Consider the following 144179-nt stretch of genomic DNA (forward strand, 5'->3'; position numbering starts at 1 on the left):
ATCCTCCTATAATTACCTCTGATATATAGTGCTGTTTAAATGAAACATTCATGGTCTTATGCATCTACTCATGACAATTATTTAGGGTCTATTAAATATTAAACAGTAATTAAAACTTCCTCAGGTATTCTCCACAGCTAATCCACATGCTATGTGAGTTGGCTCTTATATTACCTTACACTAATTCAGGGCATAAAAAAGGCCCATTGCAGTTGCAGAGCTGTATATTCTAGACTAGCTTCCTCTTTACTTGACTGTACCTCCAACTTTCAAAAATCATGTCAATTTGCTCCCTTTTGAAACTCTTATTCGAAAAGTCTTCTAGAGGTGAAGCAGTTTGTCCAGGCATGAAAGCAATGCTTTTTCCAGGCTGGAAAAAAAAAAAAGTTTAATTTATCTGATAAATTGCAAGGCTATTTAAGAATGTGAGAGAAATCTCTTCATTATCCACTCTAACTGAATCTGTAAGTGACATTGACATAAAACAGAGTATCACTTCTACATGAAGTTGGAGTTCATGCATGGTTTTTGTTTTTGTTTTTAGTGGATTAATGTTCACTGAATATTGCAAATGTGTGTGTCCTCCTTTCAGCACCCCCAGCTGGTCAGTAAGAAGAAATAGCGTGGGAACGTCCTAATTAGCAGAAGGAATCCGGCCCAAAATTTAAAAACTACCACAGATAACCCAGAAAATGAATAATCTTCATGTGAGAAATCAAAATTGACCTCACAGAATTGCTTAGAAGTCAGATCTACCATACACAGCTATGGATTTGATCACCAATAAACCGGTAGTCCTGTGATGGTGGAGATGGACATGAGAAAAGAACCAGGGGAGGAGGAGAAGAAAGTGGGAATAAAATAAGTCACAAAGGGAAAAAGGTGTAATTAAGAAAGCAAAAACGCGAAAGAGAAAGAGCAAGTAAAAGAACAGAAAGCAGTGATTCAAAGAGCAAAGAGGGGAGGTAGAAAATAAAAGAGGAAAAGGCTAGAACTAAAAGGAATAAAGGTAGAAAGAAGATAGCTGGGTACCTGAGGGAAAATTGAAAGTGTCATAAAATCAGTGGTGGTTGGGAATAGAGTAAAAAGTGCTCATTTGCAGCCATAGGCACTAAATACTTACAAAAATTCATTTTGTTGGAAAGGAGAAGTCCCTGCTATGTAAATAGACCTTTTCAAGTAGCAGAGACCAGCTATGAGGCAAAACATAATTCATTAGTTGAGTTTAACTGGATGGTGATAAGGTGTCTTCATGATTGATAATCTGGTGTGTAGTTGGGTTAACTTTGGCCCCACAAGGTCTTTGTGTCATGTAAGGGAGCCTGTTTTAAGATGTTAGTTATCAGGTGAGGGGATTTATTACCACTGAGACCTTAATTCCATGATGTTCCTTCATGACCTGGAAACATTCCTGGGGGATCATTTAGCTCTAGCTGCAAAGGTAGGAGGAGTCCAGGACTGCTGAGAACTGCTTCATACTTTCCAAGGTCTGCATTCTTCATTGCTATGTTAAGTAATTCTGAAGAGTACCAGAATTTTCATGCTGGAAAGAATCTTGAGAGTTATTTATTCCATACATCCTTGTTTAGGGGAAGAATTGTACTCACCCCTTTCAAACAGATAAGAAATTTTAGTTTAGAAAGCCAGGGGGATTTTAATGGTTCAAAAATTTCCATGGAAATATAAATATTTTTTGAGAAGGAGTCTTGCTCTGTCACCCGGGCTGTAGTGCAATGGCACAATTTCGGCTCCCTGCAAGCTCCACCTCCTGGGTTCATGCCATTCTCAACTTTGTTATTCTTAAGAGTTAGCTATGAATAAGAATACATGTAAACTTGTCTTTTTTTTTTTTTTTTTTTTTTTTTTTTTAAGGCCTGATGTTTTAAAGATTCTTCCCATGAAAATCTAATTTTCTGAAAATCACTAATTTCTGCCTTATGTCCTGAAGGTATGAAATACGAATTCAAGCATGCACCACCCTGGGATGTGCATCAAGTGACTGGACATTCATACAGATGCCTGAGATTCCACCTCTGATGCAACCCCCACCACATCTGGAGGTACAAATGGCTCCAGGAGGATTCCAGCCCACTGTTTCCCTTTTGTGGACAGGACCACTTCAGCCAAATGGAAAAGTTTTGTGTTATGAATTATACAGAAGACAAATAACAACTCAGCCTGGAAAATCCAGTCCAGTCCTAATCTATAATGGAAGCTCAACCTCTTTTATAGATTCCGAACTACTGCCTTTCACAGAGTATGAGTATCAGGTAAGAAATGTGTATTATCAACAATTCGAGTTGATTGTGTGCACTCATCAGCACCTGCCTGTAAAAATGGTGGGCAGTTTGAAAAGGCACTTAAAGAAATGTGGGACTTAAGGAGAATAATAATATTCCTTAAAAATTTTTAATTGGTAAATGAGGAAAAACCATGTTCATTGCCTTTTTCATTTTCTTGGTTTTTGAGCCATGTTATATATGTTGTTTTTCTTAGGTAGATTCCAGGTGAATTTCTTTTTCTTATTAATAAAGTGGTTTCTGCCATTAAGATTCCCTCTGTCAGTGTTGCCTTGGTAGGAGATACTCCTTGTTAAAAGATCACTTTGAAAATAACTCATCACTTATACCAAAATAAAATCAAATAGCAAACATCTCTAGCCTTGGTGCTCAAGAAAGATACAGAATGTTGAAAAAAGTCTAGAAGAGTGCAGCTAACCTGCCCATGACGATTAGTTAAGTTTTCTCTAAGGACGGCCTAAAAAAATAAGACTGCGCATTCTTAAAAAGCCAAGAATTAAGAATACTATTCAGAAAATATCGTGAATTCTATGGAGGACTTCTGTTAGGTTTGTTTAGTTTTGCCATCAGAGTCCATTTGCATTCTTCTTGTAATAACAACCTCATTTCCTGTGGGAGAATGCTTCCCCCACCCTTTGCTCAGGCTTGGTGGGAGTGTCAATCAATGTGTCAGGCTGTCTCCTAGCCAAGTGGTGGGCACAAGAGCCGCTCAGCCCCTCAGATTTGCCTGGGGCTTGATCTTCAGCAGAGTGACTCAGAATTTTAAAAGGTGGAGGTGAGAAGTCCTGTTAAAATATCCTAACCTCAATCTAAAAGGTTTTCTTTTCCCTGCTATTTCCAAGCACGGTTCTGCAACCGTTCTTTTAATTCCACATATTCAAGTAAATTCTCATCTGCTTAAGTCAGAATCAGTGCTTCTTGCTTGCAGTCAAGGAAAACTCACTGATTGATGTAAGCACTTAAGTGCCAGGCACAATGCCAACAGAAATTTTCTAAAAGAGAAAACTGAGCCTTAAAAACTTATTATAACATGAAATAATAAAACTAATAAGTCACCAAAAAAATAGTGACCAAATCAATGAGTACAGTGAATACGGGGAACATTTTAAGCATTAAAAGAATATTTTAGGACAATAATATATGGGACAAATTACCGAATTAATAAGATTTGAAAATACAAATAAATTCTTGAATGGTTTGCAAAAATACACAGATACAAATCCATAATCCCTTCTTTGCAATTCCAAATCTAAAAATCTCTTAAAAGTATTTTCTTGCTTTGCCACAACTCATTTGGCAACAAAACCCAATCTAAACAGACTTGAGACTATTTACAGTATTTTATTTATCCCATTTAATATGAATACTTATATGTTTCGCTACAAAAATACTGCTTTATTATAAGATGGCTAACAAGATCATGTGGTGGATATTGCAAAATATACAGTATATACATTTTATCCTATTTCAAAATGTAAAAACAAAATTAGTTTAAAACACATCAGACCCCCAAGGGTTTAGCATAAGAACTGGTTTACATCATAAAGGAACAAAATACTGATGCCACCATCGGAAACGTAACACTGTTAGAAACAGCCAGAACCTATGTGCCTGCCCTTTTGTTCTTTTCTCATTACCTTTATTCAAAAGTGTCACATTATCAAAGTTATCAATTATCTAGTCTCCCTTACAAATAAAAACGGTACCCTTCATGAGAGAGCTGGATGAAATCAACATGAAATCTTCAGCCGCTAATTAGACGCAACTTGACCCACGTATAAGAGACACAAACTTTCTCTGGTATTGTGTTGTGTCGTTGGGTTAAATTCTGGTCACATGATCTGTAGAAGTCTCATTCCAGTTTTTGTTTGTTTGTTTGTTTGTTTGTTATAGACGGAGTCTTGCTCTGTCACCCAGGCTGGAGTACAGTGGCGAGATCTCAACTCACTGCAACCTCTGCCTGCCAGGTTCAAACGATTCTCCTGCCTCAGCCTCCGGTGTAGCTGAGATTACAGGCACGCAGCACCACACCAGGCTAATTTGTTTTGTATTTTTAGTAGAGACAGGGTTTTGCCATGTTGGCCAGGCTGGTCTTGAACCCCTGACCTCAAGAGATCAGCCTGCCTTGACCTTCCAAAGTGCTGGGATTACAGGCATGAGCCACCGCACCAGGCCCCATCCCAGTTTTCTATGAAATGGAAAGCTCCAAGAATGTGTCTTGTCTCTAGTCAGATTTTTCATCAGGTACTAAGGATGGCCAAGAACCAAGGGACCCACATTTCAGAGGAGAGGCAAGTTAGGACCCTTAGGCTGTGTGGTTTCTTTTGTAACTGTTACTGTCAGCTCTGTGTTACACTCCTCCTCCATACTCATCTCACTCAAATGAAAGTATTTAATTTGGTTTTTGATCTCCAACTTGTATTTATTAGCTAATCTCATGTAGTTACAACATAAGGATAGAAAACAAAGAAAATCAAAATCTAGCTTAGCCCAAAGGCCCAGTTCTTATGGAAATAATATTTTGAAAAGCATAGATTAAATGCTGAAATAAATGATCAGAAAATATTGGTTTCATTTAGCCTGTGTAAACACTGAGTCTATGTGGACCCTGAGTAATCCTACAGAAGTCATTTAGGAAGTTATATACTAAAACAATTTAGTTTTCTTTAACAAAAGAGCATTTTGTATTTGTGATGAATTCTCATTTCTCTCAAATCCACTTGAGGGTTACTTCATCTGCAAGTTGCCTTTGAAAATACCTTCGTTGTCCTACACACATCTGCTTACCCAACAACTGACGGTGATTTGAACCTTCTGCAGAGGAGTGTGTTTTTGAGGTAATTGTAGATTGCAGGGAATAGAAACAAAGAACTGAGAAACTTTCCAGCAGTGTGGAAGGATTAATCAGAAGATCTTGAGGATGTATAGTTGGGGAGGTTGCCATCCACATGGTGTGCCCTGCAAAGGTCAGATGGTGTTCCCCACCACCTTCCTATACTATGTTACATCATTGTACTCATTTCTGTTTTTGAGTTAAATCATTGAAGGCAGTTGTTAAAATTTAGTTATGTGAAAAGAACAAGACAGTTTTCACTAGTCTAAATCAACTCATTCTATCAGTTGGCCAGTGATAAAAGTGGGTATCACATGGATAAGTTTTTTTTTTTTTTTTTTTTTTTTTTCCGTCGTCTTCTTCATTTTGAGACACAGTCTCACTCTGTCGCCCAGGCTGGAGTGCAGTGGTGCAATCTTGGCTCACTACAACCTCCATCTCCCGGGTTCAAGCAATTCTCTGCCTCACCCTCCTGAGTAGCTGGGATTACAGGCGCCTGCCACCACACCTGGCTAATTTTTTTTTTGTAGTTTTAGTAGAGACGGGGTTTCACCATCTTGGCCAGGCTAGTCTTGAACTCCTAACTTTGTGATCCACCCACCTTGGCCCCCTAGAGTGATGGATGAGTTTTAATGGGCAGGAGGGTCAGGAAATATCTGGAGAAATGGATACTTATAGAGAGTGGGAGAGTTACTCACTGTAGAAAACCAAAGAGGGAAATTAAATGAGCAGCAAATGTCACTCACCTCACCACAGTTCTTGTAACCAGCTTGGTAACTAGCTCCTTTGAAGTTGAGCAAAATCCATGTGATATCACAAGCACCTTCTAAGTGTTCACTAATACTTCAATATGGAATGCCCTAAAGGTAGCATCCCCACTGTTTACAGTACAAGTGGAGGACCTAAGAGCTTGTTCAAAGGGCAGATTCCTGAGTGGAATGGGAAGGGACCCCAGCAACCTGTCCCTTTTTTGTTTTTTTTTGGAGACAGCATCCCGCTCTGTGGCCACACTGGAGTGCAGTGGTGTGATCTCGGCTCACTGCAACCTCCGACTCCCTCGTTCATGCAATTCTCCTGTCTCACCCTCCCAAGTAGCTGGGATTACAGGCACGTGCCACCATGCTCAGCTAGTTTTTTGTATTTTTAGTAGAGATGGGGTTTCACCATGTTAGCCAAGATGGTCTCGATCTCCTGACCTCATGATCTGCCCACCTCAGCCTCCCAAGAGCTGGGATTACAGGCGTGAGCCACCACTCCCGGCCTAGCAACCTGTATTTTTAATAAGCAGACTGGATGGTCCACAACCCACTTTTTTTGGAAATACTGCCTCAGAGGGTGCGACATTGCTGCTATGCTACTTAAGCCTGATTTTCCAGTGGTGATTTTCTGAATCAGCGGTTCTCAGCTTTGATAGCATGTTAGAATCACCTGGGGAAATTTCACAACATTGTGCTTGCTGATACCCAGGCCCCACTCCCCTGTAGTTCTGATTTTGGGATGGATTCGGGCATCCGTGCGATTCAAAAGGTTCCCAGGTGATTCTCATGTGCAGCTAGGGTTGAGAATCACTAGCCTAAACTGTTATAAACAGAGAGCCCAAATAAGTGAAGCCATCTCCCCACAAATGCCTAATTTACATGATGATCATTGATGACAGCCTATTGGTGTTGGTCTGTCCTGGCTTTCCTAAAGAAGGGTCCTATTGTTTTGATGTGAAACTAGAGAGGAGAACAGAATGTATTATCTATGAAGTCCATGTCTCAGCTACTCAAATAATTTAATTTTCTTCATGGATTTTATTTGGCTTTTGTTATTGTTGTTTTGTTTTCTTTTGTTTCTTACTTGGGAGGTCTGGTCTTTGGTGGTAAGAGTAAAGTTCACCATCATTTAAAACAGGGGATTTTTCTAGTTTGAGTCATTTCAGCATAGCTTTCAGAATTCTGGGATTCTAAAGGATAACACTCTGGGGGATTAGCTTTAATAAAGCCAGTGAGATCTAAAATATGAATCAAAAAATTAGCAAGATTATTTTTTTCTTGTTTTCCACAAGAATGGGTTGGTGGCTTTACAGAGTGCAGGGCAGGGTTCCACTAGAAAGCAAACGTTCTCTGGGAATTTTGAATGCAACTTAGTTTACCAAAATCTAATTCTCAAACAACTCTGTAAATGTATGTTCCAGGCATAAACGAGATGCGTCTGTACTAAATGAAATTCTTCCATTGCACAGATCTCTTCCTTAAACAGAGATCACAGACTTGCTCGTGCTACAGAACATTTACAAATCCAAGAAGATTTTTTTAAAGACAATAGTCATTTCTATCTTCAACCCTTTCAACATTGGGCTATTCTAATACATGCAATGTGAACCTCCACATTCTATGTACAGCAGTTCTTAATGGTTTAGCAGCAAATTAAGACAATATTTTTCCCACAGGCTTCAAGAGGGACCTGGGTGTGAGTCTACTCCGTTAAGACATTTTGGGTTTTACCTTTGGGGAGTGAGCCGAGGCTAATGAATAGCTCTCAGTAATTGTGCATTCATATTCATACTCTTGCTTAAGGCAATGACTCACCATGGATTTGATAGGGCCCGCCACCACCCCCCATTTCACTGAATCATGCTGTCAGTGGCTTAATTAGTTTTCCTGAAACTTCCTCACTTTGACAGATTTTTGCGGTAAGCGCCCACGTACACTCAGGGTCTCTGAAGGCTTCTGGTGCCTCGTGACTGGGTGACTGAGAAGCAGCAGGTCAGCCTTAGAGGAAACTCTGTGACTCATGGCATGGGGTCTGAACTTAGGGCTAGTGCTAAAGGAGCCCACGCAGAATGGCAGTCTGCTGCTTTCTAACCGACCAACACTGTCTCCAAACAAGCAGATGGAAAGAAGGGCTATGGAGGAAACACAGAAGGGGATCCTCACTGTTACTGCCAGTGGCAGCTGCCTGAAGACTGCCAGGGGTACTGTAGAGGCCTTCCCCGCACCAGCCCCCACCATAGGCTACCAAATTGTTGGCAATTAGTCAGAAGTGGGAGACAGGCCAACATCTTCTACTCCTTCTCTCAGTAATTCTGGATCCTTGAGCACATTAACCTCTTTGGGTGTTTCCTCATAATACAAGTTAGGCCTGCTATGATGGAATATCATAGACTGGGTGGCTTAAATAACAAACATTTATTTCCCACAGTTCTAGAGACTGGGAAGTCCAAGGTCAAGGCACCTGCAGATTCAGTATCTGGTGAGGCCCACCTTCTGGCTTGCAGATAACGGTCTTCTCCTTATATGCACATATGACAGATGGAAGGAGATGGAGAGGAAAAGGAGGGAAGAGAAAAGAGTAGGGGGACTCCTCTCATCTCTTTCTCTTCCTGTAAGAACACTGGTCCCAGTCATGAGGGCTCCATGCTATGCAACCTAATAACCTCCCAAAGGCCTCCATATCATCATATTAAAGATTAGCCTTAAACATATGTATTTGGAGGGGACAAAAACAGTCAGTTCATAGCACTCATCTATAAAGGGAAGCACCCTCCAGCTCTATATTCTATGGGCAGACTAGTGGTAAGCTACAGGCATATAATTTTTAGAAATTCTAATCAAACGTTATCTTCTCTTGATTAGTTTTTGTAATCTACAGTTTGTAAAATACGACAAAATAAATTCTGACCCAAAGCAACAGAATTTTCTAATGGTAGTTAGCTTTAAGTTGTGTTGATACAAGGGAATGTATGAGATCAGCTTCAGACAATAAATGGATATATGGTTATTCATCAACAAGATGGACATATGGAAATATCATTAGTTGTGTCTCTCATTGAAACCTAACATACTTATTTACTATTATATATTTTAAAATTATAACTATATAAAAATATAAATGTAAATAAATAATAAACTAATTTTCTTTAGTTAGCTACCAATGAGTTTCATTTATGTTCCTGAGAAAACCCACACTATCAAAAAGTTATCATGACTATTTCACTACAAGTAACAGAAAGCCAATGTAAACTAAGTTAAACAGAAGGGAATTGTTTCTGCTCTCACATCTGGAAAGGGCATTGAAGGAATCTGTTGAAACCAAAGAAAAGATATGAACATCAGGCCCTGGAAACCTGGGATGCAGGACTCAAATGCTGTAAGATTCATTCATTCTCTCCCTCCTTGCCCCATCTCAGCTCGTCTCTATTTGGCTTCATTCTGCACACTCTCACCAGGCATCTAAAGAAATCACTACTAATACTTCCAGATTCAAGCCCTTTCTGTGCATCAGTTTTCTTATCTTCCAAATGTGAATAGATATAGCACTGGATTCATAGGCTTGCTTTGAGGTTAAATGAGTTAATATGTGAATGTTCTTGGAACAGTGCCTCATATATGGAAACCACTTCACTCATATAACAATAATGATGATTATTATTGCCCATCCACCTTAGAGTGGAAAGAGGACTAGAAGTCAACCAAATGCAGGACTCTGACTGATCCTATTGCACTACCCGCCTTCCTGTGAACCAAAAGAACAGAGGACTATGATTGAGCAGGTGTGGTCACAGGGTTCACCTCCTACAGGCAGGGCTGCGTGAGGTATGTGGGAAATGCTTCCAGCCAGAAGCAAGAACTGCCCTAGTACACTACACACACCAACTAGGGGAACAAGTACACCACAGCTGTGAGATATTGACAATCTTTGTGCCCTTTCACACTGGATGCTCACACCCTTCCTGTTTTCCAAATGAAGAAGCTGAGTGCAGATCATATAGCTTGTGCAAGAAAGATACTTAATTTCTGATAACTTCACTTTTCTCATTTAAAAAATGGGTGTGTTATGAGAACTAAGAAATCTGTTTGTCCAGTAGGATGCCTGCTACTTAGTGGGTCCATGCCCCCATCCGATCCCCCCAGGATCGCACTAGTTAAAAGAAAGAGAAACTTCCATTCAAGACCTTAAAAAAGCCAGGTTAAGACATATCTTTTGTCTATATCAACAAGTCATTAATAAAATGTTAGAGTGTAAAAATCTCTAATTAGGAGTACAGTTGCCTCTAAAGGTGTGATACTCCTTCCACTAGGCAGTTCAACCCTCCCTGTCCTTGCCATTTCTCTTCTTAGGAAAATAGTAATTTACCCACATACCCATGACTAAAATTCCAAATTCTGACAGTCTGACTCTACTTTTCTGCAATTAGCTACTTGCTTTGTATTGCCTGTTTTCTATTGCTATCATCCTTATCCCATGCCTTTTCTATACCACATTTAGAGAAAACATATTGAGTAGGTTTTCTGTTTGGTTTTGAACTTGCATTTAATTAGATATTAATCTCACTAACGTATTTCTGACCAGCATGGAGGTTTTTGTCTGATTAATTTCTCCCACAAGAACTAAGCTCCCCACACCCACCCCAACTCCCACGGCTCAAGGTTTTAAATGATTTATTGATATTGTCTGACTCAGGCAGTGTATTTATTCTAAAACCTTAGGGCCTGATTGCACAGCTTAGACTGAAGGCCACTGGGACATTTCCATGTGTAGAAAACTGAAGTCTGCCACTAGGCCTGGGGCCTGATCATTTTTCGCATCAAGCCTTTCGTTCCCACAGGAGATCATTTCTACCTGTCGGTGTGAGCACATTCAGGAGCATGCTCTGGTTCTTTTTGTTCTTGTTCTATCTCCCATGGCGACCCTTAGGACTTTATTCTAAAGCTTCTATTGTTGGCAGTATTTATGGCGCCTTTGGGACAAGTTATCCATATGAAGATGGGTTGGTTCGCACCCTCATGTAGATGCAACTCAGATTTATATTTCACTTAAGCTGATATTGATCTTCCTGTCTCTGTGTTGGAAGCTTGGTTGGTGGAAATAAAATGTGAAACACAACAGAATGCTGTTCAACTGAATGTAGATAATGTGTAATTCCAGCCTGCCCTCATGGCTCTTCAGATGGCTGTGAAAACAAAGGCTCCCAAAGTCATCTGAAACTTAGGTCCTGTAAAAACATCCAGGAAAAGATGAGATGTGTTTTGCTTATTTTCCTTTATCCTGTAAATTGAGTATTTAATAACCTGTCCTTATTAGGCACCTACAATGTTCAAAGTGTATACCTAGTTACTAGGATTGAGGTAGGAAGCTAAAATCCATGCACTCTCCCCTTCAGGGACTTAAAGTATAGTTGATAAGACAAATAAAGATGCCCATGAATAATGTATCCATAAAAATATCACTAGGAATGTTGATGTTTGCAAGATCTGAGCGACGGCAAAACAGATCCAGAGAGGAAGAAGCAGCTTCTTTATCTTCAGGGACAGCATGATTTCCACACCAAACTCTAAAGGCCACTCTTATTCTACTCTCTGGCCAGATGGTTTTGTGCAGCACAGGTGGCGCCTTGATACTAAAGAGCTACTGGACTAAAATCATTCCACAGACACACGAAGAGGCACCATTTCTCTTTTCCTTCAGTCTTAGAAAAAGAAATGCCTTTCTAAATCTCCATCCTTATGTTTAGAAGCCACTCTTAGCCCACCTACTATTATTGGTACCTGTCTAATGGCTCAAAATGTTCTCCACTGCATCAATTGGGATCTCAACAGGAAGTATATGGCACATTCAAAGGGTATTTGAAGAAAATTTAATGAAGAGGCTATTTATGGAGGTGTGGGCAGAATTAAGAGAATCAATAAGGGATGTTAAAGTACCCAGGAAGTAGGAAGAGCCAGAAACTGTTACCTCTAGGCCTGCAGGGACAACAGAAGAATCTGGGACATTGAAAGGAAATTCAGCCTTGTCAACCTGCAGTGCCAAAGAGAGGAGCAGGAGAAACAAAGAATCTGAACTCTCTCTTCCCCTTGATCAAACCCTAATGGAAAAGAGCCAGCGAAGAAAAGATTCCAGGTGAGGCGATCTGATAAAGTCAGCCTTCCAGGGTACAGAGCAAGCCAGAGAAGGGCAGAGAATGGATCTGGGGAAAAAACAGCTCATCCCCCACACTCAGATTGATGCTGCTCCTCAACCAATATATAACAATGCCTTCACCAGTAGAATCCTTTCTGGACTAGAGGATCACTTGGCCAGCTTTGGCTTGTCACTCTACGATTATTGATAAACCACTAAGTAAATCTGAAGACTTAAGGAGGATTGTACTTAAGTACTTGAACCAATAGCATATTACCATTAAATTGTAAATAAACATCTCAGGATATATGAAGCAATCCAATCTGCAGGTGGAAACAAAAATGTTAACACATGCAAATAAGTCAGATGCTTTAAATGGTAGTTTTTAAAAGCACAGTTGAAACCTCTTCTTGTTAATTGATTTATCTATCTGTTTATGGATCTGATCATTACTAAGATGCCTATAAGCATCTAGAAGACTGTACAGTTCTCTCTTTGATTCCTATAGGCATATTTCTAATGGAAACCAGTAATAAAATTCTTTTCTCTAAAAAATCCATTGAATTGCTCTGATTTTTCCTTTTGTTCATGCTTGGGGGCTTTTTGAGAAATTTTAACTAATAATAAGACAAAGTAAATAAGCCATCCAATTAACAAGTTTCAATGTAGAGCAATATTTTTGAAAAGCCAGGCTTTTATTTACTCTAACCCTCAAAGCTCTAGAGTACAGAAGTACCTGGAAGAAAGATACAGAGGGAGGTGTGGGCTAAATTCCAAATGCTGTGGAGCGTTTTCCAATCTTATTAATGCACAACAACCAACTAGAATCCAGAAGTGAGTTGCAGCATTGCTATCTAGTCCCACTAGATCCCCAAAACTGTTAAGTCACTCTCTCCTGTCTTTTCACACAAATAATGTGATAGTAATCACTCTTATTTATTTAGGGTTTGTTGTGTGCTAAGGGCTATGTTAAGAACTGCATGCATATTAACTAATTTAATCTCATACAACCATTTGAGATAGGTGTTATTACTGACACTATTTTACAGGTGAGAAACATGAGGCATTGAAAAATTAGGTATCATGCCCAAGGATATAGAGTTGATAAATTGAAGGACTCAAATTCGAACCTTGAGATTCAGGTTTAAAGACTGGTTTCTTAAATTCTACCCCAACAGTTACCTCCAAATTGCATTTGCATGCAGCTTTGGGCTTTCAAACATTGATGAAATATTTATAAATATATTCATCCCCCACCCCATTCCTCAGAAATTTCTAGAAACGTTATTGCATGTAAATCTTAAAATAGTCCTGTGGGGTAGGTGTTGTTATTTCTTAGAATAGTCAGGAACCTGAATAACCTAGCAAGTTACCTAGTCAAAAAGCAACAGAGTCAGAACTCAAGTCCTGACTTTCTGCCCCAAGTACAATGGTGGCTCTGCTGAACTGCAGCTTCTTCAAGTCACCTTCACCAGGAGCACAAATTCCTGACCCTGTGAAGACAGACTGATTAGGGTTTCAGTCTGGGCTGCATGAATTACCAACTCTGGATCCTCAACTAGTAATTCAAACTCACTAAACCTCAGTTTTCTTATCTGTAAAATTGAGATTAAACAAACAAACAAACAAACTTACCCCAGGAAGGTTGCTGTGAACTTTAAATAAGTTGACTTTAAAGCTAGGGTATTGTCACTTACATAAAAAAAGTAAGATTTAATATATAAATATATAGAAGGTGTTCAGTATCCAGCATTCCTGTAAAATGAAAATCAAATAAAGTCACTCCCCCACTGCAAACCCTCCTTCCCTCATTCCATAAAATGCAAACTCCTCTCTAGTTCCATGAGGCCTTTCATGGTCTCACTTTTGTCCGTTTCTGTCCTCATCCCATTGCTCTCTGGCCCTTACTCACTAAGGTCAGCCACACTGGCCTTCTCGAGGATCTAGCCCTAAGGCCTTTGCACATGCTCTTCTTTTCCACAGAATGCTCTTCCCTCAGATCCTCATCTGGTGAGCTTCTGCCAATTGTATCCCAGCTTGATGGTCACCTGTTGAGAGAACCTCCTGGACAAGCCAACCATTTTCTGCTATATCACCTTATGTATATCACCATACAAAATCATCATTTCTTTTCTACGATATATCCTTACCTGTTTATTTTATTTGTGTTGTTATTGATTGCCTCCCCTCACCAGGATGTTAATGCCAGCCTTGTTCACTGTTGTATCCCCAGCTCATAGAACAGCCTCTGGCATATAGAAATGGCTCAATCAATATGTGTTGAATTCCTAGATGATAAATAGTCTTACCTAATTTACTATCCTTCATGGAGATGTTAATCATAATTGGTGATTGTGATCTTAGCTTCCTCTAGCAACTTATTGTGGATAAAATATATTTTTTAATGCTATATCCATTAGGGTATAGTTATTATTGTAGAGAACATAATGGAATTTCAATGCATTTACACATGTTTGAACAGGATGAAATATATGAGTAGTACTTGCTTCTGTGTAATATGCAATATTGCTCAAAGCATGATAAGTGGCAGCAGAGATGGATGTCACATTGTTTGTGATAACTTCCACTGTCCCACTTTTAGGCTACCCTCCACAGAAAAAGCCAGTTCATGCAGGGCTCTATGAAAAGCCCAGGGCAGCAGCCCACCATGTGGAAGGTGTATGCAGGCCTTCTTTTAATGGCCTTATGTAGGAAGGGGTAAAGAGCTTGGGCTTTTATATCACCTATCTGTATTGGAAGGCCAGCCTTATCACTTACCAAGTTGCATAAATTTCTGTGTTCCTCAGTTTTCTCATGTGTAAAGTGGGGATAATAATACCAACCATATAGGATTGTCGGGAGGAAAAATGCAAAATTAGTACATAGAATACACTCACAAAAGTGTAAGTGCTCAATAAACCCAGTAGCTACTTTTATGTATCCTCTATGAGAGCGGGATGGGGCTGGGTTCCTGTTTCCTCTTAGGGAGAGCATATATAAGCAATAAAAAATAGCATGTGATAACTCCAAACTTTCATTATTTAGTTTTATTGTTAAAAGTGAATCAGGGCTAATTTCAGTGTTTCCCACTGTTAGGTCAGTTTTCCCTTCTTCAGATATTAGAGAAGAACCGTATTCACACGTAGTAAATGACTCCAAAGAGCAAGGTGGTATGAGAAGCGGTAGTGACAAGACACCCATTTCTAGCATGGGAAATGTCTTGTAAATTTTCCAGTAGCTTCGTCTCTGAACTTCAAAAGTGCTCATAGAAAGCAAGACAATGTCCTGCTGTACCCTCTTCCCCTGGGTCCCAGAATTCAATTAAAATCAGGTTCTGCTTTGCCTAATCCAAGGTGTTTTAGATGAAGGGAACCTGGAATACAGGGATTATATCTGTAAAAGTGTGATTGTATTGTATCCAGCAAGGTTCTATGCAAATAGAGGTGCTAGAAAACGTCCATTTGATGGTGAAAGAAAATCAGATAGGTAGACAGTTAAATAAATAGCTACATAGAGCTTTTCAGCACATTATACCTTCATAGCTGGAGCCTGCAGGGCTACTCATGAAATAAAACAATCTTGTAATCATGTAATTTCAAATTCATTGCATTGTCTCTTTCGTCAAAATTCTTTAACCACTATTCCGGCAAAGAAGATTTTGGCATATTGCTATTCAAACATATTCAAAACCTATGACAAGTGCTACCCTTTAAGAAGGCATTAGCTTGAGTGCCATGGGAAAATATACTCCAAGGTTGTAGATGAATTGATATGATTTCCTTGATTGTATCTTTTTATTTATGAGGCATAATTTATGAGCACTGGAAAGCAAACTGCAATGAGTGATGACTAACAACAGCCAAAGTCATAAATCAGGAGCAGTGAAAGAAGTAGTGATTTTGATCGAATCTATTGAATTAGCTGTTGGCCTTAGCCAATACAGGTATTGGAAAGACCTTTTTAATATCTATTTGTCCCCTCATGGGAATGTGATAACAATCTCATTACATGCCCCTAGGAAACAAATAATTTAATTGTTTGCCCGTTAACATACAACCTGTTTACTCTACTTATTAATTACTGGCATAGCTGTTCATGCTAGATTTTTTGTTTATTTCTGATGTGAATTGTTACAAAATTATGTTCACATTCCTTAGTTTTTATAAACAATTATGTCTCCTTAGAGCTTCTTGATATAAATTTGTCCTCAGAATTGTTGAAATGCTTTTTTTAATCAAATATTGTCATTATCCCACAAGGAAGTATGTTACTGTTTCACAGAAGTTGCAGAGAGCTTAGATATTCTTCCTTCTCTTAATCCTCTGAGAGTTAACAGTTTTACTAGTACAGCTCTTATAATAAGCAGCCTGGATAAAGAGCAAACTCTCAAATTGCTCCAAGCACAAAGACAGTCATCATCATTTACATTAGGAGTTAACAGATTAGAGATCTTTCGGAAAAGACTAGTCGACTGAATTTGGTTACTCCTGCATTATATTTTTATAAGGAAAATAATAGCAAATGTAAGACCAAATAAACATCAGCTTGGTGCTGACCCGTATACAAAGCATCCAGGAACCAAATATTATGAAGTATGTTCCCGGATTTGAACAAGACTTGTAGCATTTCCTTGGCCAAAAGAATCATAAAATATGTTCACAATTTAGGGGTTTTTCTTATGATACCATAAAGGAAAAATGCATGAGGAACCCCCTTGAAATTTATGTTAGCAATTTAGCTTTGCTCTAAGACAATACTTGGAAAACATCAGTCCCAAGGAAGGTTATTTCAGAAAGATATGAGACATTGAGCAAGACAAAGCATTAAGGTGAAAACTACTTTGTTTAGCCAATACAGGTATTGGAAAGACCTTTTTAATATCTATTTGTCCCCCTCATGGGAATGTGATAACAATCTTAACAACAAGTTAAGTGTGGAAATTGTGCTAAAGAATAACTAGCACAGGCTGGGCACGGTGGTTCACGCCTATAATTCCAGCACTTTGGGAGGCTGAGGCGGGCAGATCACGAGGTCAGGAGTTCAAGACCAGCCTGGCCAACAGGGTGAAACCCCATCTCTACTAAACTACAAAAAATTAGCCAGGCATGGTGGCAGGTGCCTGTAGTCCCAGCTACTCAGGAGGCTGAGGTAGGGGAATCACTTGAACCCAGGAGGTGGAGGTGGCGGTGAGTCGAGATCGCTCCACTACACTCCAGCCTTGCGACAGCAAGACTCTGTCTCAAAAAAAAAAAAAAAAAAAAAAAAAAAAAAAAAAAAAAAAGGGAAAAAGAATAACTAGCACTGTAACAGAAGCATCTAAAGGGGCCACCACTCTGGGAGATTTCTGATACATTTCCCCTTCTCCCATCCTCTGTAGACTGGTGATCCCTTCTCTTTCCCATTCACAAAAATTGTTACAATGCTTCTGTTCACAAATGTTTGCTTTCCTCCTAGAATAAAATTAGAAGGAAAAATGTCGAGTTGAGAGAAATTGGGAGCATTTAGAATAATATTCCTCTGCACTAAAACAAAAATAGACTCAGCAATTTCTAGAAATATCAAGGTTTCAAGAAATTACACCTTAAGTGAAAATTAGGAGGCAAGAAGTGGTTCTACAAAGTCGGTAAACTCTAGCTCTGTTTGGAACTGTGAAAAAACATAGTAATTAATTCTGTGGTGATTATTGAATTGTAACGTATTCCAAGATACATTTATTGTGTTTATTTGAATGACCGAAGGTAACGACAAAGATAATGCAAAGTATAACTCTAAAGAGACATAACATAAATAGAAATTGAAAATGTACAGTGCCTATATTCTGTACCTGGTTCTATAAAGAATAGACCTTTGTGTTTTTCAAATAATATTGGGTATAAAAATTAGTTGGAAATATGTTGAAAGGGCAAATTCCAAGGTCCTCTCACCAGAAATTCTGATACAGGTACCCAAAATCATTTTGATGACCATGGCTAAGGAATATATTTCGACAAAAGCTTCTCTCAAAGAGGCAATTTTCAAGAGAGAACAAATGATTAAATTCATTGTTTTCACAGCAACATGATTACGGCAGCTTAGTGGCAGATGTTGACACTCCGTGTAATTAAAAATTTTTAAGGCAAAATACAGTAATTAGTCCTTTGGGGTAGGAAAGAGTAAATAAAAGAACAATTTCATTTTTTTAATGAACAATAAGCATAAATATGGTAATAGTCTCTAGTTGGATTTAAAATATATTACATTGAAAACAGAAATTCCATTGAAAACTGACCTATTAATCTACCATTTTGCTAGTTAATTAAAGAATTTGTGGCTAAACAATTATAGTTTTTATGCTTATTAAAAGTAATCTATGTTTTCTATGATATTTTACATTGTAACTGTTTTCATGGTTACAACAGAAGCCTTAGAGAAATAAAACAACCAAATCAGTCAGTCCTAACTTTTCATTATTAACAGCTGGGGAAGTTTCTGACTTTACAGTGATAACTATGTGTGCACCCACTCATTCACATGTGAAAGTGTTCACCAAACCCAAATAATAATGCATTTCAGCAGAAACTTTAATCATCTTTAATCTTTTATTATAAAAGAATAAATATGTTCAGTCTATGAGAACACATGGACACAGGGAGGGGAACATCACACACTGGGGCCATTGTGGGTGGAGGGCCGGGGGAGGGATAGCATTAGGAGAAATACCTAATGTAAATGACGAGTCGATGGGTGCAGCAAACCAACATGCACGTTGTCCACATGTACACTAGAACTTAAAGTGTAATAATAAAAAAGAATAAATATGTTCAGTCTAAACACTGCAGGAATAAAGATAATCCTGAATAAATCAAAGATGAAGAACTTCTTGGCTTTTTTTTCTCTTGGCCATGGAATTTATAAGCCTTACTTGCTTTTCTTCCCCAATAATAACTCTTTCATTTTTCTAGGAGCTCACACACTAAAGAAAGAGAATATACAGCTGTTTGATCACAAGATATTTTATTTATTGATTTTTACGGGTTCATTGCAACTAAAAGATCGGGACATATTGCTAAAAAATTTTCTATGCAGGATCTCTGCTGCTTCTTTCTCCGCCCTATAAAGACAGACTCAAATCTTGGGGCACTGTTTCTCAGTGGGAATCATAAACATTATCTGTTAGTATTTTTACCCTGGACCCTGAACTACACTTCAATACTTTTATCTCTTGCTTAGCCGGACATAGACAAAAATCCACAGTGGTATTTTAGACAAAGAACGTTTTTGCCTCAGCAGAGATAGAGACAAAGAGAGACAGAAGGAGACAGAGAAAATAATATTATTCACAGGTTCTTTTTTCCTTTTCTCCTAGTGGTTTGATATAACAGAGACACTGCCTCGTGGTACAAGTTTTGTGAAATTCACAATGCTTCATTATCTCAGTCAGCTTTCTCTTCATTCTAACTGTTTTCATTTTCACAGTTGCTCATGTAAATAGGTTGATCCTGCTTTGCATAAGCATGTTGATTTATATGAATGCTATTTTGATCTCAAATTGATTGAATAGTAAAAAGAAAGTCTAGGAAAAAGAGTCATGTATTATGAAGGACTCCTGCCAAAGACAAAATAGCCTATGTACCTTTCCTATTAGTGATGGGGAATTTTGAGTTGCCTGGTTTTAAAAGGGAATATTTCCAAGAAATACAGCAAAACACTATAGTACTGAGGCCCAAGTGTTTTTAAAATCCAGGGATTAAATCCCGTTTTGGAAAGAGAACTCCACCTAGTAGTTCACATAACACAGGAAGGCTGAGATTTAGTACGATCTACAACACTACCATTAAAAAGCCTTAATAGCATTTATGATTCTATATCTACATTGAAAATGAAAGAAAAGTTAATGTTCATAAGCCAGAGCCAGAACTGTGCTGAGCACTTTCTATGAATTATGCTTATTTCATCTCATTTTCTTTCAACACCCTATGCCTGTACTACTTCCATCTCCTATTGGTGCACAGTAATTAATTGGCAAGTTGTTGAATTTTTCTTTTATTATACCTAGTTGCACTTTCTTCCTCATTTTCTTCCCCATCCATTGTAACCTGACTTTAAATTCTGCCTGTCCTTAAATCACCAATCAAATTTCTGCTCTTGGCAAAAAAACGTCATATCAATATTTGCACCTTACTTTGTATTCCTTTTTCAAGAATATTTTTTCAAATCTTGTCATTCATTGTGCAATAATAGGTGTCCCCCACACCACTTCCCCAGAAAGGTATTTGCAGTAAAAGTGGTTGTTCTGGGGCAGAGTGAGGAGACAGGGACCCTCCTCACCAGCCCTGAAATCTGACTTCTTCGTGAATAACCTCCACCTCCCCTCCCCAGTGTAAGTCTGACCTCACCCATTTCTGAGGGGACTCTGAGAGCAGCTGCAGTTGTATTCTGATGGACTCTAACTTCCATGAAATCTGGCTCTCCCATTGCTAGCTCCTTACTTCCCTATACTTACCAAAATAAACCCCCCTCACCTAAGACAACTTGTACATGTCTAGCCATCCTTGCAAGCTAAGACACCTTACCTAATCTAGAATTGCAGGTATTCGTCTATGGACAAGACGTTAAGTTTTCATGATTCTGAGTATTTTATTTATGCATATGGATGGCATACAGAATCAAAAACCCCGCTCATTGAAACAGGCACTGGAGAGCAAAATTTCAGCGCTTGTAACTTTTGTCACCTTGAACAAGATGGTGAAATTTTCTGAGCCTCAATTTCTTCACCTTTAAAAGGGGACTAGTAATACATTCTCCACTCACCTTACAAGGTTGCCATTGTAAGGACTAAATAAGCTGACATAAGTTAAAGTGCTTTGTTAAATGTAGAGTTTATACAAATGTGAGTGATTATTATGCAAATGATGAGAGGATGTATCCAAGCTCTAAAAAGAGCAGGTGTGTCTATGTAAGTAGGTTAGTTGTCTCTTTTTAAAAATAAGGCTCCTGGCAATCCTATCAGCAAGGGGCTGGAGATTTGCATTTGACAGCAACCTGAAAACAATTCAACATCAGAAAATTTACTTTCACAAAGGAATCTGGAAAAAAAGAAAAGTATGAAAACTACTGATAGGATTTGACCTAACTACTAAAAATCTCTCTAATGTTTCTTCTCTTGAAGATATTATTGATGCAAAAGCAAAGTAAACAAAAATGAAACTAAACTCTCACTGCAAAGTATTCTGAGTTTTTTTTTTCCCCACAAATATCTCCTATTTTGAACATTCTGCATGGTTTTTTTTTTGGTTTTTTTGTTTTTCTTTTTTTAATACTGAATGCCTGGAATGTGTGTACTGTAGAATCAAACAAGTTTTTCAGACTTGTCTTTAAAAGCTCAGGGGCAAATTTTTAGAAAATACATAGTGTAGAAGAAATGCAATGAGAAAAATTGTCCTGAAGTTAGACTTTCACCTGAAAGCTTACTAAGGAATACTACTCCTTCTAAACACGCAGACAGTCTTCTTGTATTGCCATTTAGATCTATCATTCTGATGGATCACTGTGTAGTTGGCTATTATTGGGCCTAATTTAACCCTATACACTCACACATCCATCTACTCTGTCTATTGTACCTGACATTCTACAAATTACTTACTCATGCAAATGACGACCTAAGGCAACCTTTTAGGATATTCGTGTTTAATTATACAAATGGTTCTTGATAAATAAGATTATACATCGTTCCATATGTTTATTCCCTCCTTGATGAAAGGAAATTTAATTTTCATGCAGATTTGGTGGGGATGATGTTTAAGAATTGCTGAGTTTTATGTAGTCTGCAGATCCATCCAGTTTGCAGAAGCTGACAAAATCACTCCACTTCCCACACAGAGATGAGCAGCTTTTTCATTAGGCTTAAATCAACCGGCTGCATTCTGAAATCCTAAATGGCCCCCTTTGTGTTCACATGGTCAAAGGTAAAAGGCAAAAAATAAAAATAATAAAGGAAGAGCCTGCTCTCCTGTGTGATTACAAAGTTGCAAGATCAAAGTTTATCTTTTCCTGTTGTGTTTAGTTGCTTTTAGTTGCCAATGTCTTTTTTTTTCTTTTCTTTTCTTTTTTTTCCCCCCCACCCAGCCTGAGGGTATCTTGCTTTTGACAGTCTTGTTGATTTCTCTTTGGAGGTCTGGGCAGTGAATTCTGCAGGAAAAGCCCCCAGTAGCTGGACATGGTGCAGAACCGGGCCAGCCCCACCAGAAGGTGTCAGAGCCCCTACGTTCCATGCGGTCTCTTCTACCCAAGCAGTGGTCGACATCAGTGCCCCCAGGAAGCCCAACGGGATCGTCAGTCTCTACAGGCTGTTCTCCAGCAGTGCCCATGGGGCTGAGACAGTGGTGAGCAACAGAGCTAAAAACCCAGGACTGGTTGACTTTTAAAAATCATTACCATGGAGCCCTTGTGTTTACGTTTTTGTTTTTCTTTCCATCTTTCTTATCCTTCTATTCTGAATTGCCCTATGGTGAACTTAGTAGCACAAAGATCCCTCAGAGAAGAAAAAGTGAACCCTGAGGAAACATACAGGAAGTATGTAAACTCTTAGGGAGAGAGATGCTAAAGGTGGTATTAAAGACTCCACAAACCTAAGAAACCAAGACTTTGGAAACAATCAAACTAATTTAATTGAATTAGAAAATAGATCAACCACTTAACATAGTGGTGGCACATAGTAAGAAGTCGGCAAATTGTAATTATTGGTGGTGTAAATGTTAGTATGAAAAAGACAAAATAGAGCAAAGATTATCCTTGGAATCTCTATTTTGACATGCACAAATCTCTAATAACACATGGAAAACTCTCATTCCTCTGGTGAATTCAAGAAAGTTCTAACCCTTTAGAAGAGAGAGCAGAGCAGCTCCATCAGCACAGCCCTAACTCCACTGTTTGTTCATTAACACGTTTGAGGCACATTGGGAGACAGGAGAGATTGCTCAGGGAACTAGTCTTTCACATTGTGCGTTAGCCAAGCCACTTCCTGGAGGCGGTGTTAAGAATCAACTAGACCAGTTCCTGCATTATTTAAATGAAGAGACCAGCAGCCAGCAGGATGAAGACCCTTGTCTCTGTGGTATAGCTTGTGTCACTCTCAAGTTTGTCATGAATAAGTGGAGATTATAATACTTTGTTCACACAAACATTGTATAGAGATTGTGCAGGTCCCGGTATTACACTATAAATTATTTAGATCAATTTAGGGAACAATTTGGGCAAGTGTGGAGAATTCCTCTGAGACCAGAGTGTCAGGTATTGAAACACAATTTCAACAGATAACTTACATACAGGGAGGCTTGGATTGAATGTTAAAGGGATATTAGCATATTTTCTGTAGGGCTTTGTATTCAATAAATATAGATGATGTAAATACAATCAACCCTTGATTATCCATGCTTATAAAATGATAATAAACTAAAATAATTTATATTTGGAGTGCATTGTATGCATTTTTTTAACAGCTCTTCTTAATCATACATTCTTTTTGTCAACATGAAAATTAATTTCCAGTTTCTGAACTCTTGTTCCAAAGAGTACTTATTAAAACCACAATGAGGTTAAAAATTTGCTGAAAATAAACCAAAGAGCTTATAATCCTACAAAGATGATTGAAAGAAGACTATGATATTTTGTAAAAACCAACACCCTCAGAGGAAGAGATTTTCAAGTTCTCCAATACTTATACCTGATTTTAATGCAGATATGAAAGGATTTTTTGACTGAGAAATTGCATGCAAGTAACCATTTGCAGAATATGGACCTTGGTGAATGCTACTAGACATATAATTGAAAGACAGATCTTGTTTTTTTTCAGAGGGTCATAGACTTTGATCAACACTTTGTGTGTTCCGTGCCATTTTCTAATACCATCCTAAGGTGATAGATAATCGATAATATTATGCCTTGTGATTTCCATCCTGCTACCTCAAACTTCTATTTAACGGTTACATTATCAAATTTTTCACCTATTTGTCATACCTCTCTAACGGGGTTGGTATTTTTTTGAGGACAAATGCCATGCTAAATGCCATATTTCGTCTCCCAGAGTGCCTGGCGTGGTACTCCATTCATAAGAGGTGGGATCCGATAACATTCATCAAACACCTCTAATGTTTGACACTGCCTCATCTAGCCTCTTTCCTCCCGTAGCTATCCGAAGGCATGGCCACCCAGCAGACTCTCCATGGCCTTCAAGCCTTCACTAACTACTCTATTGGAGTAGAGGCCTGCACCTGCTTCAACTGTTGCAGCAAAGGACCGACAGCTGAACTGAGAACCCATCCTGCTCCGCCCTCAGGACTGTCCTCTCCACATATCGAGATGCTGGCCTCAAGGATGGCCTCTTTCCAGTGGAGTCCCCCCATGTTCCCCAATGGTGTGATTCACAGGTAGTGGGTCAGGTGGAAGGATGAATAAACTAACAAGGCGTGTGTACAGACTGATGAACTCATGGTATAGCCTACTCCGCACCTAGGCTACAAACCCGTATAGCTACCCAGCACTCCCCAGGGAGGACTTGCTTATTGAATAGATATCTATAGCAAAGTAGACAAATAAATTGATTTGAGTGGTTATGTTACCTGCGATATATTTAAATCATAAAAGCAGCTAATGATAGAAAGGAGAACAACAAAATAAGTTTTACATTAAAAAGACAATGCAATATGTTTGTATTCAATATCCTCCTCCTAATAGTTTTCTGGAAGCATTCCTTCTACAAGTCTTCCCTGGAACATAAGACACCTCCACAGTTAAATCAGAATTGCCCTGATCTAATTTAAAATATTGTCATAAACCACTGTTTGAAAGAAAAAAGAAGACACTTGACTCAAATCATTTAGAAAAAAAAAAGTCTTTATTCTAAAAAGAGAAGAACCATTTATGTCTCTCCTCTTAAAAGAGGAAAATGTCTTATCTCTACCAACAAGGATCGCTAGTTGCTGGGTAAACAGCAATGTGTGTGTAGATGGTGACTTCTTTTATCATTTCTCTAGTTACATCTGCTGCTCGTTTCCAATAACATTACATAAAGTGTTTCTGAGAGCAGTTTTCTCCAAATGGAAGTTTTAAAGAGCCTGTAGTCTATGAAAACAAAATGTCTCCTCAAAAAATCGAACCAGTTTTAAAAGTGAGAGTTAAACTAATTCCATTACCCATCTTCACTCTATGTATCCCTTCTCATTTTAGCTATGAACTCCAATTCCACGTGGCTTGCCCTCCTGACTCAGCCCTCCCCTGTACTCCCAGCCAAATAGAGACAAAGTACATGGGGCTGGGACAGAAAGCCAGCCTTGGGGGTCTCCAGCCCTATACCACGTACAAAGTGAGAGTGGTGGCACACAACGAGGTGGGCAGCACAGCTTCCGAGTGGATCAACTTCACCACCCAAAAAGAATGTGAGTACAAGTGGCTGCTACCACAAGCCAGAGAGATTGGAAGGCATTCAGGAGAAGCTTGTCCTGAAAATCGGGGATGCCACTTTTTAAAACAGATTGAGTGGGCTCAATAACACTGAATGTTACTGAAGCATTGATGAGGTTGACTACTGAGGAAAAATGTCTACTGGATTTAATAATGTGGAAGTCAAGGGCAGATTTAGGAAGGATTTTCATGTGGGGATAGGGTAAAAACAAATTTAGGGGAGTTGAAGGATCAGTGGGAAGAAAGAAAGTGAACAAACACTGATAGACCATTTTTAGAAACAGTGTTGCTACTCCTTTTCTTTGTAAATTACGTGGCATAGTCTCTAGTATGTCCAGAAAGCATTGAGACATAGCACTATTAGGAAAAGCAAAAGGGCAACTGAGTGAAGAAAAGCACAATCAACTAATCAATTGGGGGCTTCCTTACATTTTTATATAATACAGTTATGCATCGCTTAACGATGGGAATATGTTCTGAGAAATGCATCGTTAGGTGAGTGCCATGAAAATATCGGAGTGTACATGCACAGACCTACCTGTTATAGCCTACTCCGCCCCTAGGCTACAAACCTGTATAGGCATGTGACTGTGCTGAATACTGCAGGCAACTGTAACGCAATGGTTATTTGTGTAGCTAAACATAGAAAAGGTACAGAAAAAAATCTGATATAAAAGATAAGAGGGACAGGCGCAGTGGCTCACGTCTGTAATCCCAGCACTTTAGGAGGCCAATGTGGATGAATCACCTGAGGTCAGGAGTTCAAGACCAGCCTGACCAACATAGTGAAATGCCATCTCTACTAAAAATACAAAAATTAGCCAGGCATGGTGACATACACCTGTAATCCCAGCTACTCAGGAGGCTGAGGCAGGAGAATCACTTTAACCCTGGAGGCAGAGGTTGCAGTGAGCCGAGATCACACCACTGCACTCCAGCCTGGGCAACAGAGCAAGACTCTATTTCAAAAAAAAAAAAAAAAAAAGCAAGAGGTGGTACAGGGCAGCTCCATTATAATCTTACGGGACCACCATCATTTCTGCAGTCTTGATCAAAACGTCATTTTGAGATATATGACTATAACTTAGATTTTATAAGGTATATGCTTTTATTGTTTAATAATGGCAAACACAAAAAGGATTAAGAATAAAATAAGTACTTATCAGAACCACTACATAATTTATGGAGTCCAGTGGAAAATGAAAATATGGAATCCTTTCCTGAAAAATCATGAAGAATTCCAAGACAGCAGCAGGAGAGCGTCAGGCTAAGCCCAGGACTCTTCTGCGTCACAGGCCTGTGCAGTTGCACAGCTCACATGCCAAGAAAGCTGGTCCTGCGTATTATCCCCCGACCCAGAGGCAACCACTACTAATATTTTGGCATAATCAGTTCCTTTAATCTCCTTTCTATGCATAATTTTTACTATGTGGCTGAGATACTATAACTAAAATTTCATAATCGGCTTTTTGTTTAACATTATTGTATTAGCATTTCCCATGGCATTAAAAAAACTCTTTAGCCACCCATTTTAATGGCTATACACTATTCCATATATAAATTAATTGGGGCATTTGGGTTCTTTTTTAATTTCCTTTTAATAAATATGATGAAAAAAATCTTTGTGAACAGATCTTTGAATGACTGGTTATCTTCTTAAATTAAATTTTGACAAATAGAATGTACTATTAATACATCAAGTATTTTAATATTTTAAGGCTTCGAATACTAATGTCATGTTTTCTTTCCAGAAAGATTATGTCAGATTATAATCTTACCTAACATACTCTATCTGGCATTGAATATTATGCCAATTTTAAAAGCAAGAATTACGCATTCATAAAAGACCAATGTCTCACACAAGGACCTTCATGTGTCTGAGCAACAACATGGCAGGATGTTAGTAACAGATCACGTTTACAGAGGACTTGTTTGTTCCTGGTAGAATTTTAGCATTTTACAAATACTACAACAGGCCTGTGAAATAAGTACTATTATTATCCAAATTTACAGATGAGAAAACTGAGGCAGGACTATGAACTGTGCACTGCAACTCCAAGGTACCATTCATATAGACTGTGATCTGAACTGAGGCTCTTGGAGTTAGACAATGAAGTGGCCCTCAACTAAGGTCAGAGCTTAAGTAACTTGGCCAGTTTCCACATCTAGTTAGTGCAGTAATTACTCTGAACTCATGATCACTGAGCTTGGCTGCTGTCTCAGTACTACTCTTTCCCTGATCAATTAATTTCCTACGCTCTGTAATCAAGACTCCAAACCATCTCCACCCTTGCCAAACCTCCCTCTGCAGCTCACCCTTTCTCCCTGCATGCCCACACCTGGCTCACCCATTTCTCCCTTTATTCTATGCAGAACTCCTTGCCTTGTAATTCTCCAGGAAAAGAGATGTCATCAGTCAGTAATTTACTCCTATTCCCCCTGAGACAAACCTATCTGCATTTACCCCATTGCTGTCAGTGACAAGGAAAGAGTGGTCCTTCTTCCGTCTGAGATAAACCTGCCTCCCGTGCAGTGAATTTCATCCCCTTCATTACTCACCATCCCTTCGAGAGGGTCTCCTATCTTTCTATGTATCTCACTTTTATTCAAAGTTCCTTCTGTCTTTCTAATGTTAAAGCAAACAAGCTCCACTTCCCCTGCAGTGATGCTGGCTCTCCTCTCTCTGACAGCAAAAGTTTCCTAAGGAATGGTCTGCAGATGCTTTGCGCATTTCCTCTCTTCCACTTACTGTTCAACTTCCTCGGCACTGGATGAAACTATCTTCCTAAGTTTGCCCTTGGCCTCCATATTGATATATCCAGAAGGCATGTATCTCCAGGAGTCACCTTCACTGACTTTCCAGTAGCATTCAATGCAACGAACTTTCCATTCTCGATCCTTTTTTAAAAAGTGGTTTACCGTCATTTTCATGACAACCCTCTCCTGGTTTCTTTTCTACTTTTTTGGATATTCATTTTTAGTCAACTTTGTTGGTTGATCTTCTTCCACTGCCCAAATCTTAATCCTAAACCTTTTCACTTTGTCCCCTTGACCATTCTCTCCTCCCTCCTTTCCTCCTCCCTCATCAGGTGAGGTCATCTGCTCCGAGGCTTTGGTTCCAAAAGCCAGACTCCAGTGGTCACCTCCCACCCAAGTGCTCTGTTTTGAAGTGTATACCCCTGCACCCAGCTTCCTCACAGACATCTCCCTCTGAATGTCTCATAACTAGCTTACATTGGACAGGCCCCAGACAGAGCTTGCAACTTTCGCCTTCAAGCTATGCTTCCTGTAGTCCTCACTTTCTCCATTTTCATCTCCAGCATTGGACACAGTATCTTAGATTCCAATAAATGTTGCTTGATGAATGAGCGAGTGCACCTAACACTGCGTGTTTATTGTTGACACTGCTCAATCAGCATTTTTGTCACTCATACTATATTCAAAGCAAACTGTAATGATTCTTAATGTGTGCTGTCTGATTTTGTAATCTTCACGATACATCCAGAAGCCAATTTTGCTAAATGTTGTAGTTTTTTTGTTGATGTGGCCAGAAAGCCAGAGAACAGCTAGGTGAGCTTTGTAGTTTATAACCAATGCCCTTTTCAGTCATGAAGCTGAGCTTTTGTCGATTTTTTTTTTCTTATGCTTGGAAGAACAAAGTGAACTGATTTAAGATTTTCTTCCTGTGGCCAGGCATGCTGGCTCACACTTGTAATCCCAGAGCTTTGGGAGGCCAATATGGGAGGACTGCTTGAGGCTAAGAGTTCAAGACCAGCCTGGGTAACATATCAAGACTCCCATCTCTACAAAAAAAATTTTTTTTTAATAGCCAGGTATGGTGACATGCACCTGTAGTCCCAGCTACTCAAAAGACTGAGGCGGGAGGATTGCTTGAGCCCTGGAGGTCAAGGCTGCATCGAGCTTTGATCATGTCACTGTACTCCAACCTGGGCAACAGAGTAAGACTTTATCTCTGAGAAAAAAAAGATTTCCTTTCTTTGTGTTTTTTCATATTAGAGAAGCAGCTGGACTAGTACCATAGGAGAAAAGGTTCCCTTAACCCACTACTGGGTCAATAGATATGGAAAAATACAAGAAATGACTATGATATGGGTTCTAAAATACCATTTATACTACTTTTAACTCATTATAAACACTGGGAGCAGGAAAATCTGCACCAGAGAATACAAACCAGAAAATAATTTGGGGCCGGGTGTGGTGTCTCATGCCTGTAATCCCAGCAATTTGGGAGGCAGAGGTGGGCAGATTACTTAACGTCAGGAGTTCGAGACCAGCCTGGCCAACATAGTGAAACCCGTCTCTACTAAAAATCCAAAAAAATTAGCCAGGTGTGGTTGCACACACCTGTAGTCCCAGCTACTTGGGAGAACGAGACACGAGAATCACTTGAACCTGGGAGGCGGAGGTTGCACTGAGCCGAGATAGTGCCACTGTAGTCTAGCCTGGGTGACAGAGCAAGAGTGCATCTCAAAATAATAATCATAATAATTTAGAAATAGAATATGCAGTTTTATATAGATGTGATCACATGTACACTCAGCAAATGGTCTGGAGATGAAGCCTAACAATACCTTCAGCCCCCTCTGCTTGAATCCCCCTTCAGTGGAGAGAGAGGTGAGGTATAAATGTTTAGTAGCTGGCCTGCTTGAGGGAAAAATGGCCTGATTTGAAGTGTTTGTCAGTTTCCATTGTGTGAATACCCCCATTACTGCTTTCAAGTGACCAACATGACGGCACTGAACAGGGTTGGGAAGGGATGAGTAGTAGCTTATCATTATACAATATTTCCACCAGTCAGATAGAATGGATGTAAATGACCTCAGGCACACAGACAGTAGTAAAACATAGTGAAACAATTAAAAAGTTACATATTTGGAGTATTTATAACCTTTGTTTTAATATAATTATTTAAGTTTATATAATTTAATTTTTAGTAGTGGCCAGATTTAACAATGACTCACGAAATTCCTGAGCTTCAGCACACCACTGGAAAGCACCCATAGGGTGAACCAGTAAATTCTGTTCTTTTCAACGAATGTGTACCGATCTTAACAAAGTAGTATGGGCCTTAGTTTAAGCAAGCCTAGGTTCAGCTCCTTGGTCTCCTACCAGCCACCGACATAGAGCAAGATATTTGACCTCTCTGAACCTGAGTTTTCTCACCTCAAACATTAGGAATCAATCCTTACAGGATTATTTTGAGGATTAAATGAGATAAAGTATGTCAAAAGCTAGGAGCATAGTGATTCTTATCACTTTTTCAGTCTTCCTTGGGGAGGATTCGTAAACTCATTATTCTCTATTATTTTAATTCTTACTCTTTTTCCTCAGGAAGGTCTCCAAATCCTACAGGACAAATAAGACTCCTATATTTCTATTTTCTTGCTAGTTACAAGCCATTTCTTTATTTGTGCTGTTATGATATAGGGAAAAAGTGAAAATCTACTGAACTAAGGTGATAGAGAGAAGTCATAGACAAATAACAATAGAGCGTTCCTTGTGACATTAGGCGGAATTAATGTTGGAAAAGCATTGAGATTTAAAGAGGGCTTGATAACTCTTGTTTTGGTGTTTGCAGAAAATTTTTCTTATGGCTTTATGAAAATATCTTATTTTGAAAGATAACAATCAACTATGTCTTTATAGTTGAATGTTATAATTACAAAAGCATAATTATTCCTTATTTTGTTATATTTCCTAACATCAGAAATAGATGGATTGTTTTTTAAAGAAAAAGAATCACATTCAATTTCTCACTACTCACTCCTTTCTTTTCTTAAAAGCCAATTTGGTATATAGGTGAATCTTAATGTTTTTACAAATATATTGATTATTTTGTAGAAAGCAAGATCTCATGAAATAAATCTCTTCTGACTTGACAAGATGATATGGTATCCCTTCATTTGTTTCCACAAAAATTATTAATTTAAAAGATGAGCCCCAGTTAAGGATTTTCTTTTTGTTTTAGTAAGGAGCTGAAAAATCAAAAGAGAATGTGCCTGTGAAATGCACACAAAGTTGCTTCTATATGTGATATAATACTTAGGAGACCTGAGCTTGATTATATACTAATGTACTATGCTATTGATTGATGAGTCAGAGCAATGAATTATTATACTTGAATTGCTGTTTGCAAGGCTTTTTAACTATCTCAGAAAACAAACTAACGGTTTGAGAAAAAGCTTTAACAATAAGTGGGTGCCAAAAGGACATAATTCACCATCTAAGCAGTTTGGTTTGGAGAAAAAAATGTATTAACTTCATCTAGTCCTTGGGGCTTTGTGGCAATAAATATTGATTTGATATGAAAAATAGCTATCTACTGTAGTTAATAGTGTTAAGGATACTTTACCTGTTAAAAAAGAGGGAAAATGCAACAAAATATGAGCTCCAGGGTTATGTTGGTGAGCAGATCCATTGTATGTTAATAATTTTATTTATAAAACACCACTCCCTATCGATTTTTTTTAAAGCAGGCATAAAGTTGCTGAGAAAGCATTTCACACATGTTCCCATTGGTTTTCTTTTCACCCCGATACTGGTTGTCTCGTAACACTGAGGAAAAAGTGAAGGATTCTTACAATGTTGGTCTTCTTTCCTTTTTTTTTTTTTTTTTTTTTGGATTGGTTTGGTTTAGTTTTGCTCATACTTTTTTTTTAAGCGCACACCTGCACCCCTTCAAAGAGGTTACCCTTTTTAGAACCTACAACTTTCTCCCCACAGTGCCTCAGTACCGGGCCCCATTTTCGGTGGACAGCAATTTGTCTGTGGTGTGTGTGAACTGGAGTGGCACTTTCTTCCTGAACGGCCCACTAAAGGAGTACGTGTTAACCGATGGAGGGCGACGCGTGTACAGTGGCTTCGACACCACCCTCTACATACCGAGAACGGCGGACAAAAGTTAGTTTCTGACTCCTGTTTCTCAGTGTGGAAGGCGCTCTGTTCCCCAGCTTTACGGGACGTTAAATCTGAAAGCTGACCAGCAGATGCTCACCATTAAAACGTCCTGGTTTAAGTGTCCACTTCCTGTGGAAGAGTTACTGCTTAGGATAAATAAGGTTTTCTTTCCTTCCCATTTGCAGCTTGACAGCACTGCAGTTATAATGTGGTTCAAGGGGACAGTGCTGCCTCCACAGGACTGGAGGGTCTCCAGGAAGGGATAAGACCGAAGGGCAAGTTGGGGTCACAAAAGAAATAGCACCCATACATAGTCAATGACTACCCTAAAATAATACACTTCTAGTGACTTCATAGATTTTCTTGCTGTATCTCCAGTCTCCAAACAGAACCCTATCAGGAAATAATTATCTCCAACTCAAAAGGATCTGAGTAAGGGGTTTCCTTCACCTTCCTTGATATCAGCTCCTGAAAGAACCATCTTGTCCCTCTAAGATGGAGTTCCTTCTTCCTGTTTACTTACACGTCCCTTTTCTCTTTGCCTTGTTTTTAAATTGAATTAAGAAAATGCTTTACAAGGCACGAAGTATTTTCTAGTGATCAGCACGCTCACAGGACCAATGCTTACTGTACAATGCAGTGATTAATGAGTATTTTATCTTGGTGTAAGGTAGAGGTAAACAGTGAGCTCTAGCATTGCATGTATAGTCATAGAAACTTAATACAATTTTTACAAAGATTCAGCTACGCATGTTCATAGTTACCATTCATGGTCACCTGGGCAGCTCATTGGGAAGGAAAGGTGGCCTGATGGTTGGCAGACACAGGTTCTACCTGGCCAGGCCTCTAACCATCTGTGTAACCTTGCAAGGGTCACTTCCCTCAGGTTCCTGGCCATTGAAAGAGCAATTTAGACCATGTGATTTCTAGGATCCCTTTTGAGCTCTCCTTACTGTTCAGTAAGAAACTCTAGGTCATTTAGTGGAGAGTACACCTGTAAATTTTAAAGGAAGGGTTTAAACCGTGCGCAGAACAAGATGCGCTTTGTGTATATCCTTTACTCCTCTGTTATTCTTTTCCTTTGCTGTATAAGCTCTAATTTTTCTTAGCTCTATTACTTATAGATAGGCTATTATTACACTAATGATAGCTTTTTTTCTTGAACATTTTAAAATTAGAAATAATTTTGAATATTATATAAAACGTTCTAACTTGCTCTGAAATCTTCTTTTTCATGCTATGATGCATTGCTCTTTTAAAAGCATGTGCCCTATTTGTAGGTGTTGAATGAACAGTTCATTTACCAGTTCTTCCTTTTGTCTAGCCTTCTTTTTCCAGGTCATCTGCACGACTGATGAAGGAAGTGTTAAGACACCATTGATCCAATATGATACCTCTACTGGACTTGGTAAACAACTTCTATTATGCTTGGTATAACACCTATTCATTTTCCTCAAAAAACACACATATGTTTGTTTATACATACTTGGAGTCTTAATGTATTAGCACCGACTATACAGAAGAAATTGTGCCAAGTGTTGTCAGAGATTTTTTTTTTTTTTTTTTGAGACAGAGTCTTGCTCAATCACTCAGGCTGGAGTGCAGTGGTGCTATCTCGGCTCACTGCAACCTCTGCCTCCCGGGTTCAAGCAATTCTCCTGCCTCAGCCTCCCAAGTAGCTGGGATAAGGCACACACCACCACACCCAGCTAATTTTTTGTATTTTTAGTAGAGATGGGGTTTCATTGTGTTAGCCAGGCTGGTCTCAATCTCCTGACCTCGTGATCCACCCGCCTCAGCCTCCCAAAGTGCTGGCATTACAGGTGTGAGCCACCATGCCCAGCCAGAAATTTTTTAAAAAGTCCTCATGGAACTTATATTAGGCAAGGAGTTACAACATACTTTTTTTTTTTTTTTTTTTTTTGACAGAGTCTTACTCTGTTGCCCAGGTTGGAGTGCGGTGGTGCAATCTTGGCTCACTGCAGCCTCCAGCTCCAGGTTCAAGTGATTCTCCTGCCTCAGCCTCCCAAGCCATGCCTGGCTGATTTTTGTATTTACAGTAGAGATGGGGTTTCATTGTGTTGGCCAGGGAGGTCTCGAACTCCTGATCACAAGTGATCCACCCACCTTGGCCTCCCAAAGTGTTGGAATTACAGGCGTGAGCCACCATACCTGAATATACTCTTAAATATACTCTTAAAATGCCAGAATATACTCTTAAAATGCCAAACATTGAATTGTAAATATGGAAAAGACCAGAGAGCTCAAACTAAATTTTTCTCCTAACCACAAGCCCTGTCAATAAAGTATTGTATGACTTCATGTACATAAAGGTGATTTACAGAGGAAGTTAGAGGAGAGATCAGAAGAAGAAAGAAAATATTCAGCCAATTCATGTTGATCATAATGTTAATATTCTGGATTCAAAGCCTAGAATGATAAATTTGAAAAGTGTCTTTTATCCTCTGTAAAAGAGTATGATTGACTGTTGATATCAAGTAATTTAGCTCAAGGGATACAATTTTAATTTTTAAGGAGCATCTTTTAAATTCAGTTTCACTCATAGTCTCTGAATCTAACATTTGTGATACTTTATAAAAGCAAATTAGAGAAATGCCAAATCTTTTCCATTAAAACAGATTTGGAATTGATATCCTATTTTAAATTCCAGTAATTAATGACATATCAAATTTGCATTTATATATAAAGTTTTTTTGAAAAATAAAAGTGTCCAAAATTTCTGAAACACAATAAAACATATATATTATTGTCGAAGACAGTTTCAATTTGTAAAAATAACATATTATTCTATGTTTCCAAACTTTACATGTCTGGATGTCATATAAAATTTCCTACAACACTTAATTCCTCTCATATGGCTTATTTCATTTAGTAGCAGTGGTACGATAGAACAGACCTCATTCGGTATTCTGTTAGCAACTCCCATATTCCCCCAAGTGGACAAGTGGAGGTCTAAGGGACACAGGAATTTATCCAGGAATGCTCTGCTAGCTTGTTACTGGGATGAGAACACCAACATGGATTTTCTACTGACTTCTGGCCTGGGACCTTTTCTTTGCAATGGTTTGCCAAGTTACGTACACGTAAGAATCACCCCAGTGTGCTTGTTTATTATAGTTTCCTGGGCCTCTGGCAGAGATTCAGACTCAAGGAGGCTCAGAATCTGCTCTTTAAATAAGTCCTGCCCAGTGATTCTGACACAGGGCTCAGGACCACGTATTGAGTGATGCCGGAAAACCAAGGTTGCTCACCTTCTAAGCCCTGCCAGTCTAGTTTCCTTGGTGAACGGGAAGTGTGTTGTTCCTGAAGGCAGGCCATCAACAGAGAGGGATTTACTCTGACACTGGCTGTGGTTTCAGTTTTTCTTTGGATCTGAGGCCCAGTCACCAGAGTTTCAACCCCTGACAGTGAACCTCCCATGTGATACACAGGTGGAGTCCCTTAAGGTGAAGGGGTACTTTGAAAAGACAGAAGGGAAAGGATAAAGGGACACCATCCTGATCTCGAGGTCTTCATAAAAAGGAGAAATCCCTGGCTGGCTCATGAACAGGAATTGAGAATTTCCATTGTGTCTGGAGGCCAGGCTCTGGGCAGAGCAGAGGGAGGGAACTCTGAGGATTGCGCAACTCTGGCAGATTCCAAGATGTGCTGCCCAACTAATATCTGTCGTCAGTTCTAATTTTCATGGTGTAACTTTGAAAAACACTCCTGTTCCTTTGCCTGGAGGCAGCCTCCAAGCAGGAGAGTGGCGGAGACCTCATTTTCCTCTGACTGTTCTAAGGGCTATTTCTCTTTTGAGACTTCCCTCGGGCAGGCTGCCCTCCCTTCCCCTACGGGCTGTGGAGCAAGACGCCCACTGGGCCCATCAGATCAGTTTCTGGAGTTACAGCCAAAGAGTTTTTTCCTCTCTGTGCCACACACAGAGGAGACAACTCTGTTAGTGTACCACCTAGGCTGTTTTGTTTTTAATCAAATGACACACATTGGTTCCTAATTAGGGGAATTTCGACCTGCTGGAGCTTGATTGGAGTGTTAACTCAACCCTTTATTTTAGAGATGGCAAGCAAAGGTCAGAGTCCAATATTTAATCACAGAGCTGATCGGCAGCAGAGTTAGGGTTGACAAAGTTTAGTTGTAGTCACTTTCTCTTCCTGCCTTTAATATTTTCACCCCAGTTCTGAACTTTTTTCCTTTAAGTCTTTCCCTGGGAGTATGAGTGTGAAGTACCAGGCAGGCCCACAAAGTTCTAGGGGAGCTGAAAATGGGGAGATTTGTCCAGTGAGTGAGTAGGCTTTGCAGTTGGGTCTGTTTGTTTTTCTGACCTGGTTGTAGGTATTAGATTTAGATGAGCAGCTCTCTGACTCACAGCTCCACACCAGCCTGTGTGGCCACTGCATTGGATCCACAGGTTTCTGTGCTGGCTCCAGCAGTGGCTGGATGGGAGCAGATCTCTGGCCACCCCACCCCCACCCCTGCCACACCCCTGCTTAGCTTGCCAAACTGACAACATAATTTCACTGCCTTTGCCTGTCCTGCATGATCCTTGTCAGCCTTTCTCCTATCTTCCCCACAAGACTTAATAAACCTGCCTCGCCAGGCGCGGTGGCTCATGCCTGTAATTCCAACATGTTGGAAGGCTGAGATGGGTGGTTCACGAGGTCAGGAGATTGAGACCATCCTAGCCAACATAGTGAAAACCCATCTCTACTAAAAATGCAAAAATTAGCTGGGCGTGGTGGCATGCACCTGTAATCCCAGCTACTTGGGAGGCTGAGGCAGGAGAATCTCTTGAACCCAAGAGGCAGAGGTTGTAGTGAGCCAAGATCATACCACTGCACTCCAAGCTGGGTGACAGAGCAAGACTCCATCTCAATAAATAAATAAATAAAATAATAATAATAATAATCATCCTGCCCACCCTTCATCCCTGTGAAGACCTAAGCATAGGGCCTGGCACCAGGTACATTATTGTTAAACATGAGCTACTTTTACTAATACTAACCTCATGTGCAGAGACACACATCAACTGAACTCTCAATGTGTGAACACCAAGCAAAGGTAAGTGGCCCCAGTGCTAAAAGATTTCTTTCCATAGGAAGCTTTCCCAGTGCATTTGGGTGATGGTTTGCAGAGCTTTTGCTCTTTAACAGAGAGGCCATGTAAAGACAACACAGAAGCAAACACAGGCTGTTAATATCATAATGGAAAATGGAATCTGATGCTTCAAAATCCAGTTTACACAAAATGTCAGGAATGGGACTGTTGCATGAAACAAGGACACCTCAGATCTCCAAGCAGTGATTTTGTTTGTGACTCTGCAGCAATAATAGTAAGGGTCCCAGTCCCTCATGAGAACCCAAGCAAGGACTTTGCTCCCAAGGCACACAGTTATGAAACAGGTGACCCTCAAGGTTACTTTGGTAACCCCTTTTAAAAATTGCTCCCCACACTCCCATCTTTCCCAGGGATTTGGCAAGGCAGTGGTGATTTCCAACCTGAGCAGCAGAGTCAGAAGTGTCAGCAAGGCCTCTCAAGGGCTGTAAGCATCTCGTTATAACCCAGCAACCCACTGAACCATTACCCCAGCCTGCACACAAGTGCAAACAAGCACCAAGAGACAAACTGCTTTCAACTCCTCTCTAATTTACTATCAAACAGCAGGGCCAGAGATGACAAAATTGCTTTCTGAAATAACATTTCCCCTTTCTTTCTCTGGGTTTTGCAGGCTTGGTCCTAACAACACCTGGTGAAAAGAAGGGATCGCAGAGCAAAAGCACAGAGTTCTACAGCGAGCTGTGGTTCATAGTGTTAATGGCGATTCTGGGCTTGATCTTGTTGGCCATTTTTCTGTCACTGATACTACAAAGAAAAATCCATAAAGAGCCTTATATCAGAGAAAGACCTCCCTTGGTACCTCTTCAAAAGAGGATGTCTCCATTGAATGTTTACCCACCTGGGGAAAACCATATGGTATGTCTGTAGAGGTGTGGCCCCATTTCCCTATCACTGGACTAGAATACTTGTTTTCCTTCTGAGAAAAATGTGTCATAGCCATAGTAACAAGGAACCAGATGTAAGTTATGTTTCACTAAGTGTGGGGACCAAGAGAGGCTAACCCTAGAACAGCTTTCTCAACTTTGGCTGCACATTAGAATCACTTGGAAAGCTTTAAAAAATATCACTGCCTGGACTTCATCCAAAAAATTCTCATTTCCTTGGTCTTGAGGAGGGCCTGAAGATCGGTATTCTTTCTTCACTCCAAAAGTGATTTTAATGTGTAACTAGGGATGAGTATTTCTGCCCTGTAAGTGTAATCCAGGGCCTGGTGGAGAAGACTTGTATGTTGAGATGACCTGGGGAAATTATAGGTTGTATTGCTGTATAATTTGGTGGGGGGGAATGGGCATTAAAAGGGGGAGATGGGGAGGGAGGGGCTAAAGTGTTAGCAGTGCTCAGTCTGTCCTCTGGTCCTGACACCCTGTGCCACAGGGGATGGATGGCTCCTCTTAGCTCTAGACCACTCACTCCCAAAATAGGAGGTCCAGTAAAGGTCTAGTGGGAGAGGGCCCCATCACCTAGTAGTGCAGGACAGTCATTGCCCAGAGCACTCACTGAAGAGTAAAAGGTGATTTAATTCCATGGTGCACTCTGCTGTGAGGCTATGTCTACCTGGAAGAGGAAAGGCTGCGTTTTCTAATCCTCACCAGGTACCCATCTGTTCCCCAAAGCTGTGCGCCCACAGGGCTACATCTCCCTGAGGAGGTGTCTTTTTTCCAGTTTGCACTAAGGTTCTATATTAGCTAGTGGCTACCCTTGGCAGTACCAAAATTAAACACAGAAGCCTGGTCAAGCTGCTTACAGTTCAACATTTAAAAACATAGCGGGGAGTGAATGCAGCAGCATTGGCTGCCTTCAGACCTCTTCACTTTTCCAGCACTCAGCGATGAATGATCACTGGTTAAGCCCCAACATGGCTGGATCAGACCTAAGTAGCAGGAGTGTTGGGGGCACAAAAGGGCAGTGGGCCCCCTGAGGTCCGTGGTTTGTGGCTGGTGTGGGAAGTAGCAATGGGACAATGATGTGGTGGTGGAGAAGCAAAGAAGGCACTGGCCAACACCACTGGGGCCTTGGCTCTCTCTCTCTCTAGTCATATCTGTCCCACTCCCCTTCTCACTGATCCTCCTCGGAGCCTCCTTCCTCCTTCAGCCCATCAGACAAGCTCTGAGCACAGGGCCATTGCTGCCGTGGCTCCTTGGGTGACTCACACTCTTGCTTCATTCACATCTCTGCCCAAACGTCACCTCCCATTCTATGGAAAATTTCCTAGCCCGTAACCCACTTCTTTTCTTTTCCATAGGATTTATCACGTAACACTAAATCAGATATGTTTGTCTGACTCCTGAAATAGAATGTAAGCTCACAAGATCAAAGATCTTGTGGGCCTCTTCCTGTTGTATGTGCCCCAGCACCCAGAACAGTGCCTGGCATATCACAGGCACTCCACGAATGTTTGTTGAATGAATGAATGAATGTTGAGTGACCATTTCGAACCATGGGCCATTTGCTCCTGTTCAGTGAATAGTCATTAGGAGATTCTCACTGAAGAGCAGATACTTCAAAATTTTTCCTTGTTAAAGAATAACTTTCTTTAAGGAGCGCATGTTCTTCGAAGGTGCACTGCTGCTGGAGGAAGGCAGTGGAAGAGAGAAGAAGGCAGGAGAGATCTGTTTAGCCTGGGGGATGAGCTAAATCGAACCTAGGGTCTGTGGAGTGCACAGAGCAGTGAAAGGGAAGTTCCCAAGCACTGCTGGGCACGTCTACTGTATAATGTGAGGTGTGGTTACAGGAAAGCATACCCACATACCAGCAGTGTCCAGAACTCATTTCAGTGATACATTATCCTGTCCTTCGACCCAGTCCCTACAGGCAGGCACCTCTGTGTCAGAATCCTCCATGAGGAGGAACACTGTCTTCCTTACTTGGTTATCTTAGTGACCAGAAGACCCTCCCACTCATTCTTGTGGGGATGTTATGTTACTCTGGATATAACCCCATTGCTCAGGGTTTTAATAAGTCTTGTTAAGCTTCGCTTTGTCAAAGTGAGGACCATGAACTGTCTGCATCAGCATCACATAGGAGGAGCAGGACCTGAAGTTTTGAGGGAGAAACTCAATAAGCTGCCATTTTAACTGGAACCTCAAGAAGTCTGGGCCGGGTGTGGTGGCTCACGCCTGTAATCCCAGCACTTTGGGAGGTTGAGGTGGGCGGATCACGAGATCAGGAGATCGAGACCATCCTAGCTAACACAGATGAAACCCCGTCTCTACTAAAAATACAAAAAATTAGCTGGGCGTGGTGGCGGATGCCTGTAGTCCCAGCTACTCAGGAGGCTGAGGCAGGAGAATGTCATGAACCCAGGAGGTGGAGCTTGCAGTGAGCCAAGATCGCGCCACTCTACTCCAGCCTGGGTGACAGAGTGAGACTCCATCTCAAAAAAAAAAAAAAAAAAAAAAAAAGAAGTCTGATGCACAGCAAAATTTGAGAACAGCTGAAAATGAAATAATAATATAATACAAATCCTGTATGCAGTGTGCACTGTTTGATAACGAGTAGAAACAGGTGGTGGGAGGGGGCTGGTTAGACCTTGCAGTCCTGACACCACACAGGCTAAGCCACCTCTGGGGACAGACACAGGCTTCAGCTGGGAAAAGCAGACAAAAGAATGTAAACACCTTGTTCCTGCACACCCTTTACCATCAGGGAAATGCACAGTGGCACCCAACTGATTCTTTCACTGAATGGCCAAAACTGAGTCAGGTGTGAGGATGGGAAAGCAAGGAGGGACTGGGTGACTGCCAGGGCTCTGGTCTCAGGAAACTGGTTCATCCTGAGCACAGAGGCTGTTCATTGCAGGCAGGTCTCAGCAGAAGTGAAATCTGGGGTTCTCCAGGGCACCGGGTGGAATTCCCCTGAGTCTGTTGAATCATAATTTAATCGTATCCAATTGACAGAGTGTACTTGCAAGTCTTCTTCTGTGGCTTTTTAAAAATATTTTTAAACCAAACTGCTCTCACAAAGTTGGAGACCATGAGAGACATGTCAAAAATTAGCCAAACTAAAGAGAGTACAATTTGCATTAGTAGAGCAAAATGAAGTCCTCGTTGGTGACTGTGGGCTCCTCATCTACTCAGATGGGAAAGAATCCACTCAAGGGGAAGAATCTGAATAGGAACAAGCCAGATTCACCTGCTCAGTTTTCCAGATTGACTGTCTTTTCACTTGAGTAGGTCAATGAGCTATGCCCCTGCAGCACACACACACACACACACACACACACTTCTCCCCCTCATTTGACAAGCTCTGGTTTCAGTGCTGGTGTGACCTTCTTCCAAGCACCCCGTGTCTTGTGAACAGGTAAGATATCCTTTGAACATCAGTCCCAAACTGGCAAAAGGATTTTAGGCTATACTCTGAATGGAGAGAAATAGGCAGAGGTGCCAGGGAATGAGAGTGTCTTTTGTATTTCATCAACATTTTTCAAGACCACACAGTATACGACACAGCTAAGTTTAAGCTCAAGTTTTGCTTGTTATTTAATTACTGGTTTGAAGATCCTGTCATTCTCTGCAGTACTAAACAAATAATGGCAGTGGTACTTACCTTAGAAACGAATCAATTAATTTCCACTCACCAAGGGTTTTTATTATTATTATTATTTCTTTGTTTTTTGAGACAGAGTCTTTTTCTGTCATCCAGATTGGAATGCAGTGGCGCGATCTCTGCTCACTGCAACCTCCGCCTACTGGTTTCAAGCGATTCTCCTGCCCCAGCCTCCTGAGTAGGTAGGACTACAGGTGCCCATCACCATGCTCGGCTAATTTTTGTATTTTTAGTAGAAACGGGGTTTCACCATGTTGGCCAGGTTGGTCTAGAAATCCTGACCGCAAATGATCCACCCGCCTTGGCCTCCCAAAGTGCTGGGATTACAGGCATGAGACACTGCTCCCAGCTTCACTATGAGGTTTTAGTTGCAAAACCCAAGTTTCTCTCTCTCTCTCTCTCTATATATATATATATATGCATGTATGTATATATATGTATATATATGTACACACACATACATACACACACATATATACATATGCATGTATTTATCATAGGATATATATATACACACATCAGAGCAGTATTACATATGGGTATGACAATGCTGTTGTTGGAGAAATGCAAAGAATGTGTTTAAAACTATTCCAAACATGGACTGATGCTGCCATTTGTTCTCAGTTTGACTCTGTGGCTGATATATCTGATGTGTCAAGCAATGTCACCCTAAAAAGTTACACCATGCACTTTGAGGTACTTCTGTGTGCTGCATGAATGCATGATCTTTTGCATGGTGTGTTGACTGCACAGTGAAAAGCAGGAACAGATCATCAGTGGCTTCCATATGTCCGTTCCTTGGAAAGCTGAACAACATGAGTGAAAACTCTATTTAAAAAAAAAAGGAAAGAAAAAGCAGAAACATTTCATTGATTGGACCAGCTAAGTCAGAGCCCTCAGATATTTAGAGCAACTAGATTTTATCTTGCGGCTCATTCTAGGTCTCAATTATGGAGTGACTTTGTCTTTCTGATGTTAAGGTTAATATCAGACCTGATTTAATTTGGAGACTGGACTCCTCAAACAAAGGGAGGAACATGGAATAAGAAATGAGGGAGGGAGGGAGGGAGGAGTCAATTTCCCTACACAAGTCCTGGACTTTTAAAGTGAAAGACAAACGGAGTTCACATAGTGGACCACCATGAAATAATATTGCTATCTTTGGCTGCTTTGCGGGAGGGGTGTTCACAAGAGGGAGGCTCTGTGTTGACATGTATGAAGAAGATACCTTGTTCATCCACCATCTGTCTGCCTTGCCCCACCACTTTGCAATGCAGAAAGCCCTTGCCCCACAGGAACAACAGCCAAAGCACCAGTGCGTGAACTCTCTAGGTGCCAAAAACACTGGCCGCCTAACTTGAGTATTAGCTCATCATCTCATCATTCTTACCAAGAAACCCGGGGTCACAATGTTCCGGGTGCTCATAACTGCTAAATTCTGTGGGTGGCAGTTGTTCCCTTCATTGACAAAGTGACAATTGTCAGGAGACAGTCGTTCCCTTCACTGACAATGTGTGAGACACAATCCTCTGTCATATTTCAAGCCCATATTCCTTATATGTGAATCACTCACAGCAACTTCCTTCTCAGGGATTAGCCGATACCAAAATTCCCCGGTCTGGGACACCCGTGAGTATCCGCAGCAACCAGAGCGCGTGTGTCCTGCGCATCCCGAGCCAAAGCCAAACCGGCCTAACCTACTCCCAGGGTTCTCTCCACCGCAGTGTCAGCCAGCTCATGGACGTTCAAGACAAGAAAGTCCTGATGGATGACTCGCTGTGGGAAGCCATCATGGGCCACGACAGTGGACTGGTGAGTTGGTTTCCTCATACGGGGCCTTTGCTAAATATCCCAGAAAAATACTGATATGGAACTGCCTGTACTTCGCCGAATGCAGCCCCATGGCACTCGCCTCTTTAGCACTTACCCAGTGAGGTTTTAACAACTGCTTTACTAGCATTACTACAATTGTTTGATAAGCAGGGTAGAAACTTTGTCTTGTTCTTCTGGTATACAATAGATACTTAAAAATAAATGCATATTGGTCGGGCATGGTGGCTCACCGTCGTAATCCCAGCACTTGGGTAGGCCGAGGTAGGCAGATCACCTGAGGACAGGAGTTTGAGACCTGCCTGGCCAACATGGTAAAACCCCATCTCTACTAAAAATACAAAAATTCGCCGGGCATGGTGGTACGTGCCTGTAATCCCAGCTACTTGGGAGGCTGAGATAGGAGAATTGCTTGAACCCGGGAAGTGGAGGTTGCAGTGAGCCAAGATTGCACCATTGCACTCCAGCTTAGGCAACAGAGTGAGACTCTGTCTCAAGTAATAATAATAATAATAATAATAATAATAATAATATATAAATAAGCAGCATACAAGTTATACTTCATAAACTTGGAGCAGAAGGTGACTGGAAACATTGGAATGGGCTTAAAACAAGGCATAAAGTACAAGCACTTGTTTTACTAAAACAAAAAATTTTAGTATGTCCACCTTTTACTATTGGAGTATGGGTGGATGCAAAAAGAATATTTTGTATCAACAGGTGAACATGGTTGCTTTCCGAACACTTAGGAAATGATGAAAATGAGGCTGTTACTGTTTGTAAGCTTCATCTTTCATAATTTCAGTCCAGTGGGTACAAATAATTGGCTCTTTGAAAGGTAACCTCTTCGTAATATAATATTTATTATCAGCCTCTGAGTGGTTGCGATAACAAAAATCTTAGAATTTTTGCCAACCATTAAATTTCACTGTGCTGTCTTCTTAGATGCCCGCTGCAGTACCATTCCACTGGGCCAGTGAGAAAATAAACAGATAACCAGCTAGGAAGTTAGCTCCTCTGTTTACTCCTCTGGGGTAAAATTATCCACCTCCATTTCTTTCAATCATCTGCTTCTGTTTTTTGGATTTACACTCGTCTTTCTCCTCCGAGTCCTCACTTTTCCTGCACTGAAACGTTGATGACTTCCATGAAGCCTTGTTTGACTAATAGCAAATAATAAAGGGAGTTCCCTAGATCCAGGTTCCCTAACACTACAAAAAATGTACAGTCCTTCTTGCCTGTTCAGAATGATTATGTAATATATACATATCTATAATGCGCATGATAAAATTACAGGCTGTTTGATGTTGTTGTAACCTCAATTACATTATTTCATTTCAGATCTAAAGTTTTTAAAAGGCAGGGATGATTATATTTGGTTGAAACAAGGAATTGCTAATTGATCAGTTTTTACATGCAAAACAGCAACTGCTATACATTCAACATAATACACTGAAAGTTCAGATGAATTGTTTCACCTAATCTTCACAAACTGTAGGAAGTAGGTTCTATTGTCATTCTCGTTTTTTACAAAAAGAATTGAGGTTTAGAGAGGTGAGTGATTTAATGAGAGATTACACAGCTAGCAATTATTTTCATGGGTTTGGGTTCTTAAAAACATCATCTGACTACAGAACTATTTGTAACTATTATACTGTATTGTCATTTTTGCTTGCTTTTTACAGTACTAATAATGGGCAATGTGCAATGGGGCTCAGTACAAGCTTTTGAAGGTGCCAATACTTGGCAAGTTATCTCTTTATTATAACATTGTAACCAACATTACTAATCCTATTTGATAAATACAAAATACAGCACAAGAGTGGGAAAAAATGGAATACAAATATCTTGCATTCTGGCTCCTCCATTTACTATTTGAACTAAATCTTTATATATGTGTGTATATATATGGCCAACAGTCTGTTCTTTTGTATTTTTGTATTCTACTAAAAATACAAAAACTAGCTATATATATATATATATATATATATATATATATATATATACACCCCACTCTACAGATGAGTAGACTGAGGTTTCTGAGGCTTAGAAAGGTTAAAATATGACACAATATAACCCTCAAACCAGATACACATTTTGAATTAGTCAAGTTTATATGTGCATGTGATGTGATCCTTTCAATGAGAAATTTAAGGCAAGGACTGTTGTAGACCTCACCATAGTGTTGAGAATAAAATGTTAAGCCTTTAATACTTATTACTTTTTACATATAATTGATACAACTATAAACTGATAGCAAATACTATTGATGGCAACTATTGTAGCCAATGATGATTGGCTTATTTTTCAGTATGTGGATGAAGAGGACCTGATGAACGCCATCAAGGGTTTCAGCTCAGTGACTAAGGAACACACCACATTCACGGACACCCACCTGTAAAGGATGGAAGCCCGGAAGACGTAACCCTGGAATGCAACCTCTGCACTCCTTTCCTCCTGGGTTATCACTGACATGTCATAAATGCTGAAAAGCCATTGTTTATTATCCTATAATTATTTAAAGAAATGACGACTGTTTTCGAAAGCGTTCCTTCTTAATAGAGGTCTAAGAAATGATGTTTTTCTGGTTGTCTGAAATGAGAAGTAATATTCATATAAAAATACTTGGTTTGCTCTTATTTTGTGGAAGACAAAGTATGTAATTGTCACTTGGTTTCGTTTGGCAGTGATGCTACTGGTTAACTGAATAATCAGTGCCAATTTCAAGATGGCCTACAGTTGTTAGAAGTAGTCAGTTGCTGGATCAAAAACTAAATGATTCTATTGAAAGGATATCACTGCTGTTCATTTCTATCTGCCATTTCTGTCAGGGTTGACATAATCCTGCAAGAACAGTTATTCTAATGATCACAGCTGCTAAATGAAATCCCAAACTTTGCACCAGGTCAATAAACTTTGCTGAAGGTTCTATTTATTTACAATACATAGGGTTACTCACCAAACTTTTTGACAAGGCAACATATAACTTACACATAAATGTCTCTGTTCTTGCATTTATGAATTTTCCAAAAATCTAAGGCGTAAAAGGCTTATTTATACATTTTGAAGAGAAAACAAAGTGTTTCAATAGGAACACCTCTACTTGAACCAATGTTTTTATTTCACATATTTTATAGTTTTGAAACTCTAGTTTCTCTTAAAATTGTCAATTCACTGAATATCAGAGAATACTGATATCTTCAACTTAACACATTGCAAATGTAAACTACTGTTCTATTTGCAATATTTAACTAGGCGGCATGAAATTTTAAAAGGAAAAATGTATCTGTTCCTTCTAGCATTAACATATATACATGTAAAGACGACTACACCTATGTGTATATATATCATGTATATATTACTCTGTACTATATCCCTTCTTTTTGGAGAACTACCCATTATTTTAACCATAGAATCATTAAGAACAGATGATATGCAACAGTACCAATTCTCACGGTTCAAAAATGTCTGTCATTTGCTCTAGTTGGATTACAAAGTCATTGGTCCAAGTCCAATGGCAAGAAAAATTTTCTTGCAAATCATCCACATAAAATCAAAGATATTTAAATTTGTTCTTCATGGAAAACAGAGTAAGAAAACTTCTCATCTTCCTTCATCCTTAAAAGTCTTATTGACCCCAGGAAAATATTATGACTGTCTAACACACAATACCCACAATACTTTGTGAATCTACACCCAGAGGCAGGCATAAACTTGTAAAGGGATAGTCTTACTTACTCTGCCTGAAAACAATGAATTACCCCAGGGCCCAACAGTAAAAGATTGTGGACTTTTGGGGTATTGAGATTTCATCCAGCTCTGTGAGAGAGCAGCTCCTCAGACTGACCAACTCCTAGACAGTCTGCCAACCATAAGTGTCAAAAGCACAGGCCAATATTAAGCAGAAGTTCTACCACCTTATTAGAACTGCTATAAGCAAAAACATCTGAAATAAATGTGCATATCTGACAGTGACTGTACATAATATGAAATATATAGTTCTCGCCAAGTTTTTATACTTTCTGAAATGAAAACATAGGATTGACTAGTTTACTGATTTTTATTCCCATATGCCGATTCTGGGATAATTAAGGCTGGCACAAATAAGCAATAACCAAGGTTGTGTCCAGCTCCTGTGAGCTACTTAAGGTATATAGGGAAGGAGTGGTCACAAACTTGCATCCTAATCCTCGGTGGACTCTTCTAAGAATAGTTTGCTAGTCACAAAGCATAGTCCACAAATATGCTTTGCTAGATTCAGAAGATTGAGCTTATCCTGATTTTTGAAAAATTAACCAGGTACCTTTATCGCTGTGTATTTTTAAAAGCACGGTATAAACTTTTGACAGAACACACAAAAAAATAAAGAACTGCAGGAGATTTTATCTTGGATCATTATCCATTTAATCATCGAATTAGGCATGAACTCAGCTGAATCATTTACATTTTGAGTCCACAGCTTAGGGCAGACAGAAGCCTGTATGACTTCTGCCCAGAACACTGTCCCTTGCTACATGCCTAAGTTTACTTGTATTTATACATTTCAGAGAAGAACCCTAAGATGCTGCTTTGCTACTTTAAGTGGTATTGCGTGCCAAGCCTCTATTATACGAACTGCAGCCTCGCCCCTAGAGATTCTGATTCGGTTGGTCTGGGGTATGTGGCTGAGGCATTAGTACTTCTTAAAGCTTCCAGGTGTTCTCATGTTGAGACCCACTGATGTTCCATAATCTGGAAGAAATCATGTACAGGAATAATATACTACGCACAGGGACTATGCTCCTTGGCTCACCACTTCTCCCTTACAAACAGTGAGCAGTTCTCGGTGAACCTCTCTCAATTTAAATCTCCTGACTCACATTTTATCAATCGTGCATGCCACATTCTCAGCTTAAGAACTACCATGTTTTGTTATTCTTAACTGTTTGATGAGTAAACAGTTGTTTTTTAATAAACTCTAAGAAATGTGTTTATAGATAATCTATTGTAATTTTCACTAAATGGAACCCAAATATGAATCTGTCATGGTATCATATACTGATGTAAAAATCATGCTGGCATCCATGAACAACCAGTAAATAAAACATCATCCAGGTGGAAGAATTCATTAATAAGGAACTTAATTATTTCTCAATTATCACAAATGAATAGTTGATTTCCAATGCACAAATATCATGTAAACTAAAGATGGTCTGCTTAATAAATATTTAAATGTGAACTAATTCTGGCTTAATATATTTATTAAAAAATACTCAACAGCTCTGAGTTACACATAAATGATAAAATTATACCTATTTAAGAAAGTAGGATGTTCTGGATAATTTCTCAACCAATAATGTACATTAGAATGAACTGTGTACTATTATGTATCAACCAGCAGAGATTCAAATTCAGCAGGACTGCAGTGGGAGTGAGGCCTGGGCAACTATATGTGTCTGAACAAGCCTGGATAAGAGCCAGGAACAGGACCACAGACTCTTGAAACAGGAAGACTTGGGTTCAAAAGTTGGCTCAGTAGGTAATAAGCTGTGTCACTAAGTTATTTATCCCCCGTGGGTCTCAGTGATCTCATCTGTGAAATGAGGATAACATCACTTATCCTATTGGTATGAAAATACTTCTTTCCATGAAAATTACGATTCTGTTTTCATTTTTCATCAATCACACAAAGTACACAGATTCATTTCAACTTTTTTTCTTCCCACCAACAGCAACCCTAATGAGGTAGGTATAATGAAAAATTTAGGCATTATGGGGTCAATCTGAGAAATTAAGTGTCAGAGTAGACATAAACCACTGCTCTAACATCAAGGTTCAATCTCTTGTAAGCAAAAGAAACAAACAAGATTTGACTTGTACTATAATGCAATCTAGTATAGTCAGTTTCCTTTTTATGTGATTATATCATGTAATAGTTACCACCTTCTTTTTAATGGCCTTTTATTCCTGGTCACTAGTCTACTTCTTTCTTTCATTTTCTTACTTGCCCACCCAACTTTCACGTAACTGTGATAAAGAGGAGGAAGGGTGTAAGATAATTACAATCTTAGTACTTTTGAAATTATGCTTTGCCTAATACTTTCTTTCATTGATAATATAACTTATTTTCCACACATATTAAGTTCTCCCTCCCCCCATTTTTTTTAAATTATGGGAAGAAGCAAAGAAATGAACAAACATATATAGCACACTTTAAACAGAACTGTTCCTTAAATAACTGAAAACACATGGTCATAATCATTTTTATTTGATTTAATTGATAAATAAATACAAGAGAACTGTTGTGAAACCACTGGCAATATAGTAAACTTTAAAGATTTTATTTCAACTTCACTCACTTATATTTCTTGGAATGGGGATATATACATTATTCACCAATAAATGCTAATGCTTTAAATTTACAATTACCCTATTTGTAGAAACCTGAAGATCATTCCAATTAAATGAAAAAAAATTGTACAAAAAAGTTCTTTTGCTCTTACAATTCAAAATACATTCAAATTCACATTCTTACAGCAGCCAAAACCTTTAACCCAAAATTCAGAACTGCAGTTCCACAAGTGAATAAAATAGTGTTTTAATTTGATTATCATGATTGTTAACACTCAAAAAAAAAATATGGTGGTTCCTAAAACAAGACAGGTTAGCAACCGGTATGGCTTTCCCTTCTGGGCACTCAAAGCTTTGCCCTTGATTATTATTTTTATTTCATCTTTTCAAACACAGACAATTGCTCCAACTTGAAAGTTTCAATGGAATTTTGGCATTGAATATTGCTAATGCTTGCTAAGATTTAAGAACTCCCAATAATGAGAATCAGAAAATGACGCACGACTAAATTAAAATCATCCTAAAAGACTTACTACATAGTGGTATCTGGTATTCAATATCAATAGTGTTTTTGAATAACATGATATGTTTTTCACAAACATAGCACCTCATCAAATATCTGGTAAACACTTTGCAATCACAATAAGGGTTGGGAGACTAAGTTCCAAAGACAATTATGTGATTCACTTAAAGGTAACATTGCAAGACAAGTCTCAGGCATGATGAAGATTAGGAATGCAGTCTGCTGCTTCCCATGCTCTAAAGGGATGCTCACCTATATGGGCACCATCCTATTAAGGTGTGGTACTATGTTTCCAAACCAATAAAAGTAGGTAAGTGTTAAAATGGACTCCCGCTTTACAAATGATCTGTTAAATGTACTTGTAAAATTAAAAAAATTTCCAAAATGTCAAAAGAGATATGATTATTGTATCTCATTATCCCAAGTAATTCTGTTAAAAAGATACTAAATGAAGTCCAATTTTATCTTGTAAAGTTTTAGTGTAAAAACTAATGTATTGAAATTCAGGAAAGTTTAACTTTCGTCTAAATGTAACAAAACAACTATTCATTTTGGTGAGTTTTCACAAGCTGTACTCCTGACCTGAAGAATCACATTTTTTATGCCGAGGAGATGGAGTAGTCTTTGTAGGAGATGGGGATGCAGTACCAGGGGAGTCAGTTCCTCCATCAGAAGTACTTGGTGATGAGACCAGATAGGGAACTTTCTTTCTTCCAAGAAATCCTCCCCCTTCAAATCCTCCTTTCTTCCTAAACTCTATTTTATTTTCATTTTCGTCCTCTGATGACCTTTTCTTGGATTCTGAAAAACCTTCAGCTATTTTATGCACTTCCAATCCACTATCCAATTCTCTCAAACTTTTTATTTCTACTCCAGGAGACTTTCTCTCAGATATATTACATTCCCCTGTCGCCCCTTTTACTTCAGCTTGTATTGGACCCAAGTTACCATTTTCAGGGACAGCTCTTTCTACATTTCTGTTCAAATTAATAGTCTGGAAGTCCCTATAACTGTGAAAGCTCTCAGTCCTTCTTGCCCTTGCTAATAAAGGACTTTCTCTGTAAGGCCTCATGGAACCATAAGTAGCTGCTTCATGGATGGTATCATGGTGCTGAAGCTGAAGGCTGAAATACAGTTTTTAAAAATGACAGTTCAGATTTCACTCTTTGATTTTTCAGGAACATATTAATTAAACAACCAATAAAACATACTATATAAACATATAAAGTGTATTATATCCATATTTCTCTTTATAAAATATACATATCAAGTACTCTTTATTACATAGATGGTATATAAAATTACTAACGCAAATAATACCATCATATATTCACAGACATGCTGAATTTTTGAACAGCTAAAAAAAAGATGGGAGGAAAAATCCTTGAAACTAATATGAAACCAACATAATTCAGTATTTATCCCCTGGTTCTTCAGACTTTGGAATCTATCAATATGATAACTAAAAAGACATTACGGAACTTTATATTACAAGTTCATAATGTTTAAATGTAAGACTAGACAACATAATAGAATCACAGATTAATACTGTCCCTGAGACAGGTCAATAATTAAAGCTTCACATACTAACCAAGGTGACATGTGATTTTCCTAATTTCCTTTGAATAAATTCTTGATCACATAATAGGCTTCCAATTCGGCAGCAATTCACAAAATAAGTTAAAAGGCAAAAAATGTTTTTCTATGAAAAGAACCAGATATGCCTATCAAGAAATTTAGTAAAACTTAAAAAATTAACATAATGTCTACATTTAAAATGTACCTTGAAAAGTATGGCTTTCTAGAACAACTATGTGATTACAGTATTTCAGTCAATTTCCCCAAAACAAATAAATTTTGTTTATAATACCCAACCCTTTAACCTACCTAGAATTTGATTCTCGTAAGTGGCTATGCTGAACTACAGAAGTTGCCGGACTGATGTTAGGAGTAGCACAGCGAGATGTGCTCAGATCACATTGATCCAGTAATTTGAGTAGCTCTTCTTCGGTTGGACCACCTACATCTTAGGAGAACAAACAGTCGTCATAATTGCTTATGTGAAAAGTTTAACCTTGTGACAAAAACATCTTTCTTCGTGAGAACCTACCCTTATCTTCACTTTTGTTAACCATATCCATAGCAGTGGTCAGATCCCACATTTGAATGCTGCCATTTGTATGGCCTGTGAACAAGTAACGCCTTGGTCTCGAGCCCATCCTACTGGATCCTTCACATTCCCTCACTGTAAATGAAGATATTGTAGTACAGTCAACAGCCTGGATCTCACATATTCTGCAAAAGAAAAGCAGAAAGAGCCCTGATGGGAATGAGCAATTATTTAAAAAGAAGTTATGAAACTAAAAAGGCAGAAAGAAATAAAGAAAGCAAACATGGTATACTAGAAAAGACTTTTAAAAAATCATTTAAAATTTATGTGTAAATTTTTAAAATCTGAAACCAGAAGAAATATATAGCTCTATGGAGATAGCCCATATTGTATCCATCATTAGGATAATACTCTTAACTTTAAAAAAAGATTTTTATGGCTATTTGATTTTCATAAAAGATAAAAAGAACCTGAGAGAGAACAATTACTATGCACATTAACAAATGAGGAAACCAAGGGATAACATCAGTAAATGATTTTTCCAAAGTCATGTAAGGGCTACCTGAATTGTACTTGGCTGAATTAGTTATCCCAGTCTACTTCAGAGTTGAGGGAGTTTATTAAAAAAGAAAAATCGGTATAGGCAAACACAAGGTCAAAAAAATAGACAAAGAAAAAATACCATCCACATGAATTTGAGAAACATACAGGAATAGAGTATGAAGCTTAGATGAGCTTCCTAGCAGGCCAGACAAAAAGGAGGGAAAAAGTTAATTCCTACATGCCCACATGTAGTGATAAAGACTATCCTAGTCTCATTCTTGATCTCAAGGTTTGTGAATACAGGAATAAACAAACCAAAGTATTTTTCCTGTACTCTCATGCAACAATCAACTCTAAGGAAAGTGAAAGTTTATCTCCAAATGCCCTTTTAGTTATGTGGGCTCTTGGCTGGATCTAGAAACCAAACTGACACCACACAGACTGACGAGAGAGAAGTATATAGGTTTTATTAGTTTTACATGTACATGGGAATCTTCACAAGAGAGTGAGGTCCAAAGAAGTGGCCAAAGCAAGATGCTTTCATACAATTAGACAAAGAACGATAAACTGGAGAACAAATGACAGGATAAAGAAAATCTGACTAGAGGCAGTACCTTTCTAACGGAGTCACTAGAAGATATGTATATATTATATATATAGTGGGACAATGCAAAGCTAGTGGAAGGTAAGCATATTCACTCAGGTCCACTGCAGCCCCCAGTTCCCACTCTCTTGTCCTGGTACAGGGAGGATAACACTCCCAGAAAATCTTTTGGCTTGCTGCATGTAAAAAAATAGAGAGGTCAGCTATCCCCTTCTGAAATGACAATTTCTCCAATGTTTTCTCCTCAAAATAATCAATATACCAATTTGGCATATTTTGGAGTAGAATGTCCTTCACTACTTCGCAACAAAAAGGGTTCTGTGACCAAATGGGGTGGAGGGGTTCACCAAACACAAAGCAAGCAATCGATTCTCCAGCAGACACCAGCTAAGTATCCTCTAACTCAATTTAATTCTGACACTGTCTGTCGTATCAGTTAGTGTGACAGGTAGAAGACTCAGTCTCACAAAGCTGAGCTCCACTTCAGAGGCTGATCACAAGCCTCAGGTTATTTTGCCTGTGCTTCTAACTGACTGACTGTAAATCAGGGTTCCCACAGCCTCCTCCTTAGGTTCAATTAATTTCCTAGAGTGGCTCACAGAATTCAGAGAAAAACTCACATTCACTGGTTAATTACAAAGGGTACAGATGAACAATAGATTCCCAGGGTAAGGTGTGTGGGAAAGAGCATGGAGCTTCCATGCCCTCCCTGGGCATGCCACCCTCCAGAGCCTCCAGGTTTTCAGCTATCTGGAAGCTCTCTGAACTCAGTTATTATTATCATTTTAATGGAGGCTTCATTACATAAGCATGATTTATTAAATCATTGGCTACTGATGATCAACTTAGCCTTCAGCTCCTCTCCCCTTCTCAAAGGTTGCAGGGTGGGGCTGAAAGTGCCAATCTTCTACTCTCGTCTTGGTCTTTCTGGTGACCTGCCATCAGTCACTCACTGGCATACAAAAAGACAATTATCATTTGGAAGACTTCAAGAATTTTTGAAGGTATATACCAGGAAGCAGAGACAAAGACCAAATACATATTTCACAATATCACACAAAGGAAGTTTTTAATATTTTGCCAATATAAAGTTTGAAAGAATTACTTTCATGGGCATTATCAGATTTTAAAATTCCCCCTTTTTTTAGCTGCTAGGGTTTTTAAAAATCATAAATAGATGATGAATTGTTAGATTTTATTCCTGTATCTATCAAGATGATCATAATTTAGTGAATTACATTTATTTTTAAATAATATCTGTAAATTGATTTAAAATGTTCAACAACCCTCTCTTCAGATTCCTGTTAGTTTCAAGTAAATCAACATTTGTATGCATATGAAAACTTGGGTCTCAGAAAATACCCTCAGAAGCAAAGTTTCTCTCTGACCTGCAAGGCAAGCCACAGAGACAATCTTCTTTTTCCCCAAGGTGGGTCAGAGAAACCAGAACCCTCTTTCCCCAAAGCTAGCCATGAAGCATAAAAATATTACCCTAACATTTCCCTATCTTTCTGTGAACAGCTGGCCATAAAGAAATTAAGGCCCTCACTACAGAGGGGTTCTGCCCCATCCCTGGGAGAAAGGAACGCCACACGGAGACAGTTCCTGCAGGATTTCTCTACTCAGTCTATTTGTGTTAACTTATACCTTTTTGTACAGTCACAGTTCTACATGGCTGTCCTTGCTTTTTCTAACCTAAGCATAAAAATGGACACTTTTCCCTCTGTCTTTGGGTCTTCATTCTGAAGGCTCTCGTGCCATATAAAACTATAATAAAATCAATTTGTAATGTTTTCTCCTGCTAGCCTATCTTTTGTTATAGGGGTACCCACTGTGACCCTAATGCTTCTACAAAACAAACATAATTTTGCTCTTTTTTTCCCCTATGGAATAGATTCTTTAAAACTACTCCTTTATATTTAAAATTTTCTACAAGGTTTTTTTCCTGTTTCCTTTAAATAAAACCCTTTCATTTCACTTCTCACTATTAGGAGCCTGAACTGTCCTTAAACAAAATCTTTGGTTCACTATAGCTTTACAAAGGGCTGATTTTCTATTAAATTCTACAGAGTAATTTCTGCATGTTATTTTTGTAACTATAGCTTTTCCTTTGGAATCATAAACTTAAAAATTATAAAATTTGTTTTATCATGCAGAAATTGTAGTTGATTATAACACACTGTTACTGTTAGAAACAACTGAAAGGCAGATATTAGAAATAACAGAAGAGGGGATATTAGAATTGAATAAGTAAATATGATATACTACATTGTTAGAGAATGTTATGATACCAGTTTTAATAACATTTCGCAATTTCTTCACTGAATATGCAGAGAACACTAAATCACAGTAATTTAGGGAATCTGAGATAATGAATTTTAATATAAAAAATTCACCTCTCAAAGAATTTATTCATCAAAATATTAAGAGATATGCTGAAAATGCAACCATAAAATTTTAAAATCAACAGGATTAGTAACATTAAAATGAAAATCAAATGATTCTATACCTAGAAAACCCCATAGTCTCTGCCAAAGGCTCCTAGATCTAATAAACAACTTCAGCAAAGTTTTAAAAAACAAAATCAATGTACCAAAATCAGTAGCATTTCTATACAGCAATTATCATTAAAACTGAGAGCCAAATCAAGAATGCAATCCCATTAACAATAGCCACAAAAAGAATAAAATACCTAGATATACAGCAAACCAGAGAGGTGAAAGATCTTTACAACAAGAATTATAAAGCACTGCTCAAAGAAAGCAGGCAACACAAACAAATGGAAAACCATTCCATGACCATGGATAAAAGAATTAATATTGTTAAAATGGCCACGCTACACAAAGTAATTACATCAATGCTGTTCTTATCAAACTACCAAGGATATTTTTCATAGAACTAGAAAAAACTATTTCTAGGCCAGGCACAGTGGCGCATGCCTATAATCCCAGCACTTTGGGAGGCAGAGGTGGGTGGATCACAAGGTAAGGGATCAAGACCATCCTGGCTAACACGGTGAAACCCCGTCTCTACTAAAGATGCAAAAAATTAATCGGTGTGGTGGCATGCGTCTGTAATCCCAGCTACTTAGGAGGCAGAGGCAGGAGAATGGCCTGAACCAGGGAGGTGGAGCTTGCAGTAAGCCGAGATTGTGCAACTGCACTCCAGCCTGGGCAACAGAGTGAGATTCCATCTCAAAAAAAAAAAAAAAAAAAACTATTCAAAAGTTCATATGAAACCAAAAAAGAGCCCAAATAGCCAAAGCAATCCTAAGCAAATGAACAAATCCAGAGACGTCACACTACCCAACTTTAAACTATCCTACAAGGCTACAGTAACCAAAACAGCATGGTACTGGTACAAAAACAAACACACAGACTAATGGAACAGGATGGAGAACCCAGAAAACAAAGCCACACACTTGCAACCACCTGATCTTCAACAAAGCTGATAATAAACAATGGGGAAAGGACTCCCTATTCAATAAATGGTGCTGGGATTACTGGCTAGCCATTTGCAGAAGATTCAAACTCAATCCCTTCCTCTCACTACAGACAAAATTCAACAGAAGATGGATTAAAGACTTAAATGTAAAACCTAAAACTGTAAAAACCCTAAAAGGAAATCGAGGAAATATCATTCTGGACATCAGCCCTGGCAAAGATTTCATGACAAAGACTCCAAAAGCAACTGCAACAAAAACAAAAATTGACAAGTGGGACCTTATCAAAGTAAAGAGCACTTGCGCCACAAAAGAAACTATCAACAGAGTAAACAGACAACCTACAGGATAGGAGAAAATATCTGCAAACTATGCATCTGACAAAGGTCTAATATCCAGCATCTATAAGGTACTTAAATCATCAAGTAAAACATGACTCCATTAAAAAGTGTGCAAAGGGCATGAGCAGACACATGTCTGGAGGTTGCAGTGAGCCGAGATGGCGCCACAGCATTCTAGCCTGGCAACAGAGCAAGATTCTGTCTCATTCATAAGTAAATGAATAAATAAATAAAATGAAAACAATAACCTTCCTAATGGACACTTAATAGGAATTTTACCTTTTTCATTTGACATGCAAAAAACTTTTTCCCTGCAACTTTTAAGTTCTGGGCTACATGTGCAGGATGTGCAGGTCTGTTACATAGGTAAACATGTACCATACTGGTTTGCTGCATAGATCAACCCGTCACCTAGGTATTAAGCCTGGCATCCATTAGCTATTCTTCCTGATGCGCTCTCTCTCTCCATCCTCCGTCAACCCCCAACAGGCTCCCTGTTGTGTGTTGTTCCCTCCCATGTGTCCATGTGTTCTCGTCGTCAAAAAAATTTGTTTTTAAAGCAGAGAAATGTTGAAGTAAAATCTAAGGTTATAAATAATAATTTTAAAAGAAGTAAAATTTCAGTCAAAAGGAAGAGGAAATTAACTTCTACTGTACATCTATTATGGTCAGGTACCATGCAAGATATTACACGTTTGAAATTTATTTTATCCTATGATATCCTGCCAAAGTCATTGAACCTTATTTTATAAAGAAACTGGGCTAAGGGATATAAAATAACTTGAGTTGCATTTACATAGCTAGTAACAGGAAGTGTCAGAATTAGTTCAGCAAAATCACTATGTTCTTTAAGTTTGAATAGAAAAGACTAAACAGAGGAATACTGCCAGAGCCATATAATGGAAGCATAAGGGCAGCATTCACATACAAATACTGAGGAGACCGCATAAAGACAGAAATCCTGCTCTCACGGAGGCAGATAATTTCTCTCCATGTTAAAGTAGACAGAAATTAGTCTAAAATAGAAAATAAAACATGGGTGCTATGTTGTAAACTATGCCAAGATTATGCACATTAGTGTTATTAATCAGTATTTGTCATTTTTGTTTTAAAAATGGATACTGAATGTCAGGAAATCTGTAATATGTTTTATTTGAGAAACATAAATAATGTATACAGATTTATATGGGATGGAAAATATTTAAGTTCTAGGTTTTTTAAAGAAAGAAACTGCTTATAATAACAAAATTAATAAGTATTTATGTTTGGCCATGAAAAAAAGTTCACTGTGTTCTTATTCTATCATTAGTCCCTTCTAACTGTCCACAGCATCAGTGAAACTCTTAAATCCCAGAAAGTAAGCATAGCGTGTACTGTCTTCATTTTGAGTTATGATTAAGAGATAACAGACTCCTCTCCCAACAATTTGTTTTTACTAGCACTCTTGGATCAATATGTCAAATTATGCCATATATTTTGTAAGACAAAAGGTGGCTTCTGAATACAAATATTTTTACAATAAAGTATTACCTTTTTCCAGTAGATGAGAGTCTTACAAACAGTTTGTTGGTGATGGGAACAACTTTCTGGATAAACACCTGTTGATCGTCTCGCTCTCCAAAAGGTCCTTGATCAGAAAACAAAAATGTCAAAAAATTAAAATTTTAGTTCTTTCATTTTACAAAAGGAACATTACTCTTAATACAAGAAAAGAATTTCTCATACATACCAATATGGTATCACATTTCAGCTCACAATCAGACATGGAATAAATGTATACAAGTACTTCAATTTGCATTAAAAAATTTTTAAAGAAATACACAATTATTTCTAAGTTATATTTTATATATAACTAAGGCTGTAAAAGCTAAAGGAAAAAAATGTCCTAAGGTGCTACGTTAACAGTACTAGCCGGAGACCTGTTAAGATATTTACTATCTTTGGGGATGTGCTTAGATTCTTATAACTTAAAAAAGACATACACATTAAGTCATTTCATGTACTGATTTTACTTTTTTGAGAAGAAAACACACAAAATCTTAAAATATAAAGTGAAACTTCATCAGATGGAATGTAATTAGTTGAAGCTTCTGTTAACCATATAGTATTTCTTCTTTTTAAGGATGCAAATTAAAAAAACACACACAATTTTATATAAGGTAATTGGTAAACCAAAAGAGAAAAACAAAGTATAGTATGAAGACTAAAGTACAGCATAAAATTTACTACTGAGTTGCACCCTGAAGCTTTTCAATCTAAAATGAAAGATTCAATTATTTTCACTTTATTGTATTTGGCAAGACAGATAAATAGCCTATTATATTTTAGAAAGATCCTGAACAATAACATAAAGAAAAAAGTTTTTGTTTAAAACTTAAACATAAAATTTTAATAATTCTCTTTTCCCACTATACATAGTAGCTAAAATAGTATCAACTTACAATTCATAAAAAGTATTGTAAAAAGTTTTACAATAAAATTTTTAAAGACAATATATCCCAAGTTATGTTACATGAAACATACATGTACTTAATTAATGAATGTCATTTTATTATCAGTTAGCAAATACTTATACTGTACTTAGCATGTGCCACCGTAAATGCTTTCCAAATATAAACTCATTTTAATCACCATAATAACCACTTAAGGGAGGTGCTATTATTTACTATATCCATTTTACAGATGAGAAAAATAAGGCACCAAGAGATTAGTTAACGAAAGATCTCATAGGTCTTTATATGATGGAAGTGGAATTCAAACAAATCTAAGCTGTCTGGCTCTTCACTATACTATGCAGTTGCTCAATTACTGGAACTTTCTGATCTCTAATTTTATTAAAATGAAATAACAGTCCTCATTCAATAACTCATAAACAAGGTTAAAATAGTGACCATGAATAAAATAACTCAGAATAAAATAACTCGGAATGAGAAGACTATAGAACTGTATCTTCTCTCCCCTTGAACCTCGTATTGACATGAGACTGACCCATAATCTATTCTTCATAGCTGAATTCTTTGCCCTCTCTTCCCCCACCTCCCATTTATAGTTTCCCTTCCCAAATTGGCTCCTTTCCTTGGAATACAAAATATCCCCAGATCTTTCTTAACTTTAATGAGGGAGAAAGTTGGAGGAATAAAAAATATGACCTTCGATCGCTTCTCGGCCTTTTGACTAAGATTATGTGTAAAAATATGACCTTTGAACTTCCTTGCATTCCAACTACCTCCATTACTTCTTTCTTTCATGGACACCTCCAATATCGATTATCCCATTACCCACTACAATGTAGATTCCACCTTTACCACTCTACTGAATCTGGACTCTACTCTGTTCCACTGATCTATATGTCCAATTATCTCTGAGGATATGTATTTTTTAAATACCACTATAAAGAGGAATGACAAACCTCCCTGTCCCCTTTATCTTACTGGATTTTATAATTAATTCACAGGGCTGTTTATAAATATCTTTGTATTCACAATACACATGCTCTCCTTGAACAATACATCTACTCCTGGGGCTTTCAGGTGCTTCTTATATGCAGAATACTCATAAACATAACTTCTAGTTAAGGTCTTTCTCCAGAGACCAGGTATATCTTCACACCACAGAATAGTATCCATATGCATCACCACTCAAAATACACAAGTCTGAATTCATCTTTGTTTTCAAAATAAGTTCTTCTTTCTATATTTCTGTATTTAGTAAGTAATACTCAGCTACTCCATTTCCCAAGAATCCTTAGGGTCACTTTAGACTCCTTCCTCTCTCATGCCTGCCACATCTAGTCAATGACCACCAAGCACTTTGGTTAATAAATTCCTCCTTTCTGGTTTCCTTGTTTCACTCTCTTAAGTCTTCACTGTCAAGTTTTCTTGCATGCTCTTGAAAGATGAATTATATATATCACAAATCTAGTATCATCCTCAAAATTCTTCAAAAGGTCCCCATTACTTACAAGATAAAATCTAAATTTCTTAGTTTGATGTATAGATGCCTTCCATGATCTGGCACTGGCCTATTCACTCAGTATGTCTTACTATTCTTACCCACATATCCTATAATCTAACAATTAATGACCTTCCTGACATTTTCCAAACTTGCCAAGTTCCCCTAGCTTCTACCCTTTTAACTTGCTGTTTTCTCGGCCAGGAATGTTCCAACCCTAGAATCTTACACACCCAACAAATGTCTATCCTTCATGTATCAGTTCAAACATTAAAACCTCTATGAAGTGCTGTCTGAATCTCAGCTTCCGTCAACATTAAGTGGGGTATCTACCTCCTAAATTGTCAAGAAGATTAAAGGAGAGCATATATTACAACCTCTAACACAGATCCTGGCACTGTCTCCTCTGGGTTCTTTTTGACCTATGCCTTTAAGCAGAGTTGCAAAATACAATTGTTTAATTTAATTCCTACTGCTCACTACATCGTAAGTTGATGTTCACTGCACTTTTTTAAATGTCTAGTATCTAGAACACAAGCACTCAATAAATATTTGTTGAATAAATAACAATATAAACTTCCAGTGCCTAGCATCATGCAGAGAACTGGGATTATATAACAACTGTTAAAACTGGTAACACTGCATACTTCTCTTTCTAAAAATCATAAGGCTGTGGTAGTAGAATTCTCTTAAGTAGCTTATAAGGACAGTAAGATTCTTTCAAATGGGGCCGGGGGTGGAATGATCTCTATGAAGACTGTGTATGTGTATGCACACGTGTGGATGTGTAAGTGCCCATGTACACATGTATGTATGGTGTATAGAGAGAAAACCTAAACTAAACTTATACACCTTTTGCTGAAATCAGAGAATATCAATGGAGACATGCTACATTGTTTCCTAATGAATATTACGATGTCATCAAAATGACTCTCATTATATAGGAACATTTTCTAGCTTCAAATTTTATTTTTAGTAGATTAACAAAAAAAATTTCAAATATCAAATGTACATAGCTATCACAGTTTTAATAATAAAAGTAGCTAACATGTGAAGATGACACTCTTTAAATGAGGAAACATTAATAAGAAGAAAAATGTGCTCTCCTAACATTTTAATGAAAAATGCTGCAATAAAATAATTTCGTGAATTTATAGAATTTAATCAGAAAAATACACTAAAATTCTGTTTAGAATTTCAAAATTAAAATGAAAACTTTGTATTTAAAACTCGTTTTTATGGTTTTATTAGTTGATATGCTTCTTCTGAACAGCTAATATAGTACCTAAAAATGCCCTAAAATAACTTAACTCACCTATGTCATTTCCAGAGGAATAGCTACCATGACTTTCTGTCTCCTCCAGGGAGAGTATCTTGAATGACGCTAAAGGAGTAGAACCTGGTTGAGTAGAGATCATTCCTCTGAATCGCGTTACTGTCCACGTCCGGACATGATTATTATCTGCACACACTAGCAGAGAAAGAGAACACAAAAGAATGCAAAATTACTTTTAAAAACTCATTTTAACTTTTTTCACTATCATCTACATTAAACAGATCAGAGTATAAGTGGCAAATGACATATTTATCTTAAAACTATACGTAATTTATATCTACTTAACTGAGAAAACTGAGTATGCTTTACCTTGCGGAAAAATATAAGTTATGTCAAGTAAACCTACAGATCCTCATAAAAATAGCTTGTAGGGTATAAATGTAGTAAAGGTTAAAAATAATGTGTGTGTAAGAAAAAAGATGTTGAATATTGTCCTGTTCTGTGGCTAAACTACATAGTAAACAGTTTCCTACTTTACTTTTCCTAATTATAGAAACTGTTTCTGCTTATGCTACTCAAATATTAACCCAGACCAGGACTTACCGAAAAATTATTGGCATAAATGACAGTTGTCAAACATCTTAAGCAATCAGCTATTTATTGCCCACTCATCATTACATTAAGGAAAATTAAGATTCTGTACTAAAGCTGAGCAATATTTTTATATAAATAAAGTGTGCATTTAAAACACATGCTCCAATTAGTTTTATTTTGCTAACAGAATATTAACTGAGCATATGCTGAAATGTCTCCTAATCTATCTCTACTTTTTTTGTCTGAGTAGATACTCTATTTGAAAATACACACCATAAAATGTATTACTAACGCAAAAACTACTTTTTTGGCATGCTTTAATAAAAAGTATACTAATTTTGCCATTCATGATTTTAGAAAATCTGTTATTATTAGCAATGAACTATGAACTCATCCGTAAATATTAGGAAAGTATCTAAAATTTCTTATATACACACATACATAATATTTACTACCAGGTAAAAACGTGTTACATATTTTACAGTTACACATATTTTAAACAAAACTTTAGAAAGAAATTTAATTTTGGCAAATAGAAATAAGTAACAACTGTGCACTTTCTATTCTTATGTAACAAAATTCTTAATTGCTAGACTGTCAGTTTTCTGGTGAAAAAGGAGACATTTTGTCCTAGGCTATTAAATTTCATGGGAAATCATTTCCTGATTTCACTACTAAGCTTACTAGGATTCTGAAAAATAATTTAAATATTGTTAGTTGATTCAATTGGACAACTACGTCAATTTTGCTAATATCAGTCATTATCTAGAGTTTTTCTTTAAGGGATCAAACTGCACTATAAGGAAAACAATGTCATTACATATGTGTTAATATCCACCAGGTGGCAGAATAACATAACTGAGTATACATAAAATACTCCAGATTTTTTCTTAAAAAGGGTATTTCTTTTGATAAACTTACATAAGTTTCAAACCTACATGAAATATCTGATATTAAAATACAAGTTTTACAAAGTAGTTCCTTGATATCACATCCCACAATAACATTATAACCACAATAGCAATTATTACAGAGTATCTCTATATGTTACCATCGAAACATCACAGTAACCCTGCAAAATGGCCTATTTTCTCAGAGCATTGAGTTGCCTTATCTCATAACATTTATTCAGCATCTTTTATGTGTCAGAACTATGATAAGTGCTGAGAACAGAACAAAGTTTCTGCTATTGGAAAACTTTTCTAGAAGACAGAGATAATAAGCAAATAAATGATTAAGTGATAAAGCTATGAGGAAAACAAAGCAAGGTACTGTTAGAGAAAGTTATTGTTGGATAGAGGTTTGGCTAATTTAATTTAAAGCAGGTGGCCAAGGAGTCCTCATTGAGAAGGGATTTGAAACGCCATCAGAATGACAAGAATGCAGCCAAACAAATATCTAGGGGCAAACCAATTTGAATAAAAAGAATAAATGCAAAAGTTATCTAAGGCATTTTTAAAAAATAGAAAAGCCAACAGGTTACAGTGTTATCTGCAATGAGAAAAGTGACATGGGAGTTGGGAAGAGATTTTAAAGGTAGGTAGAATCTAGAACAAGAAAAGCCATATAGGCCATGGTAGAAATTTAAATTTATTCTAAATACAATCAGAAGTCATGAGGAATCAGACTTGGTTTGCATTTCTAAAAGATACTTCTGGCTGCTGTGTGGAACATGTACCATAGAGAGGGAAAAGTTGAGAAGTTACTAGTTATCTAGGGGAAAAAGGATGACGATGTGAGATAGTAGACTGACAGCAATGAAAAGTGATCGGATTTGTGACATAACGTGGCAGCAAAGCCAACAGGACTTACTGGTGAATTGTACTACGTGGGAGGTGAAAGAAAGGGAGAAATCAAGGGTGACTCCTAGATTTTCAGCTTTAGTAGATAAGTAGATGGTGATACTGCATACTAAGATGGCTTTTGAGACAGAAATCGTTAAGTTCCATTTTGTCCAACTTAATTTGAGATGCCTATTAAACATACAACCAGAGATCCAGACACTGGATGCACAGGTTTGGAACTCTTTGGGTGGTCACAGGTGGAGGAAAGTTTGGGAGCCATTGACATATAGTTACTTACTATTCAAATAACTGGGAAAGTGCAGATAAAGAAGAATAGAGAGTCCAGGAAAGAGCTCAAGGGCAATCTAACACTCAGCAATTGGGCAAAAGAGGAGGCACCAGCACGAGTTAGAAACTCCTCAGTGGGGGAGGGGAGTAATGTTTTATGAAAACCTAACAGAGACTGTTTTAGCAAGGCCTACTTATACCACAAACAATTACACATTCAATAAAAGCATAATCAGTCAGCTATGGACTGAATTTCAGCTCCACATGGTGTTTAAACAGATTGAGAAACTTTCACTACATCTTTCACAAAAGATGCATTATCTTCTAGCCAGTCTTCATAAAAACAAACCTGATACATGAAAACCACGTTTGTAAAAGTTTTAAGTTGGGCAGGAACTGCTCTACAAAAGGAGTTCATGTAAGACTCCTCTAGAAAGCAAGCTCTACTGACATACCCAACTCACAATGCAACTTTCACAAAGCCTTTTAGAAATCATCTTCCATACACAACTGATTTCTTCAATAGAATTTTACTTTGTAATCAGAAAGTACTATTTGTTAAACTTGAAAATTAGTATTTAATCTTTTATGTATCCAATTAGTATTTAAATTTTTAAAAATTTTACATGACTATAAAGAACTACAAACCCATGAAAAGGTTATTTTCTTCAAATAATCTCTATAATTTTAATTTTTATTATTTTTATGAGATGACAAAATATCAAAATACACATTTAAATCTACAGTTTTAGCACTGAACCACAAGATAACCCGATTAATATTAAAAGTAAAACTTGAAAAATTTAATAAAAATTCCTCTTAGCAAGGTCAAAATAAATATTTTGCAATAAGATATGCCGAGAGAAAAAAAAAAATCACATCTCCTAAATTTATGTATATTAAAACCAGGCAAAATAAAAACCATCTTTTTTTTTCCTCTATTTTGGTAGAAACGGGGTTTTACCATGTTGCCCAGGCTAGTCTTGAATGCGTGGGCTAAACCAATCCACCTGCCTTGGCCTCCCAAAGTGCTAGGATTTATAGGCGTGAGCCACTATGACCAGCTCAAAGTAATCTTTAAAAGACAATCATTATTTCCTCAGTTATTAAACTTTTCTAGTACTTCTTTTAGTATATTTTTCTCACATAAACACTGCGTTTTCATTCTTTCAATTTGTGCAGGTACAGAAAATAACATACAAGGCCAAGTTCTTTACCAGTACTAATGAAATTATTTTACCTGATACAAGATGCTTCTCTGATAGCATGATTTTTGTTACGGGACTTCGGTGAACTGTGAAAGTCTGAAAAAGCTGAGGACCTGATCCAACTGTCTCTGGGTGTTGTACAATCACTCGTACTGCTCCAGAGCTTGTACCATAGGCGATCTCAATCCAGTTACCACTGACACCTATATCAAGTCGAGTTGACAGGTGATATATTATGGAATGATAATAAAAAAGCTACCCTTGCAAAGCTTCCCTATGATAAAATAGGCAGAGCCGGATTCACTGTTTATATCAGCCCTAAATCCAGTTCAGTAAAAAAAATCTTAAGACTTCTCGGGTCATTTTAAAATCATTACTTCCTTGATAAATCTTTTCCTAACCTTCACTTCAAGATATAACTATTCACCTCCCGCCTTGCACTATTAGGTTCTATCACAGCAATTATAACACACTAATTCTGTACTTATATAATATATGTCTAGCTACTTCTACTCCTTATTGACAAAGACTGAATCATAATCATCTTTTTATCTGTCACCTTACAGAGTACCTGAGACACAGTAGATACTCAACATAGTTTAAAGAATTCATAAATCTGCCATGCCAAGAACACTACATAGTATCCCAAAAGCAATATTCCTTATTATGTATAGTATCACAAAAGCATAGTATCCCAAAAGCAATATTCCTTATTATGTCTAGCCTAGAATTACCATCTGTTCTACTTAAACTACAATACTAATATCATTCTCAAATAGTCAAGCATTATATATAAATACTATATATATAAATACTATTGAAGTTTCAAAACACTGTGCTAGGGAATAAACATACCCATTACATTGCTTCCATCATACTTACAATATGTTGTTTCTTCTAATCATCTAAGGTTCAGCAGTGTCTTTTCTTTCCTTTTTTTAAAAAAGTGCCCAGTCCCCATCATAAATTTAGATAGGAAAAAATTCAGCGACCTATACTCTTAAAAGCTTCACAGATAAAGAACCTCTTAGCTTTACTAGCTGTTCTAGTTTTACTAACTGATTCATCTGAAAATACCTGAATCAAAGGAAAAAAAGCATGTCATGAAAAACACTTCCTATAACCAGAAAGATGACTCCATTTTTCATGTCTTAAAATCCCCCTGCCACAACAAAAGAAGTGCTTTGATTTGTAAAACTTTCCCAGTTTTATGCCTGCTTTTTAACTAGATTTTAAAATAAATCCACATCTCATTCTAGAGCAGGGGTTGGCACACTTTCTGTAAAGGGCCAAGTAGTAAACATTGTAAACTCTGCAAGCCACACTGTCTCTGTCACAACCTCTCAATTCTGTCATTGTGGCAGAAAAGCAGCCAAAGACAGCTGGTGTCAAAAAGAGTCAGCTTGGCTAGAAATCCATGGTTTACTGAACCCTATTTCTAGAGCAATACAATTTAAATCCCTCTATGGTTTCAGTCAAATTCATGGGTATACTCTTGAATATTTCTTTCATACTAAAAATTATGGTTTCTTTTGTTAATTTAAATAAAATGATGACTTATATAAGTAGCACATCCAAACCTATTAGTATTACTGAATATATATTAATGTTTATTAGAACTCCTTTCATTACAGGTAAATTTTAAATTTCCCATTTGTGTTTATCTCTTACTCCTTTACAGAACTAGTCTGTTACTTTCATTGCAATGGCCTCTAAAATGCACTGAAAGTTATAAAACACCTGTTTTCTACAGCTTAAATTTTTAAATTCCCAAGAAAATAAGCTTAGTTTCCGGTAGTAGTCTAAGAACTTTTATTTTTTAAAAAGTTCCTAATTTTGAAGTGAAAAATTATTTTAATAGGAAGATAAATGTGCAGATTTTTTTTGTAATTTCAGCTAATATTATAATAATATGGCTCAACAAATGCAATTCAGCAGAAGTTCCAATTTTCCACCTCAAATTATGTTTGTTTACTAGTCATGTTTGACTTCAGTATAAAACTGAATACAAATTTTAGACTTAGTAGAGATGAAATCCTTAGCACTGCAGTTCTCAAAAAGAAAGACACCAGTTTAATTTGACCTAGTCACATAATAAATTAGTGAATAAAAAGATAAAAAGTCAAGCATGTATATAATTGGCCATGTACTAACTTGTTTTGGGTGTGAGGTAAACACTCAGAGCAGTAATAGCATCATTTGAAGGATCATGATACAGTTCAGTAACGAGAAGATCATTATCTTTCATTCGCAAGGGGAACTTCTGCATATCTAAAACATAAAAAATTTAAACAGCATTAAAATAAACAGCATATCTATTTAAAACTGATAGGCAATGTTTTCTTGTTCTCATTTAAAAAATTACATTAAGCAGGAGCATTTTAAGGGACTGTACACTTACCTATGTAATATATTGATCCATTGTTACATCCCAACAGAAGGAATGATCCAGCAGTGTCATAACTAGTTATAGGAACAACATCTTGAACCTGATGTAGTAAGAGTATTATTAGATGTTAGATAGTAATTATAATTTCTGTTTTCTGGTCAATTTCCTCAAAACTTTGATTCTTCTGGTAAAGAGGCAACCAACATCCAATTTTAGTAGGGCTTAGGAAATAAACTTTCTATAGGTGCATGCATGTACACACATATACACAAACATGCTACAGAGGAGAACCCACCAATATACTTCCTTCAAAATATTTTTTTAAATTGTATTTCCCATAGCAGTACTTTCCTTTCTCAAATTCGATGGGTTGTCTCCTCTCTTTTTGCAAGTGATCACTAGATCGCAGCCCACTGGAACTGAAAGGCCAAGTCTGACCAGCTCCCTCTCTTTTCCCCTTCTCATACAAGAGATTAAACGACCTGTCCAAAGTCACACAGTAGGCAAGTGATAGAATTAGAACTAGTAAACAAAGCAACTGATTTCCAGAAAGTACTTGCTCCCTTGATAATTTAGTATTTCTCTGAAAAGGTGGTATTCTCTATGTTTCATTCTCCTTATTAAAGATTATTTGTTTTCTAGGAAATGGCAAGGCAAACAAAGTCTCATATGCATTTATTTTTTTAAAGTATAGGAATAAAAAAATTAGTTTTTCCAGGAAAATCAATCTAGTTCACAAATTAATACCTTTCCATATTTGCGCTAAAAGAAACAGCAAAGGGCTTGAGTTTTACCACAAAACAAAACAAAAGCGAACAAACAAAAACTATAAAAAGTGTGGGCGTGGTGGCTCATGCCTGTAATCCCAGCACTTTGGGAGGCCGAAGCGGGCAGATGGCCAGAGGCCGGGAGTTCAAAATCAGCCTAGCTAACATAGTGAAACTCCGTCTCTACTAAATATACAAAATTAGCTGGGTGTAGTGGCGCACACCAGTAATCCCATCTACTCGGGAGGCTGAGGCAGAAGAATCACTCGAACCCGGGAGGCAGAGGTTGCGGTGAGCTGGGATCGTGCCACTGCATTCCAGCCTGGGCAACAAAGTGAGACCTAGTCTCCAAATTAAAAAAAAAAAAAAAAAAAAAAAAGTGTTTGCTAGGATAGTTGCAATACTATTTTAGTAGAGTACTATTCTACTCTTCATCAAAATTAATCTTTCCTGTTTACAGCCAGGCCAGAGATGCTTCTTCATAGATGACACTTAAATGAATTATTAGACACTAAGTTTTGCTTCCAAGTCTAAAAAATTTCCAATAACTTAAAAGTTAAAAATGTTAAGGGACTTTTACTTTTCATATACTATATCTGGCTTTCATTTGAAAAGTTAAAATCTAAACATTATCTGCTTAACATTTACGTACTTTTTATGTACCACATATTATCCAAGAGAACAAACACTGAACTAGAGATAAGGGATGTGGGGTACCTCCTTGCTCTCTAGGAGCTGGTAAACTTGTGAGAAAGAAAAATCACAGACAATTATAGTGTGTCAGGCACTAGAATAGACTAAATACAATCAGAGGAGAGAGGGGAAGAATTGCCATCTCAATGCTGGTGGGTGAAGAGCAAAGATCAAGGAAGGGTTCACAGAGGAAGTGAAGCTTGAACACTGAAGTCAACTATGAGTTAAGTAGGGCAAGAGGAAAGGGAATATCTGAAGAGCAAGTGAAAAAGCACAGAATCTAGTTTCATTCTAATTAAAAACAGGAATAACTAAAACTTGGAAATAATGATTCCTCTAAGCTCTTCCTGATATAACCCTAATTTCTACATGTACCCTCTCAATGTCATACAGTTATGAGTTACACTAGAAATATCTCAAAGAACTCAATTGTCATGCCCTATCCTGAGGTCAGGCTTTTAATTAAAGCCAACGCCAAAACATTTTATACCAGGTAAACATTAAGTACTTTTCAGTGATGTCGGTAAAGATGTCTAAAGGATGGAGGGGAGACTGCTTTACACACCACTAACCAATTTTCTTACCCAAGTTAACTAAATCATCTTAGCTCTCGCACTAAAGAAAAGGGCTTAAACTCCTACCCCAGAATCTTCATGGCAGGAAAATGGGGACAGATAAGGCCATGAGATTCCTCTTCCTTTGGATACTTTTTTTTTTTTTTTTTCTTCAATGAAAGAGCAGGAGGAGCCTAGCACTTCCCAAGGCACAAAGGCAAACATTTTAACCATTTATTCTCTGGGAGGACGGGCTCTAGGATTAAAGTCTTGCTACTTCTTTTTCTGTAACCCTTAATCATGATCTGCTTTTCTTTCCATGTCTACCCTTCAATACAGGGAGAACAGAGAAAGCAGAGGATAAGCAGAATCACAGTGAGTTAGAACTGCTGAGTTCTTCTCTCCTAGCACAAGCAAGGAAGCAGCCACTGTGTAGCCTCCTCTTCTTTATCCTAACAACTTCATGGCAAGAATCCAAGAAACCATACTGATTAGTATGCATGGTTCAGTCATGTGGTCACAAATAAAATATGGAAGCGGATTTTTCTCTTATAAGGTAGCACACAGTGATTACCACTAATCTCTACATATAAATTTAAATGTTTTACAGTTTTAAAATACCAGTCTATCTTCCCATATAAGGCCCCTAGAATCTTTTAACTACAATCTCTATACCTGTAAACTCATCATTATTTTTTACAGGATGTTTTAACTTTCATCCAATAATTTTTAAATAATCACTTACCTAAACTGACCATCGTATTTACCACTTTCCAATTTCCTAATCACTGCTTAATGCATTCCATTTCTTCCCCTTCAAATACAACCTTCTTCTCAAAAGGCATTTTTCTTTAGTAGTCTTTTCATTGAGGGTTATGAGAAATTCTCTCCGAAAAAAACCCTTCTCATTCAGGTAGTTTTGCTGTGTATAAAAACCTAGGTTGAAAGTTACTTTCTCTGCCATTTGGAGAATGCCCATAGTCTTCTTCCAGTGTCTACTACTGGTGATGAAGAATCTGCTCAAAGTCTAATTACAGGCAAACTGTCACTATTCTGTGAATACTTTTGATCGTAATGTATCTTTTATTACAGCACATTTAAACATTTAGGCTGCCAAGACTTGGTACATTTCTTTAATCAATAAATTCATGTCCTTTTTCATTTCTCCAAAATGTTAGCCGCTGTTATCTTTTCCAATATGGCTCCTCTAGTCTGTTTCTACATGAAATACTTTCTCACTTTTTCCTTCCTTTTCATATTTTCTATCTCACTCTCTTGGCTTAACTGGAAATGATTTTCTCAGATATGTCTGTCAATTTACTAATTTTCTTTTAGCTCTGGTTCTATTTAACCATTAAATACATTAAAAAAAATTTTTCAATGATCTTTTAATTTTTAGTGTTTTATTTCCCTCCATTTTCTGATTTGTCCTATTCCTTCAATACAGCAGCTTTCTAATTGTTCCATTATTTCCAATTTGGGGATTGCAAATTTTTTATGCTTGATGACTTTTCATCATTTGTTTCCATGTGAAGTTTATAAGTTTTGGGAGGTTATTTTAGTAGAAATTACTCCTTCGACAGGATTCTTGTGTGCTCTCTTTCGTGAAAGTGTTCTAACTGGTGTCATGTCTGTATCTAGAAATGTAATTGGTCCTAAATCAGTTTCTCAAATTGGAGCTCTCATACAACAAAGGCAAGTCTTTGTGCTTCAATTCACTCCTAATTTGAATATGTTGGTTTCAATTTCTCATGGTTTACTCTGTCATCTCCATTTCCTATTCCAAGACACCAAACACACATCAAACTTTCTTGTTCCAAGACTATTGGGCAAACTTTTCCCAGTCTTCTCAGGAATTGAGAAACTTAAACCTTCAGATTTTTGTAGGAGGCTCAATTTCTATTGTCCCATGAAATCATGCCGGCTTTTGCTAAAATCCCAGATCCCAGAGTCTTTACTTTGGTATGTGGTATGCAAGTGTGTATAAACAAACTAGTCGATTAACATAATGTAATACATAGTATAAACAATATACATTGTTTCAATATTTGTATCTAATATTTCTATATATAAATTTAGAATGTCTAAATCTAAGTAAGAATCTCATATTTCTTACTATAAATTCTGTAAGTAAGCAAACAGACCATACTTAAGAAAGCAGTCAAGATAAAATACTGAAAAGTCAATCCTCTCTCTCCCCAACAAAATGTGGGCCCAGGATTCCAATGCCTGCCTCATTCCTATTCCTAATATGCGGAGGTCTGTAAACCTATCACACACACAAAAAAAGGTTGCTTCTAACATCAGTGCTACAGGTGCCTCACAACAGGAAAGAGGGAAGCTAAACTAAACACAACTCCCAAATTCTTGTCCAGCCTAGTCCGTCAGACCACAGAAATTCTCTTTGAATTCTTCTTCCCAGAACCAATATTTCCTCCCCAAACTGAGCCTCCACTGTGTACTTAGAGGCTAGGCTATCACTCAGATGGTACTATGGCTGAAGATCTCTATTTCTCAGAATACACATAGAGTTATCTGATTATTTAGGAAGTAAAGTACATAAGGCCTTTCTAGAGCTAACTTCCAAAGCTCTCTGCTTTGATATGAGAATGAAACATGTATAATCCATGTTTCCAATACAAATCGAAATTTAAAATATCAACTTGGGAAACAGTGCCTAAAAATTGCTCTTATGCTATGTAACAGTCTAGGCTACCTACTTGACAATACCAATTAATTCCTTATCAATCTTCTTTTGTAACATAATTTTGTATGTATGGGCGAGGGGGGGGTGGAATTAAACAAAAAATGGAAACAAGAAACAAGAAACAGAAACATTAAAAATTTTTTTTTTTACTTTTATCTTACCCGAATCAGAGTCAATGCTTTTATAACATTTTCATTAATATTTTATTGAAACTGTCCTCATGATTTTGCAAAAAACTTTTAAGATTACATACACACCTAGTTCATCTGACTCAAATACTTAAAATCAACCTTGATTATGTAACTAAAGAACTACATGGTATCCCAGGTCTACTGCAAATATACTATTTATAATCTCTGCAGTACTTGACAACAGTCTTCAATGCCTTTCTCTTTACTCCTTCCTTACCCTTCTGTCACAGAGAAAGAAATGTCTCTACTCCCTGTGGGGTCAACCTTTCTAGCTGTTCTATAGATTCCACATACACTCTTGACTTTTATGGGACCAGAAATAATCCCCATTCTTTCAATCTTCAGGTCCTTCTGGCAACTCTTCTCTCTAGCTACAAGTGTGCTCGAGCCTGTCCTAACCTAGAGGAAAAATAAAGCACCAAATGTCTTTTTTCTTCAAACCAGCATTGATCCTTAAGCCATCACTCTGATTCTCTGCTTTCCTTCACCACCAAACTTCTTGAAAGGTATTTGAATCTGCTGTCTCCTTTCTCTGATCTTTTACTTCCTCATTTCCTGCCATCTAGCTTTCTTCCACCAACACCTAACATATATATTTGAAAATGATATCTACTGCCAAAATTAATGTCATTTCTCAATCACGTCATGTTCTTTGGCTCTTCGTCGTCTATCCTGTCCCCTTAAATGCTAACGTTCCCCCAAAGTTCTAATTTGGACTTTGCTTTCTTTCTATATACCCACTCAATGGAAAATCTTATCAATTTTTTTATCACATAAATATTATGGACTCTAAAGATTTCTCACCCTTTCTTCTTTCCTAAATTCCAAAGGAGTACTTCCAACTATATACCTGACATCTACACTTGAATAACCATAGGAATCTCAAAGTAAACGTATTAATCAATTTAACCATTCTTCACCCAACCCACCAGCCTATCTGCTTCTCTTCCCACGTTTCCTATCAATTCAAAATACTACCAGCTACTGGATTGTCAAACTAGAAACCCAAAATTAGAAATACATTTCTCTTTCTTCAATTTCCCACATCAATCAGATAGCAGACCTGTCATTTTAGGAAGGGTCTATGAAATATTTTTCAAATGTACTCATCTTTGCCACCTCGACCACCACTGCCATCAGTTGAAGTGCTCTGCTTCTCGATTGCTGTATTGCTGTAGTAGATTCCCTCCTGACCTCCAGTCCACCTTTCATTTTAGCAACCACTGTTATCTTTCTAAAACATGGATCTGCTTATCTCACTCCCTGCTTAAAGTCCTTAATTCTTCCTCTTTCCTTTAAGAATCAGGTATTAACCTTTTTAAAGTCCTACCTCTTTCTTACTCCTCTCAAGTACTTGAGATTATTTAGCGTGCTATCATCTCTGAACAGATTATGGGTTTTCACACAGATCTGTGCTCCTGTTCAGGAAATAAAATTTGCCTGGACTACCATGCTCAAGGCATTGAACTTCGAATATTTAAAATAAATGGAGAAATGCCAAACCATAGTTTAAAAAACTCACTTATTTTCCAAAGTAACTTAAACTCTTGAAAATATGCTCAAATATGCATCTAGTAAAAAAATTGACCACTACATTCATTCAATATTTGTATAATCGAAACCACAAACATTATGAATTCTACAAGGAAAAAAAAATACATAATCAGCATACGTTTCAGAAATATTTTAACTTCTGTAATATGTGTTAGTTAAAACTAACCTGCCAGTGCTGAGTGACAGCATTCCACACTCCCACTTTCCCTGTATGACTCGTGGCCACCAACTGGTTACCAATAAAGAAGAGAGCATCTACAGGAACACCCAGGCTGAACACTCCTTAAATGACAATAAAAAATAAAAAGGTTAATCAGTCACCATTTTTATAATTAATAAAACCTGGATTAAAAACATCTTAAAGGTGACAATTTAAACCTATTCTCATTACTACAAACTATGTGCTATACGTGTTTGGCGACCAGAAATAAGAAACTCACAAGCTCTTAAGCAGCTTACAGAACTACTAAAGCAAGGAAGAATCTGCTCCAAGCCATCTCACACTGCTCTAACACCTTATCCTGAAGCTTGGTTCCTAACCTCAGCTGATCATCAAAATAACCTGATTGACAGATTTAAAATAAACAAAACAAAACAAAAAGGATCCTGGGATCCATGCCAGACACACTAAATCAGAAAACCTACTGTATTGTTACAAAATCCATAGGCAAGTTAGATGCAGCTTGTCCATAGACCCGATATTTAGGAACTAGTGATCTGAACACACAGACTTGGCAACCTCAACTATCCACAATGTGTCTAAATTCTGGAAATAAGCAAAAGGGAGAAAAAAGCAGCAAGAAGTCACACAATACTAAAAACAAACATTCGGGCCTTTTACTCAGAGCTTATTTTAAACCCCATGTTTTCCAGCACTGCAATCTCAATTTAATTAATTCAAAAGACACTACATTAGGCTTTAGGATTAAAAAACACAAGAAGACGAGATGTTACTAAGAACTTACACTTTAGTAGAGAAAAAACTGCAACCAATTATAATTTGATACAACAATAACAGAAGGATGCACAGGGTACAATAGTATCTATGGGGTAAAAGAGAGCATGTAAAGGTGGTTGAAAATATATCTTAGAAAAGAAGCCATCTCAGTTGATGTTTTTAAAGGTTAATAGGAGTCCATCTAATTGGGAGACTGAATAATGGCAAGCTCAGGGAATCTGAGCAAACAGAAGATAAGTGTAGGTGAGCGAGGTTGTAATGAGCACACATCACACATCAACAGCAAAAGACCCAACAATGCCTAAGCAGAGAATTCTAGGCTCACCTTGGTATGGCATATTGGCCTTATACAGTTCTCTCTCTTCAGAGTACTGCACTCCTGAGTTCTCCAACTCAGGAGAACCTGGGTTGGAATCCTGGCTCTCAGAGTACCTTTGTCTGCCACTTTTTTGGTTCTTATCTCAACTACAAAATAGGGTCTAAGCTAAATGTTTCAATGATCACTTGAGCTTAAAAATGTCATAACTGGCCAGCACGATGGCTCACGCCTGTAATCCCAGCACTTTGGGAGGCCAGGGAGGGTGGATCACTTGAGGTCAGGAGTTCAAGACCAGCCTGGGCAACATAGTGAAACTCTATCTCTACCAATAATACAAAAATTAGCTGAGTATGGTAGCACACGCCTGTAATCCCAGCTACTGGGGAGGCTGTGGCAGGAGAATCGCTTGCACCCAGAGACAGAGGTTACAGTGAGCTGAGACCACACCAGTGCACTCCAGCCTGGGTGACAGAGCAACTCGAAAAAAAAAAAAAAAAAAGTTATAATCCAATTCTAGCATTTAAATAGCATTATCTTTTATTTGAAAAACACTTTATGGGAAATATATTTTTTATCTAATAATGCTGGGAAATAAGTCTCACCTCTAAAATACTCTTTTATATAGATCTTTGGCTGCTTCAAGTATCAGTTTATTTATTTTTAAAAAGTACCTGTGCCAATACAAACAACTTCGTCAGCATTTAGCTGAGAAAAAAATGCATGAAACCTTGAAGCACTCATGGGAAAAACAAAGCAACTGAATGCAATTATAACATGCTTTAAAAGCATAAGCCAGAAAGACTACTGATTTCTTTTGAATCTTATACTGGTGCTAGGTATTCTCTTTGTGTTCAGAACTGTATGATACAGAAGACTAGTGACAAATAACACCTTGAAAACTTTTATCAGTCTTGTAAAAGCAAGGCATCTAGCAAGAAGATGATACATGACAAAAAGAAACCAAAACAAAAAACTTGCTAAGTATTGCCAGAAATATCTTTTATATAAACATTTTAATTATATGTATAAAATCCATATTTACACAAGCATGCACATGAAACACATTATCTCAGCCCAAAAAGCTAGAATAAAATAAAGTACAACACACACACACACACAAAGCTAAGTCCTTTGCCCAGAATTGGTTAAGAAATGAACCTGCCACTTCAAAGCATAAAGTCATCAGTTCACATTGTATATACAATTTTAGGTACTTTACTGATGATAACAAACTTTACTTTTGATACTTTACTGATGATAACAAACAATGTGAACATGTTTTAGAACATGTGAAGCCAACTATATTCAGTATCATGGGCTATGTGAAAGGCAGAAATGAAAACAGGAAAACCAACTAACATTGATTACTCCAGAGAAGGATGAGGTTCTGGGAAATCAAGAAAGACACTCTGAATGGTCTCACGAAATTTAAAATGTCACTCCTGCTTAGGCTCAACAATCCTGAGCACCAGTGACAGGGAAGACAACAGTATAAATAATGACCAGTTCCTGTTTAAGGGGCCCTCTTGGTAAAATATTGCTTATAGCGGCAACCCAGTAACTCTGTCTTATCTAAGTTATAATGAAGGGAGTTCAGCCTCTGGGAGAGCCCTATCACGGATATACCAACTCTAACAATTTTCTTTGGATAGTGTTGTCATGTTCTGAAGAACATCTGTTAACAACAAATGGCTTCTTTTACAGGGCATGAACAAATTACTACTGTACCAGCTCATAACATAGCTACCTATCACATTAGCCTTTGAACACCAAGCAAGTAATAAAATTTCCTTCACTTATTAGTATGTTACGAATAGCTACTTGAAAAAGGAAAAAGAAATCACAATGGGTTTACCTTCTGTTTAGTTACCAATGTATTATAATTTCAAAATTGTTTATGTTACATTTCTTTTTTCTTAAAGTTGTTTGGGAAGACTTAAGCTGTCGACCATGATGGAATAAATGGCACCCGATTATTCTCCACTTCAAAACAGCAATAAGAACAACAAAAAAAATTGGACAAAATACATGAAACAATTGTTTTTACGTATTGGACAACAGGCAGCAGGGGACCTGAGAGATGGAAACACACTGACAAGCCCCCACATTACCCCCGGCTTTCTGCATAAGAGTACTTTCTATCACAGCATAGCAAGGTGAGACCCAAGTGATATGGTTTGGTTCTGTGCCCCACCCAAATCTCATCTTGTAGCTCCCATAATTCCCAGGTGTTGTGAGAGGAACCTCATGGGAAATGACTGAATCACGGGGATGGGTCTTTCCTGTGTCGTTCTTGTGATAGGGAATGGATTGTCTCATGAGATCTGGTTTTAAAAACAGGAGTTTCTCTGCACAAGCTCTCTTTGCCTGCTGCCATCCACGTAAGATGTGACTTGCTCCTCCTTGCCTTCTGCCATGATTGTGAGGCCTCCCCAGCCCGTGGAACTGTAAGTCCAATTAAACCTCTTTCTTTTGTGAATTTCCCAGTCTTGGGTGTCTTTATCAGCAGTGTGAAAACGGACTAATACACCAAATAAAGAGAGATGATTTCCCTGAACTGCGGAGGTGAAGAACTTGAGGCTAGAATTTGTAGGTACAGTACAAGAAGGAAGGGAATCGTGCCACAGTGGGGAAAGGGTGGCATAAAAGTTGCATAAGCGTTTTCCTAAGACCCTGGCTAAGGCCAAACTGCACCTGGGCAGGGCAAGAATCTCCAAGGAAAGAAAGGCTGCTGGCCAGGCGCGGTGGCTCACACCTGTAATCCCAGCACTTTGGGAGGCCGAGGCAGGCGGATTACGAGGTCAAGAGATCGAGACCATCCAGTCAACATGGTGAAACCTGTCTCTACTAAAAATACAGAAATTAGCTGGGTGTGGTGGCACACGCCTGTAGTCGCAGCTACTTGGGAGGGAGGCTGAGACAGGAGAATCCCTTGAACCTGGGAGGTGGAGGTTGCAGTAAGCCAAGATCGCACCACTGCACTCCAGCCTGGCAACAGAGCGAGACTCTGAGAAAAAAAAAAAAAAAAGAAGGAAGAAAGAAAAGAAAAGAAAAAAGAAAAGAGAAAAGAAAAGAAGGCAGGCAGGCAGCTTTAGGACTAAGAGGTAACTGGAGATATCAGATACCAGAGATCATATGTGGGTAGATCGAGTAGTTCCAAATCAACACAAGTAGAGAGTTCTTGCTGAGCCCCTCGGGCATTCAGTTAAATAAGATTCCAGAAAAGCAACATCTTAAAAATAAGGACTACACCCTTGAAAAGGAGCCCTGCCCTAAAATTAAAAATAAAGCTAGAAGAGGCTACCTACCCCTAACAAAGTACTGAAACAAGCCTAACAGGTTCAAGATCCTTCAGTAATTTAATTGCCTGCCAGAACAAAGCTCACAACTTTTAAAGGAAGGCAACATGATTCATAACCCTACAAAATGTATCACACACACATGTACAGCACATAATCAAAACTCTCTAGACATGTGAAACAGGAAAATGTGATCCAAAATAAAAACATGATAACCAGATATTGATATTAGCAGACAAAAACTTTAACGAATTAAACATCTATTATAAAAACTAAAAAGTGAACATAATGAACAAAAAGAAATCTTAGCAGAAGAAACAAACTAGAAAATGGAATCAAAAAATAATGCTAGAGCTAAAAAGTCCAACATTTCAAATGAAAATTCACTAGATGAACTTAACTGCAGATTGAATACCGCAGAAGTATAAAAGACATTAAAGGTAGATCAATAAAAGATACCTAAACTGAAGAACGGAGAAGAAAAAAATGAAATAAAAAATCAGGGCTCCCACAACCTCAGGTTAATAAAGTGATCTAGAGAGGAAGAGGGAGGGAGCAAGGTAGAGATGGAGAAAAGGGGAAGGACGACAGGTACAGGCCTCCCTCAACTGTGTCAATCAAAAATGTCTCTAGACATTTCCAAATGTCCCTTGGTGGATAAGATTTCCTTAGCTGTGAAACATAAATCTAGAATATGTAAAAAAAATTACAAATAAGTAACAGGATGACAGCTTCATCAAAAAGGGGGCAAATGATTTAGAGACACTTCTCAAAATATACAAATGGTCATTAAGTACAGGAAAAGATGCTCAGTATTATTAATTATCAGAAAAATGCAGTTAAAGCCACAATTAAAAGCACTGAACCATTAAAATCCACAGTAATGGCTCAAATTAAAAAGACCGACAATACTAAGTGTTGATTAGCATGTGGAGCAGCTGCAACTCTCACACACTGCAAGTAAAAATGTAAAAAGGTACTTTTGGAAAACAGTTTGGCAGTTTTTTGTAACCTTAAACATGGACTTTCCACATGACTAAGAAATTCCACTCCTATATATTTGCCTTAAGAAAGGATATTTCCACAGAAAGACTTCTACTTGAATGTTAACTGCAGCTTTATTCGTAATATCTCCAAATTGGAAATAAGCCAAGTGTCTATCAACAGGTGAATGGATAAACAAATCTGCCATATTATTTCAATGGAATACTACTCAGCAATAAAAAGGAACAGACAATTGATACATGCAACAACATGGATGAATTTCAAAAGCATTAAGTTTAATAAAAAGCCAGGCACAAAAGAATACATACTATATAATTCTACTCCTGAAATTCTAGGTAAAGGAAATCTAATCTATGGTGATAAAAAGACTAAACTGCATAAACAATGCAGCTTATGTTGAACACTTTCTTTCCTTCTGGGAATCTGGAATCTCGGTACATACTAGGCAAAGGATGCTGACATAACTGGCCTCTGATAATGATCTGGAAAACTAAGTTTCTAGTAAGTTTCCCTGACAGATATTTCATAAGTATTGTCACAATTTGTTGCTGTAGGAATTAAGCACATCCTGAGAGACTCCACTAGAAGAGAACTCTTAGAAGCTTGCTCCTGGTTTCCTTCAGACTTTGACCCATGTGTCTTTTGTTGTTGTTGATTCTGCTTTGTATGCTTTCATTGTAATAAATCATAGCTCTAAAAACCTCTATACGCTGAGTCCTGTGAGTCCTCCTAGCAAATCACTGAATCCAGGAGTGGTCTTATGACTCTTAACACAGATATAAAATTCTGCAGTTCAGTTAAGGGGTCCAGATTAGATACATAAACCTGCAAGCCATCAGCATATAGAAAGCATTCACAAAGGCTTTACGATCACAAACAGAATAAATACAAAAGATGGAGTCCAAGGACTGGGCCCTGAGGTACGCCAATATTGTGTGGTCAGGCAAATAAGGAAGAACTATCAAAAGGAACTAAGAAGAAACACAGAACTAGGATGAAAATCAGTACAACAAGGTGTCCTGGAAGGCAAAAGAAGAAAGTCTTCAAAGGCAAAGGCGTAATTAAGCAATATAAAACACACCAGATGACAGCTCTAGTAAGAGAAAGACTAGAATTTGATCATGGGATTTAGCAGAACAGAGATCATGGGTGACACTATCAATAGTTTTATGGATTGGTTGAGGGGAAAAGCACAATCAGAGCAAGTCTGAGAGAGAAGATGAGAAGATGACATGGAAACAGTAAGATGAGATAACTACTCTCTCTCTACTGGTGCCTTGATACTGGCCTACTCACAGCCTTTAGAACTGTGACAAATGGATTTATAGAATAGATCTATAAGCCACCAAGAATATATTTTTGTTACAGCAGCCCAAATGGATTAAGGCCCACTAGCTTTAAGAGAAGCAAAAAAAAAAAAAAAAAAAAAGGAGGAAATTAGAAGAGAATGTAGGGTAGTCTCTTTGTTATTGCTTTTAAGGCTGAATTACTGCACGAATGTATGCTGATGAAAATGATGCCACAGAGTGGGAAATTTTTATTGATTTAGGAGAGAGGGGGAATTGCAATGTACTCGAGGAGTGAGGGAAAATAGCATCTAGTGACAACTGGAGAAACTGGCCCTAGGTAAGAGCAGAGAAAATTTAATCACAGTAACAAAAGAAACAATGGAGAATATCAGAACTGATACACATAGATGGGCACATGTCACGATAATAACTTAGGGAAAATTTCTCCTGGCTTTCTCTATCCTCTCAATGAGAATGACAGAAGTGTTGTAAGTTTATGGAGAAAGAAAAAAGTATGAAGTATCACCCAGGAGAGTAACAGAGAGAACCAAAAAGGATTATACAGTAGGATTGCTGGGTAGCTTTAAAGGCCCACTTGAGAAGAGAGGTCAGGAATTGAGACAACATTGGTGTGTGTGTGCATGTGTGGACATGTGCACACGCATTTCTTTTTCCCAGCCATAATCAGCCACAGAGATGGAGAGACCCAAGAAACTTGAGGCTCTATGCTAAAGAGTGATTATAAGGACAGACTCCACATCTGACAAAAAGGGGAAGTGACCAATGAAGAGAATCCAGTGGGGGTGAAAAATTCAATCAGGGAACTGGAGCTAATAACTTCAAAGGAATGAAGGATAGTAACCCAGAGGGCAGCTGAAAGCTATGTTAAGTTTAAGTCTAGAAGGCATGAGATCCAAAACCAGACGGGAGAGAAGGAAAGTTGGGAAAGAAGGAAAGGACAATGGTCTAGAACAGCAGTTTTCAAAGTGTGGTCTGGGAAACATGGTTACCTCAGACCCTTACCAGAAGTCTGAGAGGAAAAGACTATTTTCATTGTAACATGAAAAAAAATTTGCCTTTAAAAAATTTGTATTCTCTAAGAGTATACAGAGGAGTTTTCCAGAGGCTACATGACACGTGATGAGGTCACCATTAAGATAGCGAATAGAATCTGCATATATATTTTTATTTTTTCTATAATTATCTCTAGTGGTGGGCTTACAGTATAACTAAACTTCCCAAGATTAACATAGTTTGTTCTAAATACTTCTAGTGTGCTCTTATTAGCTATCTTCAGTTTATATCTGCTATGATCTCTGCAACCTCATTAGTGTCCAATAAATTATTTTGAAATCCAAGTTTTCATGCACCTACAAAGTAGTACAAGAAATAAGTAAATACCGCTGTGTTGTTCTGCAATATTAGTATTAAAGACGTTTTGAAAGTTTTCTAAATTTTTATATTTTACCAAAAACTATTAAAAATATTTTGTTCCACAATTTTTAAAAATATATTCTTACACGTAGTGATGGATCACTGGCTTTAAAAAGGAAAATTAGAACACTTGCCTGCTCAATCCATAGGTGTACCACCTAAGTCTAAAGATGCTGACAAAGAAAAATATGACAAATCAGAATTCTTTGACTCATGAAAGGAAAGACTCAAACAATTGAGCAAAACTATAATTTTTTTTTTTTTTTTTTTTTTTGAGATGGAGTGCCATTCTGTCGCCTAGGCTGGAGTGCAATAGTGTGATCTTGGCTCACTGCAACCTCCGCCCCCTGGATTCAAGCGATTCTCCTGCCTCAGCCTCCTGAATAGCTGGGATTACAGGTGCCCACTACCACACCTGGCTAATTTTTGTATTTTTAGTAAAGATGGGGTTTCATCATGTTGGTCAGGCTGGTCTCGAACTCCTGACCTCGTGATCCACCCACCTCAGCCTCCCAAAGTGTTGGGATTACAGGCATCAGCTGCCATGCCCAGCCAATAAAAATGTTAAAATAACAAAAACTATTTTTCCCTCAAACTTTACAGATCTTAGCAACTTAACGTTATTGTGCTTTACATAGCAAAACACTTTTGAATAGTATCATGTCAGTTGTAGATTCACTGAGACTGAATACTCAAGAGCTTAAAGAAAAACAAATTGGCCATGCACAGTGACTCACGCCTGTAATCCCAGCAATTTTGGAAAGCCAAGGTAGGAGGATCACTAAAGCTTAAGAATTCGAGACCTGGGCAACATAATGAGACCCCATTTACACAATGATTAAAAAATAATAGCCAGGCATGGTGGTGTCTGCCTATAGTTCTAGCTACTAAGGAGGCTGAGGTGTGAGGACTGCTTCAGTGCTTGAGTCCAGGAGGTTGAGGCTGCAGTGAGCTAGTATCACTTCACTGCACTCCAGCCTGTGTAACAGAACAAGACCCTGTCTCAGAAAAAAAAAAAAAGAAAAGAAGAAAAGGAAATTAAGTATTTTAAATAAAGATGTAAAAAACTCATTTAATCCAGAAATTGTTTGGTATAGACCTTCAAACTAGAAATGAAAAAGCTAAGGAAGGATCTCAAAGGTAAGTTAAGACATCACAGTGACTAGAGAAATACACTCAATTGCTAAGAGACTAATAAAGCCTTGAACAGATGACAACGCTGAATGCCTGCTAGATGAAAAGTCCATGAAGAAATAACATGTTAACTTTTCAATAATACAGTAACTCTTCAATCTAAAAATCTGGCAGAGAGTCAATCTCTTGTCTGTAGAATTGTATTTTTGTCTTGCAAACAGATGAACATATAGATGTGGCTAGACCTGAGATTTTACTCGTATCCAGCTGGTATTAGCTGCACCTAGTATTTTACTTGTATCCATCTGGTATTAGCTTCAACTGATCATTAAAAATCCTTTATGTGAATGTACAGCTACAAACACAGGAAGTGCTGAAATAGTCAAAGTGGGTATTTCATGGCTTATTCGAGAACATCTTTGTTGATATTTACACCGATGATGCAAAGCAATGTTTGGTAAAAACAGCAGGTACCTTACTTAGCACAAACCAGGACAGTGGCACTAAACTTTACTAGTGACCACTGCATTCTTCTCTGCCATTGGCTTTCAAGACTACAAAAGGCCAAATCAAAGATTTAAAGATTAAAGATTTGGCCTTTTATGTTCTTGAAAGTCTGTGGCAGAGAATGTAATGGTCACTAGTAACTAAAGAATGTCCTTGATGAAGCAGTAAAAATGTGTATTAACTAAAACTTAATTTCAACTATATATCTTAATATTCTGTATGACTAAGTGCTATGGCTATGTCAAGGAAAAAGCACCTTCACAATTGGTGGAGCAAAGAGCTACACACGCTGCTGTGTTCATTAAGTACCATTTTAATTTGAGATGACTACGGTTATTCAGAGTTGGGTGGTTGGCAGAATTATCCTCAAAAAATAAACAAAGTAAGCCTATTATTTAAAGGAAAACAACTGATGTTATTTGTTGCCAATGATAAAAATTCAACGTTTCAAGTGAAAATCTGCAGTTTGGAAAACTTTTATCTGCCACAGTGAGTGTGACAATTCCCTAACACGTAGTCAGCAGCGACACTAATGAATACAATTTTTTTCATATTATACAATGACAGGTATCAACATTTGGAAGATCTACAAAACTCAGCAAACCAACAATTTCCAAATGCCCAACACGTTATAAAATCATGTATGGTAAAAGATTCACTCAAAGTACAAAATAGTCTGATGGATTTTAATTTAACAAAATATGAAAAGTTCACTGATATGATTTCAGAGTTTTGATAATCAAAGAAGACTATGTACAATTTTCTGAAAAGACTAAAAAAAAGTTTTTTCCAACTACATATCTGTGTAAGATCACGTTTTCTTCATATACTTCAATCAAAACAATGTATCACAGCAGATTGAATGCAGAAATAGATATCACAATTAAAAAAGATTTACAAAACTGTAAACCCATGCCATTCTTCTTACACATTTTTGGAAAATGTGGTTATTTCTCATTAAAAAAGTTACTTAAGTTATGCAATGGATTATTATAGCTATACTAACATTTGTAAAAATTTCCATTTTAATTTCTAATATAGTAAATACTGACAGAAAATAACCTACACAAAGGCCGGGCACAGTGGCTCACGCCTGTAATTCCAGCACTTTGGGAGGCCGAGGTGGGTGGATCACAAGGTCAGGAGATCAAGACCATCCTGGCTAACACGGTGAAACCCTGTCTCTACTAAAAACACAAAAAAATTAGCTGGGCATGGTGGTGCGTGTCTGTAGTCCCAGCTACTCAGGAGGCTGAGACACGAGAATTGCCTGAACCCAGGAGGCAGAGGTTGCAGTGAGGTGAGATCATGCCATTGCACTACAGCCTGGGCAGCAGAGCGAGACTCAGTCTCGAAAAAAAAAAAAGGAAAAAAAAAAAAGAAAATAAGCCATACAAACAAAGACCTGGTACTGAGTAACTTTTTAAGATTAAGGGGTTCTGAAACCAAAAAGTCTGGGAATGTCCGGTCTAGAAGCAACAACAATGAGGAGCAAGAAAGTAACTTACCCCACATTCAGGTTCAGTGGTTTGAGAGGGGTGGAGAGAAAACAGCGAAAACAGCCACCACTAAGTGGGATTCAGGAAAAGCAATATTCTCATAGAGCAGCCAGGTTTCACTTAAAGTGGTGAAAAGATGCTCCCCGTGTCTTTTCTAAAACATCATTTTTCCTTCATTATCAGATCTTTCCTCCCACAGTAAATACTGTGGCAGCTCTAGCTAAGTGATAGTCCAGGTTAATTTCCATATTCAGTGTCACTCTCTTTTATAAACTTCATCAAATTACATCAAATATCATCAAATTACAACATAAACAAGATTCTTCCTACCAATTTCACTTCCACTTCCCCCATCTTGAACACTCCACAAGATGATGCTACTCTCTGAGGCAACAGCAACCATTTTGTCTTTGTCTCCATGTGGCCCTCCAACCACCTTTGCATTTAAAGCTACTCGTTCGATAGTCCAATCCAAATATGGGCTCGTAAACACTTGCTGCCATCCTGAAGATTCTTTGATTCTGTTAAGGAAGAACAGGCACATAAGGTAGATTCGGCAGCAATTAAGCAAACAGAATACACATCAATGCACCAAAACCAAAAAACAATGACAAAAAACAAAACAAAAAACAAAAAAACACTAACTAGTTACCCATCCACCTTCCTATAACAAATAAAATTTTGTTGATATATATTGCCTATGAAGCCACAATATTATCCTTGGGGTATTTTATACCTGCATACATAGGACATATAATGACTTGAAAGAGACAACAGTTCTATATTTCTCCAAAGAATAATTTAGTAAGTCTTCCAAATTTTAAAAAATTTCAAAAACTTTAAAAAAAGATGGTTTTATCTTTCATGTTTCTCTACACATACATCCACATACACACACAAATGCACACACACACAAATGATACTGTCATCTTCTGTGAGTACGAACAATCAGCAAAAATCTGAATTTCAGAATTATTATACCTTTCAGTTATTAATCAGCTTCTCAGTGTTCATTAACTGAAACAACACACACTGAATCTCTTGTTTTTTGTACTTCAGATGGACAGTCTATCCAGAAACACTAAGATAAGTGAGTGTATCACATGCATTCCAATACCTTAGCACTATTATATAAAAAACGAGAGGGTGCAGAATATCTTCTGAAGACTAGTTTTTAAAGGTCTAAATGCAAAACTGTATGAACTATTGATTACCCAAATGTCAAAGTTAGTGTATTCTTTAATACCTAATTTCTCTAATAAATATTCCTGTCAGTTTTTAATAATTCTTTCTGCCCTATATGAATTTAGGTTTTAAAGACATGTTTTCTATGTGATTATATGTATAGCAGCCTTCATACATTTAGTGCTTTAGCAGTTATGTAATCATAATAATGAATGAGTTGAACTATGAAGTATCTATTTTTAAACTAAACAAATGATGCAAATATAACTATAAAGTTTCCCTTTTGTCTTACCAAAGAGAATAGAAGATGAAAGAAAAGAAGTGTTCTTTTGCAAACTACCTGACATTCACTGCAAAAAGCAAACTTAGGTATTCATAAATGATAGTCACCTAAGGGCCTAAATGAAAACACATCAACTTCATTTTCCCTTAAATATGTATGCCAAGTAATACAACTATAATTCATAAGAATATACAATTGAGCCTATTAATTTGAAGAATTAATGATTTCCTTAAACTTCAAAGCAACAGAGAAAAATGTATCAATTTTTCCTAAGCATTGTATAATTTGTAACCACCCTCTTCAGCCACCAGATGGGATTCATTTGTTAAGATAAACAAATGAAAATACTTAAATAACCTAATAAACACTAAAATTTGCTGACATTCTCTTATCCCTTTACTTTCTTAATGAACTTGCTTTCACTTTACTCTAAGGAATCACCCCAAATTCTTTCTTGTGAGAGATCCAAGAACCCTTTTTTGGGGTCTGGATGAGAACCCCTTTCCAGTAACATCTTCCTGGGAAACTATGAAATGAGAGTGGAGAGACCCCTGACCCAAAGGAAATAGACTGCAGCACCAATTAGCTGAAACTTTGAAGTCAAGAACACTTTTCTTTTGAGATTTTGCAGCTTTTAACAATTGAATAAAGTATACTCTTATAAACAAAATTTGGAGCATATTTCTTTCTCTCTACCTGATCTCTCCAGAATTTGGAAACTATTTGTGAGTATTCTTAACTTATGGCGATATATAACTGCAATAAGAGTCTGTTTTCTTTTGTAACAGGAGACAATTGGAGAAACTGGTTATTTTACCAAGGCTTTGACTGGAATACCATGCTTTCAGATATGGACTTGTTTAAGGAACCATATTTGACTTAGAGAGCTGATAAAAGCCCCTTGGGAAAACTGGCCACATATCTTGTCTACATGGTCCTTGTACAAGGTTTCTGACCTGTCTGGGATAAGTAAAGAAAGTCACTTTCTGACAGGCCCAGAAGCCCCAAGTTATCATGAAACCTCAAGAGGAAAGAAACTTATCCGACTCATACAGGTGTTTGCAGGCAATGATAAATCCATGGCAAGGCTCAAGGCTTTAAGAAGTCTAATTTGAGATTCTTTATGGATCAAAGTTTCATCCAAGTCAATTTAAAAAGAGCCTATATAGGAACTAATCATTCTTGCTGCACTGTATACAAATAATCAGGCCAAGTATAAGAAGACTAAAGCTTATCTTGCAAACAAATCAGTCCTACCATGATTTGTCTTTAGTAAAAATGGAAGACCGAAGAGAGGAAAATTGTTTCAAAAATTATGGTATACCTTTTATTAGATTTGTCTCATCAGTAGTTTTTGAGTTTTTTCTGCAATTTGGACTCACCCTGCTTATTCTTGTGGACCAAGCAGTGATCTTGGCTGCTGTTCAGAAGAAACAAGAGGCACGAGTAACACAAAAATCTGGATCAGTATTCTAATTGTGGGCATGTATTGGAATTGGCTAGCATATCAGTTTGGTTCCAAGTCCGTATCAGCTTGGTTGCAACGATTTCCCAGTTCATGAAAAGTCTTCTTTTATTTAGTTTACTTGGGATATTTTACTTATTTTGCCTTGTTACTGTAGAATATATTGCTGTTGTTCTCTTTGTGTAGGAATGAAAGATAAGCTTACTCAGTGCTTTCTTAACTTGAACACTTATTAATTTTCCAGTCATCACTTTTTGTCAGAAATCAGAGTTCTCACTATACTGACAGTTTCTGACTGAGCATTCCTCTACTGTGAATGCAGAAGACCCTAATAGGCAGAAATATCATCATCCCTATTCAGACTGCAGAAGTTATAGAAGATGAATCTTTTCCCTCTGCAACCCTTAGGATTAAGAGTACCCTTGTAAAAGGGAAGGGGAAAATATGTCAGAGGCGTTCAAACCAGAGTTGAATAGAGACTGGGTAAAATAAGGCTGAGACCTGCTGGGCTGCATTGCCAAGAGGTTAGCATTCTTAGTCATAGAGTAACAAAGGAGGTTAGCACAAGGTACAGGTCACAAAGATCCTGCTGACAAAACAGGATGGACTAAAGAAGCCAGCCAAAACTGAAACCAAGATGGCAACAAAAGTGACCTCTGGTCGTCCTCACTGCTCATTATACGCTAATTATAATGCATTATAATGCTAAAAGACACTCCCACCAGTCTCATGATAGTTTACAAATGACATCTAGTGTCTGGAAGTTATCCTATATGGTCTAAAAAGGGGAGGAATATTCAGTTCTGGGAATTGCCTGCTCCTTTCAGAAACACTCATGAATAATCCACCCCTTATTTAGTATATAATCAAGAAATAACTGTAAGTATACTCAGTCAAGCAGCCCTCAGGGCTGCTCTGGCTATGGAGTAGCCATTCTTTCATTCCTTTACTTTCTTAATAAACTTGGATTCACTTTAAAAAAAGAAAAAAAAAACAACTATATAATCTCATCTTTTACAGAGATATTACTTCTTCTAAGTTGTTTTTCTCTATAGTAATTAGGGTATTACACAATAAAGAGATGTCAAAAAAGGGTAAAAGAATCAGGACAGCATATTTAAAAATGACTATAACAACTACAGAATTTAACTCTTAAGATATGTGAATTTACTTGTTTTTTAAAAAATTACAAAGAAGGTACATATTTGCTCTATAATTTTCCATACAAGTAATCCATTTAAAATATGTAGAACAAGACCAGGCACAGTGGCTCACGCCTGGAATCCCAGCACTTTGGAAGGCCGAGGCGGGTGGATCACCTGAGATCAGGAGTTTGAGAATAGTCTGGCCAACATGGTGAAACTCCACCTCTACTAAAAATACAAAAGTTGGCCAGGTGTGGTGGTACACACCTGTAGTCCTAGCTACTCAGGAGGCTGAAGTGGGAGAACTGCTTGAACCCAGGAGGCAGATGTTGCAGTGACCTGAGATCATGCCACTGCACTCCAGCCTGGATGACAGGGCGAGACTCTGTCTCAAAATCTCAAAAACAAAACAAAACAAGTAATAATAATAAATAAAATAAATAAAACAAAATATATAAGAATATGCTCTGTTATTTCACCTCTCCATCATCTTACTGCTGCCTAGTGAACCAACCCTCTGAAGTTAAGACAGCTATGCGAAGAATGTGGTTATGTCTAGTTATTTCTTACGTGAAGACCTCAATAAAATACAGTAAAGAGGACATGCCCTGTGAGATTTTGAAACTTACTATGAACATACATCACCTCAAATTGTATGAGAATAGACATATTTCATAAGGACATGAGAGAACTGAAAAACAGATCCAAGTATATACACACACATAAAGCAAGATAAAATGGGCTATCAGATTCACGGACAAAGAATGATTTACGTAATAAATTGTCAGAACATAATTACCTACCCACTGAGAAGAAAATAAAATAAATCCTTAAATCTCATACCACATACAAAAAAGTAAACTCCACAAGGATTAAAGATCTAAAGTGGAATATACGCCCCAAGGGGGCAGCAATTCACACAACTACTCTTCGTTAATAGAAGTAACACTGTCATAAACTCAGCAAGAAAAAGAGACATAAACATAAAGCCTAACCATGTAGAAAATTAGTGAAGCTAGGAGAACATCATACAGGTCTTCACGTACTACTCTGTTTTTAAAGATTTTGTAACTTATTGATATAAAAACTTGAGGAAAAACAACTTGTAGAAAAGATTACACTTTTAAACAGTTTAAATATTTTTCTTTCTTTTGAAATCTTTTTTTGCCATTGTGCTGAATGATTTAACTATATGTGAGGAAATCCAAATATGTCCTCAATTTTCTTCCTTCGTCACTTTGCATGAGTATATTGCTCTGAAATGTCAGACACTTGGTGAAAGCAAAGAAAGATCGTGATCAATGCAAACACAAAGACTGGAAAATGTAATAGCATCATCCTGCTTACAATTATTACCCAGTGGGTTAAATTTTGCGTCATAATGTGGTGTTTCTGGAAAAGAGCAATCTTCAGTATTGTGTACAATGACAAAAAGAAAGTTATGCTGTTACACTTCGATCACTTATCATTTCACAATCCTTCTGGAATTCGTTATCGACAAAAATATGTACATAATATGTAAACAAGAGTCTACAAGTCATCCCAATTCAAATACATAAGATGATAAATTCAAAACAATGCTACCAAAAAAAAATACCTTTACCAAATTAGCTTTGCCTCATACAAAACCATCCCCCAAAAAATTATGCAAAAAAAATTTCCATGCTATTTCATAATTAAAATTACAAATCCACAAAACACTCTTTCTTAAAAAAAGTTTATTTACTTATTTATTGAGATGGAGTCTTGCTCTGTTGCCCAGGTTGTAGTACAACGGTGAGATCTCAGCTCACTGCAACCCCCACCTCCTGGGTTCAAGTGATTCTCCTGCCTCAGCCTCCCGAGTAGATGGGATTACAGGCATGTATCACCACACCTGGCTAATTTTTGTATTTTCAGTAGAGATGGGGTTTCACCACGTTGGTCAGGCTGATCTTCAACTCCACCCACCTCGGCCTCCCAAAGTGCTGGGATTACAGGCGTGATCCACTGCGCCCCGCCAAAACACTCTTAAAACATAAAGTCTGCACTTAATCATCACTACAAGGAAAATATAAACCTGAGATTACTGATGTAAACAGCACTACCAGACATGCCAAACCTTTCATAAATTCAGATTAAAAAAAAAATACATCTGGGATTCTTTAAACTATATCTGTAAAGTTTAGAAGACATTTTAGATATTTTTCAACTTATCGTGACTATTTTTTCTTAACTGAATTCAACAGGGATAAACATATAGTTTATATATCTTTGATTTTTCTGCAATTAAATGAAATTATAATCTAAGCTAGTATATTCCAACCACTTTTGTGATTCTACACCATTCTCTGTCATCAACATTTCTCAATGAATACAGTGATTTTGAACTAAGAGTCCCAACCAAAAAAAAAAAAAATTAACCGGTCTACACTATTCTTCATTGCTTCTCAGGCTCTGAGAATGTACGCATTAGTAAAACCAAACTACTTCTTTGTAAGTTTCACATATTAGATATTAAACTATACCACTTGTGCAACAACTGCCCTGCTTTACTACCTCACTTCCCAAAATGTAGTAATTATGACCAATGTACTCTCCCTTGCTACAGAATACAAAACACTGAATCATTAGAGACAGACCATCAGGGAGCTCACATTAATAATCCTGTCTAACGTCATTATATACTACAGTCTCAGAAGCTAGGTATAAGCAATAAATAATACATCAAGATATCTCAGTTTCATGACAGTCCACACTTGCCTGCGAAATGTTTACAACACAAAAAGGCTACCAGAAATATTTACCAAATTAGCTGCAAAAATAAAAGTAAACTAAATCTTAATCAGATGACACAGACACGAGTAAAATATGCAGGGAAAAAACCTGATGACTAAAAAAAGATAGCTTTTCAATCTAAAAATATAAAATCACAATTAATTTTAAAACTACCACCTCTAAAAGCAAAGCATTGTTAATTATACATTACCTGTAACACACAGCAAAATGGGCATATGCAGCTACAATCCAGTTGTGATGGCCAGCTACTATTAGCACCTTTCGTGGATCCACAGGAAATCCTATTGATTTTGGAAAAAGAAATATTTTACATTCTAAACTGGGGGTTGGAAAATTACAGCCCCCAGGCCAATTTCAGCTTTCTGCCTATTTTGGTTAATAGTTTTGTTAGAACCCAGCCATGCTTACTTGTATCAAAGTAAAGTAAAGTTTTGATACAAAACTTTATCAAAGTTTTGATAAAGTTGAGTAGGTCTGACAGAGAACGTGTGGCCCACAAAGCCTAAAATATTTAATTTCTGGCTCTTACTAGATAAATTTTGTCAATGCTGTTCTAAAGATTCAGAAAAGACAAAAGATTACATAGTATTTTAAATAAAAATTAAGTGTTAAATGAGACCTTTCCAAGATATAAATGATAAATCTGGATAAAAAAGGAGATGAGGCAAAAATCTTTAAAAGTAATTACTCAATATCACCTAGAACCAAAAACATACATATTTTTCTTTTTCAATTTCAGTCATCTTTGCTTACCTAGCCTAACAGTTTCTTCTCCCGTTCCAGAGAGAACAGGCTGTGTACCATTTCCCCGGGCTTCACCTTCTGTAGAATTAAGTCCATTCCTAGAATCAGCAGATCTGACTGTGTTGTTTATTTTACGACTGGGAATCCCTGCAAAAAGAAGAAGAAAACAAATACATTCCTGAGTTCACCTTTCAAAAATTAAAAATATCACATTGTAACAAAGAAACATAAAAATGTGAATTTCATTAAAGCCAAAATAACATCTTCCAATATAGCAAATTATTGCAAATAATTTAATTACAATTAAAAAATAAAATGAAAATGAATAAAACAAAGAGACAAAATTCTGTCAACAGATTTCTGCTACTGCCATACTGCTTACAATAAATAAGCTTTAGGTTACCGAATTAATGGGTAATTAATCCAGTCTGTCAGCCACTCTTTACAATTATGGTACAGGTATTATGTGTTAGATACTACGTACTAATTTAACTGATTTAGGACTGAATTTCCCCATACTTTCAAACATTCTTTTATTTGACGGGGAGCATTTTTTAAAATGAAATCTTGCTCAGAAGTACATTATAACACAGGTAAAAGCAGGCTCTTCTAGCTAAAGTGGGGCTGAGGTGACACTGACTTATCCTGCAGAATTCCTTAATTTTGCCAAAAAGCAGTTTGACAACCAGTGCTCTAACATAGGGATCAGCAAACTATGGGCCATGGAAAATCCAGCCCAATGCTATTTATGTAAATAAAGTTGTAGTGGTTACAGCTACACTTATTCTTCATGTAGTATACACGACAGAGTTAAGTAGCTGTCACAGAGATCCTCTGACTCATAAAATCTATCTGGCTCTTTACAGAAAAAGTTTGCCAAATCCCTGCTCCAATATATAATGAGACTTAATTTCTGTAAAAATCAAAAGTTCTTACCATTTCTAGCAGACTTACAGACAAAAAACTCAATAATCAAGGAATAGTTTTTCCTATTCATATGTTTATACTTGCTTAATGATAGAAGGAAGTTTTAAAAAGATTAAATAAAGTGAAAATACCTGGTGGAGGCAAGTAACCATGAAAAAGGACACTGCCACAAGAGGAACGCTCCAATTCTTCACATAAGAGAAGCCTTCTTACTAAAAACATTTCAAAGCAAACTTGTCAAGAGTACATGCAAACAGAAAAACAGTACTCCATTTTTATTTTCTCTAGTTCAAGAGGATAAGGAAAGAAAAGGAAAATTTTAATTAAGTCACAATATCTTTTGACTATGAAAATCCACAAAAACTAAGCACTGAACAAGTCCATCAAAAATTAGGACCTGAAATAAACACAATTCATTTAGGGCAAGTTTCATATACGAGTCAAATCAAATATTAACAGAGCACATAAACACCAAATATTAAAAGAACACATACCTAATGGGGTGATCCCGTAAAATTCTGCTTCATGCCTGAGAACATTAATACTTACTCCCCTACAAAGAAACAAATGATGTAAATTCTCTAACACTGGAAACCTGTATTATTATCTGAGGTGAAAGTAAAAAATTCTAGGTTCTTCATGTATACAGTCATAAGGCTTTAAAAATTATTTTTCTCCTAATATTCTTTATTTCTATTATCCTTAATCATTAAGAAGTCTAAATAAAAACTGCATGTGAACAAAAATATTCTGTTATCTACTTAAAAACCATTCATATATATACATATATATGAATTGGGTCACTAAAGGAGAGATTAGGGATCTATCAGGCTAGTACAAATAAATTGTCTAGAAGGCAAAGGATAGAATGGAAATCATTCTTTTATGGCATTAGCTGCTTTTAACTTTTTATCATAATCATTTCTATACATATTTATCTTAATCTCCCCAATTACACTGTAAATTCCCTACAAGCATGATCTATTTCTGATGTATACCTCACAGTGCCTACTGTAGTGCTTATATATAATAGTTATGTAATAAATATTTTTTGAACGAATAAAATAGAAAAAAAATAAAAAGACTAGCCTTGGGAAGGGCTATGTTATCCAGATGAAATGATGCTACTTCACAGTAGTAAAGTAAAGTAACATGAAAATAAAATTTTAAAGAAATGGAAGATTTAGAATTTATAATACTAATGATTCATTTTAGGTTTCAGTTGGAATTTGTCCTTATTTTAAAAATATTCCCCAGCCTTAACAAACGTATACAATTACTATGTCAAACTGTTTTTATTTGTGAAACTGGTTATAACTAGTTTAACATTAAAGGTGCTTAAAACTTTGTGTCTGGGGTTGGTGGCTCATGCCTGTAATCCCAGCACTTTGGGAGGCCAAGGCAGGTGGATTACGAGGTGAGGAGATTGAGACCATCTGGCTAAAACGGTGAAGCCCCGTCTCTGCTAAAAATACAAAAAAATTAGCCGGGCATGGTGGTGGGTGCCTGCAGTCCCAGCTAGTTGGGAGGCTGAGGCAGGAGAATGGCATGAACCCAGGAGGTGGAGCTTGCAGTGAGCCTGGGCAACAGAGTGAGACTCAGTCTCAAAAAAAAAAAAAAAAATGCTTGAAACTTTCTTATTCTATTTCAAAACTATTTGTGCTAACAGTACAGCAGTACTGGCCAGAGGCATGATCAAAACTCACTGCAGCCTCAAACTCCTGGCCTCAAGGGATCTTCCTGCCTTAGTCTCTTCTCCAGAGTAGCTGGGATTATAGGCATGTACCACCACATCCAGTTTCAGTGTGAGGAAACTTTTAATCAAAGTCTTAGTAAAAAAATAAATAAATAAAACCTTTTCTGGCTGGGCGTAGTGGCTCATTCCTGTAATCCCTGCACTTTGGGAGGCTAAGGCGGGCAGATTGCCTGAGCTCAGGAGTTCACAGCCAGCCTGGGCAACACAGTGAAACCCCTTCTTTACTAAAATACAAAAAATTAGCTGGGCATGGCGGCATGTGTCTATAGTCCCAGGTACTTGCGAGGCTGAGACAGGAGAATTGTTTGAACCTGAGAGGCGGAGGTTGCAGTGAGCAGAGATCATGCCACTGCACTCCAGCCTGGGCGACAGAGCAAGACCCTAACTCAAGGGAAAAAAAAAACAAAAAACAAAACAAACCAAAAAAAACTTTTCGTTCATAAAATATACTAAAAAGACATATTTCTCTGTAAGAATTTACTTTAAAAAGAGTGCATTTCTTACCTTAAGTCTAGTTCTTTTGTTCGAAGAAAATTTAAAATGGGTGCAAATGCTGCTGGATCTCTATCAATAAATATCTGTAAAAAAGAGAACTGTTTTATTTTCAAATTGCAAATTACTCTTTTAACTTTAATATCTGTAGCACTAATAGGTAACAAAGTCTGAATTATTTAAATACTACATTTCCTTGTTTCCACTCTTAAATTTTAATGTTTCTAAAACTGGAATGTAGTTCTGTGTGCCATTTCATGAGATGGTGTCTTTTTCTTGAGATGGTGTATTTTTCTTCCCCTGAATAGTTACCATTAAACTGATATTTTAATATGTAGAAAAAATCTTGCTTAAAAATCACTTGTATTGACACGTTTGGTAAAAGTGACACCTGAGGAAACATTTTTATCTGAAACAGTCTAGAATTCAATTAATACTTTGAAAATACGAATACATAATACTTTCTCATATTGTTCAATCGTTAAAACTACAGTGTACTTTAATAATGCACACAGGGGTAACTGAGAAAAGTACTGCACACTGCTGTCGAAAGTGGAAAAGAATACTATTCTCATAACACTTTTGCTAATCTCAATTTCCTTCAGAGCTAGGGAGAGGTAATGAAATTTTTTTTTTTAAATAAAGCACCACAAAATACATAAGAGGAAAACAAATTGCTTAAAAATCTAAAATACATAATTGGTAACTTTTGTTTGTTTGTTTTGAGACAGTATCCTGCTCTGTCATCTAGGCTGGAGTGGAGTGGCACGATCTGGGCTCACTGCAACCTCCACCTCCCAAGTTCAAGCAATTCTCCCGCCTTAGCCCTCTGAGTAGCTGGGATTTGAGGCACCTGCCACTACGCCAGCTAATTTTTCTATTTTTAGTAGCAAGGGGGTTTCACCATATTGGCCATGCTGGTCTTAAACTCCTGACGACCTCAGGTAATCCACTTGCCTCAGCCTCCTGAAGTGCTGGGATTACAGGCATGAGCCACCTCACCCAGTCCATAATTGATAACTTTTATGGAAATGTATACCAACACCTATTTTGAATCGTTTATAAAAGAGCTGGCCATAAAAACCTAACATCTTTTAAAACTTATGTGAATCAACTAGAAAGGGAAATGGCAGCCAGTAATAAAACTTTGCCTACTATGATCAACTATATATATACAATGAATGAGATTCTAAGCTTTATAAATTCTTTCTTTTGTTTTCATTAGAGTAGATCAAAATTTGAAGAAACATCACAGATTTGTGGAGATCTTATCACTGATAACTTTTTATAATTTCACATGGACATATCTGCCCTTGTTGCCTTATTTCATCTGCAAATCTTACCACAGCAAATAAATACCATTGGTCACTTTGTTGCCTCCAAATGGATAAACCAATTTTTTGCACTGAAACTCTACAATTCTTTCCTTCCCTCACTGTACCAATGGTGTACAAACAAATTCACAAGATTATTATCCAAAATAAAATAAAAAACTGTAGGACTTTACTAATTTAACCTCTTACATTCTAATATAAAAACATTATAATATTTACATTTATCCACTTACTGTTAAAGTTTCAATTATTGATCTAAAAAATATTTCTTCTAATGCCAATGTAAGCTCACATTCTACAATTGCTCTAATCATGAATACTTAAATTGCCATATATAGTATTCCCTATTTAGGGATCTTCTCTGATTATAAAAAACTATGTATGACAAGAAATAAAATTATGCCACTTTCATTCAGTGATTATTAAAATATTAGTTTTCCTATAGAGTATATATTAGGACCAAGTACCATAAGCATTAATTTAGAAATATGTATCAATTATTATTATACTCACAGCACCAGTTTCATCTCGAAGTGTTGAAATTCTCCCACTCAGCAAACTGGAAGTCATTAATAATCTAAAGTTAGTTTTTAAAATCTGAGTATAAACTAATGTGATAATTCTTTATCAAATGTTAAAGACCACTAAGAGTACGTTATCTATCTTCCAAGTTAAAATATATGTATATATATTTTAAGAGTTAACCTTTTCTATTAAAAAAAAACCAATTTAACTGACAAAAATTATATTTTGGTAAATAAATGTATTAAAATAAACACTAAAGAATTATAAGACATACCTGGAAAAAAACGAATCTGGAATCCACATAAGAGTTTGTCTTGAGGTACTAAATCTGCAATTAAAAATCATCTGGTATTATAAATAAGAATATGATTTGAAATTTCGGTATTAGTTAACTTGTTTTCATGTGCTGGCTAATGATTTACAAGATGTTTTATAGTTATAGCTGTAACAATATATTTATTACAGTTAGTATTTTTAAATGTTGCTACTTTCAATTCAGAGTTAGGATTATACAAACAGCTCTCAATAACAATAAACAACTAGTTATCTGCCATATAATGCATTTTAAAACACTACTTTCCAATAAGCTAATCTCTGCTGAAGAATCAACAATTAGCCCATCACACCAAGTCTCAACTTCTCAGTACAACATTCAAAATTACCTTCAGGTTCCATCTCATCTCTCCAGTACAAACGCTGGTTTTCCCCTTTCATATGACAAAGCTTCTTCATATCCCCCAAAAATTCATGCTTACTACCATTTTGGTGTCTTAATTCAGCTAGATCACCCTCCTCATGTCCAATAATTCAAGATCCATCCATCTTTCTTGATACCACTCAGGCCTTACCTTCCAGGTAATAGTTTTTCTAAATATCCTATTCTGTATTATCTCTTTTTAAGTTCATAGTAATTTCACTGTAAATTACTCTTTTAACACCTTCTTTATATGCAGTCTTGGGCTATTTGCAACTGCTGGCTTCGTTCTTGAAAATCATTCAGCCAATACAACTGCTCTGAGGTTGTCATTTGATCAAGCTTGTATATTACCACCAATTCTGGGAGGATCTTTACCGAAGTACAGTATAATAGACTGGGACAACAAACCAACAATTTATGTAAACTGATATGGCAAACAAAGCAATATAGTACTTGCTCAGTCCAGCCCTTCTCTGAGTATTTTCATTTTAAGATATCACCTTGAACTACAATGTTACCTCACCCAGCCTAGCAAACCTCTACCTTCACTCCACATTTATTTTCTGGCATTATATGAAATCCCCAAATTTATTTTTATCTTTCATACTTAAACTAAACAAGGTGACTGAATAGTGGCACTACTTACCATGCACTATCACCAGGAAACAAAGGCCAAGCCCCAGTCAAAATGGCGAAGGGATGTTTCCCAGACCGTGCAGGTATATACTGTATCACCCCTCTATTGTCTGCCATTACCTAAATTAGCAGCCTAGAATTATCAAAAACGTGGAAGGTGCTTACTTTTTGCTCACTGCAGCATAACCTCAAAATGCATCCTACTTCCCATTCCCATCTTCTAAGTGGGATATTAAACAGCACTGGATTGCAGGCCAGGGTGAAAACTTTGACTACCAAGGCTTATACAGAGCAGTATCAGAAGTCTCATGGATCTCTCAACTTTGCAAGCCCATCCAGGCACCTGAGGCTACATATCTTGATAAATGGATTATCTGTACATTCACCTTTCAAACTCAGTTTCAGAAACGGATTTTGTATTAAAAAAGTATATGTTGCTTTTTCTTAAAGCCAGAGAGGATGACCTAAAAGCATTGTTCTTGGCATCTAGCACACGCTCAGTAAATGTTTATTGAAACTTATGTGTGATAAACAGAACCACACTCTACAAACTCAGTTAAATGTTCTGTACAAAGCGGGGACTTGATTATTCTGTACGATCAGTATTTTATGGTTACAACAGAGCACTTTCAGAGTACACTAGTGTTGACAAACAGATGTCACTAAACTGCCCACTTAAACCATTTAGCAGTATCAGTCTCAGTGTCAGTAACAGCAGAAGCGGTGTATGTACTGTTCCATAAAAAGTGCCTTAGTCTCTAAAAGAAATTTTCTTTTATTATCAAAACATGCTTTCCAATCACAATTAAAAGTTTATCTCAGCCAGGCACCGTGGCTCACGCCTATAATCCCAGCACTTTGGGAGGCCGAGGCAGGTGGATCACGAGGTCAGGAGATCGAGACCATCCTGGCTAACACGGTGAAACCCCGTCTCTACTAAAAATACAAAAAATTAGTCAAGCATATTGTCAGGCACCTGTAGTCCCAGCTACTCGGGAAGCTGAGGCAGGAGAATGGCATGAACCAGGGAAGTGGAGCTGGCAGTGAGCCGAGATCGCGCCACTGAGCTCCAGCATGGGTGACAGAGCGAGACTCTATCTCAAAAAAAAAAAAAGTTTATCTCCACTTCTTCCCACTTACAACTTTACAATTTGTAAGGAAAAGTATTCTTTCACTGGCTAACTGAAGGAAAGGCAGTGAAACAATTCATTTATTAAAGACATTTAAATGTAAACTACAGTAAGAGGTACTTTAGGGAACACATAGAGGTTGACTACTAACGAATTTCATAGGTTATGGACAGTCTAGATGTTTTAAGTAGTTCCTATGCCCATTTATCTGATTAACAAATAAGCCACTTTATTTAAGAAAACACTGCAAATACTCCTAAATGTATTTCTTAGTAGACTCTTAAGAAAAAATAAAAAATATACAGATTACCCCAGTCACAGAAAACTGACTTGGTCCAAAATCAAAGTAAATCCAGTCAGTGGTAAATTGAAGGCTCCAAGGATTCACGACAATGCAGATTCACTGTTCTGGAGGCCATCAAATTCATTCCAAATGAGGAAAGCTTATAACTTGCAATCTTTCACATTCACCACTGATTCAGCAATTGTATTCCAAATAATTAAAATTATGTACTACTTAGAAAATCACAAAGGTCTGTTTAAAATCATATTATCAGTTTCAATTTTGGGGAAAGGTTAGTAACCTTGAATTTCTGGGCAAAGGGATTGGATCCTCATCCTCACCAATTTTTTTTAAAACATCAGGCCCCAAAACTAGTCTCAAATATAACTTCATGAAAACTAGCACACTTAAAATCACACATGATGAGCATAATCATTTGAAAGATACATGAAAGCCTTTCTTGTTTTGATTTTTTTTTTTTTTTTTTTTTTTTTTTTTGAGATGGAGTCTTGCTCTATCGCCCGGGCTGGAGTGCAGTGGCCGGATCTCAGCTCACTACAAGCTCCGCCTCCCAGGTTTATGCCATTCTCCTGCCTCAGCCTCCCGTGTAGCTGGGACTACAGGCGCCCGCCACCTTGCCCAGCTAGTTTTTTGTATTTTTTAGTAGAGACGGGGTTTCACCGTGTTAGCCAGTATGGTCTCGATCTCCTGACCTCGTGATCCGCCCGTCTCGGCCTCCCAAAGTGCTGGGATTACAGGCTTGAGCCACCGCGCCCGGCCTTGATTTGTTTTTTATCCCATACCCATAGTGTCTCAAGAATAGGGTCAGGTACAGTCTGGTCTCAGCAAAAGAATTACTAAAGAAATCTGCATATCCACAGTTACACTTCATGTAACTTGCCTCCTACTAAATTAACTTGCAAGCAATCTAATTAGTTATCTATTCTGCACTGTAAGTAGTGATAAAGATACTAACCCTTGCATTTCACATTTATTACTTCAAATTCCTATAACAATCTGATAAGGTTGGTACTGTTGTCTGTCACTTTACATTTTAATAGACTAAGCATCAAAATATTTGTCCAAGGTTGCTAGGCTAGTTAAGAGATAAAGCCTGAGAACTGAAAACATATACCTGACTCAAAAGCTCTTTGTCCGGGAGTCCTCAATGGCTAGTTCCAGCTCTCTTGCATGAGGCCTAAAATCACACTTACCCATAACACAATTAATCACAAATTCAGTCATAGTGAATTCACTTCATTACTTTTTGTAAATAACGAATATTAACAATTCTAAATGAAACTTCATCTTCTCTAAGAATCACTCACAAAGTATTATACTATAAAAATTAGTCATTTCTGTAATTCCTTTCAGTGTATCCATTCTCATGTCTATTCTCTTGAGGAAAAAAAAAAGACCTTACCAATAGCATACACTTCTCTGTTCCCAACAAACTCCTTTTGAGTTTGACTCTATCACTTCAGAACTTCAATTCTATGCCACAGCAGTTCCTGAACTTCAGTGGCAATCGTATCAGGATTTTTCTCTTACAATGGCTTAAGTGATTGTGTTATACTGTGTTTTGTACAAGACACAGATGACTTCTAGAACTTACCTAGCTATAAAATGCTGCACGACTGTATGATTCAAAATCAAATCTAGAAAATATTCTTAGAATATGGAGTCGGATGTTGTTTTCTACAGGCCATACCATTACCATTTATTTTATAAGCTATTTTACCTTAACAATTTTCTGAAGTTTTTTTTAATGTTTCCATTCCCACTAACAATTTCATGTCTTCTAAACTGTTCAAACCAGTAATATATGTATTGTTTTGTACCTTTGCTAATATTACTTAGAAAAAATTAGAACCTGATAAGCTCAAGTTCCATAAATAATGTAAACACAAGATAAAACGTTACAGTGCCAAGATAACCGCCTTATGAGTTAAAACTTTTAAATGAATTTTGCAGTCTTTAATAAGAGTTCACTCAGTATTAAGCCATCCATACAGTAAATAACAATACTGCTTAATTTGTATAATAATACTGTATGTCCTTGTGAATGTCTGAATAGAAATATATTAACTATCGGCCAGCCACGGTGGCTAACGCGTGTAATTCCAGCACTTTGGGAGGCCGAGGTGGGAGCATCACGAGGTCAGGAGATCGAGACTATCCTGGCCAACGCAGTTAAACCCCGTCTCTACTAAAAATGCAAAAATTGCCTGGGCGTGGTGGCGCAGGCCTGTAACCTAGCTACTAGGGATGCTGAGGCAGGAGAATCACTTGAAACCGGAGGCGGAGGCTACAGTGAGCCGAGAGCGTGCCACTGCACTCCAGCCTGGCGACAGAGCGAGACTCCATCTCAAAAAAAAAAAAAAAAAAAAAAAAGGAAAGAAAAGAAAAGAAAAGAAAATTAAAGAAAAGAAATCTATCAATAGCAAGTAGCAACCAGTATAGGGATTTTAAATTATTATACTGTTACTCTTCGGTATAATCAACACACATTGCAGGCCTCCTCTTTTGGGGTATTCCACAAGTTACCAAACTTCCAATATTTTAACGTGAATTTAGGAAAAACTCCACTTCTTACATTAGGAGACATAAATCTCCATAAGACTGGTTTCTATACAACTGCAATAATGTTGTAAATTATCTAAGTTTTGATTTGGGGGAAGAGGAAAAAACCCTAAGAACGAACGAAGTACCATGGTTTTCTGTGTTAAATTCTAGAAAGCTATCAAATGTATAGGATTAAAGCACTACAGTAGACACTTTTTGTCACTACGGTTCTAAGACATTAAAATAATGTTAAAATGCTAGTTGAAAATCATATTCTTAAGCACAGAAAAATACACTGTATTCCAGAGCATTTCCTTGTTTATCTCCTATCAAGCCTAAAACTCAGCTAACACTTCTTTCAAACAGCTGGCAAACTCCCTTTTCTGAGAGGAGTGACTCATAAGTTATAGGAAATCCACAAAAACTATGTTTTTTTCCCCCCAACAAACTTAATAACAGGCACAGAAAGGGGGGCGGAAGGCCAGAAAGAGAACAGACAGAGAAGCGCTTTCAATCTGTTTACTCCAAGGGCGCCACACCGTGCCAATATCCGGAGCTTCCTAAAAGCAAATGTTCAAACTGTAGTTTCTGGACACACTGTCCTAAAAGTTGAACAGCTCCTTCAAGCCCATGCACCAAGAAATTCTGAAAATAAATAACTAGGTACTGCAAATCTACAGCACTCCCATCACAGAAATCTTTCAAATTACAAATCCCCTAATTAGGCGCGGAAAAGAACACTGTACTCATCCCTAAGAAAACCGACACCTTGTTGACCAAAGAGAAAGGAAGGCAGGTTCATCTCCAACATCCAAGCCACAAAGCCAGGCTTCTACTAAATAAATTCCTCAAATACACTCTAATCTGAGATGAGGTAAGGAAGACTATGTAATGGTCCTCCTTGCCTGATACCTTAGAAAGGGGGAGGGGCAAAGGTTGGCATTCTAGCACAGCAGCTACTATGCCACATGGGCCTGGTCCTCGGTGATTCCAAGCGGCCCTTCTGCCCTTCCCCTCCCAGAGCAGATCATTCACCAGCTCCAAAATTCGCCCAACGTTCTTCCCGCCTGGAGGCCCCCACGTTCCAGGCTTGGCTCCCACGCTCGCCCTCGTTCCTGCGACTCTCGGTCCCCGTCGAGACCAGGAGGAGGAGGAGGCCGCCGCTGCATCCCCAATGCAAACCCCCTACCCGCCGGCTCACCTGGTCCCCCCCACGTTCAGTTGGACGATCTCGCCGCTGCCGGCCGCCGCCGCGGCGAAGCTGCCGCAGTGCCCTCCTGCCATCTCCGGCGGCTCCGGGCGCGCTCGCCGCCCTCCTTCCCCAGCCGGGACCGCTGAGCCCGGGGCTGTAGCCCGAGGCAGCGGCGACGGCTGCAGGGCCAGCAGGGCGGCGGCGGCCGGAGGGCGGGGGTTACACGGGGCTTCCCCCACCTTCCCGGCGGCCGGGCGGGGCTTGCTAGCTTCTGCCCCTTCCCCCCGTCAATCCTGCGGCGCACAAGGGCGGCCCGGCCTCCACCTTTCGCGGCCTCCAGGCCGCCGGGCCGCCCGGGCCTCTCCTCTGCTTTCGGCTGCCACCGACGCCGCCGCAGCCTGCCTGGGAGGAGGGGTCACCGTTCGGGACAAAATACCGCAGCGCTCACGCTTCGCCCGCCACTGCCTCCTAGAAGGAGGAGGAGGAAGGAAAGGCCAGGGAGGAGCTTCCCAAGGCCGCGGGGTCGGCACACAGGGAGGCTAGGGGAATGTGCTCCTGGCCAGCCGCCTGCCCGCGCGGTATTCCATTTTTTTCCCTCCCCTTCTGGGGTTCCGATCCCAGCCCCTCTCTCTTCTACGTTTCAGATTTTCTAAAACGAGGAAGCTGATTCGCAGATTGAGGGACGATCTGGGCAAACTATCTACGGATCTTTATGACCCACTTTGTCCACATGGATTGGGAAAGGAAAAACTAATCATAGAGATAGTAAAAGTTGATGCCTAAATGTAGGCAGTGCAAATGCAGGGAACATTTGGGGAGTTTAAAACTTTATAGCGTTTACCCCAGAAAACTGCTGACTTTACCCTCTTTATTTTAATCCCCAATCTCCCAAGCAGTTTTTTTGTTTTGTTTTTTGTTTTTGTTTGTTAAGCAGGAAGGAAACCAAAGGACAGAAACCCCTAGGCTGTATAATGCCCAGCAACTTATTTCTGGAATATAGTAAGCACTCAACTAATGTTAGACACACACGGATAACACACAATTTTATGCGCTTGTTTATTTATTTGTTTTTGCTTTAAACGGTATATATTCAAACCCAAAACCTTAGTGGCTATTAAAATATTTTTTAAATAGGAATACTGTAATACCTGATGCCCTGCTAACAAAGACTAACAAATATAGTGCGTTATGTTTCAGAGGTCATTAGTTTGTGGTACTAAATTCTTAACATGAATGGTGTTTTGTTATAGTTGTACCATAATAATTCAAACTGATAATGTATCTGATATTAAGTTTTTATTCTCATTGTCATAATTTTTACCAAAACATAAGAAATGGTTTCTGGCAAGCATACCAATGACGTGATATACTCTATCTAGATTCGAATTGAAAGAGGTTAGTAGTACATATGGATGTAAGATAAGTATTATTTATCCCAGTTGATAATATTAATAATAGCTAATTTGTGTTTATCATATACCAGGTGGTTTGGATATTTTGTCATCTTTCTTCTTCACAACTATTGTTATAATTATTTTTAAAAAAGGAAATTTGGAATGAAAATGATCAGAAAACTTGCTCAAAATTACATAGACAGCAAGTGGGATGGCAGGAATTTCATGGCAAGCAGTTTGAATTCAAGGCCACTATTCCCCATCCTTAACACTCCATTGTACCTCATTATCTTCACGTTAGACAGGGAAGATGAGTAACAGTTCAGGTTAAAGTAGCGGCAAACTAGGAATCTAAATCAGGGTGTCCAATCTTTTGGCTTTCCTGGGCCACATTGGAAGACAAATTGTCTTTGGCCACACGTAAAATACACTAATACTAACAATAACTGATGTGCTTAGAGAGAAAAAAAAAAAGAAAGTTCATGAATTTGTATTGGGCCACAATCAAAGCCTTCCTGGGCTGCATGCGACCCATGGGGCTGCAGGTTGGACGAGCTTGCTTTAAACAGTGTTAACTGCCTTTACCCTAACACATAATATCTGCTTCTATCAGAATCTGAAACTTCGCTTTAAAATTTGCAGTAGAGATTTAGGTGGTAAAAGAGCCATTTAATTTTCCTTAGGTTCAAATCTTGGAAGAATATGAAGGAATACTTGCTAACAGCTTTTGAATCCAAGAGGCAACTTGGAGTTAGAATAAGGCCTTATAAATTAAAAATATATATGTATTTGTGAAAAGGCTTCTTATTTTTCCTGAAATAAATGAAACTGTGTTCATCTATTACAGTGTACTTAACTATTAGGAGAACATCTCTTCAAGAGAAGGAAAAGTTCTCAGTATTTTATAAAACAAATGGTGATGACTTCTTGATATGTCCAGATCAATATAGAAATATCTGAAGGCATTTCTTGCTCATAAAACTTAAAATTAGGATATGACTTAATTTTTAAGAATAAATTGGAACACCATTAACAAAAACAAACAGTAGAATGAGAAAAAATATTTGCAATATATATCAAATGATTGAAAATCTATAATATCTGATCATTTATGTATACATTCTACAAATTGAGAAAACAAGTAATGAAAAATATGGAAAGAATATCAACAGGCAAATGATAAAAACACTAAAATGCTTATTAAAACAACAGAAAACCGGGTGTAGTGGCTCCTGCCTGTAATCCCAGCACTTTGGGAGGCCGAGGTGGGTGGATCACGAGGTCAGGAGTTGGAGACCAGCCTGCCCAATATGGTGAAACCCCGTCTCTACTAAAAGCACAAAAATTAGCCAGGCATGGTGGTGTGCGCCTGTAGTCCCAGCTAATGGGGAAGCTGAGGCAGGAGAATCACTTGAACCTGGGAGGTGGAGATTGCAGTGAGCCGAGATCACCCCACTGCACTCCAGGCTGGATGACAGAGCAAGACTCCATCTCAAAATAAATAAACAAATAAATAAATCAGAAAAAAACGTATTTTTACTTATGAGATAAGCAAAAATTGAGAGGTTTAATAAAATCCAGGGTCAGTGAGAGTGTGAAATAATCATACTCATGCGTTGTTGATTAAATTCTGAATGGGTACAGAGTTTTTGGAGGGCATCTCAAGAATATCAACATTTTAAATGTAAATACCCTTGACCCAGCACTTTTCTTCTAGGAAGATATCCTATAAACATTTTGCACAATTGGAAAAAGAACATGTGAAGAAGAGCATGTTCATAGTAGTAGTGTTATAATAGCAAAAACCTAGAATCAATCAGAATGTTTAACAATAGGGGAATGATTTTAAAAATTATATTGGAAGCTATAACTATTTTGGGGGCAACTTCATGTGAACTGACCAGAAACGATCTCCAAGTATATTATTTAGTGGGGAAAAAAATCAGGTTACAGAATAATACATTATAAGTATAATCTCATTTATTTAAATAATGAAAAAACTAAAATCATGTGTCTATCCACTTATATTTCTATATAAAAAATACATATTAAACGATGAAGAAACATACATATATATTCTATTAGTTCTGTCCCTCTAGTTCTGAGACTGGGTAAACTCCCCTTTATAGATAGATAGATAGATAGACAGACAGATAGATAGATATTCCATTAGTTCTATGTGTGTGTATATATATATACACACACACATATATATCTTCCATTAGTTCTGTCCCTCCAGTTCTGAGACTGGGTAAACTCCCTTTTATATAGACATACATATAACTCCCCTTTATGTATACATATAATTATAAACGCCCCTTTATATGTGTATATATATGTACATATACACATACATATGTACATATACATATATAAATATATACATAAAAAGGGAAGTTTATGATTATTTGTATATGTAAAGGGGAATTTACCCAGTCTCAGAACTGGAGGGACAGAACTAATGGAAGATATATAATATATATTGTGACGTAAGTGATTCTCCTGCCTCAGCCATACATATATATATATAGGAGTTTATATATATATATATATAAATGGGAGTTTACCCAATTCTCAGAACTGGAGGACAGAACTAATGGAATATATATATGTGTGTGTGTGTGTGTATATATACATAGAACTAATGGAATATCTATCAATCTATCTGTCTATCTATAAAGGTGAGTTTACCCAGTCTCAGAACTAGAGGGACAGAACTAATAGAATACATATATGTTTTTTCGTCATTTTATATGTATTTTTATATAGAAATATAAGTGGATAGACATATTATTTTAGTTTTTTCATTATTTAAATAAATGAGATTGTACTCTTAATGTATTATTCTGTAACCTGATTTTTTTCCCCACTAAATAATATACTTGGAGATAATTGCTGGTCAGTTCACATATGTGTATGTACATATATATGTGTGTGTATATATATAAGGGGGAGTGTATTATTAATTCACATGATCACAAGGTTCCACAATAGGCTGCCTTCAAGCTGAGGAGCAAGGAGAGCCAGTCCGAGTTCCAAAACTGAAGAACTGACAGTCCAACGTTCCAGGGCAGGAAGCATCCAGCAAGGGAGAAAGATGTAGGTTGGGAGGTTAGGCCATCTCTTTTTTGACATTTTTCTACCTGCTTATATTCTAGTCAAGCTGGCTGCTGATTAGATTGGGCCTACCCAAATTAAGGGTGGGTCTACCTTTCCCAGCCCACTGACTCAGATGTTAATCTCCTTTGGCAACACCCTCACAGACACACCCAGGATCAATACTTTGTATCCTTCAATCCAATCAAGTTGACATTCAGTATTAATCATCACATGGGGTCAAATATTTGGTCCTACTGCATGTAACTAAAACTCAACTCATGCCACACACATCTTTATCGTTGCAAGGTTGACAACATGTAAACTGGTCTATACCCTGTTCAATGAGACAAAACCACTGGAACACCACCAACAAATAGCTCATGTTGTTGCATAAGGTAACCATAAATTACTATAAAAGTTTCCAAGCTCGGGCGGGCACTGTGGTTCACACCTATAATCCCAGCACTTTGGGAGGCCGAGGTGGGTAGATCACCTGAGGTCAGGAGTTCGAGACTAGCCTGGCCAACGTGGTGAAATCTCTTCTCTACTAGAAATACAAAAATCAACTGGGCATAGTAACATGCTCTTGTAATCCCAATTACTTGGGAGGCTGAGGCAAGAGAATCACCTGAGCCTGGGAGATGGAGGTTGCAGTGAGCTGGGATTGTGCCACTGCACTCCAGCCTGGGCGACAAGACGAGAGTCCATCTCAGAAAAAAAAAAAAAAAAAAAAAAAAAGGTTCCAACCTCTTACTCTCATTTTTGTGCTTATTTCATTGCAGACTGGTAACAATTTGTGGATGGGCATCAGTTCATGAACCACACTTAAGTGGCCACACTTAAAGTAGCATTTATTGGCACTTAAGTAGCACACTTAAAGTAGCATTTACTTTAAGTATGGTTACTACTTGTAGTAACCACACTTAGAGTAGTGCTGTATTAAATGTTCAAGTAAGATGTTGAATAAGCCGTTGTATAAAGGACCTAGAAGTTTCAGAAAGATAACTAAGCCAAAAATTATCTTATTTTTAGCAAAATAAAACTTTGGGAATGAGTAATATATAGGTAGCTGTTAGAGTCATGAAACTGCCTAAAGTCATAAGGAGTTGAGTGTAGAATGAGACAAAAATAGATATCAGAATGGAGCCCTTGACTATCCAATATTAAAAGACTGAGGAAGAGTTCCAGTGAAGGAAACTAGAAAGGCGTATCAGCCAGATGGGAGAAAAACCAAGGGAGCATGGGGTCCTATGAGATCACAGGACAAGTAAGAAAAGAACTAAGAATTGACCTTGGATTTAGCAACATGAAGAAAAATAGTATGGTGGAAGTAAGGGCAGTTCTAGTGCAGAAGTGGGAGAAAAACCATGATTAGTGGGGTTATGCTATAAAGAAGAGCTAAGAAACAGACAGTAGCAAGATAGGGAAGTAAGGCCAAGAGACTGTTTTGTAAAGATGGATTAAAAAAAAAAACAAAAAACTGTATGTTGATGAAAAGCAATCAGTAGGTAGCAAAAATCTGACCATTCAAGAGAGGCAGAAGATAATTATTGGAGTAATGTCTTTGAGTAAATGAAGGAGGATGATATCTAGTCATCAAGTAAAGATAAAGAAACTGAGCCACAAGGATGACCAGTAATTTGCCCAGTGTTTATTGTTGCTGCTATTATTGTTATCTTCTAACCCACTCTATATTTAGATACACCCATCATCATCATTATTATTATTATTATTATTATTATTATTATTATTTTGAGACAGGGTCTCACTCTGTTGCCCAGGTTGGAGTGCAGTGGCACGATCTTGGCTCACTGCAACCCCTGTCCCCTGGGTTCAAGCAATTCTCCTGCCTCAGCCTCCCGAGTAGCTGGGATTATAGGTGCCTGCCACCATATCTGGCTAATTTTTGTGTTTTTAGTAGAGATGGGATTTTACCATATTGGCCAGGCTAGTCTTGAACTCCTGACCTCAAGTGATTCACCCACCTCGCCCTCCCAAAGTGCTAGGATTAGAGGAATGAGCCACCATCCCAGGCCTATTTTGAGTATGACTCTAATGATATACCCTGCATGAGAGCCTTTAAAACCACAGGCTTGAGATTGGGAACAAAAATAGGGAAAACTTCCTGCTACAGAATAGTCAATATTTAAAGGCAGATGTTGGCAAAGAGGAAGAAGACTAGAAGGTTTGCTGAATCTCGTCTATCAAACCTAAACATACGAATATACATTTCTTTTTTTTTTTTTTAATTTATTTATTATTATTATACTTTAAGTTCTAGGGTACATGTGCACAACGTGCGGGTTTGTTACATATGTATACATGTGCCATGTTGGTGTGCTGCACCCATCAACTACTCATTTACATCAGGTATAACTCCCAATGCAATCCCTCCCCCCTCCCCCCTCCCCATGATAGGCCCCGGTGTGTGATGTTCCCCTTCCCGAGTCCAAGTGATCTCATTGTTCAGTTCCCGCCTATGAGTGAGAACATGCGATGTTTGGTTTTCTGTTCTTGTGATAGTTTGCTGAGAATGATGGTTTCCAGCTGCATCCATGTCCCTACAAAGGACACAAACTCATCCTTTTTTATGGCTGCATAGTATTCCATGGTGTATATGTGCCACATTTTCTTAATCCAATCTGTCACTGATGGATATTTGGGTTGATTCCAAGTCTTTGCTATTGTGAATAGTGCTGCAATAAACATACGTGTGCATGTGTCTTTATAGCAGCATAATTTATAATCCTTTGGGTATATACCCAGTATTGGGATGGCTGGGTCATATGGTACATCTAGTTCTAGATCCTTGAGGAATCGCCATACTGTTTTCCATAATGGTTGAACTAGTTTACAATCCCACCAACAGTGTAAAAGTGTTCCTATTTCTCCACATCCTCTCCAGCACCTGTTGTTTCCTGACTTTTGAATGATCGCCATTCTAACTGGTGTGAGATGGTATCTCATTGTGGTTTTGATTTGCATTTCTCTGATGGCCAGTGATGATGAGCATTTTTTCATGTGTCTGTTGGCTGTATGAATGTCTTCTTTTGAGAAATGTCTGTTCATATCCTTTGCCCACTTTTTGATGGGGTTGTTTGTTTTTTTCATGTAAATTTGTTGGAGTTCTTTGTAGGTTCTGGATATTAGCCCTTTGTCAGATGAGTAGATTGTAAAAATTTTCTCCCATTCTGTAGGTTGCCTGTTCACTCTTATGGTAGTTTCTTTTGCTGTGCAGAAGCTCTTTAGTTTAATGAGATCCCATTTGTCAATTTTGGCTTTTGCTGTCGTTGCTTTTGGTGTTTTAGACATGAAGTCTTTGCCCATGCCTATGTCCTGAATGGTACCACCTAGGTTTTCCTCTAGGATTTTTATGGTATTAGGTCTAACATTTAAGTCTCTAATCCATCTTGAATTAATTTTCGTATAAGGAGTAAGGAAAGCATCCAGTTTCAGCTTTCTACTTACGGCTAGCCAATTTTCCCAGCACCATTTATTAAATAGGGAATCCTTTCCCCATTTCTTGTTTCTCTCAGGTTTGTCAAAGATCAGATGGCTGTAGATGTGTGGTATTATTTCTGAGGACTCTGTTCTGTTCCATTGGTCTATATCTCTGTTTTGGTAGCAGTACCATGCTGTTTTGGTTACTGTAGCCTTGTAGTATAGTTTGAAGTCAGGTAGCGTGATGCCTCCAGCTTTGTTCTTTTGACTTAGGATTGTCTTGGAGATGCGGGCTCTTTTTTGGTTCCATATGAACTTTAAAGCAGTTTTTTCCAATTCTGTGAAGAAGCTCATTGGTAGCTTGATGGGGATGGCATTGAATCTATAAATTACCTTGGGCAGTATGGCCATTTTCACGATATTGATTCTTCCTATCCATGAGCATGGTATGTTCTTCCATTTGTTTGTGTCCTCTTTGATTTCACTGAGCAGTGGTTTGTAGTTCTCCTTGAAGAGGTCCTTTACATCCCTTGTAAGTTGGATTCCTAGGTATTTTATTCTCTTTGAAGCAATTGTGAATGGAAGTTCATTCCTGATTTGGCTCTCTGTTTGTCTGTTACTGGTGTATAAGAATGCTTGTGATTTTTGCACATTAATTTTGTATCCTGAGACTTTGCTGAAGTTGCTTATCAGCTTAAGGAGATTTTGGGCTGAGACTATGGGGTTTTCTAAATATACAATCATGTCATCTGCAAACAGGGACAGTTTGACTTCTTTTTTTCCTAACTGAATCCCCTTGATTTCTTTCTCTTGCCTGATTGCCCTAGCCAGAACTTCCAACACTATGTTGAATAGGAGTGGTGAGAGAGGGCATCCCTGTCTTGTGCCAGTTTTCAAAGGGAATTTTTCCAGTTTTTGCCCATTCAGTATGATATTGGCTGTGGGTTTGTCATAAATAGCTCTTCTTATTTTGAGGTACGTTCCATCAATACCGAATTTATTGAGCGTTTTTAGCATGAAGGGCTGTTGAATTTTGTCAAAAGCCTTTTCTGCATCTATTGAGATAATGATGTGGTTCTTGTCTTTGGTTCTGTTTATATGCTGGATTATGTTTATTGATTTGCAAATGTTGAACCAGCCTTGCATCCCAGGGATGAAGCCCACTTGATCATGGTGGATAAGCTTTTTGATGTGTTGCTGAATCCGGTTTGCTGGTATTTTATTGAGGATTTTTGCATCGATGTTCATCAGGGATATTGGTCTAAAATTCTCTTTTTTTGTTGTGTCTCTGCCAGGCTTTGGTATCAGGATGATGTTGGCCTCATAAAATGAGTTAGGGAGGATTCCCTCTTTTTCTATTGATTGGAATAGTTTCAGAAGGAATGGTACCAACTCCTCCTTGTACCTCTGGTAGAATTCAGCTGTGAATCCATCTGGTCCTGGACTTTTTTTGGTTGGTAGGCTATTAATTGTTGCCTCAATTTCAGAGCCTGCTATTGGTCTATTCAGGGATTCAACTTCTTCCTGGTTTAGTCTTGGAAGAGTGTAAGTGTCCAGGAAATTATCCATTTCTTCTAGATTTTCCAGTTTATTTGCGTAGAGGTGTTTATAGTATTCTCTGATGGTAGTTTGTATTTCTGTGGGGTCGGTGGTGATATCCCCTTTATCATTTTTAATTGCATCGATTTGATTCTTCTCTCTTTTCTTCTTTATTAGTCTTGCTAGTGGTCTGTCAATTTTGTTGATCTTTTCAAAAAACCAACTCCTGGATTCATTGATTTTTTGGAGGGTTTTTTGTGTCTCTATCTCCTTCAGTTCTGCTCTGATCTTAGTTATTTCTTGCCTTCTGCTAGCTTTCAAATGTGTTTGCTCTTGCTTCTCTAGTTCTTTTAATTGCGATGTTAGAGTGTCAATTTTAGATCTTTCCTGCTTTCTCTTGTGGGCATTTAGTGCTATAAATTTCCCTCTACTCACTGCTTTAAATGTGTCCCAGAGATTCTGGTATGTTGTATCTTTGTTCTCATTGGTTTCAAAGAACATCTTTATTTCTGCCTTCATTTCGTTATGTACCCAGTAGTCATTCAGGAGCAGGTTGTTCAGTTTCCATGTAGTTGAGCGGTTTTGATTGAGTTTCTTAGTCCTGAGTTCTAGTTTGATTGCACTGTGGTCTGAGAGACAGTTTGTTCTAATTTCTGTTCTTGTACATTTGCTGAGGAGTGCTTTACTTCCAATTACGTGGTCAATTTTGGAGTAAGTACGATGTGGTGCTGAGAAGAATGTATATTCTGTTGATTTGGGGTGGAGAGTTCTATAGATGTCTATTAGGTCTGCTTGCTGCAGAGATGAGTTCAATTCCTGGATATCCTTGTTAACTTTCTGTCTCGTTGATCTGTCTAATGTTGACAGTGGAGTGTTGAAGTCTCCCATTATTATTGTATGGGAGTCTAAGTCTCTTTGTAAGTCTCTAAGGACTTGCTTTATGAATCTGGGTGCTCCTGTATTGGGTGCATATATATTTAGGATAGTTAGCTCTTCCTGTTGAATTGATCCCTTTACCATTAGGTAATGGCCTTCTTTGTCTCTTTTGATCTTTGATGGTTTAAAGTCTGTTTTATCAGAGACTAGTATTGCAACCCCCGCTGTTTTTTGTTCTCCATTTGCTTGGTAAATCTTCCTCCATCCCTTTATTTTGAGCCTATGTATGTCTCTGCATGTGAGATGGGTCTCCTGAATACAGCAGACTGATGGGTCTTGACTCTTTATCCAGTTTGCCAGTCTGTGTCTTTTAATTGGAGCATTTAGTCCATTTACATTTAAGGTTAAGATTGTTATGTGTGAACTTGATCCTGCCATTATGATATTAACTGGTTGTTTTGCTTGTTAGTTGATGCAGTTTCTTCCTAGCCTTGATGGTCTTTACATTTTGGCATGTTTTTGCAATGGCTGGTACCGGTTGTTCCTTTCCATGTTTAGTGCTTCCTTCAGGGTCTCTTGTAAGGCAGGCCTAGTGGTGACAAAATCTCTAAGCATTTGCTTATCTGTAAAGGATTTTATTTCTCCTTCACTTATGAAACTTAGTTTGGCTGGATATAAAATTCTGGGTTTAAAATTCTTTTCTTTAAGAATGTTGAATATTGGCCCCCACTCTCTTCTGGCTTGAAGAGTTTCTGCCGAGAGATCTGCTGTTAGTCTGATGGGTTTCCCTTTGTGGGTAACCCGACCTTTCTCTCTGGCTGCCCTTAAGATTTTTTCCTTCATTTCAACTTTGGTGAATCTGGCAATTATGTGTCTTGGAGTTGCTCTTCTCGAGGAGTATCTTTGTGGCGTTCTCTGTATTTCCTGGATTTGAATGTTGGCCTGCCCTACTAGGTTGGGGAAGTTCTCCTGGATGATATCCTGAAGAGTGTTTTCCAACGTGGTTCCATTTTCCCCCTCACTTTCAGGCACCCCAATCAGACGTAGATTTGGTCTTTTTACATAATCCCATACTTATTGCAGGCTTTGTTCATTTCTTTTTCTTCTTTTTTCTTTTGGTTTCTCTTCTCGCTTCATTTCATTCATTTGATCCTCAATCGCTGACATTCTTTCTTCCAGTTGATCGAGTCGGTTACTGAAGCTTGTGCATTTGTCACGTATTTCTCGTGTCATGGTTTTCGTCTCTTTCATTTCGTTTATGACCTTCTCTGCATTAATTACTCTAGCCATCAATTCTTCCACTTTTTTTTCAAGATTTTTAGTTTCTTTGCGCTGGGTACGTAATTCCTCCTTTAGCTCTGAGAAATTTGATGGACTGAAGCCTTCTTCTCTCATCTCGTCGAAGTCATTCTCCGTCCAGCTTTGATCCGTTGCTGGCGATGAGCTGCGCTCCTTTGCCGGGGGAGATGCGCTCTTATTTTTTGAATTTCCAGCTTTTCTGCCCTGCTTTTTCCCCATCTTTGTGGTTTTATCTGCCTCTGGTCTTTGATGATGGTGATGTACTGATGGGGTTTTGGTGTAGGTGTCCTTCCTGTTTGATAGTTTTCCTTCTAACAGTCAGGACCCTCAGCTGTAGGTCTGTTGGAGATTGCTTGAGGTCCACTCCAGACCCTGTTTGCCTGGGTATCAGCAACAGAGGCTGCAGAAGATAGAATATTTCTGAACAGCGAGTGTACCTGTCTGATTCTTGCTTTGGAAGCTTCCTCTCAGGGGTTTACTCCACCCTGTGAGGTGTGGGGTGTCAGACTGCCCCTAGTGGGGGATGTCTCCCAGTTGGGCTACTCAGGGGTCAGGGACCCACTTGAGCAGGGAGTCTGTCCCTTCTCAGATTTCAACCTCCGTGTTGGGAGATCCACTGCTCTCTTCAAAGCTGTCAGACAGAGTCGTTCGCGTCTACAGAGCTTTCTGCTGCATTTGTTATTGTTTACTGTGCCCTGTCCCCAGAGGTGGAGTCTACAGAGACAGGCAGGTTTCCTTGAGCTGCTGTGAGCTCCACCCAGTTCGAGCTTCCCAGCAGCTTTGTTTACCTACTTAAGCCTCAGCAATGGCGGGCGCCCCTCCCCCAGTCTCGCTGCTGCCTTGCCGGTAGATCACAGACTGCTGTGCTAGCAATGAGGGAGGCTCCGTGGGTGTGGGACCCTCCCGGCCAGGTGTGGGATATGATCTCCTGGTGTGCCTGTTTGCTTAAAGCGCAGTATTGGGGTGGGAGTTACCCGATTTTCCAGGTGTTGTGTGTCTCAGTTCCCCTGGCTAGGAAAAGCGATTCCCTTCCCCCTTGCACTTTCCAGGTGAGGTAATGCCTCGCCCTGCTTCAGCTCTCGCTGGTCGGGCTGCAGCAGCTGACCAGCACCGATCGTCTGGCACTCCCCAGTGAGATGAACCCAGTACCTCAGTTGAAAATGCAGAAATCACCGGTCTTCTGTGTCGCTCGCGCTGGGAGTTGGAGACTGGAGCTGTTCCTATTTGGCCATCTTGCTCCGCCCCCCCCCGAATATACATTTCTAATCTGATAACACATTCACCAAAAGATGTGGATTTGGGAGAGGTGGGAAAGACAGTGAGCTGGAAGTAACAGTGAAAGGCCAGTGCTATCTGTCTTCCAGGACAATGATATAAAGCTCATGGGAAAGAAAACAATCGAGAGAGAAGAAAAGAATTAGTGTCCACCGGGAAGTGCCAGCTTCCAGTCTGTACCCGGAACATTCAGAAAAAGAGTATGAAGATAAAGGGAATTTTTGTAATAATGAATCATGAATCTCAAAGGGCACATTGGAAAGCTCATGTTTTGGAGAAGGAAAGAGAATGATGAATGAGTGATGACCTGAGTACTGGACTTTTGCACAGAACATTATCAAATGGACAAATAGGCATAAACAGATTAGTCCAGAGATTCTATTAGTCAGATCATGGTGATGATTCAAAAAAAGCTTCATTTTACTTTGTGGGAGTAGGGGTATGGTGGCAGACACCTTTGCTTGAAGCAATGGAAGTTCAGAAAATTCTATTCTCCCAAAGACTTCTACGTGCCCAGAAACGAGCTTGTAGCCCACCCACAAACTCCCAATCCCTCTCTACTGTTTTCTCCCTATGTTTATTCCTACCTCTCTACTCCATTCCAGGCACAATGGTCACCTGCTATTATTCCATAATGTCAAATGTACTTCTGCTTCAGGACCTTGAACTTGCTCTTCCTTCTATCTATAAAACTTTTCGTTGAGACAACCAAAGTGCTTGCTCCTTTATTTCCTTCAGGTCGTGTTCAAGTACCACCTTATTAAAGAGGTCTTCATTTTTCTAAACCATCAAGTTAACAAAATGGAATTTAAAAAATCAAAAAGAAGACAAAAAAGAGGAAACTCAGAAAAAAGAACATGAGCAGCAAAGAAAACAATGGGCAGAATGATAGATGTAAACCCATCCATATCAATAATTACACTAAATTTAAATCATGTCAACACTGCAATTAAAAGGCAAAGTTTTGCAGGCTGGATGAAAAGGCAAGACCTAAGTATATACTGCTGTCCAGTTTGCATTGCTATAAAGGAACACCTGAGGCTGGGTAATTTATAAAGAAAAAAAGTTTATTTGGCTCATGATTCTGCAGGCTGTACAAGTATGGCACCAGCATCTGTTCAGCTTCTGGTGAGGCCTCAGCAAGCTTTTATTCATGGCACAATGCAAAGTGGAAGCAAATGTGTCACATGGTGAGAGAGGGAGCAACAGAGAACGAAGGAGGTGCCAGCCTTTTTTTTTTTAACAATCAGATCTTGTGAATTCACTCATTACAGAGATAAGAGCAACAAACCATTCATGTGGGATCTGTCCCTATGACCCAAACATCTCCCACTAGGCCCTACCTCAAAGATTGGGGAATCTCATTTCAACATGAGATTCAAAGGGGGCAAATATCCAAAATATATTAACTACCTAAAAGAGAACCTGGCCGGGCACAGTGGCTCACACCTGTAATCCCAGCACTTTGGGAGGCTGAGGTGGATGGATCACCTGAGGTAAGAGTTCAAGACCAGCCTGGCCAACATAGCGAAACCCTGTCTCTACTAATAATACAAAAGTTAGCTGGGCATGGTGGCACATGCTTGTAATCCCAGCTACTTGAGAGGCTGAGGCAGGAGAATCACTTGAACCCGGGAGACAGAAGTTTCAGTGAGCCGAGATTATGCCATTGCACTCCAACCTGGATGACAACAGTGAAACTCCATCTTAAAAGAAATAAAAATAAAAAAATAAAAAAGGGAAATCTTTAAATATAAAGTCACGAATGAATTAAAAGTAAAAGAATAGAATAAAATGAGTAACTCTAACACACATCAAAAGAAGCCTGAATAGATATCTTAATATTAAAGAAAATAAATGTCAAAGCAAAAAATATTATCGGAGAGAAAAAAGGTCATTTTATAATGACAAAAGAGCCACATCCTTCAGAAAACATAGTAGTCTTAAACATTTATCCCTTTGATAACTGAAAACTTTAAAACACAGGGAAAAAAGAACTGCAAAGAGAAAAAGACAAATCCACAATTATAGTCAGATGTTTCAATATCCCTCTCACAATAATTAATTGAACAAATAGATAAAAAATTAGTGAAGATATAGAAGAGTAGAACAAGGCAAATAATACTAGATGTTACTTTTGAAGTTTACAGAACATTCCACCCAACAACAGAATGCATATTCTTTTCACATGCTCACAGAACAATTTCCAAGATAGATCCTATTTTGAGCCATAAGACAAGTCTAAATAAATGTAAAAGGATTCAAGACATATAAATTGTGGTATCTGACCACAATACAATTATATTAGAAATACATCTGGAATATCTTCAGATATTTAGAAATTACATAACATAATTCAAATAATGTATAGATTATAGAGAAGTTTAAAGTGTTTGAAAGTGTTTTGAAACAACACAAAAATGTATAGGTGTAAAAAATGTATGAGATGCTACTAAGGTAAAACTTAGAAGAAATATTTAGCATTGAACTCATCTCTGAAAAGAAGAAAATTATAAAATAAATTCCTTCTGGGGAAACCTTTAGAGAATAGAAAAATAAGAGCCAAGTAAACCCAAAGTAAGCAGAAGAAAGAAAATGACAAAAGTCTAAGTTGAAACCAATGAAATAAAAAACAGGAAAAAAAAATCCAAAAACCTGGTTCTTTGAGATCAATTAAATTGATAGACCTCTAGCCAGCTGATTAGAAAAAAGAGAAAGGGTACAAATGACCAATCTCAGGAATGAGGGTGGTGACATCACTACTGATTATAGAAATATTAAAGAAAAATAGTAAATGTTATGAACAACTTTATGCCAACACATTGGACAACTTGGATGAAATGGCCGAATTCCTTGAAAGACACACACTACAAAAATTCAAGAAGAAACAAATAACTTAAATAGCTCTATTTCTAAAAAATAATTTGAATTTGTAGTTTAAAACCATCCCAAAAGAAAATCGCAGGCATAGAAGACTTCACTGGTGAAATCTACTAATATTTAAAGAAAAACATTTGTATTCTTTCTATAAAACTCTTCCATAAAACTTAAGAATAGGGAAGAATTTCTAACTCATCCTCAGTGGTCAGTATTACTCTGATGTGAAGATCACAAAGAGACATTATATATAAATTAAAAACCAATATTATTCATGAAAGTAGACACACAAATGCTTAGCAAAATGAATCTAATACACCCAAAAAGAATAACATATTCATGACCAAGTGACGTATATCCCAGGAATGCAAGATTGGTTTAATTTAAAAATAAATCAATGTAATATACCATATTAAGAAATTAAAATTTTAAGTCATTGTTCATGACACACAAAAAGCATTTGAAAAAAATCTAGTATGGGCCAGGAGCATTGCTCATGCCTTTAATCTCAGCACTTTGGGAAGCTGAGGCTGGAGGATTGCTTGATCCCAGGAGTTCAAGACCATCTTAGGCAACTTAGTGAAGTTCTGCCTCCACAAAAGGTAGAAAAAATTAGCTGGCCATGGTGGTGCATGCCTGTAGTCCCAGCTTCTCAGGAGGCTGAGGCAGGAGGATTGCTTGAGTCCATAAAGTTGAGGGTACAGTGAGCTGTGCCACTGTACTCCAGCCTGGGTGAAAGAGCAAAAACCTGTCTCAAAAAAAAAAAAAAAAAAAAAAAAAAAAAAAAAAAAAAAAATTAAAAATCCAGTATCTTTTCCTGATAAAAACCCTCAGTAAACTATGAATATGAGGAAACATCCTTAACTAGATAAAGGACATCTATAAAAACCCAGCTGTTATCATATTAATGGTAAAAGATTAACTGCTCTCCTCCAAAGGTCAGGAACAAAACAATGATTGTGTTTCCGCACCACTGTTACTCATCATTGCACTGGTAGTTTTAGTCAGTATAATAATGCAAGGAAAAAATACAAAAGGCTCCCAGAATGAAGAGAAAGAAATAAAATGGTCTTTGTTTAGAAAAGTACAATCACTTACATAGAAAACTAAAGGAATCTATTAAAAAGCTACTAGAATGTATAGGTGAGTAATGCTACTAGAATGTACTGGTATTTGAGAAAAGATGGGAAAAACTTGTGTTGGTAGAGGGGCTTCAAGATGGCTGACTAGATGCATCTGGTACTTGTGTCTTCTATGGAGGAGAAACAAAATAGCAAATAGATAATCATAACTTAAATAGATTATCTAAGAGAGAACATTGGCATTCTACAGAGAAGTGCTGGGAAGCACTGACAGCATGGAAGGAGAGGTCAGCCAGGTAGCCTGGGTTGGCTGGGATCCTGAGGAGCTCCCTAAAATGGGGAAAGGGTAAGAGAGAGCCCTCAGTGGTCCACATTCCTTTCATGGACTTCTATAATCCTTGCCACTGGAGAGTCCCTCGACCCTCGTAGGCCCTGAGATTAACACAGGGAGCTTCCTGGAGACTGCAAAATGACAATTCAAAGAGACAGCCCAGGTTGAGTCCCACAAATCCCTGAGACCTGAACAGCTGCAGCACGGTGCCTTTTTGAGAGCCCAGCTCTCATCAAGCTATGTTCTAACCTACCGCCACAAACCCCTCATCTAAAGATGCCTGTAGCCACAGTGACATTCCCTTCCTGCAACTGCTGCCACCAGGGCTTAGGTGGGAGCCACTGTTACCCTGACTTTCCAGCAGAGGGGCAGCCATGCATTTTCATGTGCCCTGAGGACAAACTTCACTGCCTGCAGCAGCTGCCACTGTAGCCTGCAGAGGGGCCGAGATATGAGCAAAGTGTGCCCCTGACAGCTGCCTGCCTATAGCTGCTCCCACTGAAAACAATGCAGCTCTCCTCAGTAGCAAGGCTGCAGCACACCCATGGCTGCTACCACCAAAGCATTCTTCTGAAGGCCAGGGAATCACCCCACCTCTGCCTACCACAGCCAGTGCATCCACATATCATATCACCAGGGGGCCTAAGGACAGGCCCACTCAGCCTAGTTGTGCCCCTCCCCTACACACAGTACAAGGGCATGCCATTTAGGCCTCTGGGAATTGCTCTGCCCAGTCCAACACCGTTGGCAACTGCACATTTTTCCAGAATCTGAGGTCAGGCTCACCCAAACTACCACTACAACCACAGCTTGCACCCACCCCACATGTGCCACCTGCAGGCCTGGGAATTGACCCACCCAGCCTATTGCAGCCACTTACAACACCAGCACTGACAGCTTGGGTCCCAGAGCACTGTTCCACTACTGCAACTGCCATCACTCACACCATGCCTACTACTGAGGGCTTAAGAATCTACCCACCTGCCCACCCCACTGCTGCCATTTCTGGAACTCACACAGGCTATCTGGAGGCCCAAAAATTGACCTGACTAAATCTGTTAAAACCAGTTTCAACCTGGGACACAAAGACAGGCACACTCAGCTCGCTGATGCCACCGCTGGCGCCTGAAGACTAGACTACATGGCATCTCAAAATGTTGCCATAGCCTCCATTAACAACACCTTACGCTGAGCCACTAAGGAAATCGCAGACACTACTGACACTATTTATAACCAAAAAAATCATGCAGAGATTGCAATACTGCACACACCCAGAATATCAAAGCCAAAGTGCCCTACCCATCCAATATCATAGGTACACTTTTAGGAAAAAATTCTCCCCTAAAAAAGCAAATTCAGGCCAGGCATGGTGGCTCACACCTGTAATCCCAGCACTTTGGGAGGCTATAGTGGACGGATCATGAGGTCAGGAGATCGAGACCATCCTGGATAACACGGTGAAACCCCGTCTCTACTAAAAACACAACAAAATTAGCTGGGCGTGGTGGCAGATGTCTATAGTCCCAGCTACTCGGGAGGCTGAGGCAGGAGAATGGCATGAACCCAGGAGGTGGAGCTTGCAGTGAGCCGAGATTGTGCCACTGCACTCCAGCCTGGGCAACAGAGTGAGACTCTATCTCAAAAAAAAAAAAAAAAAAAAAAAAAAAAAAAAAGAAGCAGCAACTGTAACTACCAGAGGCATAGATATTAATATAAGGACATACAACACATGAAAAAAAGAAAATATGACACCTCCAAAGGATCACATTAATTCTTCAGCAACAGATCCCAATCAAAAAGAAATTTTTGAAATCCTGATAAAATGACTCAAAATACTGATATTAAAGAAGCTCCAGTGAGAAACAAGAGACTACTGAAAAGATAGAGCAAAAAAATCAGAAACACAATTATGGATATGAATGAGAAAGTAACCATTAAAAAGAACCAAATAGAAATTCTGGAACTAGAACTCAATAATTTATTGAATGAAATATATTTGAAATATTCAGCAATAGACTAGATGAAGCTGAAGGAAGAATCTTTGAACTTGAACGTATTTTGAAATAACCCAGTAAGACAAAAATAAAGTGAAAAGAATGGGCAAGCCTATATGACATATGTGACACCATAAAGTGATCACGTTTTTGAATTTTCAGTGTCCCTCCCAAAAGGTGAAGAGGAGACAAAGGGTTAGAAAACCTATTTAACAAAACAACAAATGAAAACTTCCCAAGTCCAGCAACAGGTTCAGACATCCAGACACAGGAGCCTCAGAGATCCCCAAAGAGATTTAATTCAAAAAAGATCTTCTCTATGGCATATTTTAGTCCAACTGTGAAAAGTCAAAGACAAAGAAAGAATTCTAAAACCAACAAGAGAAAAGTGTCTAGTCATTCATAAAGGAACACCAATCAGACTAACAGAGATTTTCTCAGCAGAAACTTCATAGAGCAGGAGAGAATGAGATAATATATTCAAAGAGCTGAAGGAAAAAGAAAGTCAGCCAAAGATATTATATCTAGCAAAGTTATGTTTCATAAATAAAGAAGAAAAAAAGTCTTTTCCACATAAGCAAAAACTGAGAGAATTCATCACCACTAGACCAATCTTACAAGAAATGCTTAAGGGAGTCCTACGCTGGGAAGCAAAAAAATGATATCTACTCTCATGAAAACACACAAAAATATAAAAACCACTGATTCAACAAATACTTAAATAAGGAAAAGATTCAAATGTTACCAATACAGAAAACCACCAAACTACAATGATAAGGAGTAAGAGAGAAACAAAGGAACAAAGGATATATAAAACAACCAGAAATCAATTAATAAAATGAGAAGAACAAGTCCTCACATATCAACAATAACATTGAATGTAAATAGATTAAACTTACCACTTAAAAGATATAGACTGTGAATGGATAAGGAAAAAAGGTTTGACATAGAAGAAACTAATCTCACCTATAAAGACACATAGACTGAAAGAAAAGGGACAGAAAAAGATATTCCATGAAAATGGAAATCAAGAGTGAGCAGGAGTAGCTATACTTATGTCAGATTAAAAGAAAGACTTTAAGTCAAAAACAGTAAAAAGAGACAAAGAAGGTCATTATATAATGATAAGGAAATTAACTCAGCAAGAGAATACAATAATTCTAAACATATGCACCTAACACTAGAGCACCCAGATGTATAAAGCAAGTTTTATTAGATTTAATGGGAGAGACAGATTCCAATACAGTAATTGCTGGAAAATTCAATACTTTATTCTCAGCACTAGAAAGCTGATCTGGAATATTAGCAGAGGAACACTATTTAAACTGCACATCGGACCAAATGGACCTAACAGATATTTACAGAACATGTCATCTGACAGTTATAGAATAAACATTCCTCTCATCAGTACATGAAACACTCTCCAGAAGAGAGCATATGTTAGGACACAAAGCAAGTCTCAACAAACTTAAAAAATTGACATATTGTTTATTCTTAGACCACAATAAAATAAAACTAGAAATCAATAACGAGGAACTAGGGAAACTGTGCAAATACATAGTAATTAAACAACATACTCCTGGATGACCACTGGGTCAAGGAAAAGCAAAAATGTTATGAGACAAATGAAAATGGAAACACAACATACTAAGACCTATGGCATTCAGCAAAAGCAGTGCTAAGAGGGAGCACAATAGCAATAAGTACCTACATTTAAAAAAACTAGAAATATTTCAAATAAACAATCTAACAGTGCACTAGAAAAGCAAGAACTAGAAAAGCAAGGAACTAAAAAAGCAAGAACAAATGAAGCCAAAAATTAGTAGGAGAAAATAAATAATAAAGAAGAATTAAAGAGACTAAAAGATAATAGAAGGGATCAGCAAAATGAAAAGTTGATGTTTTAAAAGAAAAATAAAATTGATAAACTACTTGATACAATTAACCAAGAAAAAAGAGAAAAGATCCAAATAAAATTAAAATGAAAAGGGAGACATTAAAATTGATCGCACAAACATAAAAAAACTAATTGAATATCATTATGAACAAGCATACATTAACAACATGAAAATTTAGGGGGAAGGGATAAATTCCTGGACACATACAACCTACCAAGATTGAATCAGGAATAATAAGAAAACCTGAACAGATCAATAAAGAGTAATGAAATAGAATCAGTAATAAAAACTCTCCCAAAAATGAAAGTCCATGAATGAATGGCTTTACTGCCAAATTGTATCAAACATCCAAAGAAGAGCTAACATCAGTTCTTTTCAATCTATTCCAAAAGTTGAAGAAAAGTGAATTCTCCCTAAGTCATTCTATAAAGTTAGCATTACTCTGATACCAAAACCAGACAAAAAAGAAAAGAAAAGAAACCCACAGACCAATATCCCTGATGAACATATATGCAAAAATCCTCAACAAAATAGTAGCAAATTGAATCTAACATATCCCAAGGATGGAAGGATGGTTCAACATACGCAATTCAATAAATATAATACATCACATCTAATGCTGAAAAAGCATCAGATGTTGTATAAAATTCAACATCTATTCATAATAAAAACCCTCAACAGACTAGGCATAGAAAGAACATATCTCAACGTAATAAATGCCATATATGACAAACACACAGCCAATATTATACTGAATGGGGAAAAGATGAAAGCCTTTCCTATAAGACATATAACAAGACAAGTGTTTCCACTTTTACCACTCTTATTTAACATTGTACTGGATGTCTTAGTACAATCAGGCAAGAGAAAGAAATAAAAGGCATCCATATTGGAAAAGAGAAAGTCAAGTTGTCCCTCTTTGCTGATGATACGATATTATATCTAGAAAAATGTAAAAACTAAATCAAAATACTTTGATCTCATAAATAAATTCAGTATAGGCCAGGTGTGGTGGTTCACACCTGTAATCCCAGTGCTTTGGGATCTGCCCAAGGTGGGCAGATCACGAGGTCAGGAGTTCAAGACCAGCCTGGCTAACATGGTGAACCTCATCTCTACTAAAAATACAAAAAATTAGACAGGCCTGGTGGCGGGCGCCTGTAGTCCCAACTACTCAGGAGGCTGAGGCAGGAGAATCGTTTGAACCCAGGAGGCAGGGGTTGCAGCGAGCTGAGATCGTGCCATTGCACTCCAGCCTGGGCAACAAGAGTAAAAAGCTCTGTCTCAAAAAATTAAATAAATAAATAAATTCAGTATAGTTGTAGGATACAAAATCAATGTAAAAATATCAGTAGTGTTTTTATATACTAGTAACAAACTAGCTGAAAAAGGAATCAAGAAAGCAATCCCATTTACAACTGCTATCCTCCCAAAAAAAAACAAAATAGGAAACAAACAAACAAAAAAATACCTAAGAATAAATTTTACCAGGAAGATGAAAGATTTCAGCAAAGAAAACTACAAGACACTGATGAATGAAATTTAAAAGGGCATAAACAAATGGAAATACATTCTATGTGCATGGATTATAAGAATTAATATCATTAAAATCACCATACTGCCTTAAGCAATCTACAAATTCAATGCAATCCCCATCAAAATACCGATGACATTTTTCACAAAAATAGAAAAAAACTATCCTAAATATTGTGTAGAACCAAACTAGAGCTCAAATAGCTTTACTTAAGTAATCTTAAATAATGAGAGCAGAGCCGGGTGGGGTGGCTCATGCTTGTAATCCCAGCACTTTTGGAGGCCGAGGCAGGTGGATAACAACATCAGGAGTTTGAGACCCGTCTGGCTAACATGGTAAAACCCTGTCTCTACCAAAAAAACAAGAACTAGCCAGGTGTTGGTAGTGTGTGCCTGTAATCCCAGCTACTCTGGAGGGTCAGGCAGGACAATTGCTTAAACTCAGTGGTAGAGGTTGCAGTGAGCCAAGATGGCACCACTACACTCCAGCCTGGGCGACAGAACAAGACTCTGTCTTGAGAAGAAAAAACAAGAAAAGGAAGGCAAAGCTGAAGCATCACACCACCTGACTTAAAAACATATTACAAGGCTATAGAAACCAAAAGAGCATGGTATTGGTAAAAAAACAGACACATTGACCAATGAAACAGAGAAAAGGATCCAGAAATAAACCCATATATTTATAGACAACTGATTTTTGACAAAGGCACCGGGAACATGCATTCTGGGGGGAAAAACTCACCCTCTTCAATAAATCGTGCTGGAAAAATTGGATATCTGTATAAAACTAGACCCCTATCTCTACCCCTATCTTTCACCATATATAAAAATAAACTTATCATGGATTGAAGACTTAAACATAAGACCTGAAACTGTAAAATTACTAACAGAAAACATAGGGAAAACACTTCAAAGATATTATGGCTAAAACCTCAAAAGAAACAACAACAAAAAAATTGATAAATAAGACTATATTAAACTGAAAAGTTTCTGCAAATGAAACCATCAACAAAATGAAGAGACAACCTGTTGAGTTGGAGAAAATATTTGCAAACTATTCATCCACCAAAGGACTAATATCCAGATTATACAAGCAACTCAAACAACTCAACAGTAAAAATAACAAATAATACCATTAAAAAGTGGGCAAAGTACATGGATAGACAGTTTTCAAAAGAAGACATACAAATGTCCAACAGGTTTATGAAAAAATGCTAAATTTCACAAATCATCAGAGAAATGTAAATCAAAACCACAATGAGATATCATCTGATCCAAGTAAGAATGACTATTATTAAAAAGACCAAAAAAAAAAAAAAAAAAAAAAAAAAGATACTGGCCAGGATGCACCAGGATGCAGAGAAAAGGGAACTCTTATACACTGTTAGTGGTACATAAATTAGTACAGGCACTATATAAAACAGTACAGGTATGTCTCAAAAAAACAAAAGTAGAACTACCATACAATCAAGTAATGCCACTACTGGGAATTTATTCAAAGGAAAATAAATCAGTATATCAAAGGAATACCTGAACCTTCATGTTTATTGCAGCACTATTCACAATAACCATGGTATGGAATCAACCTAAGTGCCCATCAATGAATGAACAGATAAAGAAAATATGGTATATATACACAATGGAATACTATTCAGCCATAAAAAGAATGAAATCATGTCATTTACAGCAACATAAATGGAATTGAGAGTCATTTTGTTAAATGAAATAAGCCAGACACAGAAAGACAAATATTACATGTTCTCACTCAGACATGGGAGTTAAAAAAGTTGACCTTGTGTAACTAGAGAGTAAAACAATAAATCCCAAATGCCAAAGGCTGGGAAGGGTGTGTGGGTGGGAGCAGGGATAAAGAGAGGTTTGAAGAATGGGTACAAATACGTAGTTAGATAGAAGGTATAAGCTCTAATGTTCAATAGCAAAGTAGGGTGACTGTAGTTATCAACAATGTGTTTTATATTTCAAAGTGGCTTGGAGAGAGAACTTGGAATGTTCCCAACATGTTCCCAACATAGAAATGATACATACTCAAGGTGGTGGATACCCCAAATACCCTGAATTGATCATTACACATTTTAGGCATGCAAGAAAATATCACATGTGCCCCGTAACTATGTAAAATATTCTGTATCAACAAAAAAACTTGTACTGATAATTATAAAACACTGTTGAAAGAAATTATAGGGTGCCTAAATAAATGGCTAGATATAGCAATCCCTCTCAATATATTAACTCTCCTGAAATGGATGTATAGAATCAATGCAATCTGAAAAAAAAAAAATCCTAACACACTTCTTCGTATATATTGGTAAGCTGATTCTAACATTAATGTGGATGTACAAAAGTTCTAGAAAAGCCAAAAAAAAAAAAAAACTTTAAAAAGATAAAACAAAGTAAGTGACTAACACTACCTCATTTCAAGACTTCGTTTTTAAAAATGTGAACATAAAAATGTGTGATATTCATGTAAAGATAGACAATTCAACCAAAGGGACAGAAGAGTCCAGAAATAGACACATAGATTTTTACCAAGGTGCAAGTTGTAAGGTGCCAGGTGCAAGTTTTAAGTAGAAAAAAGGTCATTGTTTTAAACTAATTATGCTAAAACAATTTGATATTTATACACAACAAAAATAACTTTAATCTATTTGCACTAACAAAAATTACTCAAAATTGACTATAGTGACTATAGACCTAAATGTAATCAAAAAATGTAAAATTTTTTGAAGAAAACATAACAGGAAAATTCTGTGACCTTCATGTAGGCAAAGATTTACTTTAATACACCATAAAACACAAGTTGATAAATTGGCATTAATCAAAATTAAAAACATCTGAATTTTGAAGTAAACTTTTAAGAGAAAGAAAAGGCTACCTACCAATCGAAAGAACACATTGCAAATCACATAGCTGAAACAGACTTGTATTCAGAATGTATAAAGAACCCCCTGAAGTCAATAATAAGACAGCAAAACAAAATTTAAACATGGACAAAAGATGTGAATAGACACTTCAATGAAGAAAGTATATCGAAGGCAAATTAAGCACATGTAAAGATGCTCAACACTGTTAATTGCTTAAAAATGCAAAGTAAAACCCGAGTTAGTTATCTCTCTACATTCCTAATCTACTGGCTAAAATTAAAAAGACTGAGATACCAAGAGTTGGCAAAGATGTAGAATAACTACAACTGTTACACAGTGCTGATGAGAACATAAAATGGTGCAACTTTATAAAAAAGACTTGGGCTGTTTCTTAAATAGTCAAACACATATCTGGCATATTATTCATTCATTTTACTCCTAGATATTTACCCCAAAGTAATGAAAGCATGTTGTGTTGTCTCCTATAGCTTCCATATAAAATCACCACAACCCTGGTGGCTTAAAGCAACAATAATTTATTCTTTCACAGTTCAGAAAATAGAAAATCTGGTTCAGAAACTAGAACTTCTTCTGAGGGCTGGGAGGCACTGTTCTGTGCCTCTCTCCTAGCTTTTGGTGGCTGCAGCATTTCTTGGCATTTCTCGGCTTATAGATGTGTCACTCCAAACTCTGACTCTTATCTTCACATGGCCTTCTGCTCACTTAGACTGTGTCTTTCAAATCTTCCTCTCTTCTGCCTTATAAGAAAATCAGTTTTTGGATTTATGGCCCACCCTAAATCCAGGAAGATCTCTTCTCAAGATCCCTAACTTAATTACATCTGCAAAAATCCAATTTCCAAATAAGGTCACATTCACATTTGTTTGGAGGCTAATACTAAGGCGTATCTTTTTGGGGATCAATATTCATTCACCCCATTATACCTATGTTCCTACAAAAACTTTCACAAAAACATTCATAGCAACTTTATCTGCAATAGCCAAAACCAGATAAAACCCAACTGTTTATCATCAGGTGAATGAATAAATAACTTCCATTCCTTATGATGAAATATTTCTCAGCAACAAAATAAAATGAACTATCTCTACACACAAGAACCTGGATGAATCTCAAAATAATTATGCTAAGAATAAGAAGGCAGACAAAAAAGGAAAATGTACTGTACTGTGTGATTCTACCAAAATACAATTCTAAAAAATGTAAACTAGCCTTTAGTCATAGAAAACAGGTAGATCAGTGGTTTTCTGGGGATGAGAGATGGAAAGTATGGGAGGGAAGTTACAAAGGGACATTAGGAAACTTTTCCAGTGATAGATATGTTCATTATCTTGGTTGTGGTGGTAGTTTATGGATACACATGTATGCCAAAACTTATAAAATTGTTTACTTTGCATAAGTGCATTTTAATTATGCTTCAAAAAATTTAAAAATAACACTTCCTCATACATCTTATTATGCTCTTTTAATCATCAGTGATCATTCCTGAAAATAATACTGAGTCACCCTTGTACTCCCCAATTTATTCTCTGACTTTTCTTCCCTTCTATGTGCCATGGGAAACTGTTATAGACTGCAACACCTGGGCTCTCTTGCTCTCTGGCTTCCAATTTGTGTCAGCCAATGGGAGGTACCAGCAAGAGAATAAAGAACACATGGGTGGGGGCATAGTGGTCAGAACATTTATCATTCCACGTTTCTCCACACTTCTGGAAGTGCCTGTGGGCTTCTATGGCCACATATCATGTAAGGTACCCCTCTTGGAATTCTAACTCTGACCAGGCTCCTGCAGAACATGTCCTCCCCTAATAAAGGGAAAAGAGTTTCCTGTTGTTCCCAGATCTTGCGTACTTCACCATCACTTAATGGTCCTCTCAAATCTCCCCACACATCTCTGAACAGTGCCTTTATCTAACTGTCTGTAGTTAAATACTACTCTCTCTCTTTCTTTCTCTCTCTCTCTCACACACACACACATAAACATACACATGCACACACCTCCTAAGTTGAAACAAAATATTTTCAGTGATAATACTTACAATAATGAAAATATTATCTGTTCAGATTTTCCATGGAGATAGAATTTTAAATTGTTAGGTAGACCTATTTCAATTTTCCCTTCTTTATGTTCTTGTTTCTAGACCAGAAGTCTATGGCCCACAGGCCAAATGCGGACTCACCACTCTTTCGTAAGGAAAGTTTTATGGGAACATAAAGTTGTATTGGAATATAGCCACACCAATTTGTTTATGGCAGTTTTTGAACTAAATGGCAAAGGTGGGTAGTTACTACAGAGACCATATGGCTTGTGAAAGCATAAAATACTATTTGACCTTTTAGAGAAAAAGTCTGTTGATCTAGCTCAGTGGTTGCCAGTCAGTAACGGATGAGGCCCATGATTGTAACTTTCCAAAGAACAGAGCTATTGCCATCTTCAGATAAATAGCTGGTAGGAGCTTTGAAGTAAAAGTTTGTATTTACCTTCAATCAATTTCTTAGGCAGAATTATTTTCCACATTGTCACAATAAATAGAAAAGAAGCAATATAATTCTCTCACTTGGTTCAGATAAAACTCTCTGGAATCAGTTTGTTTCCTCATTTACTTCTTATTCTGTGCTACGTTATATAAAAAATGTGTGTTGGTTTACTGTAATAAGGCACAGTAGATTAAAGAGGCTCATAGTGCTTAAAACCTTAAACATAATCAACTGTAAATATTTAGTTCCCATTTATACAAAATTAAGCGCCAACGGTTGTAGAAAGCATAGGAAGAACTAAAAATGAAGACTATTTTGGCTACAACAAAATTTCTGTTTTGGAAAAATCTCTTTGATGAGTATGAGTGTGTTGATTCATATATTTAATATATTACTTTAATAAATCTCATACTAGTAATAAGCAAAAGTCTTTCAAAACCATTAATTTATATATATTGAGTTTTCATTAGAAGTCAGTAAATCATTATAATATATAGAAGTGCTTTGAAAACAAAACTATAAACCCAAATCCTATCTTCAATAGGTTTGAGAAAAAGGGGAAAGAATCTGAATAATTCAAGTGTTCAACTTGTAACCTTTTCCTCTATGATCTAGTTTTTCCCTATTAAAGCACGAAATACAGAAACATTACTCTTGTAATTGATAAGATTCCCTATTTATCACTTAAGAGGGCATTAGTTTTACTGTCACATTATTGGAAAAAATATTAACAAATTTTATTATTTCAGAGTCATTACTTTTTAAAATATGTTTGCTAAACGCTTTTTGTGATGAGGGCTACTTAAAAAAAAACAAATAACAACAACGAAATATATACTTCCTTATTATACCTTATTTATCAGAATATATGTGAACCAAGAAATCTGTATAGTTGTGTGGTACATGAAATTTTGAGAAAGCACTTCTTAAGTCTATGGTTTAGATAGGAAATAATATCACTGTAATTTGAAGTTATGGTTGCCTTTCTTTCTGTCAGAAATATTCTTTCTTTAAGTCTCATACTGAGTTCGTATGATGAACAGAAAAGGGAATAAAATAAATAAGATTTTGTTAACATATCAACCGAAGTGCTAGCCTATTTGAAAGAATAAATATATCAATGCTAAATAGAATTTGACTATCAGAAGTTTTCATGAAATATTTATTCTATTTTATCAGAACCATTATTTGGAAACCATTAGGTATAGAGAAGACTATTACTTCAAACGTTTCTCCACTCATTACCTCCTAATTATTTTTTTTGGTTGACTAAATTGCTCAGACTTAATATAACTTTTATTTATTGTAACATGATAGATAATGATGCTGTTTTGAGGTTTCTAAAACCCATTGAAGAGCCATTTTACAGATAAGAAAATGAAACTTCCTCTAAATTTACTGAGTGTTAGTAAGTGATAGATTTCAATCTATTTAATATTTTCTCATCACAGGGATCATCGTTTACATGAGTATCATATTCACTTTATTCTAACAATAAGATAAAAGTAATTTGTCTCTGCCATGTAGCTGTGGCAGAGATTAAACAAATAATTGACACATCAAACGATCTAAGTTGCACTGTAATTCTCCATTCATTCTCAATACAAATGGCCTTTCTCATGTATCACACATCCTAGTGATCTGGGTGGTAATGAGAGGCCACCATGGTTCAGTGAATTCTGGATTACATCTGGTTTGTGAACAGAACTATATCTCAGATATTGTAGTAAAGGTTACATACATGAGCTTCCAGGCATCATTATGTAACATAGAGATGACAAAACAGAAATGACACAATGGTTTTTCATCTGTCCTGTCCCAACATTTTGCACCTCTAGAGATGATACATTCCCTTTCTATCTTTGGCATTTGGGTCATTGGAGAACATTACTCAAGGTCTCACTGTCCAGTAATGTGCTGTCATCACTAGTGTTTATTATAGTTTACACACAAATTCATTTCTTTGTCTTGATTTCTACCAAACCTGGCCACTGACCTTTAAAAACAGAAGATGTTATAGTGACTAAAATATCCAATAGTTTTTTCTGGGGTGAGGGAATAAGAAACTCATTACTGGCATTATTGAAGGGAAAGGTACTCCATTAGAGTCATTATTCAGTAACTGTTCAATTAGAGATTTGCTATCTTTCCAAACTGGTTTCCAGCCCTAGCCAACTTCTGGGCAGGTGGCCACAATCTGCTTTCCATCATATCCAGACAGCTGTTTTAGCAACATATCATCTTGATTTATGGTCACATATAGTGCAAAAGCTCTGCTGCTCAGCGTCATCTCCCCATCCCATTTATTGGCAGTGATTTTTTTCATGCCATCTAAAAATAACCAGGTGGTAATTATGGTCTGGACACACTGAATGGAGTAATAGCTGTAATTGATTACCTGTAAATGAAATCATTAGCGGTTCTGTATCTCCTTTTTTATCCATGTTATGCAGGTAGAATATTTAGGTAGAGCTTGTAGAACACCAGACATACAATCTTCATTCTCTGGAGAAAAGTCCCAAGGTTTCTCCCAACACTGGTTATTAGCTCCGAATCTTGCTCATAAGAAATATATCTAGATGGGCCAAACTGATAGATAATTAACTTCCCAAACCTTTGTCTGATCATTTGTTTGGAATGGTGATTTTTAGTGCAAGATAGAAACATGTCTCCAGCTCCATGACTTTTCACTCTTAGGAGAGTAAAGTGTGAGAATATTGCAACCATTTTATTGATTAAATTGGTGCAGAATACTTCAGCAGTCACCCAGTTCATATGTTTAAATGGACACAACTAAATCATATAAAATGTTTAATCTACCCGAAAAAAGAAAGGAACAAAAACTAAAATAACTAGTTAATAAGAAACAATTTTCTGGAAAACAACTGGAAAAATAGTAGGGTTAAATCTAACCCTATCAATATTATATTAACTGTAAGTGGCCTAAATATATCTGCATTTCCACTAAATATTTCCTGCTCCCTTGCAGGGCAAAAGCTTTTGCTTCCTTCAGAATCAGCAGACCTTTCTCTGGGTTATGGGGGAAAAGGGAGGGTTTCCTGCACTTCCTACAGAACATCAACAAGAGGTACTCTCCTCCACCTTCTCCTTTGCCCCTAGAATTTATTAAAAGGCCGAGAGTGTAAGATTATATACAAAAAAATTAAAACCCAACTATATGCTGTCTGTAAGAAACCGACCTTAAATAAAAATCAGAAGACAAGAAAAAATTTTAAAGTGAAAAAAGACATATTATACTGTCATTTATTAATCTATTGCCTCTCCATTCTAAATTTATATTTTATTGCATTATTTGTGAAAATAGATCTGGGCCATTAATAAACGTATTTTTGCCAAATGTTATAACATTAAGATTTTTGTCAATAGAGAGCAGGAGGAAAGGGTAAGGTCCTGGAGAGCTCATCTTTTCTGCACTTCTCAGCCAATGCAATTTCTCTTGTGAGGGTTGCCTGCTGAGTGCAGTTTTTTCCAGGATTTCCCTATATCTTGGGCTTTTGCTAGCTCTTGATGCAGGCAACAGTGGCATAGCCAGGAACCCCAGATAGTGTGACCTGCAGTCCCTGCGTGCCAGTACACAGAGATAACCTTTATCCATGCACTTGCCCTTCCTCCAGCAATTGGCTGCTGTTTTTTTGTGGGATTATGGTGAAGGGCATGAATGATCAGTTGCCCTGATTCAGCCTCAGTCATAGGCTGGCCTCGTACTCTTGAACTTTTGGGGTGGAGTTTTGTCAGTATTCCTACCGCTTCCTCGTTACAGTACCTAACTCTGCTATGTTTCTGTGAAAGGTTTTGGGCAGTACAGAGTCTCGCAACCTCCCCCTTCTCACTATTCCTGCCAGCATTAATAGGTTTTCACTTTGTAACTGCAAAGTCCTGAGCCCCAGAGATTTCCCAGAGGTTTCCTGCGCTTCCTACAGAACATCAACAAGAAGTACTCTCCTCCACCTTCTCCTTTGCCCCCAGAATATATTATAATCATCCATTTGAGGCCTGTGCAAAAGAACTTGTGAGGTGGTTATTTCTGGAGCTCCTAGTAACTGTAAATTGTCACATTTGCCTCCACTCGGCCTTTAAGAGTTTTTAAAAATTTCAATTGCTTTCTTTTTCCTTGCTTTAAGGTGGCTTTTAGAACAACCACCTTATCCTTTCCTGCTCTACAGTGAGTGACACTGTATGTGGGTCACATTCTCTCTTCATAGGGCTTTTCATGCCTTCGACTTTAGCTTACCTAGTTGCTTTGTGAACTCAGCTCTCTGATGGACTCTATAGAAAAATATTACCCAGCTTTTTCTCATTGTTAGAGTGGGAACAACATTATCTTGTGGTTCTTTACATCCTATGTGGAAATGGAACTTAAATGTTATTTAAATTATAATATCAAAGTTTATATTCTACATTCCTTAGGCATCCTTCTATTCTTGATTTCTCTATTCATTCAATACCATTTTGAGAGGGCAAGTCAGTGTTGGTTCATAATTAACAATGTAGCCAAAGTGGGTAATCTGGGAATACTCTAGGTTAGAAACAAATGAGAAAATTTACTTTTATAGTGCAGAAGTTGTCGATTTTTAATAGGATTTGCTGGCCAGAGAGAAGATGAGACATCTTTCTCCCTAACAGTGATCAAATTAATCAGTTATTTTTATAGGACAGTGAATAAAAGATGTAGAATTCTAAGAGATGGGCATTAGTCAGAAACCTCAACAAAGTCTCTTTATGTTTTATTTAATATAATATTAGGAATAACCTTATAATAGCCACATTGTTTTTGTGCCTTCCACTGATGAAGTGTTTTTCTTTTAACCTTTTAGTAGTCAGGGCAGAACTAGAAAGCAAATCTCTCCTTTTTACCTTAGGGCAAAAAGATGTTCATTCATGATCAAGCTCTGTGGGCACCTTCTGGCCATTTGGCCATTCTTTCTCTCCTTTCAAAAATCCGGTATCTGTAACATGCAAAATAATTGATAGTGATTACTCTACTGGCAATGTACCCTTCTCATTCAGGGCACTGAGAGGTCAGCTTCCTTCCTTCCCTGACAGAGGTAATCAGGCATGCTGAATTTCCCATGACCGAGTGGGAGGTATGAAAAGTATGAAACACCTCAGTTTTTAATTCTCTTTACTTCTTCTAACTTATTTAGATTATCCTATGAGGACGGAATGGCCAAAGCCATTTTTTTCTATCAGCCTATCTGCTGGTAGATGAAGGAAGTATTGTCTCGTGCAAATGGACAAGGAGCAACTGACCTCCTGGGGTAAGGTTGTTCAAGTCCCTGGTGCAGAGACTCACAGAATTTGAAAGTCAGAGTAACTAGTGATCCTGTAATGAAATATGAGAACATTCAGAGTTACCGAAAGCCAGGAAAATAAATGTTCAAAGGTTCAGAATCAGAAGCTAAGAGCACCACAGAAACAAAATAATCAAAGCAAGGGAAGAAAGAAAACGGATTTGAGGTTCTAACCAAGGAAAATTGGTTTTGAGGCAAATATTTATCTCAGTCAGAAATTTCTTTCTTTAATGGGCTTTCTTTTGAATTAGAGGCCAAGTCCAAGTCATAGCTAACCCAGGATGCTTAATGATCAAATCAGAGTAATTGGGTTTTCTATCTGATACCTCTCTTTTTTGGTATGGTACAATATTCTTATCAATAGTGCAACACAAATATCTAATCAAACTCTTGTGGTAGCCAAGCACACAGCTCCTAAGTAAGAAAAAAAGAGGCCTTTTACAATTAAATGGAATGCTTAAAAAACTCATATTTCATGGGGAGGTAAAGGAATTAGTTTGAAATTAAGAACTGCCAAGAGTTTCGCGGCTATCACATTTCATACTTTAACTTTCTGAATTTTCTTTGCTTTTGCAAAAACATGATTTAATATTTGAGAGAAAAGCCCAAAAACAGACCTTAAAAGTAGCTTGAGAGTTGAAATAGCTCTTATTATAATCATTAATTAAGTTTTGCTTGAAATGCATATCAGTACCACAACTGCACAATGCATTATAAATCTGGAAACTGTTTATTGATTTCTTAGAGTAAACACAATAAGCCTCTAATCACAATAAGCAACACGAGCTACTTATCGTCCTCATATCTATATTACACACACATGCACACACGCATCTGCATACAGAAATGGTCTCGATTCTGTAATACAATGACATTGTATCACCTTTGATGCTAGAGTTGTGTCACCACATTAAGCCAACACCTTTAAAATAAATAGATTGAACATTCAGAGAAGGTTTAGTATTAAAAAAAATAGAATGTTGGATTTTTATAAACTTAAGTTATTCTCCAATGTGTAATCTATGGACTTCAGAAATGATGCCTTCATGTCAGGTTCTGTTTTAGAATTACATACTATGTACTTAATCATATTAGCTGTGTCAGCAGTGCATACAGATGGGATAAAAGAGTAAAGATAATCTCCCTTCTTACGCTTTCACATATGTCCAAACAATATCTTTCTTTAAAGAAATATTGTGCTGTGATGGGTCCTCCACCAACTTACTTATGGGTGTATTTCAACCACCTAAATCTTGAAGCCTGGGCAGTGAGCCAAGGCCATGGTGCCCAGCCGAGGAGCAGATGTCCCTGAGAACCCAAACATCCTGGAGAGTATCTGAAAATCTACCAAGAAAAACAGTCTTATCGCTCAAACACCATACGCAAAGAGCCTGAAAACCAGCTTAAAAGCAGTTTAGAGAAGGGAGGTGGCACAGGTCTCTAGGGCTGTCCTGCTGCCAACCAGGAATGTCCTATATGTTAAGTCCTAATAAACTCATCTATTTATCATGCTGGATTTGCCTGAATGGTTCTTTAGTCTCTCAGTTTCTTCCCAGTTTGTGGGGGGATGTTACAGTCCCAAGCTTTTCTCATAGCAATTGGCATTATGAACAGGATCCAAGAGACCAAATAAAGAGTCAGGAAGAGGTATCTGTGGGAGGAATCCCAGGGTTGCTGGCAACATGCACGTAGGGTGGAGTTGCCTGACTGCTCAACCTTTGCTGAACGCCACATGAGTATGGCGATGCACAGAAAAACCTGGCAGGGACGTATTAGAAGCAGCTAAGATATTAAAGTACCATAAGGGTAGCAAGCACACTGTTGTTGCAATAAGACTAGCTACTGAGAAATAATTAGATCAAGAAAAAGAGAAAAATCAGAAACTCTTGCAGGAGTTCAAAAGCATCCCAGGTTTTCTAGGACTCCAGATAGTACATATTTTGACCCATTCCTGTGCACATTTTAAAATGAATGGACAAATTTTAACAACAAACACTTAGAGCGCAAATGGTTGGCCTGTAACTATAGTTATGTAAAGTCTTCTAAAACTCTCACGTATTTCTTTATTTCCTTTGTGCCTGCTTTGAATCTCTTATTATTAAGCTATGGTATTTACATAAAACTCAGTTTATGGTATTGCCATTTTAAGGCCACTTGGACATTTTGCTATTTTAATACAGTTCAGCCAGTTCTTGCCAAAATGTAAACATTAAAAACTAAATGAAACTGAAGGGGAAAGAAGGGTAAGGATGTTTTTGAAGATAGAATTTCTATAGAAACTGCTTCACCCCAAATTTTGGTCTACAGACTTCATTGGATTACCTAACAGTGCAAACAAAGTATAACCATGTGAGCAGGTCCCAATTGTATCGTAAATAATTTGGACCCAGCTGTCTTTTGTAAAATAATGAGTTCGTTATACTGTCTCATAGCCAGAGTTCTCAGGTAAAAACTATTGGATTTTTCTTTGTGTGTGTATACATGTTTAAATATGTTTGTGCCTGTACATGTATTATGTTATGTGTTGTGTCTAACATGCTACCAAATTGGCTTATAAGTAAATGACTACTCATAAATTCAGTCTAAATGCTTTTCACATTCATGTGAATTCAGTAATCTTTAATAAATCAGCTAGCTTTAAAACTATCGGTGAAATAAAAATAGAAATGTCTTCAAAATTGTCAGCATACATTTTTGTCTGGGTTTACTGATTAGTTAAGTTTTATATTTGCCTCTGCTAGATATTTTAAGGTGTCTGGGTTTGACTTAAAGATTAAGAGACAGGGGAACCAGGGGAAATATACAAGAACCTGGCTGGGAGGTTGTTTCTCAGCAATGAATCTACGTTGATGGGAATCACACATATTTGGTAACATTTGGCTATATCTGCCACAGGAATGGAAAACAAATGTTCATGGATGAGGGCATATTATTTTTCTTTTAGTACTTTAAGATATTATTCCTTTGTCTTCAGTCTTTCTGTTATCATCTTTATTTTTATATGTAACGTGTCACTAATTCTCTATCTTTAAGATATCCTCTTTATCATTGATTTTAAGCATGTGATTATGATGTATTTCAGCATGATTTCCATTGGTTTATACTGTTTGGAGTTTATTGAGCTTCTTGAATTTGTTGGTTTGTAATTTTTATCAAAGTTGAACAATTTGGGCCATTATTTCTTCAAATATTTTTTCTACCTCCTCTATTTCCTTTTCTGGGACTGTAATTATATGCATATTCAAACATTTATATTGTACTGCAGGTCATTGATGCTATGTTCATTTTAAAAAGTGTTTTCTTAAGTGCTTTATTTATTTATTTGTATTATTATACTTTAAGCTCTAGTGTACATGTGCACAATGTACAGGTTTGTTACGTATGTATACATGTGCCATGTTGGTGTGCTGCACCTATTAACTAGTCATTTACATTAGGCATATCTCCTAATGCTATCCCACCCACCTCCCCCCACCCCACGACAGGCCCAGGTGTGTGATGTTCCCCATCCTGTGTCCTAGTGTTCTCATTGCTCAATTCCCACCTATGAGTGAGAACACGTGGTGTTTGGTTTTCTGTCCTTGCGATAGTTTGCTCAGAATGATGAATTCCAGCTTCATCCATGTCCCTACAAAGGACATGAACTCATCATTTTTTATGGCTGCATAGTATTGAATGGTGTATATATGCCACATTTTCTTAATCCAGCCTGTCACTGATGGACATTTGGGTTGGTTCCAAGTCTTTGCTATTGTGAATAGTGCCACAATAAACATATGTGTGCATGTGTCTTTATAGAACCATGATTTATAATCCTATGGGTATATACCCAGTAATGGGATGGCTGGGTCAAATGGTATTTCTAGCTCTAGATCCTTGAGGAATCGCCACACTGTCTTCCACAATGGTTGAACTAGTTTACAGTCCCACCAACAGTGTAAAAGTGTTCCTCTTTCTCCACATCCTCTCCAGCACGTGACTTTTGTTTCCTGATTTTTTAATGATTGCCATTCTAAGTGGTGTGAGATTTGCACACTCACTGTGGCTTTGATTTGCATTTCTGATGGCCAGTGATGATGAGCATTTTTTCATGTGTCTGTTGACTGCATAAATGTCTTCTTTGGAGAAGTGTCTGTTCATATCCTTTGCCCACTTTTTGATGTGGTTGTTTGATTTTTTTCTTGTAAATTTGTTTAAGTTCTTTGTAGATTCTGGATATTAGCCCTTTGTCAGATGGGTAGATTGAAAAAATTTTCTCCCATTCTGTAGGTTGCCTGTTCACTCTTATGGTAGTTTCTTTTGCTGTGCAGAAGCTCTTTAGTTTAATTAGATCCCATTTGTCAATTTTGGCTTTTGTGGTCATTGCTTTTAGTGTTTTAGACATGAAGTCCTTGCCCATGCCTGTGTCCTGAATGGTATTGCCTAGGTTTTCTTCTAGGGTTTTTATGGTTTTAGGTCTCACATTTAAGTCTTTAATCCATCTTGAATTAATTTTTATATAAGGTGTAAGGAAAATATCCAGTTTCAGCTTTCTACC

At 37.6% G+C, this 144179-nt stretch overlaps 2 protein-coding genes and 1 pseudogene across 2 annotated transcripts in view; 2 read left to right on the forward strand and 1 right to left on the reverse strand.

Moving 5' to 3' along the window:
• The window catches only part of USH2A (usherin), a 785943-nt gene extending 739513 nt beyond the window's left edge, over positions 1 to 46430 (forward strand). Inside the window, exons 63-71 of the mRNA XM_007988447.3 lie at positions 1949 to 2270; positions 22170 to 22379; positions 24184 to 24422; positions 25222 to 25430; positions 32200 to 32376; positions 33698 to 33781; positions 38120 to 38364; positions 43645 to 43866; positions 46196 to 46430. Of these exons, the coding sequence (XP_007986638.3) occupies positions 1949 to 2270; positions 22170 to 22379; positions 24184 to 24422; positions 25222 to 25430; positions 32200 to 32376; positions 33698 to 33781; positions 38120 to 38364; positions 43645 to 43866; positions 46196 to 46285 (1798 nt within the window). The 3' untranslated portion in view covers positions 46286 to 46430. The remainder of the gene's footprint in view (positions 1 to 1948; positions 2271 to 22169; positions 22380 to 24183; positions 24423 to 25221; positions 25431 to 32199; positions 32377 to 33697; positions 33782 to 38119; positions 38365 to 43644; positions 43867 to 46195) is intronic.
• Positions 42847 to 42886, forward strand: LOC119619841 (small nucleolar RNA SNORD116; annotated as a pseudogene).
• Positions 46431 to 50112: 3682 nt separating the features above from the next.
• On the reverse strand, positions 50113 to 106900 carry KCTD3 (potassium channel tetramerization domain containing 3). Its single transcript, XM_007988446.3, has 18 exons — positions 106324 to 106900; positions 100086 to 100139; positions 99800 to 99845; positions 97965 to 98038; positions 96199 to 96257; positions 95836 to 95916; positions 94787 to 94924; positions 94224 to 94314; positions 87508 to 87698; positions 75900 to 76015; positions 69280 to 69367; positions 69033 to 69149; positions 66911 to 67081; positions 63044 to 63199; positions 59308 to 59404; positions 52848 to 53032; positions 52625 to 52763; positions 50113 to 51861 (listed from the first exon to the last, which is right to left on the reverse strand). The coding sequence occupies exons 1-18, from the start codon at positions 106404 to 106406 to the stop codon at positions 51300 to 51302; spliced, it is 2448 nt and encodes an 815-aa protein (XP_007986637.1). The 5' UTR covers positions 106407 to 106900; the 3' UTR covers positions 50113 to 51299.
• Between the last annotated feature and the right edge of the window lie 37279 nt (positions 106901 to 144179).

Source organism: Chlorocebus sabaeus, chromosome 25, assembly GCF_047675955.1.
Source record: "Chlorocebus sabaeus isolate Y175 chromosome 25, mChlSab1.0.hap1, whole genome shotgun sequence".
In the NCBI taxonomy this organism is placed as follows: Eukaryota; Metazoa; Chordata; class Mammalia; order Primates; family Cercopithecidae; genus Chlorocebus; species Chlorocebus sabaeus.

Excerpts from the sequence above, each read along its gene's own strand:
- KCTD3 (XM_007988446.3), bottom strand. The coding sequence starts at position 106,406 with ATGGCAGGAGGGCACTGCGGCAGCTTCGCCGCGGCGGCGGCCGGCAGC. Across the intron at positions 94,925-95,835 it reads TGGTTACTTGCCTCCACCAG|GGATTCCCAGTCGTAAAATA; the intron begins GTATTTTCACTT and ends TTCTTTTTGCAG. Across the intron at positions 69,368-75,899 it reads CTGTCACTCAGCACTGGCAG|GTTCAAGATGTTGTTCCTAT; the intron begins GTTAGTTTTAAC and ends TTACTACATCAG.